Genomic DNA, 144,179 nt, shown 5'->3' with positions numbered 1-144,179 from the left:
ATTTGGCAGAATATCTGTACAATGCATTTGTGCCTTGTTTCCTGTGTTTTTTTTTCTGTTATCAATTTTGGAACAAATATTATGCTATTGGAGTTCAGAGCGTCAGAGTACGGAGTTCAATTCCAGCACTGTCTGTAAGGAACTTGTACGTTCTCCCCATAACTGCATGGGTTTCCTCTGGGTGCTGTGGTCTCCTCCCAAAGCCATACCAGTTCATAGATTAATTGGTCATTGTAAATCAGCTTGTGATTAGGCTAGGGTTAAATAGGTGGGTTGCTAGGCAGCACAGCTCATTGGGCTGGGAGGGCCTATTCCATCAACACTGTACCTCTAAGTAAATAAATACATACATAATCACTGTTTAAGTTTATTGATGTTTGTGATTTATTTTTTTCTTTGAACAACAAATGCTTTCTTTACTGATTACAATCTATCAATTATTTCTCTGTACTATGCCTTTTCTCAGCTCCACTCATTTATTTTCAATATTTTGTTGTTAAATATGTCTGAAAAAACATGTCCTCTACCCCCCACACCCGCTTTATCTCCCTAATTCTGAAAGTCTTGCTCCCATTTAAATATATTAGCATGTAGTTATGATTCACCATTTGGAAAATGCACACATATTATCTTGAGAGGATACTTTTTTAGCATGCAAAAGGAATATACAGTATTTATATCACATCTTGATGTCTTGTTTACTCACGGTTTATTTTGGAAAGCAATCTAAATATGACTCATTGCTTTACTGCTATAAATATCTGTCAAAGAAACAAAATGTTCTGCAATGTATTATATTATGGATGTAATATATTTGTTGGAGCACTTTGGTTTTAATTCCACTTTGTGTATGTATCAGTTCATGATGAAGAAGGGATGAGCTGTGGTGAACCAATGATTCAATTAAATTGAATCTAACTTTCAATAATTATTTAACTTGCAGAACAACTTCAGTATTTTTCTCAGTTTAAACAAAGGATTAATTTCAGCCAGCAGAAATTCAGACAAAGCACTGTTTCCCACTTCATTTCTGACAGATCATTGATATAATCACGTCAGTCACGATGGCGCCAGCAACTAACGGCAATGACCCACAGACAGTTCACGAAACTACTTATTTTTTTTTAATATCTTTCTCTTGCTAATCTGTGTGCAATTGGATCCCAAAATTTACATTTTGATAATGTAGTTTTGGTCCAACTGAGTGATCTGGTGTTTTTGCTGTCCTCAAGGGTATATGGTGTGGTTGAGAATGGATTATTTGGCTTAATGGTGGAGTGCAAATCCATGATTGGCTCCATGGCTGACAAGGTTTGATCGACACGGCTTGAGGATTGGACTCATTTTCCAAGGACCCTGCAGTTCATGTTATGTGTGTTTCTGGTTTCTAGGTACACCTTTTTTATTGTTAGTTTGCACGATTTTGATCAGGGCACTTCGAAGCGGACTGGCTCAGAGGCTTACAGTCTAAGAATGGTACAGAGCTAAATTGGACTGAACTGAACAAGGCCTCTGCATTTTGATGTTTAATATTCTTTGTGGTATTCACTCGTTTTTTGCCATTTGCACGACTTGTTCTTTTTTTGCACGTTGGGTGTTTGATGTTTCCTTTGAGTGGGTTACATCGTGTTTCTTTGTTTTGTGGCTGTCTGCGGGAAGATGAATCTCAGGGTTGTATACTGCATACATACTTTAATAATAAATATACTTCGAACACCAAATGCTAACTCTGTTTCTCCCTTCACAGATACTGTCTGACCTGCTGAGTATTTCCATTATTCACATTTGAATTTCAAATTCCACCCCTTTCCAGCTACCCTCTAGTTTCCTTTCTCCTCATTCTTCTTTTTCTTTTGGCTTGTGAAAATAATACACAGTGTAGCTGATTAATCAGTTGGAAATTCTAAGAATTTAATCCTGCTGGTTGATCTGATTTCAGCCATTTCTCTAACCTCATGTTTAAGAAAGTGAGTGTTACTATGGTTTGCTAGGTAGGCCACAACAGCAACAATACTAGTTGATATTGATGTTGGTGAATCAGGTCATCTGTGTTAAATCCAAGCTGGTTTCCTGGGAGCAATGCAAAACTCAGTTTTCTTGAAAATTCTGTTGTGTACAGGAAGATTACTGTGCACCATGTGATGAATTTGTTTTGGGTGCCATTAGCGATCTCCTGGAATTTGACATGGATTTTATTTTATGATACATAGGATATCCAAGCCTGGTTTCTTTGCACAAAAAAAACAGTCCATGTTTTCAGGAGTTTTTCAATTGTTGGTGCTGATGCGTCCCTACAGCAGAATGATGCCATTGCACATTTAGCTGTCAGCTTTTACTTACATGCTTTTGATCAATTTCTGACCTTTTGCAAGATGGAAGAAGGGCAGGAAACAACTGGAGACAGGTAGAAAACTTTAATCCCTCACTGGATGGATGGAAGATTTATGGCAGAGAGAGTCTAAACATTCCATTTCGATCTCTGTTGTTAGTGATCACACATCACCCCTCTCAATCTGTAATGCAAGGACTAGAATCTACAATACATTAGAAGTTTTTACAAAACAGGAACAGGTTACATGTTCACCTTGCAAAGGAGCTTTCTTCTTCCTCCTTTCATTTAAACCAATCAAAATATCCTTTCATTTTTTTTCTTAAATCGTTTGCTTAGCAAGCTTCCCCTTTATTACATCCATGTTAATATCTTCAACTGCACCTTCTAATCACGTATTCCTCTTGGCTTTGTGGATGTATTATAAGGTCTTAATTGTAGAGTCATAAAGCAGAAAAACAGGCCCTTTAGCCAGCCATGTCCATGGGGTGGCACAGTAGCGCAATGCCAGCAACCTGGGTTCAATTCCCATCACTGCCTGTAAGGAGTTCATATATTCTCTCTGTGACTGTATGGGTTTCCTCCAGGTGCTCCGGTTTCTGCTCACAGACCGAAAAGACATACCGGTTGGTAGATTAAGTGGTCATTGTATTGTAAATTGTTTCGGTTAAATTGGGGATTGCTGGTCAGCACAGCTCGAAGGCCTGGATGGATCTGCACTGTATCTCAATAAATAAATAATTATCAAGTACCTATCCAGACTAATTCTATTTTCCAGCACCTAATCCATATACCATTATGCTTGATGAGTCGAGTGCGCACACAGGTGCTCATTAAATATGAGAACACCTGCCTTCACTTCACAGGCAGACTCTTTCAGATTGAAATCAACCTCTGTATGGAAGAAATACTTCCTTAGGTCATCTCTATTCCTCTTCCTCCTCATTTTAGCCTATGCCCTCTGCCTTAGACACCCTCTGCCATGGAGCAGCATTTGTTACTGTCTACCATCCACATCTCTCTCATAGTTTTATCAGCACCCCCCCCCCCCACCACTCCAAACAAAATAAACATAACTTATTTAGTCTCGCTTCATAGTTGCAGCACTCTGGTAAATCTCTTGTGCAACTTCTCCACTGCGATCACACTTTCCCTATGGAGTAGGGATCGGAATTGCTCACAATAAATTAACTCTGGGCAGCCATCAATGCAGCCAAACCCAACTGGAAGTGTTCCATGCTGAACTACTTTTATTTAACCCCTCCCTAACCCTAGTGTAAGGTAGTTTAAGATTCCGACTCGCTGTTGGCTTAGCTTGACTGATGCTGGAATATAGAACCCCTTATGGTATATGGAGGGGAACAGGAGCAAGTGAAAAGATAAAGAGGTCTTAAGATGAGCTTTATTTGTCATATGTATATCAAAATATCAAAAGAATAGACTCTTTTCTGACTTCCATCCGGGTACAGGTATCAATTACAACTGATGTTTTGATGACAATTGGTCATTGAAACGTTAGTTATAATTGATACATGCACCCAACTGGAAGCTTGAGAAGAGTTTATTCATCATATATGCAAAGAAAGCACTAGACCTGTTTTCAAAACACTGAAATACAGTGAAATTCATCATTTTATGTCAATGATGATCACAATCCACCATCATAGCATGCCTATAGTATACAAACCCTAAGTCATAAGTGTTTGGAATGTGGGACAAGACTAGAGTACCTAGAGGAAACCCATGCAGTCTTAAAGAGAACGTACAAATTTCTTACAGACAGCAGTGGGAGTTGAACCTCAATCTTAGAACGTTATGCTAACCTCGATGCTACTGTGTGTAAATGTAGACTTTATATTTCATTAATTGAGTTTCTATTAACATTTACATATTTGTAAATGCACATATACATGAGAGCTTTCAAGTTCTTTGTTCTTAATAATTTTAAGCGTGTTTAATTATTTTTTAATAGCTTGAAAATTCTTTAAACTTTCCTGATGTTAAAGTCTGGGGAACAGCTAGTCTCAATGGGCTTCTTTATACTTCTCAGTAAAGCAGCCAGCATTATCAAAGACCCCATCTATCCTGGACATTCACTCTTCTCCCATCTCCCACTGGAGAGAAGATACAAAGACCTGAAAGCACATACCACCAGGATCCGGGACAACTTCAATCCCATTCTTGAGTCCTTCTCTTGTATGAAAAGGTTGAATCTTTGCCTCACAATCTACTTTGTTATGATATTGTACTTTAGTGTTTACCTGCACTGTATTTTTTCAGTAACTTTTACACTTTCTACTGCATTGTTATTGTTTACACCATTCTAGCTCAATACATTCTGTAGTGATTTGACCTGTATGGACAATATGCAAGATAATCTTTTCACTGTACCTCAGTATATGTTACAATAATAAACCAATAACAATACCAATACAATGAAAGATTTCTTGGGAACAATGCATCAGCCAGTATTACAATCATTCAGCGTGGTGGCACAGCTAGCTGCCTTAGCTCCAGTAACCCAGGTTCACTCCCTGTGGCAGTGCTGTTTCTCCTAGATCCTCTGATTTCTTCTCCCCATCCCAAAGTAGATCAGGGTAAATTGCTCCACTGTTTAAACACATGGTAATATTTGGCTGAACGATGAGGAAGTGGAAAGAATAGGTTGGGATTAGTGGTGTAAGAGGATGCTTGATGGTTGGCATGCATTTGGGCTTGCTTGTATGCTGGATGACTCTAAGTTTCATGTTCAAGACAGCATTTCATGACTCCAGGTTCCAACAGCACACCATACTTCACTAATTGGAATATAGACAGTTTTAAGCGCTATGTCAACATCACTGGATCTGGAAAAGTGAAGGCCATGATTAGTAAATATGTCAGCAGCATTTTATACTATTGCCAGAAAAAACTTTTGTATTTTATTTGATATATTTAGGAAATCTATGTGAGTTATCTTCAGCTTCCTACATCCTTGTGAAAGGTTATTGTCTGGAGGTTACTTCCCAGTCAGCTTCTCTAAATGTGTTAGATTTGCAGCAGTGGACATCAGTCAACCTGCTTTTTAGTTTTAACCTGTTTGCATTGATTTGACAATGTGGGAGATTTTATCATCCAGATTAGTTTGGAAAATATAGTCTCTATCCCAAGTAATTTTCAGTGAGCTATATCTTAAACGGTAATTGCTAATACTAGCCCTGGCTCTTTGAGGTGACATTTATTTCTTAGAATCATGGAATTGTTACAGCTCAGAGAGAGACTATTTGGTGTATAATGTCTATACTGCCTCCAATTTGAGCAATCTCATCAGTTTCATTCTCCCTCTCATTCTCCATGGCCCTGTAAGTTATTCCCACTCAAATTCATTTCCCGTCTTGCAGCCCTGAGTGATTCTGTGTCCACCAATGGCAGTTAATTTCAGAAACTCACCACTGTCTGAGTGCAACAATTTCTCTCTATAATCCTTCAATACCCTTTTCTCCAAATTTCAAATCTCTGAGTCTATTTGCTCATGGGAACAACTTCCCTCAGATGGTCATGATCATGTACAGGTCTGTCAAAGCCGCCTTTACCTCAGTTTACCACATAACAGAAATCCATAAACCTTGGATCCTTCTTAGCAAACCTTTTCTCTGCTTTCTCTTGGACACATGCATTTTGATTTGTTTCACTCTATCAAGCCCTCAGTCATCTTATAGAGAATGCCCTTCAAAATGATAGAACATTAGGAAAATTTGAGGAGCAACTGCAGTACCTCAGGAAAGAGTTAACATTTTTGAATGAACAGGGAGATCAATGATGTTCCTACAAGAAATAATGATGAGAGATTTTGAGTTTAGTTGTCACAGATTTCTCTTCTAGTTTCTTCCCCTCTGATGTTTGCATCTGTTGTTGCTTGGCATAAGCTTAGGAAAATAAGAATACATGCTTTTTCTTTCCTTCATCTGACTAGTTCTTAAAAAATGTTAGCATCTTTAATTTATAAGACAGACAAACATTATAGTACATAGCCTGGAGCATTTTCCGTGAAGGGAATGCGAAAGGTAATGCAAAAAATGTTGGGAAGCGCTGTACTCATTGAAAGTTAACCTTTATCACAAAGAGGGGAACTACAGTAGATGTTGGACCTCTGAGGTAAAAAAAAAACAAATAATCCTGCTAAATCTCAGTAGTTAATGTTTAAAGAATACGGCTTTCACTACCACCAGGGAAAAGTTAGTACAGCATGCTTTAAAATCTAAAGGAAAGGGACAGGGATGGAGAGAAAGAGAGGATGGTCTGTCATTGAGTACAAGACAAGAGATATTTAGCTACTAAAGGGTGATGGAATCAGGTGAAAGAGGGTATTAAAGCTTCTGGTGAAAAGCAGAGGTGCATATGGGAAGTGAGAAGTAAATATTAAAATTGTCAACACAAAGAAAGAAGGAATAAAATACAACAAAAGGCTGGAATTTTTAAGTTGTTGATCTCATGGTTAAGTCCAAATGGTGATTTGGAAGATGAGGTGTTGTTTCTGGAGCTTGTAATGAGGTGTATTGTAACAGTGTAGGTGGTTGAAGAAAGAGCGGTCAGCGTGGAATGGATTAGTGATGTGAGGTGAGAAGCAGTTAGAAGTTGAGGTTGCACTTGCATACTGAACAGAGATGTTCTGCAAAGTAGTCAGGCAATCTGTATTTGGTTTCTTTCGTGAAGAGGAGACTACATTGCGAGCTGTGAATGCAGCATACTAAACTGGAAAGGTGTTTACTAGTGTTCCAAGGTGATTTGAACTCTATTATACTGACCTAGAATTTGAAGTTGCAATGGTAAGTATAACTGTCAACATCCATTAGGCTGTAAACCTGCCCAATGACTTTTGATATCTGCACATCTACAGCTAAATCCAGAAGTTGCTGTCACTGAAATCCTGCTCTACTGCGCGGCCCTTTGTAGCTGTCATCAGAAAATGAAAGAATGGACATAAACTTCACCTTTCATCTGCTTATTTTCACTGTATAAAAATGCTAAGCTTTGTTGCATGAAATGTAACTGAATTATTGAAAGAAATTAAAGAAAGATTAGCTTTTATTTGTCACATAGACATTGAAACGTACAATGAACTGCACCATTTGCATCAAATCAAATCAGCCCGGATTATGCTGGGTAGCCAACAAGTATCGCCAGCATAGCACACCCACAATGTTCTAACCCTAACTATCTTTTGGAATGTGTGAGGAAACTTGAGGAACTGTAGGAAAACCACAGAGACACTGGGGAAAACATACAAACTCCCTCCAGTTAGCAGCAGGAATCAAACCCCGATTGGGGATCACTGGTACTGTGAAGGGATACATGAACCACTATGCTACTGTGACAATCCATTACACTACTATGCCGACCCTCAGTATGTAATGTTTACTTTTTAGTGTGTAATGTTAATTACATACTAAGCTTTGTTTCCTGCTGAACAATTCATCAGGTCCTGAAGAACTAATTCCATTGTGTGAATTATCATTCTTTTAAGATAACATTTTAAACTCCAGTGGTTTTCTAAAAATAAACTTGGGGGAAAAAAAGTTACTGAAATATAATAAATATTCCCAATTGTAATAAAAGAATGATCCCGCTACCAGAATTGCTTGTAATCTTTTTTTAAAATGAAAATAAAATACACTTTGTATTTCTATGGCTCCTGGTTTCCTACCTGTTTGGTCATTCAGTCTGTTTGATGTCACAGATCCATTGCAAGTGTTAACTGATTTCGAATTACATGAGGGAAAAAAAGGGAATTCATACTTCAGTACCCCCTTTATCTTTGTAGGTAGGTTTTTACCATGATCAGCAGTAAACTAGATCCAGTCCCCTATGAGCAGGAGCTGAGGAACAATTATATCCTCCATGATTTGTAGGAGCAAATCCTGTTGGTTAATGCAGCAAGGCCTGAATATAACTACTGTGTTTAACTATCAGATCATCAGTAGGTTCGGGTGACCTGAGCATGATTGTCTCACAGAAATCTTGCAGCTATTGACAGATCTGTAAACAAAATTTTATCAGTTTGCTCCTTGTGAGATTCCCCTGTGTTACATTTCTGTAATTCAATACAATATTAAAGGAGACTATTTGGCCCATCAAATCTATGTCAGCCCCAAAACAATCCTATTCTTCTTCTTCCATTAATTTCCCTTAAGTAATTCTCCCTATGCTCCTGTCAGCTTCACCCAGATTCTACCATTCATCTGATCAGTTGGGGCAATTTACAGTGGTCAAAAGACCGACTAATCAACTAATCTTTTAGATGTGGAATTAAACTGGAGCACTTGGCAGAAGCTCAGGTAGTGATAGGGAGGTTGTGCAAAGTCTTAAACAGAAGCTGAAATATGAGGATCTGAGAGAGATTAAGAGAGAAAAAAAAGATTAATTTGTCACATGTATGTCAAAATACAGTGAAATGCATTGTTTGCATCAAATCAAATCAGCAAGGATTGTGTTGGGCACCCCACAAGTGTCGCCACGATTCCAGCATCAAACTAGCATGCCCACAACCCACTAACCTTAACCGTATGTCTTTGGAATGTGGGAGGATACCAGAGCACCCTGAGGAAACCCACATGGTTACAGGGTGAGCATGCAGTCCCCTTACAGACGGCAGCGGGAAGTGAGCCCTGACCTTACAGTGGGCATTGTGCTAACTGCTCCGCTACTGTGCCATCCCTCCAGTACAGAAGGTCATACAGTGCTGGTTTGGAGAAACAGATGAGCTTCTGTGTGAATGCTTTGAACATGGCTGGCTGGTTGCTGTTCAAAGACTCAGCACTCAGCCCAAATGAGTATGTCACCAGCATCACAGACTTTATCATTAAGTGTGTTGAGGACTGTGTACCAAAGGGAACAATGTCCGTGCTCCCAAACCGGCAACCATGATGAACTGGCAGATACACTCCCTACTGAAGTCGAGGGCAGTACCAGAAAGCAGGATTGAACTCGGTCTGGCTGGGGTTGTGAAGTAGCAGGTTAACCAAGTGAGCCAACATGCTTCTCAAATGCTGGGGAAATTGCTTCTTGGATTATACGAGATCCAATATATCATTAATTCCAATGAATGTTGGAGTGGAGGGTTATAGACTAGGAGGCAGTGGAAGGGTAAGCTGCTGTTTTAAAACATCATTAGTGAATGACTGTATTAAGTGCTTTGATTGGCTTTATTCTTTTAACTGGTGATTTTAATTTGTTAAATATTTTTAAAATATCTGCAAGTGTTTCAAACCCCTCTTCATATTGGCAGCACAGCAGTGGAAATGATAACAAACACAAGAAAATCTGCAGATGCTGAAAATCCAAAGCAACACACACAAACTGCTGGAGGAACTCAGCAGACCAGGCACATCTATGGAAAAGAGTACCATCGATATTTCGGGCTGAGACCCTTCATCAAGATTGAGGGGAGGAGGCAAGACAACAGAATAAAAAGGTGGGGGTAGGGGAAAGAGGTTAGCTGGAAGGTGATAGGAGAAGCCAGGTCGTTGGGAGTGGTCATGGGCTGGAGGAAAAAGGATCTGATAGGAGAGGAGAGTGGACCATAGGAGAAAGAGAAGGAGGAGGAGACCCAGGGATTAATAATAGGCAGGTGAGAAGAAGTAAAAGGTCAGTGGGGAATAGAGGAGTTTGTGGAATTTGTGGGGGGTGGGGGAATTTTGTTCAACAGAAGGAGGAATCGATATTCATACCATCAGGTTGGAGGGTACCCAGATTAAATAGAAGGTGTTGCTCCCCGACCTTGAGGGTGGCCTCATTATTGCACAAGAGGAGGCCATGGACTGACATGTTAGACCAGGAATGGGAATTGGAATTAAAATGTTTGGCCACCCAGAAATTCCCTTGTGATGGATGGTGCAGAGGTGCTCGACAAAGTGGTCCCCTAATTTCTGACGGGTCTCACCAACGTAAAGGAAGCTGCCTCGGGAGCACCAGACACAATAGACGACCCCAGCAGATTCACAGGCAAAGTGCTACCTCATCTGGAAGAGCTGTTTGGGACTGAATGGAGGTGAGGGTGGAGGTGTATAGGCAGGTGCAATCATTCACCATTCTGTAATCCCATGTCTCTCAGAACCATCCCCCCACCAGCTCTTGGGTCTGTGGAGCCCCCACCTTCCCTGAACATCCCAACTCTCTCCTCTGGCACTCTCAACCCTCTTCCTCCCTCTGATCCCAGCTCTCATCCTTGCAGGGTCTTCACAATTCCCTTAGATGTTCCCCTCTCTGAGGCAGAACATTCTGTCATCAGTAAGAGCCTCACCTTTGCCCCCCTTCGCCCACATCTCAGTGAGTTCCGCACCCTCTGCAATATTGAGCTCTTCTTCTATCGCCTCCATCTCCGAGCCCATTTCTGTGACAAAGATTCCACACCCCACACGGACGGCCCCTTCTCCCATCTTGAACACTCCTCTTCTTGGATACCTTGCTCTGGTTCTCTGCCTTCTCTGGATCTCTTCATCTCTAATTGCTGATGAGACATCAACCGCCTTGATTTCAACACCTCTGTCTCCTCCAACCTGACCTCTTCTGAATGCACTGCCCTCCATTCTGTCCACACCAATCCCAACCTCACCATCAAACCTACAGACAAAGGGGGTGCTGTTGTCATGTGACGCACTGACCTCTACCTTGCTGAGGCCAGGAGACAACTCTCAGACCACTCCTCATACCTACCCCTGGAGGAGAACCGCAGCCCAGACCATCAGAAAACTGTTTCCAACACCATCACTGACCAAATATCATGAAGGATTCCACCCACCCTGTTTACAGACTGTTTGTCCCACTCCTATCAAGGAAGAGGGTATGCAGTATCCATGCCAGGATCACTAGACTCAGAAACAGTTACCTAACCTAAACTATCAGGGCGATCAGCACCTTCACCCATTAACCAACCCACCAACCCCACCGCCACTTGTGTCACTTTATCTACATGCAGCACAATCAGTATATACAATCAGCATATAACAGTTATTTGTACACTGTGTTTTATAGGATTGCTTTATACTTCTATTTGTTGGGTTTTTTGTTTTCTTTTAATTGTGTTCTTTATGCTTATTGTGTTTTATTTATGCTGCATCGGATCTGGAGTAACAATTGTTTTGTTCTCCTTTACACCCGGGTACTGAAGAATGACAATAAGCAATCTTGAATCTTGAAGTGTCAAAGGAATTTTAAAATAATTGAGGATTTCAGCTTTGAAAGCTGGCAAAATTTGGGCTTTTCTGGGTGTGGATGCTTTCAGAGCTATACTTCTGTGCAAAAGTCTTAGTCATATAGATGTAGCTAGTGTGCCTAGGAGTTCTGTACGGTACTGTATATTTTGTCTTTCCAGTTACTAAATAACACAATACTACAGAGATAATACAAAGCTAATTATGCTTAATTCTGTTTCCCAACCACCTTTCTATTTTAACCAATATATTATACTGTGCAAAAGTCTTAGGCACCCTAGCTATCTATAATCAAATCTTAAAATATATATTTTTATTTAAGACTTTTGCACAGTTCTGCACAGTGGAGGCTCTTTTGGGGAGATAGTGATACCAACTCCTGACAAAGGAGACAGAATCAGCATTGTTGGCCATTGTTCCATCACGCTAAATGCCACAGTTATTCATGGGATTGTGAGAGGACTATATCTGTTCTGGAAAGTTTTTTTTTATTCCAATGACGTGAGTGTCATAGCAGCCAAGAACAAACATAACACTTTTAATTTGCAACTTGACAATCCGTTGAATCACAAGGCCCATTGAAAACACAATTAGCATATGATTTGAATTGAAGTAGGTTTTATTTCACTAAATATTATGGGGAAAGAGCATATCCTACATGAATAGTAATGCTTCAGTGTACTAGTTAACCTGTTCCACCTTAAGCTGGCTCGAGAGTACTTAGCAAGCAGGTTGCTGGAACTGATTTTAAATATATACCACTGAAGTGAAATTGACTTGGGTGCAGTTGGAAGAGCAATAGTATGGATTTTAACTGTTTCATTTACTCTGATATTTATGGTTCTTAACTTATGCTTGCATTTTCACACTTTATTTGCCTTGCATCTTATAACTTTGGTATGAAAAGAGGTATACAGGTCCTCCCACAACCTACAGGCTCACTTTCAAGGACTCTACAATTCATGTTCTCAGTATTATTCATATTTTAGATTTGCATAATTTGCCTTCTTTTGCACGTTGGTTGTTTGTCAGTCTTTGTTTATATATAGTTTCTCCTGAATTCTATTTTACTTCTTTATTTTCTTGCAAATGCATGCAGGAAAATGAATCTTAACGTAGAATATGTGACATATTAATTTTGACATGTCAAATTTACTTTCACTGTGACTTTGAATGCCTGACCCATATGTAAGAATGAGCATTTGGAAAATTGGTGGGATGGATGGAGATGGCCTTGCCAGCTGCTACGGTGCTGCAGGCATCTTCTGCAGAGCGGGAATGAGGCATTTCTGCATGGCTTTCTTTCTCCACCCGATGCCCGAGCCACAACGAAAGAGGGTTGTTGTGTTCAGCTGAGGAGAGCAGAGAAGGCTGAGCAGGCTTGCTTGGCTCACTCACTGATTCAGTGAGGGCAGCAGGCAGCTGTTCGTCCTGTGTCCGCTTGCTCTCTGATCCCAGCTGTTTTGTAATCCACCCCCACACACCACTTTTGCTGAATTCCACCTTAGGAAAAATTTGGATTACAATCAGTTCTTGGGAAGAGAATGCTGTTGTAACCTGGGCATTCTCTGTAATCAAATGCAACATAAAATCTACCATATTACAGAATTGAAAAATAATGGTGAATTAAAAGTGTAAGAGAATCACTGACTATTGTGGTTCACCAGAACCTGCAGATTGATTTATGCTGTTCAGTGCTGCTTTGTACAAATGGCACCTTGCCCTTAACCAGCACATTATTTTTAAGAGCTTGCTGGATTTGCTCATTAACTTCCCATTAAACCAGCCACAGTAAGTTAGGTCTCATAAATAATAGCATAAATAGCCATTTAATTAATATTGTGGTATTTGTTAAAGCAATTTCATTCAAATTTGCTGGCCCAGAAATTGAGCAATTTATACTTCATAGACAGTGCAAATAGTTGTTGGAGGGTTTTAAAATGCCATTTTTATATAAATATATTTTTGTTGCTACACTTCCTTTGTCTACTTATTGTTAAGCTGATCCGGGTTTTCATTTTCATTTTTGACCTGATTTATCTCAAATATTCCATCTTCTTCTCCAGCCATTCCTGTATTCTGCTCTTAACTGTTAACTATCATTGGTAGAGTATTGGTCCCACAATTAAATGCAACTGGGTTCCCCAATGATCCCGCCAACAGTTACTCCATGACTTTCACTGCATTGTAAGGTATAAGTGCCATAGAAATTCATTCCTCATTGATAGAGTTAAATGCACTTTATAGTAGTATTAGAGCATTGTATTCTGTTTTGGAAATTACATTGAAGCCAATAGAACTAAATTTCAGAGGGAGAGTACCTTTGCTGACGTTGCTGTATATATTTTGTGTTTAGTTCCACTGACAGGGGATGCATTTCCAGGCATTATATTTGTGCTGAAGATTGCAGACTAGACTGAATAACAGCACATGGTGCAAGATTCTTCAGCTCTTTACCACTTCAGCAAGATAAGTGCCATTTTTTTTCCTTTTAAACGCACTTCAAAATATATTTTCTATGCTCCAGAAACTGTGCTGTAGCACAAAACTGGTTAAAGCCAGTGTTTGAATAAAACATAATTTGCTGGGTAAACACAGTAAAATATACAATTTATGCTAGGCACTCTTAAAATAACTGAAATCCATAAACTCATCAGATAAAGAGCACCAAGGGCTGGTGAGATGAACAAAAAAAAATCAAATACAGCCTGTAATGAATGAAAGACAAGTGGAAGCTTCATTATTTTATCAACGTGCTCATGTAATAACATTTTGCATAATTAATCAGTGCATATTTAAATTTCTAGACAAAATTAACACACAACATATAAACAGAGTAAAGCACAGATCAGTATCTGTACACTGAGCATAAATTGTCTTCGACATCGTTGTACATTTCCAATGTAATCTTCTTAGCACCATGCTGTCTCCATACACACATGCATGATGCAAGCAATCATCACGCACACAATTAGAATTTCATGTCCTCCCTCGTGCCATGTTGTTTTAATATTTCTGCATTCATGATTATAAACATGATAATAACAGGAATTATTATGCCATTAATATTCAGAAGTACAATCTTTGTTGACAATGTTCTCCTGGTTGTTAAATTGCCTTCTTCAATTTGGATCAAGCCTGTTGTTTATAAAACTTCTCATGGTGTTAAGAGAATGGGTCAGATTTTGTGTCCAATCGCTTACCTTTGGGATGATTTTTCTCACTGGCATTGTAATATCAAACAAGCCCCTCCTGAGTGTGTATTTTGAATAGTTGTAAAGTTGTAATGTTTAGACATAATGGAGAATTTAGCTATGTAAGTTAGGAGTTAAAGTTTATGTGGATATTATGTAAATCATATTTATGGTACTTTTGTTAACAGTGATAGAATCCTAACTGTGGTAAATAATTTTGGCTTTGCAATTACCTGCAGAAATGCTGCAGGGCCTGTTTGTTATATAAGAAGATTGTCAACAAAGAAAAAGATACACTAAACCTGTATGGTTATGAAATTGGTAGAGGCAAGGAGGGATGAGCAATGTTGGCAGGAGGCTTGCAGGGAGAATGAGACAGAAATGACTTGTGTAAAGGATATTATAGTAAATAATTGCCAAACTAACATGGGGTGCTAATCGTTCAATGCTATTTCTGGTCAAGACAGTTAATAAAATGAAGTGAATTCTGTTAAAGACCATAGACTGTATAGACACTGAATGTTTTCTGGATGTTGATGCATAAAGCTGTGCAAACACAAGAAAGTTTCTTACAGATTTAGGAACTGTATTCTTCTCTGCCTCAATCCATCTTCGTTGGTCTTAACCCTTTGAACCTTTCAGATTTCTTCTCATCCTATTATGACACTTGCTTAAATTGTTGTTCCAGTTATCATATGTACATTCCATCATCATTGTCCTTCCTATTACACATCTTCAAATGATGATGCACAATGACTCTTCACTTTAACCTTTGGACTAATCGAAGAAGTCACTCCATAACTCTTCGAGGACTTTACAACCACAGAAAACTATCCAAGTATATTATTAGAGATACAGGAGACTGGAGCAAAAACAAACTGCCAGAAGAACACAGTAGGTTAAGCAGTATCTGTATTGGCAAAGGAATAGTTGACATCTTGGGTTGAGGTGAGACCTCGGATCAGGATTGAGACTGTACAGCAGTGAGAGCAATGGTTGAGTCAAGGGTTGATGAGTAATAGGTAGGATGAGATGAGGAGGGGATGATGGGTAGATGTAGTCTTGTGAGAGAGGGGGAGTGTTGGGACAGGGGCTCATGGGTAATATATGGGAAAAATCCGATAAGAGAAAATTGTATCTTATAATAAAGTATAGTCAAATAATGGGTGAACATTCTGAGTAGCCTTTGTGCATGGTAGCATGGTGGTTTACAGTCTGCTTTACAGTCCCAGTGATCCAGGTTCAATTCCTGCCACTGCCTGTAAGAACTTGTACAATTTCCCAATGAGTGTGTGGGTTTTCTCTGTTTTCCTCCCCCACTCCAAAGACGTACTGGTTCACAAGTTAACTGGTCATTGTAAATTGTCCCGTGAATAGACTAGGGTTAAATCAGGGGATGTTGGGCGGCATGGCTTGAAGGGCCAAAGGGCCTATTCCGTGCTGTATGTCAATAAATAAATAAATAAATAAACAAACTGAGTGGGGGTAGCTGAGCGTAATGTATAGATCTATTTCTTTTGGGACAATGTCTCCCCTTAGTACTAATTATTCACTAATAACTTACCCATGTGTATTGATTTGTGCCCTCTCTACAAAGTGAATATACACTAATTGCACCGGCAGTTACGAGATGACAGAACTCGGAGGAAGGGAGAGAGACAGTGAGCAGAAAGAGTGAACTAATACAGAGAAAGCAGTCATGGATGCTAGCACAGAAATGCATAAGTGACAGTACACCGGAAGCAGTGAGAGATGCACGACTAGCAGAGCTAAAGAGGAGATAATGTGACAATGATTTTAGTCGGGAAAGTTGATGAATTTGATAGTGAAAGTGATGTGGATGAGGTAAGGAAAGTCTCCACACTTCTTAGTTTAATGGGTGCTAAAACGTCGTCTCTTACACAACTTAGTAACTCCTGAAAAGCCAGCAAACAAGACAGCCAATGAAATTGACAAAATCACTTGAGCCCAAAACCGCTAGTAATAGCTGGGTTATTTAGATTTCACAAAAAGAACCATTCAAAAGATCAAAGCATTTCTGAATGCATTGCAGAACTGTGCTGAATTTCCCAATACTGTACTTTCGAGATGGACTTTTTGATGCATTAAGAGATAGGTTTGTACTTGACATACATGGTCAAAGCACTCCAATGAGGCTACTGGCACAAAGAGACCTAACCTCAGAACTGCATTAAACATTGCAATACCAATGAAGAGTAGTAAAAGATGCATAAGAACTACAGAAAAAGAGAGTTTAGAATGTGAACCACACAAAATTTCCTTGAATGCCAAAAATGTTATTGATGTGGTAAATCTTCTGATGATACAAATGACTGTTGGTTCAATGAAAAAGTTTGCAGAAGGTGTCACATAGAGAGAATATACAAGTCTGACAAAAAGCACAACCAAAGAGAAACACCACACAGAGTGAAAACTTTCAAACACAGAACTAAAAAAAAGCATAAAATGACTGAATGTGAAACTGAATCAGACAACACAGACTGATACAGATGAGCTGTCATGCCCAGAACTGCATAGCATTACTGAAGCAGATTGCAATTAAATGGATTACAACAGATTAGATTAGATTCAACTTTATTGTCATTGTGCCGATTACAGATACAAAGCCAATGAAATGCTGTTAGCATCTAATCAGAAATGCAAAGAATAGTGTTATTTACAAAATAACCGCAAATAAAAAGTAAGTGCTACAGCACACAAATATAAAAGTACTGAGACAGTACAATATGGGTGCAATACTGCTTAGCGCTGTGATGTGAGGTTCAGCAGAGTCACAGCCTCAGGGAAGAAGCTCTTCTTGTGCCTACTGGTGCGGGAGTGGAGGTTCCTGTAGCGTCTACCAGATGGATAGGTGTGATGTGTCTGATGTAAAACTTAAAATGGATCTGAATACAGGGTCAGCTTTGTCTGTAATTTCAGAGGTGACTACAACAGTCTGTTTTCTAAGATACCATTAGAAAAGACCTTCGTGATGCTAAAGACCTACATAGGTGAAAAAGAATCTCCCAAAAGCAAATTGAAAGTGAATGTGACATGTGGAGGCAAAACACAGCAGTTAGAGCATTACGCATTGAAAAGTGGAGGGCCAGCACCTTTTAAGCGTGAATGATTGAAAAAAATCAAACTGGACTGGAACACAGTTCAAGCTCTCAATGTGTCATCAACAGGCAACTGCAATCCAAACAGTAGCACTAACCAGAGACCATCACTGCTGCTAAATGCTGATCAGAAGGTGTTTGAGAAAGGGATTGGTAAACTCAAAGGTTTGAAAGCTGGGATTGAACTGGATGAAGCAGCAACACCAAGAATCCATGAAGTACATCCAGTGCCTTACGCTCAGTCCCAAAGTGAATGCTGAACTACACAGCTCGGAGGCGTCGGACATGCTCTGCAAGGTTGAGTGTAGTGATTGGGCCATGCCCATTGTCCCAGTGATCAAGAAAAGAAAGCCAGAGCTGTTCGCATCTATGGGAACTTCAAAATGAGCATCAACCCTATGCTGTGTACTGTGCAGTATCCCTTGCCATGAAAAGAAGACATTTTTGCAGCTTTGGCTGGTGGGGAGAGATTTTCAAAGATTGTCTTGCAAATGAGAATTGAGAAGTCAAGCAGGAAGTTCTTCACAATCAATACTCACAAAGGACTTTTCCAATATAATCATCTCATCTTTGGCATCACATCAGCTCCAGCAATTTGGCAAGAGCAATGGACCAAGTGCTCCAAGATGTCCCAGGAAGACAATCTTACCCTGATGACATCATTGTGACTGGCAAAAATGATGAAGAGCACCTCCAGAACCTTGGTAAAGTGCTTACCAGGCAGAGTGAGTATGGTCTGCGTGCAAAGAGAGAGAGATGTGAGTTTTTCAAGAATGATATCTCAAATTGTGGACATCCATTGGACAATTGTGGACAATTCTATCAGCCTAAGTCGCAAGAGAAGATCGAGCAGTGCTTCAGGCATCCAAACCGTAAAATGTGTCACAACTCAGGTCATACTTGGGCCTTGTTAACTACTACCACCTGTTTCTCCCAAACATTGCTACAGTGTTGTACCCATTGAACACACCGTTACAGTCAGGAGATAAGTGGGAGTGGTCAGAAAGATGCGAAAGAGTGTTCAAGGAAACAAAGAGACGAATACCATCCGATAAGCTGATCACCCATTATGACTCAGCCCTGCCCTTCAGACTAGTGTGTGATGCGTTCCTTTATGATATCGGTGCCATTTTGTCACATGCTATGAAAGATGGAGCTGAACGTCCGATTGCATTTGCTTCAAGATCACTGATGAGCACAGAGCACAACTAAACACAGATCGACTGAGAGGCCCTTAGTCTAGTATGGGAAATAAAGAAGTTCCACCACTGCCTCTACGGACAAAAGTTTACTCTAGTGACAGACCACCAGCCCCTGGTGTTCATTTTCAATCCAAGGAAGGGAATCCCAGTGATGTCTGCTACACGGTTACAATGTTGGGCACTTTTCCTTGGAGACCACTCTTATGACATGGAGTTCAACACAGAAATGCTGACGGCTCATCACTGTTGACAACTAAAGAAGTCTTCATTCTGTGACCTAGCAGAAGCATTCCACACAGCATAGATGGACCAGCTGCCAGTGACAAATTCTGAAATACAAAGAGAAATAAGGAATGTCCCGACATTGTCAAAAGATAATGCAAGGAAGGCCAGCTCATGGTAATCGTGTTTCCAGAGTTCTCAGTGAGATTAGACCAACTGTCTATATGTCAATGAACCCTGATGTGTGGACCTCGTGTTGTGGTTCCCTCTAAACTGCACTCCAGAGTGTTAGAAAATCTACATGAAGGACTGCTGGATACAGTCAAGATGAAGCATCTCACCCAGAACTACATGTGGTGACTGGGAGTAGATACACAGATTGAAGATTTGACCAAATCTGTTCAGGGTGCTACAAAGTTCAAAATGCACCCTCACAGGTACTGTTACACCCGTGGGAGTGGCGAACTTTACCATAGCATATTGACTTTGCTGGGCCATTCCTGGGATCCATGTTTCTGATTGTTGTGAATGTTCATTTGAAGTGGCTGGAGGTCATTCCAATGAATTCAACCACATCAGCAAAGACTGCCTGAGGACTCTCTTCTCCAGAAATGGCTAACCAGAACAAATTGCAAGTGACAATGGACCACAATACACATCAGAAGAATTCAGACTTCTCATGAAAAAAATGGCATCAGAGCTTCCAAGTCAGCTCCTCACTACCCAGCAACAAATGGGTTAGCTGAAAGGTTTATCTAAACCTTCAAGAAGTCTGTTAAAGTAATGGACAAGGAGGACATTTCTCTACAGCACAAGGTGGACAACTTCCTTTTTGTGTATCGAAACTCTGTTCATGTGATGACAAATCAAACGCCTGCAATGCTGTCCATGAGCAGGAATCTGAGATCTCGCAGAGACCTCCTGAAACCAGATCTATGGAGGGAAGTTCAGAATAAACAGTTCAGCCAGTTGTTTGGTTGCTTCCAGGATGGACAGGAAGACCTAGCATGTGTTTACCGAGAAGACAAATGAACACCCAATATAGTAGCTGCAAGAAATGGACCACTGAAGTATATAGAGGATATTTTTGGATCAGACATGGAGAAGTCATGTGGACAAGATACTCGATGCTCAGCCAAAGAACACACCTGAGTTGACTTCATGCAACAGGACAGACGTATTACAGCCACCTGACTTATCTCTCAGCGATGCTCATGTCACTAACAGCAATGTGACACCTGCAACTGAGAAAGTTGTCCTTGACAAGACACCTGCCAAACCTGATGCCACTTCACAGGATCAAAAGTGTTATCCTGATAGAAACAGAGTGCCACCCAAAAGAATGAATCTCTCGCACAGTGAAGTTAGTTATGGACTGCTATTTAAAAAAAACACAAGCGAACACTATTACTGTAAAGTCATGTTTATTCGAACACAGTCTGTTAAAGGGAAATTAAATGTTGAATTGAATTGACTTTATTTCTTACATCCTTCACATGCATGAGAAGTAAAAATCTTTACATTATTGCTCCGTCTAAATGTGCAATGTGTAATTTATAGTCATTTGTAATGAATAGTATGTACAACAGGTCAGTTAATATAGCATAGAAATACAATTCTATCAGCATGAATTAATCAGACTGATCGCCTGGTGGAAGAAGCTGTCCCGGAGCCTGCTGCTCCGGGCTTTAATGGTGTGGTACCATTTCCCAGATGGTAGCAGCTGGAACAGTTTGTGGTTGGGGTGACTTGGATCCCCAACGATCCTTCAGGCCCTTTTTACACACCTGTCTCTGTAAACATCCTGAATAGTGGGAGGTTCACATCTACAGATGTGCTGGGCTGTCCGCACCACTCTCTGCAGAGTCCTGCGATTGAGTGAAGTACAGTTCCCATACCAGGCAGACATGTTTTGTTACAGAATGTTTTATTACATATACAGTTTTATGTTACATTAATCCAAAGGGGGAGGAAGTGGAACATATGGATCTATTTCTTTTAGTGCAATGACTCCCTTTAGCAATAGTTATTGACTGATTACTTGCACGTGCACATTGATTTGTTGCTCTCTCTGCAAAGCGAATATACACGCTCACCTCTTCTCCAAGTGCGTGCATTTATTTATTTGATGTGTAGTTGTACAGCCACAACACTGAGATCATTAAAATATTTTGAAATGTGAATTGTGGTTAATCAGTTAGACGCTTGCTCTGCTGGATTTACTATATTGTGGAACCCACTTGTCTCTCTGAACTTGATGAATTCTGCCAGGGCACGGCTGCGGTGGCAACCTGTGGGGAAGGAGAACTTATCTGTGCAAGGGGATGTGTATCATTTTCCCCTAAAAGAGGTATAATTTACCCACGCAACTATTCCATCACTTACAGAGGGCCTTCACCATTGGACCATGCCTTAAGTGGTGTTGAAGACAGAGGAGGGAATGAAGATGCTCTGCAGAGGATTCAGGGCCCATGTGTGCTAAGTTAGATAAGTATTGCAACACACACAAAATGCTGGTGGAACGCAGCAGGCCAGGCAGCATCTATAGGGAGAAGCGCTGTCGACGTTTCGGGCCGAGACCCTTTGTTAGGACTAACTGAAAGGAATGATAGTAACGATTTCAAATCTCTTACTATCATTCCTTTCAGTTAGTCCTGACAAAGGGTCTTGGCCCGAAACGTCGACAGCGCTTCTTATAGAGGCTGCCTGGCCTGCTGTGTTCTACCAGCATTTTGTGTGTGTTGCTTGAATTTCCAGCATCTGCAGATTTCTTCCTGTTTGCGTTAGATAAGTATTGTGTTGCTTAGGTTCCTTTGAGTACTGAATAAATTGACAAGTGTTTTAAAGTTATTGCATAATTTCTTATTTCTCTCATCACCAGATCTCAAATCAAGTGTGACAAAAATATAGACAGATGACACCTAGAAAATGGGGGGGGGGGGAAGTGTGGGGAAGAGTGAAGGCAGAAGCTGGTAGGTGATTTGTGGAATTTGAGGGATGAAGGATGGTAGGAACCAAACAGAGGAGGAGAAAGTCAAGGTAAAGCAAGAAAGAAGAACAGAGAAACTTAGATCAACAGATATGAGGGGAGAGAAGATAAAACCAGGGTGGGGGATTGTATGGTGGTTGATGATGCTTGGGGTGAGGGAGGGAGGGGTTGAGCAGAGAGAGGACCTGGGTGGACAGGTAACATGGGAGAGCAACAAAGGGAGTGTGGGCTACCAGAAGTTTATTTGAGAAGCTTATCATGATCAATAGCATCATTAAGATGGTTCGAGGGGAACAGGAATAATCTTCACGATCCTGGATGGTAACTCTAAGTAAATCATCATCATCATGTGCCATGTCATATGATGTGGGTGATCATGCCCTCATGCCAATGACTGTTCTTGGCAATTTTTTCTGCAGAAGTGGTTTGCCATTGCCTTCTCCTGGGCAGTGTCTTTACAAGATAGATGACTCCCAGCCAGTATTAATACTTTCCAGAGATTTTCTGCTGGGTGTCAGTGATCGCATGACCAGGAGTTGTGATATGCACCAGCTGCTCATACAATCATCCACCACCTGCTCCCATGTCTTCATGTGACCTTGATCAGGTGGCTAAGCGGGTGCTGCTCTGTGCCCAAGGGTGACCTGCAGGTTGATGGAGTGAAGAAGTGCCTTACACTTCCTTTGGTAGAGATGTAACTCCCCTTCGCCAGTAAATACCCTTTAAATAATGTCCACAATGGTACTCCTCAAAGTCATGTCCATCACAAAAGAACATGGACTAAGGAGACAAAATAGGAATTGTTGTTTAAAGTGTACTTGATTGTACTGCCCAGTGGTATTTCAGGTGCGTGCCATGGCAGTAGGCCTCTGAAAATGTGAAGTAAGTTGAAGTTGATTTTCTTTACCCTTCTGCAGAACTCAGCAAACTATCTTTTTATTTTGGAGCCTGTATTGACCAGATTGCTTGGTTGCTGAAATTCTTAAACTTACTTACTGCCCATTATGCTGCTGGCGTTTAGGGCTGCAATGAAAGTCCTCCATTTCTGGCGGTGTTGAGGACTTCATTCACAATGTCAGTAGCTTCTTCTCGGTTTTCACTGCTATCAGTCATGCAAGACCTGGGTGGGGACTCAGGAATACCATCGCACTCAGATGTCAAAGCCTGCAATGGTTTCTGTAAGGGAAATCTTGCCTGATAATTCTGTTAGAGTCATTCGGGGGAATAACAGGCAGGGTGGACAAAAGAGAGGCAGTGGATGTCACTTACTTGGATTTTCAGAAGGCATTTGATAAGGTGCCACACACAAAGCTGCTTAACAAGATAAAATTCAATGGTGTTACAGGAAAGATACTGGCATAATCAGAGGAATGGGTGACAGGCAGGAAGCAGCGAATAGGAATAAAGGGGATGTTTTCTACAAAGTGTAGTTTACTGCTAGTGACTAGTGGTGTTCCTTTACTGACCATTACTTTTCACATTGTTTGTCGATGATTTAGATAATGGAATTGATGGCCTTGTGGCAACGTTTGTAGATGATACAAAGATAGGTGGAGAGGTAGATAGTGCTGAGCAAGCAATGCAGAACTTAGTGTTGGGAAAAGTATGATAATACATTTTGGTAAAAGGAACAATAGTGCGGACTACTATAGAAATGGGGAAAAAATTCAAACATCAGAGGTGCAGAGGAAATTGGGAGTCCTTGTGCAAGACTCTCAGAAGGTTCATTTGCAGGTTGAGTCTGTGGTAAAGAAGGCAAATGCAATGCTGGAATTTATTTCAAGGGGAATAGAATATAAAAGCAAGGAGATAATGTTGAGGATTTATAAGACACTAATCAGGCTGCACTTGGAGTACTATCAACAGTTTTGGGCCCCATATCTCAAAAAGGATATTTTGTCATTGGAGAGAGTCCAGAGGAGGTTAACGAGGATGATTCTAGGAATGAAGGGGTTAAGAGATGAGGAGCGTTTGGCAGCTTTGGGCCTGCACTCACTGGAGTTTAGGAGAATATGAGGGGATCTCATTGAAACCCACCAAATGTTGAAAGGACTAGATAGGGTGGATGTATTGTGGTGAGCTTTTAGAACTGTTGCAAGGAGGAATTTTCCTTAGCCAGACAGTTGTGAATCTGTGGAATGTTCTGTGGAGGTCAAGCCACCTGTGATCTGCAAACTTATTCATTAAAAAGTGTAATTTCACCAGAGAAGAAGCAGGCAATCAGTTGGGTGTTAATATGGATTTACTGGTGCATACCTAGAGTCTCATGGCATTAGGAAGGAAAAGATATTGGTTTAGGACAAAATAGTTAAGTCCAACACCTTTTCTCATTGACTGAAATTCCTAAAAGTCCAAAGTTATGCTTGAAGCATAGCAAAATAGAAAATACCAAATATTTTCTATAACATGATCAATTTAAAATGTTACTGATTTTCACAATGATACAGAGGGAAAATTAGACTATCACCCTTTCACTAAATACTGAGGTGCTTAAAGAACTTCCCTTCAAGAGGGCCACAACTTTGTTGTACTTTGGAAATTTGCATGCTTCAAAGGCCCAGAGAGCTATGTTGGCTGAAGTCAGGTCTTTACGCTTTGGCTCATCATAGTCTAAGCCAAGCCAAACAGATCAAAAGGTAGACGACAGACTAAGAGTGGTCCACCAGTCCTCCAGGTTTGGGAGTTCAGCTCAGGGCTAACAGCCCTGACAGGTAAAGCAAAATTGTTACAGAAACAGCAATGAAGAATTCTTCTACATAAGACAATAAGACGTAGGAGCAGAATTAGGCCATTCAGCCCATCGAGTCTACTCCACCATTCCATTACAGCTGATCCCAGATCCCACTCATCCCCATACACCTGCCTTCTTGCCATATCATTTGATGCTGTGACAAATCAGGAAACTATCAAATTCCGCTTTAAATGTACCTATGGACTTGTCCTCCACTGTAGTCTGTGGCAGAGCATTCCACAGATTCGCGACTCTCTGGCTGAGAAAAATTCCTCTTTGCCTCTGTTTTGAGGCTGTGTCCTCTAGTTCTGGATACCCCCACTGTAGGAAACATCCTCACCACATCCACCTTATCTAGTTCTTTCAACATTCGGTGGAGTTCAATGAGATCCCCCACGTTCTTCTAAATTCCAGTGTGTACAGGCCCAAAGCTGCCAAACACTCCTCATATGATAACCCCTTTATTCCTAGAATCATCCTTGTGAACCTCCTCTGGACTCTCTCCAATAACAAAACAACCTTTCTGAGATATGGGGCCCAGGCACTTGGGAGTCCTCGTGCAAGACTCTAGGAAGGTTAACTTACAGATCGAGTCTGTGGTGAAGAAGGCAAATGCAATGTTGGCGTTTATTTCAAGGGGAATAGAAAATAAAAGCAAGGAGATAACGTTGAGGCTTTATAAGACAATAGACAGGCCACACTTGGACTATTGTCAACAGTTTTGGGCCCCATATCTCAGAAATGAGAAAATGAGAAAAAGCAGGTACTGGACCTACCTGTTTTGCTATAGACAAATATCCTTTCCTTCCCAATGCCATGAGATTCCAGGTATGCACCAGTAAATCCATATTAACACCCAACTGATTGCTTGCTTCTTCTCTGGTGAAATTACACTCTGTAATGAGAAAGTAGGCAGATCACAGGTGACACTGGTAAATTGCAGAAGTCTCATCAACACCGAGTTTAGTTGCTCTAGTTCTGCCTTCTGAACCATCCAAAGCGCTTTTGAAAACTGTTTATTTTATACACAATGATATGCCAACATCAAAAGTACCTGTCACAGAAAAGATCTCATGAGCTACCTGTTCTGGAATACTTTAAAAACATTTTATTCATGTAAATAGTTATAGTTGTTTGCTTCAAAGGTACTCTTCTGAAACTAGTCTTACTGACTTCTATTTCTACTTTGTTTGAAATGTAGGCTTCATTAATATTTATTTTTAGACTATAGTTAATAAATCTCTCTAGCTATGTTTATTTCACCCATTGCCAAAGTTATGCAAAGGTTGACATTATTACTGCTGTTCATTTCCAGGTGCAAGCATTTCTTATTCATAAGTTTGGAAATAGAAGAGAGGCCATGTTTTCATATTGTGAAACTTCAAACTCTTGTTTAAAATGCTATGATTCCTGGTTCATGAAACAATGAATTTTGGTTATTAACTTTCTATTCCTAAAGATATTGAGTAAACAACTTTTCAGGGATGTTACACTCTTTTTTCCATTACACGCTGTACTTGTATAGTAGCAATTGCATTGTATATTCTTTCTACTTTGTATCTTCTTTCACCTTTTATGATTTCCAAGAGTATACGTTTACTTTACAAATGCACACTAATCCTCTAATGTTACAGTGTTTCTGCTGCAAGTAATCCAAGGAAATATTTACCTTTTCAGTTGTCAACCTTCAGTACCACTTTATAATCCCTTCTGGACTTATTTAATATATTAATCATATTACAGTATTAAAGTCACCACACTATTTGCTCAGTCATTATAAGATTTCCAGCTCATGTAGTTATTTGCTTTTCATTTAGTTATTATTACACTGCACAACCTACAGACTCACTTTCAGTGATTCTATAACTCATAGTCTCAGTATTATTTTTTTCTATTTGCACAAGTTGTCTTCTTTTGCATATTGGTTGTTTGTCAATCTTTGTTGAGGTACAGCTTTTCATAAATTTGATTGTCTTTTTCTTTATTTTCTTGTAAGTACCCACAAGAAAATGTAGTTAGTATATGGAAACATATACAGTATGTAGTTTTATAGTAAACTTACTTTCACTTTGATATGAGGACAAGTGAATCATCACACATTGTACAGAAGATGAAAGTGTAGCAACCTTTAAGATTCCAGTAACTGAATACATCTTCCAAATCTCATTTATTTTTTTTTTTATCCAGAGCATGGATCTTATTATCAAATCTGACTTTAAAAAAATCTTATTTTTTCTAGTCCTTTGGAGTCCTATTAGTTTTCAACTACTCTTAATTGAAAAAGAAACTGAACTACTGATTTTGAAATCTAAACATACTGTTCACCATCTTTAATTCTGACCCTTATGAGAAGAATCATTAGAATTATGATTCAGATTTATGCTAAATTGTCAGTTGTTCCAGTAAAACTTTTTTCACTTTGAGGCTAGATCAGTCATTTTCTAGTTTTTTTTAAATCATAGTTGCATTTCCAATTCATTTCTTTTTCATCTAAGTTAAACAGTCCATTGGAATCAAGAATGGCTTGTTTCCACTCTGGTTCTCTGGGTCCCAGGTAACTAATGACATCAAATGTGAGACTGAAGATCCTATCACTGAGGACAGGAGGTACTTGCTACAGTGGGTGTGTAGCTCCTTCTGTTATTTACATTGGGTTTCCGTGTTCTCACAATATGTGGACTAAATGTTCTTGGTACCAGTGAGTAGCACTTTGACTACTCATAGTGATGGAGTAAGGGGATAGGTAAATAGGGATTAGAAGGGATTAAAAGACAATGATCAATTAACTTATAGGTACCTTATGTTGGTTGCTGTACAGCCAAAAATAGAACCTTACCCAGCAACAAGTGGTGTACCAGACATTGTTCCCGAATAGCATTAGAAATAGGTCTAAATAAAGAATTATCTGGTCACACAAAGTATTTTTGAGGTATAACTTAACTAAATAGGGGAAGGACAGCATGGCTGTGGGTGGTAGAACGTTGTCAACAGGTGTCAACATAAGGAACTGAGATTGTATCCATGCTGGCCTTGGCAGAAATAATTATAATTAACCAATAATGATTTTACATCTAATTGTATTTTAACGTGATCGAAACTATTCTAAAACTGTATTAACACGTAATTATAATATTTCCTGTAATGATTGCTGTTATAAACTGTGTGGAATTGTGCTCGGGGGGAAGGCATTGTCTGGACTGTCTCTCTGGGAGATCAGTCCATAACTTCACCCATAGCATGCTATGAATAAAAAGTGAAGTTTGATGAAGTGTCGCTTGTTTTATGGTTTTATTGAATTCGTAATACTTTGTGTTATTGCATTGGGTCGATCCGCCTTTGACAATAGGAATCTCAGAAGATGGGGGCAATGTTGCAATTCTTAAAAGGGGTTGAAGGATATCTTGGAAACCTTTTTCCTGTCTACTTGATAATCTCTTGTTGTTATAGAGTATCTGATTTGGAATGCCTGTGCATGTAGACTGCTTCAAATGCAACATTGCACATTTGGAGACTCATGAAGATCCTATAGCCATTTCATATTAGATACCAACTATTGGTAGCCTTCCAGTGTTCTTGATTAAAAAAAGCTATGTTTATTTCCAACTCTCACCTCCCGACCCCTGTATTGTTCCAATGTAGAGGAAGCAAATGCATTATTTTCAACATTTCACACAAACAAAAATAGAAATATATCCATGTGAAACATTGCAACTAATGATTCTCACCTATATATTCCTAGCTTTGAAAAGGATGCACATCAATGCCAAGTTCATGTCTTTCCATATGATTTGTATAATTTGTGGATGTACAAAAATAACTTCTTTCTAACCTCTGTTTGTTATCCTGAAGTTTGCACGCGAATACTGAGAGAAATGTTTTGTTTTAAATTTGCATATTTTGGTGCAATTTCCTTTGCCTCTATCATTATATTCTCAATAGCATGATCCTGTTTAATCCTTTGTATTATAATGTCATTAAATTTCAATCCTGAAGCTTGGAAAAACTTTACCATTAAATACACTAATTTTTTTCCACTTAAGAAGCTTTCTAGTTACTTCTGAGTGTCTGAATTGCCTGCATCATCAATGACCTTCCTTTCATTAGAAGAACAGAACTGGGAATGTTCATTTATGATGGTATAACTTTCAACTTCATTCACAGCTCCTCAACATATGAGACATTTGATACCTGCAGGCAGCAAGATGGAGACTACATTTAGGTGTGGGCTGTTAATATGATAATAAACGCATGGCACAAAGCTACAGGCAATGGCCATCTCTGATAAGAGAGTCTAACTACCCACCCTTGACATTGCATCGCATGGCTGAGTTGCCCACCAAGTCTGTAGATCACCATTGACCAGAAACTGGATGAGCCACATGGCTACAAGAGCAGATGAAATTCTGCAATAAGTGACTCATCTCCTGATACCTCATGAACTTCTCATCATCAACAAAGCACAAGACAGGAGAACGATGGAATACTCACTCTTACTTGGATGAATGCGGCTCCAACAACAACTCAAAAATCTCCAGGACACAAAACTATCTTGTACCGCATCCATTACCCTAAACATCCATTCTCTCCAGCATCAGCACACAGTTGCTTGAGAATGTACCATTTATATGCAAGCAATCATCCAGGCTACTCCAGTAACATCTTCCAAACCCGCAACTACATGGAAAGACAAGAGCAGAGGCATATGGGCTCACCACCAGCTGTGAACTACCTTCCAAGCTGCACAGTATCTTGCTTGCTGACTTGGAAATAGAGTGCTATGGTTTTGTCACCGTCAAATCTATATCCTAGAACTCCCTTCTCAATGGCAATGTTGGAGTACCTTGCCAGAACGACAGCACCAATTCGAGAAGATGGCTCTCATCCACGCTCTCCAGGGCAATTAGGGATTGGCAGTGCTCTTTTGTCAGTGATGCCCAGATATTGAAAATGCATATTTTTTATTGTTTTTTTTTCCATTCTCCTTAAACTCTTCTTGGGTCGCTTTTCAAGAAAATCTAGGCATTGTTGTCCAATGACATGCTGGGTACTTTATTGACTCTTTGTACCCTTATTCATTAAAGCTATTTTTTCCCATTCTAATGAGTGGACTCCTCATTGCTTTGTCAGATCGAACTCAGTAAAAATTCCCAAATCTATGTTCTGGAGAATTGTAGAAAGTTTCCACTCTGTCAACATTAGAAGCTGGGCATTTCCTGATGGAGCATGGTCAGAAAGCTTGTTCATGTGTATTAACCCATCCAGTGCATAAGTAGTTGGAACTTTGTCCAGGCTGTAAGAGGGAAGAAGGTTAAATATAAATGATGGCTGGTTCAGCAGGGTCTTTACTACCTTTTTCAGAAAATTCGAATCCCTTTTTTTTTGATAAATGAAATCAACAGGAAAGTCAGCAGTCGGAATTAATCAGAAGGGGCCGTGAACTGATGAGAGTGCACAGGCATAACTCATCACAGAAATGACAGATTAGATGAAAATATGCAGATAAAAACGAGAGATGGTAGAGACAGACTGGCGAATGAGAATAAGAGAGTAGAGATGGACAGCAACATTAGTGATTGAGAGAAGCAAAAAAGTCATGGGAGAAGTTAATGAGTATAATAGATTGCAGAATCAATAGGTGGCAAGGGGAGTGTGTGAAGATAATGGGGAAAAATGGAAAGTAATTGAATGCAGTATTAGAGAGGGAAAAAATATAGTGTGTGTGAAGTTTTGCTTGTTCACCCTAGGAGTGCATGGCTTTCCCCTCAGGTGCTCTGGTTTCTTTCCATGTCCCAAAGATTTGCAGGCTGGTATGTTAGGAAGCTGCTGTAAATTGCCTTGGTATGCAGGTGATTGGTGGAACTGGAGGAGAGAAAGTACTTGAAGGAAATGTGTAGAGAATAAAATGGAATTAGTATGTGAAAGTGCTTGAAGGTTCTTGTGGACTAGGTGGGATGCGGGACCCACTTGAACCTCTGAGCGTGACAATTTTATGTACAATCCTGCTGAGATCTTCAGAGAGGTTCAGGACAGAAGCAAACACAAAGGGGGTAGAAGAGAGCAAAGAGCAAATAATTGCATGGCAAAGAAAACAATGATAGAGAATCAAAGATCTCCTTTGGTGTGGTGGATGGGGAGTATGCTACAATGCAAAGAATAGCAGATTTCATATTACATTATATAAAATACCAAAATCATTTCTGCTAGGACCTTGAACTCTTTAAAAACATATAGTTTCAAACTGGAAAATCATAATATAGTTCCAAAATATATGCAACCCACCTAGAGCATAATATTTGTATGAGAAAGAGAATATTAGTCCTATTTGTGATAGATGTCAAGCTGAAATTGCGTCTTTAACTCATATGTTTTGGTCTTGTTCATTTTTGGAAAAATATTGGAAAGATATTTTTGATATTATTTCTGCGGTTTTGAATATTGATTTACAACCTCATCCTATTACCGCAATTTTTGGTTTACCAATGTTAGACTCACTGCATTTATCTTCTTCTGCCCGTCGAATGATTGCATTTCTAACTCTGATGGCTAGAAGATCTATATTGTTGAATTGGAAGGAAATTAATCCTCCCACTGTATTTAATTGGTTCTCTCAAACTATGTTATGTTTAAATTTAGAAAAAATTTAGAAGTGGTGTTTTTGAGACTTCTATTAAATTTGAAAAGTTATGGAGACCATTTATTCAACATTTTCATATGATGTAATATGACCCTGTTCCAAGTTCATTTGATTTCCCAGCTTTTAGCTTATGTATGTTGAGAGGACTGGAAGTGACGGCATTGATGAATATTTATTTTTGTGAGATATTATAAACAGCCCCCTTTTTTTTCTCTCTCTTTTTTTTGCTTCTTTGTTCTTCTATATTAGTTATTAGATTAGTAGATTAGCTAGTTTTGCATTATATATATATTTTTTTCTTTCTTTTTTCTGTTTTTTTTATATCATATATTATGAAATATTTAGATTTACCATGTTCATACATATATTGTATGGCTTATGTCTTGGTAAACTCATTTATATTGTAACTATTGTTTATGTTTTTTTCCCTATGTAATGGAATTTATATGTTTGTAATTTCTTTGTCAATATATCATTTGTATTCTGTCCATATTACTAATAATAATAAAAAGATTTAGAAAGAAAGAAAGAAAGAAAGAGAAATAGAGAGGGAATACAATTTGATTTGGAAAGGTATTTGTCAGCCGAGGAAAGTTAATATGGTAACTATCAGTATCTGCCATGTATTTGATTTGATAACTAGAAGTTATTAATGATAAGAAGAATGACCATTTGTTATTTAGAAGCCCAGCCCTATTCAATCATTTGTTTTTGAAACACCTGTGAAACATTTCTGGTGCTCGTGCATATCAGTTCTTGTCCTAATGCTATAGTACCTCCTGCCTGAAGCAAGTGTTCAAAGAGATTGTTGGATGGATGGGAGGGATCATTGAGAATGCTAACGGCCCTGCATTTGCAGCGTTCCTGATGAATAGCTTAGATCGGTGGAAGAGAGATCCTAATGACTCTCTCAGCAGTCCTTGCCATTCATTGTAGGGGCTTGCAGTCAGATGCCTTGCAATTTCCATACCAGATGTTGATGCAGCTGGTCAGGACACTCTCAATGGTGCTCCTGGAAAAATTGGTTCAAATGGTAGGGAGGGGTCGGAGGAGCCTTGCTCACCTCAGTCTTGTCAGGAAGTGCTTTCTTGACCAAAGAGGTGATGTTGGCAGACCAGTTGAGATTGATGTTACATGCAATCCCAGAACCTTGGTACTCCTGATTCTCCCTGGATGAGCTGTCTATATGCAGTGAGGAATGGTTAGCCAGTACCCTGCTAAATTCCACAATCATCCATTTGGTCTTGTCCACTTTGCGACTCAAGCTGTGCTCACACCATTCTACCAGTCGCTTTACCTCCTCTCTGTACACCGCCTTGCCGGCATTGTTGCTGAGGCCAACCCCTGTTATAAGATCATAAGACAGAGGAGCAGAAGTAGGCTATTTGGCCTATCAAGTCTGCTCCACCATTCAATCATGGCTGATCCTTTTTTTCTATCTCCTCCTCAACCCCAGTTCCCGGCCTTCTCCCCATAACCTTTGATGCCATGTCCAATCAAGAACCTATCAATCTCTGCCTTAAGTACACCCAGCGACCTGGCCTCCACAGTTGCATGTGGCAACAAATTCCACAAATTCACCACCCTTTGGCTCTGTTTTGAAAGGGTGCCTCTTTGTCCTAGACTCTCCCACCATGGGAAACATCCTTTCCACATCTACACTGTCTAGGCCTTTCAACATTTGAAAGGTTTTAATGAGAGTCCTCCTTCATCTTTCTGAATTCCAGCAAGTACAGACCCAGAGCCATCAAACGTTCCTCGTATGATAACCCTTTCATTCCTGGAATCATCCTTGTGAACCTCCTCTGGACCTTCTCCAATGCCAGCACATCTTTTCTAGGATGAGGGGTCAAAAACTGTCACAATTCTCAAGGTTAGGCTTCATCAGTGTCTTATAAAGTCATTTCATCAGTGAACTTGATACAGTTTGAACTAGATCTAGCAGTGCAGTCATGCACGTACACCAGCAGGCTGAGCACATGGTGCTCAACCTGATGAAGCTAGAGATGTTTCTGCCAACACGGATTGACTGTGGCCTTTCTGTCAAGAAGTCCAAGATCCAGTTACAAAGGGAGGTGCTGAGACTCAACAAGGACAGTTTACCCACCAATTTCTGAGGGACGATCATATTAAACTCTGAGCTGAAGTCAATAAACAGCACCCTGGTGCATGAAGCACAATTTTCCAGGTGGGACAGGATGGAGAGGAGTGTAGAGGCTATGCATCAGCAATGGATCGATTAGAGTGATGAAACAAACTGGAAAAGGTCCAATTTAGCAAGAAAATGGGATTTAATGCAATCCATAACCAACTGCTCAAAGCGCTTCATTATTGTTGAAGTCAGTGTCACTTAGACGGTAATCAGGAGGCAGCTTACTGCCACTCTTTTGGTGGGATGATGGTGGCCACCTTGAAAGCTGAGGGGACAGTGAACTGTTCCAGAGATGTCTGTTAGAACCTCTGTCAACTGAACTGCACAGGTACGTTATCAGGCCGTGCAGCCTTACATGGGTTGACCGTGGCTAGGGTCTTCCTGACATCATGATCATCAAACCTGATGCTTGTCCCTGGGAGATGCCTCTATTGTGCAGCTGCTTGAGCCAAATCTCATCAAGGTCTCATGCACCCTTCTCTAGACCTCTTTTGCAAATGCACAATTCGCAAAGACATGGACAACTACAGTATCTTATCCTCATTTTCTGAGCCACCTTCAGCACAGTGCACATCAGGAGTAACATTTCAACATTGTAGGAAGGATCTGACAGGGAACGGCCTTCTCTCTGCCAACCAAAACAGGTCCTGGTATTTGTTGGCAAGTTTGACTGATAAAGCATACTGCCAAACAATTTTGTCCATTTGTTCAGGAAGTCATCCCGTAGGAACAATAATGTTCTTCTCCCTCAAAGATGTTCTGTGCTGACCACTACCTGATGATCTTGTCGTCAAAGGTACTTTGCCAAAGGATCTGTACCATAAGGGACAGGTAGTGTAGCAAGGTCCATCTGAATAGAACATTAAATGGCAATGAAACCAGACATCCTTCACAACACTGGGGACAGACAGAATCTCAGCACATACTGACACTGGGTGTATTTAGGTTCTATGCCCAACTTAATACAGCCACACACTGGATGGCTGGAGACATGCATTGTGACCTTTTGGAAGTGCTCCTAATGTTAACAATTCAGCCCCAGATAAAGCATGCCCTTAGAGAAACAAACAACGCTGCTCCTCTGATGGGATTGTTTGAAACATATTACACTTGTCATGAATGAAATGCTTCACCTCGAATTTTAGCGCTATTTATTTCCTACACCAAATGCATTTAAGTTTGTGTCAGAAATGCAATAATCAAAACTGAGATGCTTTTTATCCAAAAAAAAAACAACTTTTAAACTATGTTTCTATCATTCAAATTCAGGATCCATGGACTTAAACTGAACCATTTGAAATGACAAAGTCTTCTGTCACGGCCAAATATAAACAAAGGAGAACGCAGATATGTTTTTTCCCCCTTAACAATCATGAAAAATGTACAACTTAAATAGAGGAAAAAATGCAAAGTAGGAATTATGGATCACTTTCAAGTCTTACTAAATGGGTATCCCAGAGATCAGTATCAGGACCCCATTTATCTTACTACCTCAATGAAAGTTCAAAATGGTAAAAAATAGCTGTGAAGATCATGGCACAAAGCTAGATCGACAATAAGGAAGATGCAGTGTCTGCAGAGGAGAACTGACAGGCTAACGAGTCAGCAGGATTGCGGTGGCAGACTGGGGAAGAGGACATTCACATGGGTCGGAACTGTAGTAAAATAGAGCTCCCTAACAATTCTATAAAATAGCAGATTTTTTATGCACAATGTAATAAAGCTTTATTTGAAATCCCACCTGTGAAGATCATTGTGTATTCTATGGTATATTACAACCAGACTTAAATTGTCCTTCTAATGCAGAGGTTTCCTACCGTTTTTTATGCCATGGACCCCAACCATTGACCAAGGAGTCTGCTGGGAACGCTGTTCTAATGTGATGTCCAGCCTTGAAAATGCAGCTGGCAGGTAGCATCAACCTCAATTGCAGGAGAGAGTTTCATCAGATGGAGTAGATATATGTTGAGAGGGAGGCTGAAGTGGGACCTCAGGGGTGACAGTTTTCACACAGGTTTTTCCAACAGTAGTTGGTATCTGGAATGGGCTGTCTACCGGAAATGTGATTAGGGAAAGGAATATGTGACTGCCAGCAGCCATTGTAATGAACATTGTGCAATAATAAGAAAGTGGCAGAGACGAGTCAACCACAGATGGTAGACTACAACAAATGTATCAGAAGGACTGAGCCTGCTGCAAATAGTAGCTTCATCTTGTTTTTTTTAATGTATAAAAAGAATGCTTTGTAAATGGTGTGTTGAAGGTCTCCTACCATCCCTGATGGGAATGGAGGTGAATTTTCCCTTTGCAAGTAATAAAGATCAACTCAGTGTTTGTATTGTGCTTTAGTGAGATTTCATGGAGAAATACTTGACAGCACGATGGGCAACATAGACATAGTGGATGGGCCAAATGGTCTGTTCTATGTAGTACAACTCCATGGCTCTATGAACCTATCTGTCAGCAAAGTGATGGAAGCTATCATTAACCGAACAACACTTAATCTTCAATAAATACTTGTCGATGGTCAGCTTGGATTAAGCCAGATTAGCTCAGCTCCAGACCTCATCACAATCTTATTCCAAACATGGGATGCAGAGCTGCATTAAAAACTGCCCTTGGCGATTACAACAGACCCTCCCATCAAGTTGGACAATAGTTTCTGCATTGAAACACCACTATCTCTCCAAGTTATACACACCATCCCAACTCAGAGATGTACCAATGTTCCTTCTACATTGCTGGGTCCAGATGCTGGAGTTTTCTCCACAACTGCATCGTGGGACTACTTTCAAAGGAGGAACTTCAGTCATCACTCAAGGCAGTTCACCACAACCTCAATAGCAATGAGGCATGGGCTAAGAAGTCAATGTCATTAATGCTCACATCCTGTTGAACAAATAATTAAAAAAAACTTGACTGCATCCCTTGATAAGTGTTGATTCAGGCTACGTTTTTGTGTTGAAGACTGTCTAGGGCAGGGGTCGCAACCTGGGGTCCACGGACTCCTCGGTTAATGGTTACAGAAGACAAAGATTTCCAGATATACCAATGGGATCCTTTGTGTTCACCTGAGAGAATAAAGAGTGTCCTGTTTGAACATTTTAATTCTTTACCACTTCCCTCAAGTTGTTATCTCTACCATTCGCCCTTCCTGTCTTTCATATCACTACAACTAGCCTACACAGTCATTACTTGTCATCTATTTGCAAATTCATTTGATTATAATTGCTCCCCTGCCACCGAAAGACCACCTCCCATTCACTACCGCCCGCAAAACTTCCAATTATCTCTTATCTGTACACTACTGCTACTGTTGTGCAGTTGGACCTTCAAAGGTAATTCTTTACCAAGATGTCCACAGTTCAGCAATTCTTTATCAGTAAGGATCAGAATCAGGTTTGAGGTCACTGACACGAGTCATGAAATTTTGTTTTGTGGTGGTAGTACACTGCAGGCATAAGAAATTAATATAAATTACAAGAGATAAGTAAATAAGTATTAAACATGGCAATTGTTTATCCCCATCCATAGATGATCGCCTGATTTGCTGAGTTCCTCCAGCATTTTGTATGTTTTGCTGCAAATTCAAAAACAAAGAGTGTAAAAGAAGAACGGTGAGGCAGTGTTCATAAATTCATGGAGCATTTAGAAATCTGATGGTGGAAGGGAAAATGGCGAAAATACTAAGCAGATCAGGCAACATCCAAGGGGAGAGAATTGATGGTTGTTGACCTTTCATCAATATCTGGAAAACTTTAAAATGGAACATGAGTGAAGTTGTGGAGAAGAGTGGGGAGAGGGATGGATGTGGAGAACAAAAGGAAATGTCTGATTGGGTTGAGACCAAGAGGGACCGAACAACACAAGTGGTGTGGAGATGGCTGAGGGAAGATGCTAATGACAGATGATCTGGAGGAGGTGTAAGTGGAAGGAAATGAATCAGAATGAGGTGGGAGAAAAAGACAAACGGTGGGACTGTGAGATACATTTAAAGTATTCTGTGAGTACTAGAATTCCACACGTCCACTACCAAAAACCTTTCTTCACTGCATGATAGAGACGTTTGAATGGAGGCACAGGAAGCTCCATGCTCCTTACGTTCTTTGCAGCTTATCCCATTGATAGTACAGCAGATCTACATTTACATTCAGCACATACATTTTAAAAAGGGATGTTAATGCATAACTTAGCCTTCACCATCAGATAGCACTTCACTCATTCCTCGTTTACTCTCATGGGAATGAACTTGGGAGTGCATTCACTTGCTCAATGAATATTAACACTATTCTCTCACTAAAAGTGCACAATATGCTTCAGTGACAGGAACATTTTTTGTACAGGGTATATTAGCTGTAGCATTTGATACTGAAACTAATATATTCTTTATACATGTTTAGAAAATATAAAATCACCAATTTAGTGGTGAGTTACCACATTTAATCTTACTCTCTGTCTGGTAATTGTTGACACTTAACATCTTTATTTTATGCCCATTAGGTTCTCTTGGAGCTCTGCATTGTCCTCCTCCTTCACTTCAGCAGTTGATAAATCAGAACCATCATCCTTACAAAACCAATGGACTTGCCATTCTACACATGTCTTTCCAGCTGAAGTTTTAAACCATTGGATTCCAGTAACTTGATCTTTTTCCACTTTTTTTTAATATAACATTAGAAGGTCAAAGTTTTCATGAAATAATTGCTGCTGGCATTTACTGATGATCACTTTTTTTTCCTGGTTGGCATGTGTGATTTCACGTCAGAAAATCTGCAGCAAATAAAAGTAATGCACCATTGCCTACACAAGCCATTCACAGATTATAGATGATGTCTGATTAATTGCAAATGGCCCAGACTGCAACATTAATTCCATTTTGTTACAATCTTTTATCTCACGCTGATACTCCCACATTATTGCTTATATTAAAATCTCACACAATTTTGTATCAATGCAGCTTCTTTGGAAATATAACCAATAATTCCCATAATAATCTCTGCTGCATAATTTATGAGAGAATCATTTACTTCCCCTCTTACCTACCTGGCAATTGGAATTTGTATCATTTACAATCAAAGATAATTACAGCAGTCACAAAGATGCCGTTAAAATATATTATTAGCTATGGAAAAGAGCCTATCTCAGGACACCTCAAAGCCAGTGCATTAACTTCTGAAGTGCAGCCATTGTTAGATAGAACAGCTAATCTGAGTAATGTAAAATTTCACGAACGACAGAGACGAATGGTTAGCTGATGTGTTTCAGTGATGCTAGTAGAAAGACAGTTAGTAGGAACATTGGAAGAATGTATGTGTAGAGTGACATCAAACAGAGCACATGGGCACTTTAGTACCTCATGCAAAAGAATGCAGGGATTAAGAATCTGAAAAACTGCTCTGGAATTGTTATTGTGGAGTGCCAGCGATTTGGTGCTTTCCACTGCTAACCCTACCATGCATTGCCTCAACACTTCTGCAAGTATTATAGGCAGCCTGCTCCTCTAAAATGGAGGTGGTTTGCGGCTGAAGGTTATTCTTCCTATTCGAGGACCAGAGGGCACATCCTCAAAATTGACTGACCTCCCTTTAGAACAGAGATTAGGAGGAATTTACTTAGCCAGTGAGTGGGGAATCTATGCCACGGAGAGCAGTAGAGGCCAAAACATTGAGTATATTTAAAGTGAAAGTTGATAGGTTCTTGATTAGTGAAGGCTTCAAAGATTACAGGGAGAAAGCAGGAGAATGGGATTGTGAGGGATAATAAATCTGCCATGATGAAATGGTGGAGCAGACTCAATAAGCCAAATGGCCTAATTCTGCTCCGATGTCTTCTATCTTATGGGTCTGGAATTCACATGGGACCCTATAATGATTGGTGAAGTACAGAGGTGGAGGAGGGAATGGTGGCTGATGGAGTGAGTCTCAGTGATGTCAGAAGCTGTAGCAGAAACCATGGTCAGGAAGTGAGAAGCCAGAGAGATATCCTATATCAAAGTAGGTCTGGAGTCTTTCGGATGTGACCAGAAGCAGACAGAGCAAGTAGGACTGGAAACTGATGGCAACAGCCAGTGAAGATTCAAGGGCAGAGAATGTGTTTTCACATACTCCATCATTAGCTTTGGCTCTGCTCACTACCCATCACTCAACTGTGTGACCTGTACTTCACGTTCCTAACATTTTCCCAGTTGATGATGTGTGCAGCAGGATTGTCAGCAAAGTGTCCTTCAACACGCTATGTACCATGATATATGGACTTCTCCTAGATGAACCAATCCCAGGACAGAGCAGACCCTTCAAGGATCACAGCATCTGTCGAAATAAAAAGGTCAGCTAGTAGTTAACCTGTAAGGAGTTAATGGTTACTTCAATGACATTGCAATTGATCAGACTGGTGTATGAATCCCTTCTACAGTTCAGTGTGTGTACTTAAGAGGAACTATTATTGGCGTGATAAAGTCCAGAAGTGCTGATAAACAGACACTACACACTAACTGATGTCTTCATTTGCCTCTACCATATTACTGGCAAACATTTCTTGTGCTTGCAGTAATACCTTCACCAGTGTAATATCTGTCAAGTTTATGTACTTACCACAGTTGTTGCTGTCATGACCCCAGTGGGCCTCTGTGGCGAATCATAGACTGTTGGGCTTCCAGGTTTCTCGAGCTCCTATATTTACTAATTGTTATCTCAACATGAGTCATTAACTTCTTGTGCTTTCTGTTTAATCTGGTCAAGGTAATTGTGATTGGCATGGGTTTTCCACATTCTATGATTATTTGAAGTAGACTCTTGTTTAGTGCTTGGCGGAGTCCTTGTATTTAGAAGGATTTGTCTTGCAGTGTTGCTCGATTGTGCCTCCGATGCTCTGTTGGTATTCCTATGTTTAACCTCTTGTTCCCATCTCTAATTGGGAGTCTGCTGTTCCTCCACCCCTGGGTTCAATCATTGCTAGCACTCACAGTGACAGAGCCTGCCATTCCTCTGCACCTGGGTACAGTCATTGCCAGCGCTCACCATGACAGTTGCAGTCTTAAGATCTTTAAGAACAGTGGACTGGCTGCCAGCAATCCAGAGTTTTTCCATTCATAACCTGTAATGAAACACACTCCCACTGGCCTGCACTGAAGAATCAGCCTTGACTTTGTGCTCAGTTGACTGGAACTTGCCTTTACAAAATCTTGTGACTCGCAGGTGAAAGGGCTGGCAGTGAGCCAAAGCCAAGATTCCACCTGATGTGATCATTAAAACTGCAACGTGTGTTTTAAATTCAAGAATTAAGGCCATAATTGGATAAATGCATGTCACAAATTTATTTTTATATATGAATATATCACCTATGAAAAAACACACCTCTGACTCACTAGGTTGCAAGTTTAAATTCTCCTATAGAATTGTGTGAGAACGTTTTACAATTGCTATTTCTCACACACTGTTCCTAATTTCTGCAACAATGATTGGGGTTGTGTGTCAAAAAACCACTTCTTAAAATTTCTGTTCCTGCCACCTTAAGATTATCTGGAAGAAATCTGCCTGATGTATCTCAGAAAGTGATTTTTATTTATGTAACTGAAAGAGAGCCAATCAATTCAGCGACAAAAAGTAGATCGAGATGGTTTAGAGTATAAATTCCTGTCCCAAATGCTGTATAAATTCAGCTTGGTTTTACAAATGCAGTGAATTATAAAGGATTATTTTAATATTCAAGCATACAGATTTGTCTTAAATATGACTTTTGGTAAAATAATTCAGTTAGTTAATTGTCCAAAAGGACAACAGTAAAAAGGGGTAAAAATTCCTAACTGTTGTGCAACCAGTTTTACTTGACAAAAGAGTGATTTAACAAAAGCAGACTAGAACCCTGCCATTTGAAACCTACTACATGTCAATAAATCAATATATTATTTGCGAAGTAGAGGAAAGTGTGTTCAATATATTTCCACTAATTACAAATTCTGGGACGACCAAACCGAGAGCCTCTGGATTACAAAATCCATCGAGGCAGAAAAAAAGTGATATTGAGAATTGAATACTACGGGTAGCCTGAAAGGATACAGAAAGAGGGGGTGATGAAATTCAAGAGAGCAAAGAGAGAAAATGAAAAATACTATGTATCAGGGACTAAAATAAATGAAAATCCAAAATATTTCATAAGTGCATGAAGAGCAAGAAGATAACTCAGGAAAGAATTAGGGCATTTTCAGACCTATATTGTTTGTGGAGGAAGTGGCTGTGGTCGTACCTCCTGTACCTAATAAAGTGGCTACTGAGTATAGATTAATTAAGATAACCAGTATACTGTAGATTGGTTAAGGATATGTCATGTCTAACTAATTGAGTGAAACATTTTGATGTAGTTAAATCCAAGGTGGAATACACTTGATTTGTTTTTCCTTGATTTCCGTGAGGATTTTGACAAGGTTCTGGAATGCAGTCTGGTCAAAAGATTAATATACCTGAATTTAAGGGAGACTGTGACATTAGATCCAGAATTGGCTAAGAGTCAAGATGAAATGGGCAGTGATTGACAGGTGACTGGAAGAGTGCTACCAGCTTGTCAACAAGACTTGGTTTCTTGTCGAGGAATGATTTTGATTTAAATGTGAGGACATGTTCATATAGTTAGCAGACAATCCAAATATTGACAAGGGAGAAGGAAAGCTTTCTATTTTTGGAATATAAAGGTGCTCTGGTTAGTTGGATTGATAAATGCCAGATGGAATTTAATCCAGAGGTGATTGAGGAAAAAACACTTCGGGATGTGAAAAAAATGCAATGGAAAATATGATTAATGGGTAAATTATTTGAAATGTTGAGAGTGTATGTCCCTTTATGAAAACAACACATATAGATAAGATGGTTGAAAGGTGCTCCTTCATTAGTAGAGGCATAGAATTCAAGCACAGAAGCTTTGCTGGAGTTGTACACAACAGTTGTAAGGCCACAGGCTGAGTACTGGTCACAACAGTACAGGAAAGATATGATTATACTGGATGAGATTCACAGATTTACAAGAGTATTACCTGCACTTCAAAACTCTATGAGGAAAGATTGAAGGGAAAACAGATCAGACTGAAGGTAGACTTAAAAAACTTAAAAAACAGTGTATGTATGTACAGTATATAATGAAGAGCATGTGTGTTTATAATCAGAAGGCATTAAAGTAATAGAAAAATTACAGGGAAGAGGATATGTGGAAAGAGTCTGGAACTGACTGCCTGAGCAGATGGTCAGGGCAGAAATCCTTGCCGTATTTACGAAATGCCTGGACGTGCACTTGATAAGCAGTGAGCTGCAGGGTTACAGGTCAAATGCTGGAGTGTTAGGACTGGATTGGGTATTTCTTTGTCCACTGGCATTGCCATGATGTACAAAATGGCCTTCTTTTAATTCATAATGTTTCTCGGACACCATGAGCTCTTACAAACAGGGTTGGTGGTCACTCCTTGCCTGCCCTCAGTTAAACCAGGAACAGTGTGTGTGTGTGTGTGTGTGTGTGTGTGTGTGTGTGTGTGTGTGTGTGTGTGTGTGTGTGTGTGTGTGTGTGTGTGTGTGTGTGTGTGTGTGTGTGTGTGTCTGTCTGTCTGTGTGTGTGTGTGTGTGTGTTGGATTTAGCTGATATGTGGTGTTTAAAATGTTCCAGACTTTAGCTCCTAACCCATCAAATCCTAATGAATGTGAGGAAGTTGGGAATTGGGAAGTTATTTTTTCAACTGGATCTTGAAAGTTAGGAAGAAAAATGTAAAAGTTCTTTGCAAAGCGTTTACAATTGTTTTATTGAACATATTCGTCACTTAGTAAAAAAATGAAATTCAGAATCTGTTTTATTTCTTTGCCAACCGAAGCTCGTCAGTATATTGTATCTCCTGTGCAGTCTCAATCTAAGTTATGTGTGTTGTATAGAAGGGACCCTATAATAATCTTAAACAAGACGAAATCTGCGGATGCTGGAGATCAAAGTAATAAACAAAAAATGCTCGAGCAACTCAGCAGGCCAGGCAGCATCTGTGGAAAAGACGAAACAGCTAACATTTTGGGCTGCGATCCTTCATCAGGACTATAATAATCTTGCCAGACCAGCATAGTGGAACTGCCTGATCACCAGGGACAAGACTGAGTTGCGCACCAGAGAACGTCCTCTGTTGGTCACTAGCAATCAGCCTTTGCTGAGCATCAAAGACCAAACAGAGTTATTGTGCCATTATAGCAAATGTTGAACCATATTTTATTTGAGCATATTGAGTCCTCCCTTTCACCAAGCATCAAAACGACAATCCAATGGAACAATAAATTCTCAGTAAAAATTCACTAAATAGGAAATAATGGATCCATGTTCAACCTTAACATGCCGAGTAGAATCTCTTAGGAGGTTTTGATGTTGATACTTCAACAATGTAGCTTTCAAATGCCTCCAGCCTTGTGTCCTTGACTCTAAGGTGGTTATGTATTTTGTGTCTACATTGAAGTCTGAAAAATCACACTGTCCCTCTATAAATTTAAGGAGAAAACAGAGCTGAATTAAAAGTGATGCAGTGTCAGAAGAAAGTGCTAATGGAAAGTACAAGGTTCACTGCTGAGAGTAAGATACCTCTCAGTCTGAATTGAACAACACAGGGGGAGTTTCAATCTGACAATAAGGGCACAGTGGTTGCCTACACAGAAATCACAGTAGAGAAAGAAGTAGGGAGGAGGCCACGGTTCCCAGCAGGTTCTTCTCCAGGTCATAAAGAATTTCCTGCTCAGCTGTAATGCAGAACCACTGATACACTGAGGCATGTGTATCACCTACATGGTAAAGACTCCACAAAGAGGACAGGGTAGGAGTAGAACGATATGATCCACAATAACATACAAGAAACTGGAGGAATTCAGCAATCAGGCCACATCTACAGAGGGAAATGAACAATTGACGTTTTGGGCCAAGACCCTTCATCTGGACTGAAAGGTAGAGGGAAAATAGCCAGCATAATAAAATGTAGAGCTGGTCGGTGGTGCAGTGGCATCAGCATCAGACTCCGAGGCCAATGGTCCCGGATTTGAATCCAGCCAGCTTCTTGCAAGCTTTCCATCTTTGCTGGAGCTTTGAGCCACTCAGAAAAACAGTCAAATGCTACGGAAATGGCAAAAATTCTGCCTGAAGTGTCACAAGGCATGAGAAGGAACAACAATAAGGTGGAGGGAAGGAGGAGGGCAATAGATGGACTGAGGTGAAGAGGGGTGAGAGACAAATACGGATGGGGAGAGAATGGGAATGGACTTAATGTACCATTCATTGCTTCTCCCCCTGTATTCTATGTTTTACCACTACTCTAGAACAATTCCTAGACTTTAGGGTGAAGAAATCAACTGACCAACCAGAACAGAAACTTAGAGACTGTTCTCTAAAGCAGAGAGTTTTCTGGTTTCTGCACAGATAATACTACACGATATTACATCCATCCTGGGATTGTATTGGCTCAATTAGTATTAAAATAATAAAAGGTGCAAACAGGTAACAATTTTCACCATAGTATCACAAGGTGCGTTGGTGTTGTGGCTCTAAATGAAATCTGACACTGAGACATAAAACCTGCAGGGGTATGACCAAGGTACTTGTCTTTTAATTTCTTCTCCTCCACTCATTTACCTTGTGCAGAGCTTTGCTCAAGCTCATCATCATTCATATGTAAGCAATTCTGAGAGACTTGTCTGGCATGCAGCTCATTGTACCTCCTGTTTTAACAGTCCTCCCACAAAAAGCTGTTTAAGCTCCCAAGGAAATGGAAGAAGCTGGCTCCTGTGATATGCATCAGCAGATGAAGATATAAATAGTCTATATAAGGAGAAATTACCCGATGAATCACAGAATATGTGAGGGGGAGCATTTGGTAGTGATGTGCAGCAGCTAAAACCTGCTGACTGGAGAGAAGAGGGATTCAGACTTTGCAGTTATGCATATAAAGAAGGTTGCTAATGCAACATCATCACTTGGAGTTGTTCGATACTGTGTGCTTCATTGAAAGTGTAATGACTGATCTATGGGAAATAAAATAGTGATACGACACAAACCCAGACCCTCCGACGGCAGAAAGATAAATGAGCAAAGCATTTGCTTTGCTGGTGTTAGATATTTACTTGAGCGAGGCAAAGTAAAAATGGCATGCATGTTATTTTGAATGGAGTAATGAGATTTTAATTTCCAGCTGTAATATCATAAGTGCCTGACACCAACCTGATCAATGCAAATCATATTAAATTATGTGTTCAAAGTAGAGTGAGGACTTGAGACATCATTCTCTGAATCAGAGAGGTGATGTGACCTGCTGTTCAATTCCCAAAAATCTGTGGGATAATTGTGTCTGGCCATATTAGATTGCTGAGATATGCATGCAGCAAAATTTCAGAGGAACAATTATGTTCTTGTTTGGCGGATTATTTGCTTTCTCTGCCAATGTACTGAAATATAAAGACAGATATAGGAAGGGAACATTTTTTTCTTTTGCTCTAATTGTGTTGTTTCTTGTAAATATTGTGTATGATTTCTGTTTTTTTGTGAATACTGCTTATCTGATGTTACGTGCCTGTGAATCTGCTGCAAGTAAGCTTTTCATTGTGCCTATGCATGCATGTGCTTGCATGACAATAAACTCAATGTTGACTTCAACTTTAGATAGTTGAGGTCTCTTTTATCTATTTGTTTTTCTCATAGAATCTACAGTACATGAAATAATAATTCGAGCTAGCTCTTCTGCTTTATGTTTCTACTTCACGTGAGGCTCCCCTAAATGTCTTAACTAGTACCATCTTTCTCATTCTGTTTATGATTTAGTGCATGAATCATTTTCTTAAATCAATTGTCTCACTATATCGCTCATTCACTTCTTGAAGGAACTGAAAACAGGCAATAATTTAAGCTAAAGTACCTTATTAATGAAAGAGGCTAAAGTGGCAGCAGCATTTCTTGCTGTGTCTTTCTTTGAGTTTCTGCATTATTTTTTTGCAACCCACAATCAGTTAGTCACATGATGTCATCTTTACAGCAACAGCATTAAGGAAACAATTACAACATTTGTTACGGTTGTCTCCTATTTCATTGGCACCTTGGGAAGTAAATCCCTCAGTCCAGCCACTTCAGGTTAATATGTTTCTACTTAATTCCCTATTCAATGCATTGTTAATGATCTTTGATGTTAATTGGAGAAAAGAAGCTTTACGAGAAAAGACATTGTGAAGTGAGACTACAACGATAAGGTGAAGATGGGTCTGCTCTCTCCAGTGTAAAGGCTGGGAGGTGATCTGATATCTCTGACATAATTATCTGTAGAAACAATCCAGTACTTTCAGACAGAGATATATTATAAAAATCTGTCAGCATAGTTATAGAGAGAAAGTCACAGAAATTCGTGCAACATTTGGCCCACTGAGTTTGTGCTGATCAACAAACACCCATCTAGATTAATTCCATTAAAATTCTTCCCGCATTTCCATCAGCTTCCCTCAGATTCTATCACTCACTGTATATAAGGAGCATCTTATAGTCGCCAATACCACCAGACTAAGATCGGTACCATCAGATTAAAGCATGTGGCAAGTACAGATTCTATCCCATTGTTATTATATTCTAGAACAGACCTTTCATACACTAAAGATGAATTCTTCCTCTCCCATTCTACCCTACGGCATCATTAATTATGGCATGATCTGCCTCGACTGTGTTCAAACAAAAGCTTTTCACTCTGACACATATAAAACACTGGGGGAGCTCAGCAAGTCAGCCATCATCTGTGGAAAAGAGTAGACAGTTGAAGTTTTGGGCCGAGGCCCTTGTTCAGCACTGATAAGGGAGGGGGAAGATGTCAGAATAAAAAGGTGGAGTGAGGGGAAAGAGGCTGGAAGGTGATAGATGAAGCTAGGTGGGTGGGAAAGGTCAAGGGCTGAAGAAGGAGGAATCTGATAGGAGAGAAGAGTAGACCATAGGAGAAAGGGAAGGAGGAGGGGACCCGGGGGAAGTGATAGGCAGCTGAGAAGAAGTGAAAAAATAGGGAATAAAGGAAGGCGGTTCTCTGTAGCTTGGTACAGCTGACAACACTAAAACAATACCAATATAAATACCCACCTGGACTTCTTTAAGATATGGATGTAACCAACGCCCCTCGAAATTTTTTTACAGCTGCCTGGACTAACCATTGCACTGAGCAGGAAAATTCCTACATGGCCTGAAAACTGTGCAACACTTCAAATGTTTAAATGTTAAGAAAAGTTCAGCTGTGCTTCAACAAAGGTTGTGTGTGCGGGAGCATTTCTGTTATTGTGCAGCCGCGCACCCACGCAGCTTAGAGGGAACAGTGGATGAAACTGAAGCACCTGGGGAGTACCCACCTAATTATGGAAGTTCCATGCAGGTAATACTGAAGGTTGAGATTGAACTAGAGTCACTGAAGTGCTAAGGGAGCAGCTCCACTAACTGTCCCAGTGTGTCGCCTTTCAGTGCAACGTGATGGGCAACACTTACTCCAGGAATGGGATTGCAAGAGGTATGAATTTTCCAGAGAACTTATGGTAATAAATCAGAGGATGCCTTAGAGATTTTTCCACATGTTTTCCGCCTTATAGCCAACCATTAGAACACAGTTTTTGTTAGGAAATAAGCCATAAGCTCCTTCAAAAGTGTCTTGATATACTGGAAACACAAGGGACTGCAGATGCAAGAATTTGGAGCAACCAACAATCTGCTGGAGGATTTCAGTAGCCTGAGCAGCATTTGTGAGAGGAAAGAAATTGTCAATGTTTCAAGTCAAAGCCCTGCTCTGAAATGTCAACAGCTTTTCCATCAATAGCTCACTGGGCTGTTTGATGACCTAAAACTGAGGCTTTGGGCTTAGCCTAGCTGCTCCGGGGATCAGATCGGAGCAATTTGGTTTGGAATGCTGGTGTTTGCTTCTTTTGTTTGCATGATTCATGTTTTTTCCTTTTTCTCTGTGCATTGGGTGCTGGTTCTTCTTTTTAAAAATCGGTTTCTTTTGGGTTCTTTCAGGGTTCTTGCTTTGTGGCTGCCTGTAAGCAGACAAATTTCAAGGTTGTATAATTTGCACATACTTTGAGAGTAAATATACTTTGAGCTATTTGAATGCTTTGGGGATAGAGTTCCAAAGATTCATAAATCTTAGTCTTAAAGGGATATTCTGCCTGAGAATGTTAATAGTGGGGCAGATAGGAAAGGACACACACAAAATTCTGGAGGAACTCCACAGGCCGGGCAGCATCCATGGAAATGAGTATATAATCAACATTTCAGGCTTAGACCTTTCATCAGGAATAAAAAATGAGAAGTCAGAGTAAGAAGGTGGGGGAAGGGTGGAAGAAATAAAAAGTATAAGGCGGTAGGTGATAGCAGAAACTGGAGGGGGGGTGGAAATGAAGTAAAGAGCTGGGAAGCTGATTGGTGAAGGAGGCAAAGGGCTGGAGAAAGAGGAATCTGATCGGAGAAGACAGAAGACCTTGGAAGAAATGGAAGGGGGAGTAGCACTAGAGGGGGGGTGAGGGGCAGGAAAGGAGATAAGGCGAAAGAAGGAATGATGAAGGAGAGGCAGGGAGGCAATTACCGGAAGTTCAAAAAATCAATGTTCATGCCATCAGCTTGGAGGGTACCCAAATGGAATATAAGGTGTTGCTCCTCCAACCTGAATGTGGCCTCATCACAACAATGGAGGAGGCCATAGACATATTAAAATGGGAATATGAAGTGGAATTAAAATGGGTGGTCACTGGGAGATCCCGCTTTTTCAGGTGGATGGAGCATAGGAGATTGGTGAAGCAGTCTCCCAATCTACATCAGGTCTCACCAATATACAGGAGGCCACAGCGGGAGCACCGGAATGGTATATGACCCAACAGACTCACAGGTGAAGTGTCACCTCACCTGAAAGAACTGTTTGGGGCCCTGAATGATAGTGAGGGAGGAAGTGTAGGGGCAGGTGTCACGCTCATTCTGATTGCAAGGATACGAGCCAGGAGGGAGATAAGTGGGGAGGGACTAATAGACAAGGGAGTTGCAGAGGAAGCGATCCCTGCAGATAGCAGAAAGAGGGGGGGAGGGAAAGATGTGCTTGGTGGTGGGACCCCATTGGAGATGGGGGAAGTTTCAAAGAATTATGTGCTGGACTTGGAGGCTGGTGGGATGGTATGCGAGGACAAGAGGAAGCCTACCCTTGGTAGCATGACAGGAGGATGCGGTGAGGATAGATGTGTGTGAAATGGAAGAGATGCAATTGAGGGCAACGTTGATTGTGGAGGAAGGGAAGACCCTTTCTTTGAAGGAGGAGGACATTTCCTTCATTCTAGGATGGGAACTGCTTCATCCTGAGAGCAGATGTGGTGGAGATGGAAGAATTGAGAGAAGAGAATGGCATTTTTACAAGTGACAGGGTGGGAAGATGTATAGTCGGGTAGCTGTGAGAATCCATGGGTTTATAAAAGATATCAGTAGATAAACAGTAGATAGAGACAAAGGATCTGAAGTGGATTCCAGCTAAACTTGGCATGTGGTGAGATGGATTAAATACTGTGAGGGGATGCTGGACCTTGTGGGCAGAGACTTCAGGCCAACTATAAGCAAAAGAATCTTGTACTAAGTAGAAACATTACAATTCCTGGCTTGTCCTGAAAGTGGGATAAAGGCACTAACTTTACAGATCTGGACATCTATACCCAACTTTTGCCCATGACATCTCTTGGACCCTGAACATCCCAGTATCCAGGTGCAAAAATATAAAACAATTGTGTGAAAACAGGTATTCACCTCCCCAGAGCCTTGAAATGATGAACTTCAGTTCACTAAATATGTTTGTGATTTCTGAAGGTCTCTTTTGGAACTGCTATGGGATTCAGCTTCCAAATAAATTATGAAACATTTCAAACTGAGCATTGTGCCTCCACCCCACCCTGGATGAAGGACATGAAAGGGAAACTTGTAATAAATAAAATTGCTTGAAGAATTTGCTTTGCCTTACCGAGAATCACATTATCAGGATCAGAATCAGAATCAGGTTTATGATCATTGACATATGTCATGAAAACTGTTGTTTTCAGCACTAGTGTGCAGTACATAAAATATACAATAAATTACAATAAGTAATATATATTTTAAAAAATAATAAGCAGTGCAAAAAGAGAGCAAAAATAGTGAGGTAGTACTCATAGGTTCATGAACCCTTCAGAAGTATGATGGCAGAGGGAAATAAGCTGTTCCTAAGACATAGAGTGTGTGCTGTCAGGTTCCTGTACCTCCTCCCCGATGGTAGTAATGAGAAAAGGGCATGACCTAGGTTCTGGGAGTCTTTAATGATGGATGCGACCTTTTTGCTGCATTGTTTTTTGAAGACTCAAGTTCAAGTGTTTGTCAATTTAATGCAGATACTGGGCTAGAAAGTACAAAGTGTCTGACAGAAGAGCATCAAATATTTTATGGGAAAATCATGACAATTTTATGAGTTCCTCAGCTGTGATGTTCTGTTGCCTGCAAGGCATACCACATCATCTACGGTATATTTACTGCAACACCACATTCCCAACTAATTGTTAAGTATTTGGTTCACTCGCAGAGAAATCCAAAGATCTTAAACACAAGAGATTGTGCAGATGCTAGAAACCTAGAGCAGAACACACAATATGTTGGAGAAACTCAGCAGGTCAGTCAGCATCTATGGAGAGGAATAAAGAGTTGATGTTCTGGGCCAAGACCCTTCATCAGGACTGGAAAGAAAGGAAGGGAGAAGATGCCAGAATAAAAAGGTGGTGGGGTGGAAAGGAGGACAAGAATCTTGCTTCCTGAATTATTTTATTTACACTTCCACTAACATTCGCACATGAGCAGCTGTGCTGTACCACTGTTGCTTTGTTGCTCACCTTCTGTTATGTTCTTTTTCGTGATTCCAATGATAATTTATTGGAAAAATGATCCACAGATTTTTTTTTCCTGTAAGAGGCCACTCTCATGGTGTGTGGCTTGATTCTGCACAACTGTAATCTATTCATGTGAGTATGAATTAGCAAGAAGAGGCATGGGAAAAGACCGGCTTTCACAATCATCATACTCTAAATACTGTATCAAACAGCAAAGTCATTGACAGCAAGGAAAATGCCACGGGCAATAACTTCACTCATGTCTCTTGTGGATTGATCACTTATACCTGAAGACAGCTTGGCATAATATGAGTGAGTTTTCACAGAGATGCTTCTAAGTTATTGGGTGGATCAATATTCAGTTCCAATAACATTGGAAAGAGGCTTTTAAAAATGTCAGCATCAGTACCATCAGCTTGCAAAGTGGAACAATCAAAAGGTGTTGTGCTATGTACAACTACAAGCGTTGAAGTGAGATGGAGGAGAGAGGGGAATTAGGGAAAGAGACAATGGGGAGGTATGCAGATCAGACAAGGAAATGATACTGCACAGGATAATTTTTTAGCCATATTGTTTTATCTCTACCATCTGTGAGATGGAGCCTTGCTTGAGAGTTGGACTTCTTAGCTGTTCATAATATTGCAGGGCACTAAATCTTGGCACTTAACGCATCATCTGTGGAGACAGACAGTTTCAGATCTCATTGCAAGCCATATGCTGCCATTATTTAAAGCATGGGCATAAATTCTGTTTATCAGAATGTTGTGTGAATCAACAATATAATCATTGGAATGTTAAGTTTAGAGTCATTCCAGCACTGGAAGTAACTTTAATGTGTGATAAAAAATAAACTCTTAAAAATACCAGACTCTTAATTGTGTGTACAAAAAGGAAGTTTTTATGTTTCTCAGAGGGAAGCAAATCTGTCAGCCTCCCTGACAATGCAGGAGATAAGTATGATTGAAAGCATGCTGTGCATTTGGCATGCAGTCTGAGACCACCCCTTAGTCGATCGCTTATCTATGTCAAGTTGACTGATCTCAATTACAGTGGAAATAAAGCACTCTAGTGTCCTAATATCTGGACCAGGAATAACAAAGCCGCCAACACAAGCTGACGAGTCAATGAATGTACTGCTGATTCTTAGGGTCTCCTAAATAAGGTCTGTAGCCAACTTACTTCCTATGACATGAGTGAAACACACCTGAACAGTGGTGAAGGAGCAGGGAAGCAGATTAAAATGATCCCATAACATTATTCAAACAAAACCTGGTGGTCCTCCTGGTTTGATCCATGTTCCTTCTTCAAGCAGCGTTGTCTAAGACCAATTATTTAATTACTTTCTTACAAATCATCAGGAAATGAAATTTGGCCCTAAAATGAGTTAATATATTTTTCTCTTTCAAATTATTGGCGGATTCAAATTGTTGGTTCACAGCTGGTGATTAAAGAAGGTTGAGCTATTTTCAAAAGGGTCCTTAAACATGCATGCAGAAGCATCATTACATCCTGGGGTTTGAGCTGGAGATGATACTTGCTCCAGGATTAAAAATACCCAACCATTACACTCCTCAATCTTCTCACTATTGCCCCCTTTTAAATGATATCATAAGAACAATATATCATTCTGAATACTGTATATAACGCCTTTATACTGTCGTGATTGTCCCTGAAAAATATTGGCCAGTTGCCCCTCTTCTCCATCATAAACAAATGCTGTGTTAATGGTTTTCTTAATACCATTCTCCTCAAACCTTTTCAATATTGCTAACAAACTGAGTTTTGCTGCAACAAAACAGTTCTTTTTAATGTCATAGAACAAGAGAGAAAGCCTTTGTATAGGAGCTGCATTGTGAGGTGTAAGCATAGATAAAGCTAACTAAAATTTGCCAGTTGGAAATAGCAATAGAAAGTCATGGTCTGTCTCTTAATTTTCCTTTAAAGATTTTTGTCTCTGACACTTCCATACCAACTTATATTTATTTAGTAAAATCCTTGAAATTGAATTGAATCTAGCTGCTACTTTCAGCCTAGTAATTATTATAAGCCAAGCTACTGAACAAATGTGCATCATCCAGTTCTGGTTGTCTCACTATAGGAAGGATGTGGAAGCATTGGAAAGGGTACAGAGGAGATTTACCAGGATGCTGCCTGGTTTAGAGAGTACGGATTATGATCAGAGATTAAGGGAGCTAGGGCTTTACTCTTTGGAGAGAAGGAGGATGAGAGGAGACATGATAGAGGTGTACAAGATATTAAGAGGAATAGATAGAGTGGACAGCCAGCACCTCATCCCCAGGGCACCACTGCTCAATATAAGAGGACATGGCTTTAAGGTAAGGGGAGGGAAGTTCAAGAGGGATATTAGAGGAAGGCTTTTCACTCAGAGAGCGGTTGGTGCGTGGAATGCACTGCCTGAGTCAGTGGTGGAGGCAGATACACTAGTGAAGTTTAAGAGACTACTAGACAGGTATATGGATGAATTTAAGGTGGGGAGTTATATCGGAGGCAGGGTTTGAGGGTCAGCACAACAGTGTGGGCCGAAGGGCCTGTAATGTGCTGTACTATTCTATGTTCTATAAATCGAAATAAGCTGTTTTACCTGGAATCGTGTGGCTTTTTGGATGACTGGAAGGTGGTGAAAAGAAGATGTACAGTGCTTGTATGGGAAGTGCCATCAAAAGCGGGGCAATATACTAGGGTTGATAGAAGAGGGAATAGTCCCTGACAGAATGCTGAATGTGAGGGATGGCAGCAGAAGACTCATTTAGTGATGCCGTTATTCTAGAGTAGAATTGGCATAAAAGCTGGAGGAAGATCTGCTGAACGGCAGTTAATGAGATTGGTTGGGAAGGAGAAGTGGGGATACATGCTGATAAGAGGACAAGGCAAAATCCTAGAATGAATATGGTTAAGGATCACATTAACCATGATGCATGAAATTCTTCAGATGATGAAAACTTGAAGACACACTGCAAAAACTGCCATGGAAAGTCAGAACTGAATTAAGTCAGAGATTAATTTATTTGGATTCATTCAACCTTATAAATTCAAGTTTTAGATCATATAGATTATTCTGTTTGTAATATTTAATTTCTATCATTCTTTGATAACAATTCATTTACTTGTCACAGAGAAAATATGTGAATAAATTTGTATTCAGTTCAGTTGAACATGAATTGGATCAAAGTAATCTACAAAATCTGAGATGTTATATATTGTCGGATTTTTTTAAAATATTGGTGAACCAAAGGTATGCATTGAACAAAAAATAATTATTATAATATGTTGCTGTGGTTCAAATTCAAACTGAGGCTTAATTTACTGCAAAAAACTAAAATCGCTTTGCTCTGAATTTGCAGGCACTGGGAATCTTGTGATAAGCAATTCGTTATTTGTATTCCTCATTTTTTTCTTAAAGTAAAAGAGACTTGGGCAGGGGTGAAAGTGGGGAGGGGGGAGGATGGTTGGAACATAACAATGGGGAGAATGTAATATTAGTTCATCACTGCTTAAAATTTTCAATTTACTTATGATGAAGTGACACGAATTCCAAACACACTATTGATGGCTGGTACTATATGAGGTAAATGGGTTTACATTTGGGAATGTTGAAATGAAGGCATTGATGTTGCCGCCGTGTGTGTAAGCGAACAGTTTAAGATATGATTAAAAATCAGGAGGATACAGTGCTGCTTTTCCTGAGTCACAAGCAAAACTATAAAAAGATCTGCATTTGGCTGCCAGGTTTATCCTGAACCAGTGTTGATTTTAAGTCAGGCTTCCAAGTACACTCTCTTTTGAGAGCAGGAGACATACACAACACACAACCCTTGCTGGAAAATGCCAGTAAGGCTCAAATGATAAGCTTGCCTAACAAGGTTTGAGTGTAAGAAAGATTAAATTTTGTGGATATTTAACCTTGAATGGTGATAAATGGTGGCAAAGACTTTTGCCCTATCAGAAGGTTGTAAATTCTTTCTTATATTTGGTTGCTTCCTGTTATGCAGCTGGCGTTTGGGCCAGCAACAAAGGTCCTCCATCTCTGTTTATCCTTGGCCATATACCGTTGCACAAAGCTACAGAAGGATTCTTAATTGCTGTTTCTGTAACAATTAGTTTTTGATCGGTCAGGTTTGTTCACCTTGAGCTGAACCTCTGAACCTGGAGGACTGATGGACCACTTGTAGTCAGGCCTCTACCCTTTTGATCTGTGTGGCATGGATGACCCTACCAAGAGCCAAATCATCAAGCCCAGAGTCCAGCCAACATAGCTCTCTGGGTCATTGAGGCACACAAGTCTCCAAACAACCTATAACAAGGTTGTGATCCTCTTGGAGGTTCCATATATTTTAACAATTCCAAGTTTATTCCAATTTGTACAGAGACCTTTACAACATTAACTTCAGCTTAAAGACACAGCATGATAACAGGCTCTTCCAGTTCAATTAGTCCATGTCACTCAATTACACCCAGATGACACAGAACCTACTATCATGTCTTCGGAATGTGGGGGGAAACTGAAGCACCTGGAGGAAACACACACAGTCACGGGGAGAAAATACAAATTCTTCACGGACAGCAGGAGAACTTAACCTGGGTCGCTGGTGCTGTAATAGTGTTCTGCTAACTGCTACGTTACTGTGCCATCACATAGAAAAACTCAGTGCTTCTTGGCAAATGAATTATATTACTGAAGCGTGATCACTTTCTTAATGATCGAGTATGAGTCAGCACAGTGTGCACAGCAAGATCCAGCATATAGAAATTGATATACTGCTTTTGCTGGTGTAAATGAATGGTGGCTAAGACAACTAAGAATGTTGACAAGTACTTAGTTTAATGTCTCAGCTGTAAGAAAATGCCAGCAGCAGTGCAGTATTTCCTCAGGGCAGCATTGAATTTTCAGTGTGGCTTATGTGTAATGAACCTTCAGTGATTCAAATGCTGACAATATTTTCTCTTCTGGCTTCTGCCTTCCAGCCCTGATGAAGGGCCTCGGCCTGAAATGTTAACTGTTCATTCATTTCCATAGATGCTGCCTGACCTGCTGATTTCCTCCGGTATTTTCTGCTTTGCTCAAGATATCCTGCATCTGCAGAATCTCTTATGTTCAAAACTTTCCCTCATCTCTTTTGGCTTCACTTACCTAGGATGCATTTTAATATGCCAATTATTTTTTATCAATTTGATTTCAATTTTTCACTTACTAACAATTGCAATCACTCATGATAAAGAGATGAAAATCCAAACATCTGACTGATAATCAGCAGTATGTAAGATTGATGGGGTCATGCGTGGTTTCAGCCCAAAACGCCAATAGTTTTGTTCCTTCCCACAGATGCTGCTCAGTCCTTCAACAGACTGCTTCTTGTTCCAGGTTTCAGCATCTGCAGTCCCTTGTGTCTTTCGAGATGGGCTTATGTTTGCTACTTGGCTCTTGGAATCTCTCCAGAGCAGCCCAGGCAGGTTGTGAAAGAGTTGACAAAAGAGCATGCAGAAAGAATGCTTAAAGATCACTTTAATTGCAACAATAACATTAGCACAGGGAAGATTTAATAAAAATAATCTTAAAGGCTCATACAAATAAAATATTGCTAGTCAGACCCTAAATGAGCCTGAAGGTGTTGGGCCAGGTAATGTCTAGGTAGAAATATTCTTCCCTGTGCTGCTTTTCAAAGGTTCCTAAATTGTACAATGTTAGCAAGGCCTCATGGATCAGACCACCACATCTGCAAAGTGTAGATAAGATTCTAAAGTGTGTAAAGCAACCTTTCCGCACAAGTACCATGAGCAAACCCTTTCAAACAAGCACATTAGAAGGCAGCAGTAAGCTCTGAGTTGTTGGCAGCTTGCCCTCTCTTGGCTTCAGGGCTTACAGTTCTTGCTGTCTCCTTGCAATGCTTCCACTAGCAAGCTCCAGACAGCCCAGGAAACCCACAAAGCCGCTGTTAAATGGTAAAGCTCATAGACGTATTGCACAGCATTACTAAGTTATAATATTGACCATGACAACCCACCTCTGTTAAGGCAATGGAGAGAAAAATGAAAAACAAAGGATTGGAGCTAGTTACCAGGATGGATTCACATTCTAGATTTTGGCATACCCCTGTCTTCACAACCACGTATTTACCTATGTTACAATACTTGCCTTTGATTCTAAGATGAGGAAAAAATGTTGCCTTTTGTTTGATTCTTTGATGATTAAAAAGAGAAGTCTATTCATATGTTCAGTTGCTTGAATGGATTCAAATAGGAAACTGGTAATATAAATGCTAATATAATCTAGTCTCCAGGTCAGTTTGCTCATCCACAACTTGACATTATTTACACTTAAATTGAATGGTAAACCCACACGGCTTCCTGATGAGGAAACTAAATGAAAGGTTAATGAATGATCTGATGCCTTCCATAAATATTCTTGTCAAAGTTTACACAATACTCTGTCATTGGCAGTGCCATTCAAGTAGTGCAGGCTGGCTACATCTGTCTTTGCAGCTGACTTCAATAAAAAGTTAATGGCTCATACTGAAATAGAGATCAGAAGTACCATGACAATGAAGATAGTGATGCTGTGTCACCATACCAATAACACAATTTGATCCTGACTTCCAATGCTATCCGTATAATAATTGTACTTCCTTCCTGGACTCTGTTTCCTCCAAATCCCAAAGATGTGTGAGGTTAATTGGTTCTGAATATAGATGGCATATGCGAGAGCTGGGCAAGTTATTGGGCATGTGTGAGTGAATAGATGACCAGGAAATGTTGGGTGGGGAAGAAGAGATGGAGTTTTTCTGAGAGCCAACACAGACCTGATGAGCCAAAATGGTCTCATTTATATTTCCTAAAAAATGATTGATTACTTTTCTTGTCATTTTCAGCAGTAGTTACAGATACTGGAATGGGGAGAAATTACCATTCTTCTTTTGATTTCCATAGTATGTCTTCCTTTGCCTTGTCCTGAATGAAGACGAGTGTCAAGTGCATTTCTGATGGAGTTACTCTCCAGTGAGAATTATTGTTTAATCATGATTGTGGCTACATCACACCCTTGTGTGCTGTTATTGTAGGTACATTTTTTCAGTAGCTTCCTTCCCTTCTCTGAGATTTTGTTCTTTCATTAAAGTCTTACATTTTTATATTTATTTCAATCAATCCCAATTTTTATTCCTAAAACTTTTTTTGATTCCTTAGACTCTATTATTTTGTCATATCTGTGGAAGAATAAGCGTTCCAGAATTAATAAAGTTTATCTCCAAAAATCTGAAAAAAGAGGGTGGTATGGCCTTACCTAACTTTCGTTTATATTATTGGGCAGCCAATATACGTTGTACTACCTTTTGGTCTTTTTTCCATAGCCAACCCGAGTGCCCTAATTGGGTGGCAATGGAGTTGAGTTCCACTAAAGATTTATCTATTTCTGCACTTCTTGGCTCTGTACTCCCTAGTAGTTTGTCTAAATTAATTGTTAATCCTCTTGTTAGACCCACTTTGCGAATATGGGCTCAGTTTTGGAAATTTTATGGTTTCTATGGTTTTTCCTTTTCTAGTCCTATCTTACATAATCACCTTTTTTTTACCTACTATGTATGATTCAACATTCCATGATTGGTATAGGAAGGGCATTAGACATTTTGAAGATCTTTTTTATTGATAATCACTTTGCATCTTTTCAACAGCTCTCTGCTAAGTTCAATCTGCCTAATGCTAATTTTTTAAGATATCTCCAAATTAGACACTTTATTAATCCTTTAATTCCTAACTTCCCTGAAATGCCTGAGAAAAATGTTATGGATTTATTGCTTTCTATTAATCCACTGGGTAAAGGTTTAATATCATTTATTTGTGATAAATTAGCATTCTTACGGTGTGCCCCTGTAGATAAAATTAGAATGGCTTGGGAGCATGATATAAATATCTCTTTATCTGATGAGACTTGGGACTCGATTCTCAAATCGGTTAATTAAACCTCTCTTTGTGCACGCCATTGCCTTTTACAGTTTAAGATTGTTCATAGAGCCCATATGTCTAAATCTAAATTATCTCAATTTTACCCTAATATTAGTCATCTTTGTGATAAATGCAAAAGGGGCGAGGCCTCTCTTATTCATATGTACTGGTCCTGTCCTAGCTTAGAGAAATTCTGAAAAGAAGTCTTCATAATTTTATCCTATACTCTGAATCTCCACTTAGAATCTAACCCTTTAATTGCTTTGTTTGGTTTTTTGGGTGAGACAGATATACGTTTGAGTTCGACTAAGTGTCGAATATTGTCTTTTGCTTCTCTCCTGGCCAGACGTTTAGTCCTTCTTAGATGGAGAGATGTTGCCCCGCCCACGCATGCTCAATGGCTTAATGATATTATGTCCTGCTTAGACCTTGAAAAAATTCATTATTCAGTTCTTAATTCGGATATAAACTTCTATAAGGTCTGGGGACCTTTTATTGAGTACTTTCATAACCTTCTTCTTAATTAAGGTTTTTTTTTTGGTCCCTTGCTTTCAGCTCTTTTTTTTGGTAGTAGGCATTATTATCTTCTGTTTTTAAGTGTATTTACAGTTGTGGGGGTTTGATTGTCCTGATTTATACTCTCTATATTGTGTTGTGGTTGGTCTGGAGTTTTTTTTGCTGTGGGGCTTGGGGAGGATACTAACTTTACATGACTTCAATTTGGGTGCTTTCTCAATTATCTTTTTTGTATTATATTATTATTGTATCTTTATTTTTGCACTGTATTAATTTTCTTCATTTTGGTTTGGGGTTTTTTCCTATCTGTAGTGATGTAGAAAATGCATAAGAAAAACAATTAAAAAAAAAGTCTTACACCTACTTTAGTTTCACTGATTTGTCAAATCACGACAGCAGGATGAGTCGGTGGTAAGGAAGGCAAATGTAATGTTAGCATTCATTTCAAGAGGGCTGGAATATAAAAGTCAGGATGTCATACTGAGGCTTCATAAGACATTGTTTCGATCACACTCAGAGAATTGTGAGCAGTTTAGAGCTCCTTATCTAGGAAAGGATGTACAGGCACTGGAGAGGGTCCAGAGAGATTCACAAGAATGATCCCACGAATGAAAGTCTTAACCAAGGAACACTTGATGGCTCTGAGCATGTACCTGCAGGAGCTTAGAGGAACGAGGGGAGATCTCATTGAATACTATTGAATATTGAAAGACCTTGATACAGTGGATATGGAAAGGATGTTTCTAATAGTGGGGGAATCTAGAACCAATGCATACAGCCCCAGAATACAATGACGTCTCTTCAGGATGGAGATAAGTACGAATTTCTTATGCTGAAAGATGGTGAATTTGTGGAATTCATTGCCACAGACAGCTGTGGAGGCCAAGGTACTGGGTATATTTAAAGTGGAAGTTGATAGGTTCTTGGTGTCAAAGGTTACAGGAAGAAGGCAGGAGAATGGGGTTGAGAGGGATAATAAATCAGCTATGATTGAATGACGGTGCATACTCTATAGACCAAATGACCTAATTCTGCTCCCGTGTCTTATGGTCTAAAGGTATTATATACAGATGGTTCTACATTGAAATTAACATATTATAAAAAGGAGAAAAAATGTGGAAATTGTCAAAAATTATAAAAACCTAACTAAAAATATACTTTAAAATAAAATGGAAAGAACTCATTGTCAGTGTTTTGTGGGCCCTACTCCAAATGGATGAATTAAGTACTTATTTCAATGCCATCTAGACAAACAGAGAATTATGCCAGGTTCTATTGAATTGTTCAAACAAAACAATGATTTGTTTTTAAATAAGATCACTTGACATTAATAAAACCCCTGCTCAAATTGTGTTCAGCCCAAAAGGACATTGGTCAGATTACACGGCCATTTATTTGCCAATTATTGCTTTAATAAAGTAAATATCTATGTCTCAAAAAAAGATGACATTTCAATTGGGTACCATTCAATAGATAGGAATTCAGTTCAGCTATATGGATTTGATTGGCATTTAGTCCTAGTACAATAGGAGAGTTGTCTCTGTAGACTGTGAAATTTACTTCATCCTATCATTCATGTCCCCAAGTCTTTTCTAATCTTACTTATTTTAATGTTTATCCTTGGAATTTTCTGTTCCCAAGAGACATATCTTTAAATCTCCAGTCTAACCCTTTCTTCTGCCACAATCCAGTCAACCAAATCCCCACCTTTGCCCTTGGTTGAACTTTAACCCTAAAAAGATGTCTGGATTTGGGCTGAGCTAAGGTTAAAGTAATCTCACACCTAACCCTAACTCATCCAATCTTCTGTTTTGCAGGAGAGAGTGAGCAATTGATTGTATTGGTTGCCAATCTTCAAACAGCCTTGGGTTTAATCTGCTTTGCAAGTTTAACTCTGGCAGTGTATAACAAGACTTGGAAAATTTTGTTCCATCTTGGTCATTTTCCTGCCAATAGACTTTACCACTTTTTGCATAGCTGGCCTAGATATAAGCAGCAACTTTTTGTTTGTTCTCCTTCCATCTCCTCCTAAGTGTTCTTTGAGCTCATCTTCTTATATGTACTGTACATGTAAGCCACCTTCTTGTCTCTTGGCCCCATTTCCACTCACCCATTCTCCACCTGTGGTTCTGTTGCTTCCTTTGTCTTGCTAATAATATAGACAAGTACAGTGGATTCCAGTTAGTTGGGACACACCAGGACCAGTACATTTTGGCCCAAATAAGTGGCTGCTCTAATTAGCTGAAGTTTCATGGAAATAGTTAAAAAGGTGTAAAAAAGACAAATAACTATTTAACTGAGTAACCAAGAATGTATTTAAATGCAAAACAGAACAAATTGTAACACTACCAATACTATGACAGTACTGTAAAGCTGTGTATTAATTCCTAATGGTTATCGACGGAGGAATTAATCCAGTGTAAACTGCCGTATTCTTTTGATTGACTGTAAATGAAAATAATCATGAACACCAAGTGCAGATAATAGACTACCTTCAAACAATGCTTTTTGACGATTGCATCCTCCAAATCTTCATTTTCATTGTAATATTCAGGATGATTAACACAACGCTTTACAGTACCAGTGACCCAGGTTCAACTCCCGTCACTGACTGTAAGCAGATTGTATGTTCTCCCCAAGACTGCATGGGTTTCCTCCAAGTGCTCCAGTTTCCTCCCACATTCCAAAGATGTACTGGCTGGTAGGTTAATTAGTCATTGTAAATTGTTTCATGTTTAGGCTCGAATTAAACTGGGTGATTGCTGGGTGTTGGGGCTTGAAGAGCCAGAAGGGGCTACTCTGTGCTGTATGTCAATAAAAATAAATAAAAGGTGATCACCAATAACTTGAAGTTCTCCATACTATTGTTCCTAACTTGCTGAAATAGTAAAATCATTTCATTTTCACTCCTGGCCATTTCTGGCATCTCCAAGCCTAAATTCATAAAACCACAGTGAACAAAACTGTTGTAAAATTATGTAATTACTTATTTTCCGCTGACCATCAGTGTCAAAAATCACTGCTTTTTGAACACAAACACACATAACTGATGCTATTTAAGAACTGTTCGTTATAAGCGCGGTGTAGTGACTAACGGCCACAGAAGTTCACATGACTGACAGTAGTTGGAAACTGTTTGGCAGTCTCCTGTCACAACTAATTGGTATAGTGTTCCAAAGAAATAAACAAGGGGATCCTGGCTATTTTCTCGATTAGTTTTTGTTCTTTAAGAGTTCTCACAAATAAGCAACTGCCCCAGTTAACCGATGGCCCAATTAACCAGAATCCACTGTACATACAAAAGTAGCCAAAGAAGCCATTGTAGTCTTTATCAAAGGCAGTAACTCATAACTAAACAGCAGGATCCAGCACAATAATGTATCAGATTCATACCACATGACATAAACCATTTCTTAACAGTGTCCTACATTTGCATATAAAATTAGTTAAATATTTATATTAAAGTAGAAATATAAATTCAAACAAGCATGAACTCACTCAATCGCTTGGTCTCCTTGTTCACTCAACTATTAACTACAAGTTGTACTTAAAATCTCTGAAGTGTCTACTTCAGGCATTAGTGATTCAAGGGAATTACTCCTTTCACATTAACAAGATTGCCTTCATAATTTTGAATTACCATTGTGTAATCTGGATAATCACCTTCTTGGTGTTATTTAAGTGCATTCCAACAATCCACATCAACATTGAAATAAAATCTGATATCTGATTAATAACTACATAAGTACATCAGCTCCAGTTATACAGTCTATTTTTCTGCTCTGAACTCAATGAAAACTGCATCATATTTCCATTCCATTCTGACTCTGTGTATCCTCTTGTAATTCCTTAGTATTTTTTTTCACTCCACTTCCTTCCCCTTTGAAACTTTGCTATGAATTCATCTACAATTTCTCCATGAAAAAGTAGAATCATCATTTCTCTCCTTCAGATCTCTACCTACAGTCCTGCTACATACTGAGGCTACAGCCTTATGGCCAATTATTGCTGAGTGTCTGATTTTCCATTACCCAGGTTATGAATGAAAATAATCAGCTTCTTTTGTGGACTTTTTCCATTCTGAAGCCCCATAAACATTAATGATCAGATGTATGTGTGGAGCAACACAAAAGATGGGAGCAATGTTCCACTTCTCTTTAAACTTCCTTCATTTATTCAATTTTTATTTGCATCAGCCTTTGCCTTAACTTCCTTTGCACCATGCTTTCAGAGTGTAGATTTTTTGTGGCTTTGAATCGACCTTGCGGTTCCCATTTCTGCCACTGTGGTAGATATTAGATTTTGCTTGCTTATGCCTTCTCTGTTTCTTTTCCCAAGTGGTGCTGTGCTGTTGGTGTTCTCCTTAATTTTGCCAGAACCTATCATCTCACTTGTGATAAGTATCTTTGAATTGTGAGTTTTTCTCTATTTGTCCTCTTTCCTTTGAATTTACAACCTGAGTAACCGTGGAGAGAACCTCCAACTCACTTTCTTGAACCGTTTCAAAGCTAATGCACCCATTTCATTCTCATCTTGAATGAATAGAACACTCCAGACCCTAGCTCAATTAAAATCTGGGAGTTGTAATGTCAATAGTATACACAAAATATTCCTTGGTATCAACAAGCATCATTTATGTGAACAGTCATTGACATTCTGCAACCACTCCCTGGATTGGCCTCTCTGTAATTTCCCTCTAGCTTATAATACAGATTAAACTTTTATCTTGAATATTCTTTTCTTTCCTTTGCTGTCTCTCCTAACCATATACGACTCCTTTTTCACATTCTTGATCCAAAGCACATTTTGTCCCTGCACCAAATCACCGTGTAACAAACCTGCGTACCTGTTGCTTCACCTGATGATGTGAGCAGTATTTCCCAAAGTTTTTGTTAAACTTTCAGCACTATCTGTGGACTCAATTTAATTTTCTCCCTCTGCAAAGACATTGTTCTGCCTTGACATTGTCCTCAGATAGTTGCACTGTAGGCACCAACTCATTGTTGTCTCTAGCTACCCTTTTTGTATTGCTGTCTGTACCTCATGTATTCCATTGCCCTGGGAGTCCCAAGGTCATTTGCCCAGTTGGTCTGCTCAAGCAGGGTCCATAGCACCCCGACATGGCATGGGTTTCTGGATGTACTTCTTTTCCAAGACTACATGCCAAATGGATACTCCACTGGGCTAAGTGACTCAATTGCTCCAGTCCTTTAAAAATTGTTCACATTGTTAGTCCATGACCATGATAGGTAGACAAGACTGTTCCTGCTAACACCAGTATTCCATCTCATCAATGGCTTGAGCAAGTGCATAACACTATGTAGGTCCAGCTCAGCTAATAGTATAGAAACTTTGCAAGTATCCTAAGAAAGACACATCATGGTTGCTATATAGAGCACTCAAAGTTATCACCTCTATTGCACTCAGTAGATGAACGATTGAGAATTTCCATCTCTTCATTATACGTTTGTAATCCAGTAGGTCTATTCCAGAAAGGCCTCACTGTCTCAGGTGTACATGAGGAATAAAATCTCTAAGGCCTTTACAACCTACAAGGACTTGCACCCTTGTGGGATGTATCCCAATGCTCTGGCGTCAATCATATTAGATTATTTTGACTGTAACTTCAAAGGCTAGGTGACTATCATGGTTTTGGCAAAGTGTCTTGTATGTTCCATTCATGTGACTTGTCTTCTTGCCTTTGGTATTCATCTGTCCTGCTGGTTTCCTGCTGAACCCACTTGTAGGATCCGTGGTTTTGACCTTGATGAAGCAGGCCAGGGGCCTCTACCAATGCTGTAGTTCTGTTCCTTGTTCGCATCTTAGAATCATATCTAGAATGAACTTCACATCACATCAGTGGCTATCCTACATGCTTCCTCAATCATTGTTACTCACAATCAAGGCACGACTTTTCTAAACAATTTCTTATAGCATAGGATTGAAATACCTTTTCGAGAGAGTCTGCACCACATCCACATTTGATACCTTAGCTGCAGTTTGTGATAATAGGCTAAACAAATTTTCATCGAATCCCTTTATCTAACAATGATATTGCTTTACACTTCTCAAGTATTGCCATAATTCTCTATTCTGTTTCTTTTCCTAGGACTTCACTGATGTTGTTCGCATTGAAGAACCACACCATATATACATTCTATGCACAGACAGAATGACAGGGTCTATTCTTCCATTTTGATCTCATTAATACATTTGGCATGATCGCAATCTGCCAGCATCTCTGTACCACTTACATCTCTACTTTCCTCCCTCGAGGGAATTGTCTTCCTTTTTCTCCCTTGAGATTGAGGTTACCTTGCTCACACTCTGAGATGGTTGATGAGGCTAATGATGGAGATGGGACAGCTGATGGCTGATAGGATGGATAAGTAGGTAGTTCATTAGATGGTGCACTCTTCCTGCCATTCACACAGAACCTCAGTGCATGGCCTCAAGGTTATCAATCTCAAATGGTCCTTCTCCACATTGAACAGTCATTGGTCACAGTGACATCCCGCAGGAGTCACTGCAGGTGTTGCTAGTTTTCAAGGAGTTTTTGAGTACATCCTTGTGCCTTTTCATATATCCAACTGGTAACCTCTCACCACTTCAGAGTCCAGAATATAGCCTGTTTTGGGAATTGGACATTGGGCATGCAGTGTACCCAGTATTACTGAACCAGTGGAACACGGGGTCTCAGTACTGGGGATGTTGGCTGGCAGGGAACAGTTATACAGTTTCACTTCCGGCCAGATTTGAGGATCGTGTTGGGAGTGCCTGATCTACTTCCATGTTTCATCATCCATAACCATGTAGGTAACTGCTTAAGCCTTGTAAATCCTGAAACCTCACCACACTCCACTCTCTCTAAGCTATTACAATTTCAATTTATTTCTGTTAAATAAATCCTTTTGGTCATCTTTATAATATCTTTTTCCTTGCCCAGTTGTCAATTAATGTTTAATTAAGATCCTGTGATACACCTTGGGAGATTTTGCTCTTTAAAGTTTCTTTAAATGCAAGCTGCTGTTTTTAATGAATAGAAATCAGTTGCAAAGAACATTGGAACTGTTGTTAATGGAAAACAGAGCTGTATTTTTGAGAGGACTCTAATCTTATCAGTTTTTCAGTATCTTTATCACTTGTTTACTCCAACATACTGTAGATCTGACATGATTGAATGGAGCACATTGAATGTCTGTAACTGAACACATTTTGATACTCTTATTGGATAAAATTGGATGAGTAACAACAGAGGCAATCTTTCTTAATATAATTATTGAATCTGTTGACTCGGCACTAGAGATAACACATCATTTGTCTGCCATTGTCCAATTCTGTCTATATCTGCAGTAATTCAGTAATTGCCTCTCTTTCAGCTGGGTTGAGTCCATCAAGTCACTGATGAAGGCAAGAAATAGAGAAGCTCACATTTTCATTTCAACAACTCAGCAGATACACAGAAGTGACCAGCTTTGCAATGAGACTGTGATGGTGAAAACTGCTGAGGAGGCTGTAAAAGTTGATGGCTTCATGGTTAATCTTACTGGCTCAATACGGTTTAGGCATGACACTGAAAGATGAGGGTTTAGCACCCTTTCCAGTGATGCAAGAATGCAAGTTACACTGACAGTTCTGTGCACTACAGTGAAGGAACAGGCCATTCAGCCCTCAAGTCTTCAATCATGGCATCCCATCTTCACAGTTGCTTTGACATCATTTGGTATCAAGCATGCAAATAACATCAAACTTACATGAAACATCAGACATCGTCAAAATTTCTATAGTGGGGGAGTCCAGGACCAGAGGGCACAGCCTCCCAATAGAAGAACGTCACTTTAGAATGGAAATGAAGAGGAATTTCTTTAGGCAGACAGTGGTGAATCTATGGAATTTACTACCACAGATAACCATGGAGACCAAGCTATTGGGCATATTTAAAGCGGAGGTTGATAGGTTCTTGATTAATAAGGGTGTTAAAGGTTACACGGAGACGGCAGAAGAATGGGGTTGAGAAGGATAATTAATCAACCATGATGGAATGGCCGAGCAGAATTGATGGACTGAATAGCCGAATTCTGCTCATATGTCAAAGTCTTACATTATTGAGCTATGGTTTACTGCTTTCTTTTGGAAAATTCTATCACTCTGCATGAAGAAATGCTTTGTAAGAAGAGAGGTGATACACTATCCAAACCCATGCTACCCCCCCCCCCATGAACTCAGAAAAAAGGTTATTTTCATCCAGCTATTGATTAATTCCAAGATATTAAAAAATTCAATGAACGTACATTAACCTTCTATGCATCAGAGAATGTAGGTATTTTATACGAGTATAGGAATCAAAGGCTATATAGCTCCACAAGCATTCAACAAGATCAAGATTGATTTTTAACCAGACAACTGCCTTCTCCCAATCTTCTTTAATTTCAATGGTTCAATTTAATATCAGATAAAGAATACAGTATACAACCTGAATCCTTACTCTTCATAGACATCCACCAAACAGAAGAAAAACCAAGGAATGATCTCCCTTTGTTCAGTCTTGTATAAATGTAAAGGTGTCCAAATATTTTCACCTCCTATACTAATTTGCAGCACTACACATTATCCTATTCTTGCTGACCTAACCTTGATCAACAGCGATCAATGTTTTAAAGTTGGTGTTTGCAATTTCCTACAAACCTACTGTCTACTTCTATCTACCCTGTGCTCCTCCAATTCTGAATTATTCTTGATTTAATCTTTCCAATATTTGTGGTTTTGTGTTTTCCTTAATTCTGCTTTTCTCAGCCTTTATTTCCTCCTTTAACCCTCTTCGTCTTAATTTTTTGTTAATACTTCTTTATGTAGCTCCATGTTCAAAATTGTTTGATTTTGCACTTCAATGCAGAATTGGAACGATAAAGTTTGGATCCTCAGTTGGCTCAGAAACGCTTTCAAACCATCTGAACCTGGTGGTAAGAAAATTGAAAATTCCTGCTCAGGGTGTACAGTTAGAATTTCAATTGGTTCCCAGTAATATTACCAGGATTCACTTCCAGGTGTTGTCGTGATTTGTATGTGGATTGGGAACAGTCACATCATGTTGCTTCAAGGGCAGGAACATTGTCTTTCCCATTCCAATTCATCATTATCCATGTTCTCTGAAATAGGAAGAGTTAAAATTATTTTCAGCTTATCTGTATACCTTAGATTGACATGCCTCATAGCATTGTGTCAATAACAGTGACATTAAAAGGCATTATCCACATAAATCTGTGGGATTGCTGCATTTTATGGATCAACACAATTATTCTTGCAAAACAGCTCTTTAATGGGCCAGGCTTTCTTGCAATTGAAATCCATTCCTTGTCTCTGTTTTTATCCCGAGCAGCAGATGGTGAGCTTAGGCAATAGGGCCAAGTTCTCTCTCGATGATTACTGATGAAGCTTTAGATTACAGCGATGAGACATTGCATGTTTATGGCAAATATATGGGAAAAGGCAGCTTACTGTTAAAGTACGGATGCAAAGGAAGGAGTCTAAATTGGCAGCCACACTATAACTTAAAAAATAAATTAGGTTGTTGAAATTATTTTTGGTTGTTGCTTCAGATATTTTGTCTTTATATTTTTTTTTAAAAGGAATGTTTTGCTCCATGGATAACAATTGAGAAAATAAGACTGGAAACAGATGTTCACCATGTTAGAACGAGGAAACTGAAACACCAAGTTAAGACGCTTGACTCTCCATTTAGTATTTCAAGTTGACATTGGAAAAGCAGGACTTGAATTCAAAGTGATCATGTATGATGCAAACCAACTCAAATATTTGTTGTACTTCCTCAACCACTGTACAGAGAAAATATAGATGCTACCTTTCTAATTACACATATATTTAATGAATTTACAAAGAGCTAACACCTACCTCAAAGCTTCAGTCAAAATTTTACTGTCACTACCTGGATGAGGATGAGGGAAAGCCAAAAATGAAGCACAGTTAAGCAGAATGGTAAAAAGTAGATAAAATTTAACCATGAGTGTTTTCAGCAAGCCACATGGACATTTAATTTTCAATTGTCTCTATAATGAAATGCATCACTCATTCCCTGTGTAATCGTGTGGGTGAGTCAGGGGAAAATGTTTTCAAAGAGAGGCTAGATCTAAGCTGATTGCTTCAGGCAGAAAGGCTGGAGAGGTGCTGCACACACTTTTTTTTTACAAAATTAATTACTTTATCGCATAAAAATAATCACGGAGTATATATGCACACAGTTCTTGCAATGCTGGAGAATGTTTTACAGTCCACATACATATATATGTAATACAGTTGCATTTATTTTAAAATGACATTCCAAACATAGTTGTGGTACTGCTAAATGGCTCTGTCCCACTGGCCACAATACATAACGTATTTTCTTATGATACAGAGGAGGCCATTCAGCTAATCAAGTCTATACTAGCCCCATCAGTTCCATTATTTTCCACTCATTTCCCAGTAACCTAGCCTCCCATCCTATCACCACTATTCCCACTCCCCCCCCCCCCCCCCACTATTTCACCCTTCCAGTTCTAGGGGAAAGCTTGGCTTTTTGATGCAAGAGGAAAGCAGAACACTGTTCACAGAAAGATGGAAAAAACATGCAGACTCCACACAACAGGCAGTGTAGATTCAAACCTGGATTGCCTTCTTATTCTGGCTTCTTCCCCCTTCCTTCCCAGTCTTGATAAAGGGCCTTGGCGTGAAGATACTTCCTGGCCTGCTGAGTTCCTCCAGCATTTTGTATGTGTTACTCTGAATTTCCAGCATTTGCAAATCTTGTGTTTATCGATTGCTAGAGCTGCACGTTAGCTGTAGTAGCTGCTGCACCACTGCACCAGTCCTGGAACTTAGGATTCAAAGTTTTCTTCAGGAGCTTATCTACTGAATGGCCAGGGTTCTGAGAAAATGGTTATCTGGGCCATGGCCGTGAAGTAGATCCTGAGTCTAAATTGTGCTGTTCAAGTTAGGATGCTTAGTGTTGCAAATTAATGCCAGCTTTAGTAAAACATCTGTGCAAATTCAATGTCCACTTCAAATATTAAATTGGGTGTCACTCATCATCTGATCTTAACCATGTCTGTTAAGTAGGCTTGTACTCAAGTTTAGCTAATTTCCCTAATTTGGTCAGTGATCAATGCTTTTCCAACCAAAACCAAATTAGATGGGCTCCTCAATGTTTTGATGAATAAACTCAGAAGAATTAAAGTCTTTTAGGCCCAACACCAACAACTTGCAAGTCCCACTGAGTGGAACCAACAGTGGCTAAACACACCTGGGTGTATTAGTCCCTGGTGACTAATTAATAAATCAGCTGATTAACAGGTTAACATTTGCAGATAAACAATGGGGGATATTTACATAAATACTCTTTAAGGCAGCAGCTGTCATTGTGCCTCATAGGTCACTAATGCAGAGCAGGGAGTAGAAGAATGCAGTTAGTGACATCATTGCATCATTAATTGTATCAGTACCAATAGTTGGCAGTGTCAACTAGCAAAAATAAAAAGACATTGTAAAAATTCATTCAGTGGCAGGTGTAACATCTGGTCTGTGATCACCATCTCTCCCAATGCATGTATTCATATAAAATGCATTTTTCAAAATGCAAGGCTAAAATTGTGATAGAAAAATATTCTACAATATTCACTCATCAACAAAGTCAATAAATTACATATTCTTAATTAGGGTTTGTGTGTTTTCTTGACTTGAGGATGGGAAGAAGTTTAGAAGTTACTGGTAACTTGGAATTGTTCTGAAGGGAGGAAGACAGACAGACAGATGGACAGACAGACATACTTTATTGATCCTGAGGGAAATTGGGTTTCGTTACAGTCGCACCAACCAAGAATAGTGTAGAAATATAGCAATATAAAACCACAAATAATTAAATAATAATAAGTAAATTGTTCCAAGTGGAAATAAGTCCAGGACCAGCCTATTGGCTCAGGGTGTCTGACACTCTGAGGGAGGAGTTGTAAAGTTTGATGGCCACAGGCAGGAATGACTTCCTATGACGCTCAGTGTTACATCTCAGTGGAATGAGTCTCTGGCTGAACGTACCCCTGTGCCTAACCAGTACATTATGGAGTGGATGGGAGACATTGTCCAAGATGGCATGCATCCTCTTTTCAGACACCACCGTCAGAGAGTCCAGTTCCACCCCCACAACATCACTGGCCTTACGAATGAGTTTGTTGGTTCTGTTGGTGTCTGCTACCCTCAGCGTGCTGCCCCAGCACACAACAGCAAACATGATAGCACTGGCCACCACAGACTTGTAGAACATCCTCAGCATCATCCGGCAGATGTTAAAGGACCTCAGTTTCTTCAGGAAGTAGAGAGATGTAGGTATGCTTTACAAACAAAATTCCCAAGTGATGAGAAAGTCATTTGAAAAGGGATAAAGAAATGCTGCGTAAGTCCTTCTTATAAGTAAATGATGACAAACTGCATTCTTACCATATTCTCTTTCGCAACAGTTTAACAGAATCTACAGTACAGTTACAACCCAATCACTGTTTAATACCAGTGCTCATACTTCTCAACTCTTGCCCTAGTTGCCTTTGCTGTCTTTCTCCTTTATACCTCTATTCATTTGCTTTTGTGAATGGAGCCTCCTCTGGAATACTATTTGCTTCAATTCCTGCCTGAAAATCTCTCCACGAGAGCTGGCGTTTGTCCTTTCAAATATATCTGACCCATAAGGGTTAATTCATTTACTCTGTCAACTCCATTCATAATTTTGACTCTCTAACAGGTTAACAGTTAGCCAAATAAAATATCTAATTTTCTTTTGTATTAATTACTCTGTTCGGTTCATTGCCTATTACTGTCTAATTATTGAACACCATGTTTCTTTGCAGAACAAAAAACATCTGTCTGACCTCTCTTTTAATTCCCATTTGTATAATTTTTGTTGCTCTGCCCCGGTAGTTGAATCCTTCATCAATAAACTATTCAACTAGGTACAATGAAATACTTTGTAACACTTTACCATCAAGCAACTCCAAGCTTATGTACATCACAATTAGCATACAAAAGAAATTGAGACAGACTTCCTTTGTAATCAATAGAGAATTTGATGGAAGCCAAATGCATTCCTGTATTATTCACTTAACAGGTTAAAATAGAATGTTAATTTTTCTCTCTAATCAAACAATAGACTCAATAACTCTCTTTAGGATTTCAGGATGTCAGTACAAATTTTAAATAGAAATGAACAATTACCTGATCTTAATTCAACCTAAAACCATTCAATTCTGAGCTGATGATTGGTTCCCTGTATGTCAAATCCCACTTTATCATGTGTATTTCTCCCCACAGATATTTCTGTGGATGTCACATTAACAGCGTCCATCTGGGAAATTAACTTAAAATGCCCAAAGGTTTAAATACATGAAAACCTTCATAAAATCTGAAATATTGAGCGAATCCAACAAACTTATCTAAATTATTGCACAGAATAGAGTACATAATGCAAAAGTGGAAGTAGAGAAGTGCAGTTTCACTGGACACAGATATCTTTTATATTGTTTCTGTTCTCCATGATTTGTTGGGATGATTCTTCGATATTTTGACTCACTGATTTACAATATTTAGTTTTTTCATTTGTGTTGTGTGATTTTCTTGTTTAACACCAACAAATCTACCTCTATACTGTTGGTCATTTCTGTGAGGTGCTCATTGGTTTATTATTATTGTTATTTTCACATATACTGAAGTACAGTGAAAATCTTTGTGTTGTATACAATCCATACAGATTGTTTCATCACATCAGTTCAAGGGAAAGCATTAATAGAACGTAATTATGGAGAAAGTGAAGTGCAGGTAGATAATAAGGTGCAAGGCCATAATGAGGTAGATTGTGAGGTCAAGAGTCCCTCTTATTGTACAAGGGGATCATTCAACAGTCTTATAAGAATGAGGTAGAATCTCATCCTTGAACTTAGGTGCATGTGTTTTCAGACTTTTGTATCTTCTGCTGAATGGGAGAAGGGAGAAGAATGTCTGGGCTGGGTGTAGTCTTTGACTATTCTGGATACTTTACCAAGGCAGTGAGAAGTGTGGACAGAGTGCATTGAGATTGAGGCTGGCTTCTATGATATGCTGAGATGTATCCGCAACTATTGTTTCTTGCAGTCTTGGGCAGAGCAGTTGCCATACCAAGCTGTGATGCATCCAGATCAGGTGCTTTCTATGATGCATCTATAAAGTTGGTGAGCTTCAAAGGGGTCATGACAAATTTCCTTAGGACATAGAGATGATATTACACATTCTTGGCCATGACATCAACATGCTTGGGTCAGGATAGGCTTTTGGAAAGTTTATTCTGAGGAATTTGAAGCCCTCTACTCTCTTGACCTCAGTACTACTGATGTAAAAGGAGTGTGTGCTCTTTTTTCGGGCAGTCCCTTGGGATTGAGGAAGACTTGCTTCCACTCTGTTTTAGTGGATTTGGAGGTGACTGATAGAATTAACATGGGTACTGCAGACTCTTCCACAGATGAGACTGGGCCTGATTGGGGTCTTGCAGCAGAGTTCTTCTTCCACAGTTAGTACAGGACTTTTGTGAGCTTCAGACACTTGATTTTGACATTCTCAATAGCATTCACAATTTTCATTCTTCGCTTTAAAGGGGTTATTCCCACAATTAAGAGCAGATGTTATATTTTGCTAAGGTGTCTTTGATCCCATCTTTAATTTGTTTTTCCTGTATCCATTTGGAAACATTTTCTTGTGATAAAGCTCAGAAAGGAGTCTCTATTTCAGGAATCTCAAGCCAAGCAGGTAAATGACTCCCCAATATAAATTTAAATTGGTAAATTGGTTTATTATTGTCAGATATACTGAAGCGCACGGGAAAATTTGTCCTGCAAACCGTTCATGTAAATCAACTTATTACAACAGTACATTGAGGTCATACAAGGTAAAACAATATAACCAACCAAGTACAACTGGACACTCAGCACTGGTATTGTTGGACTGGGAGAGGACACTAACTTTAGTTCACTTATCCTTCTGGTGAATAGGATGAATTTTGCAGAGACAGCTTCTATGGAATTTAGTGCTTCAAAATGACTGCGAGAAGGTAGATCAGATTTCAGAAGCGTTGAGGAGAGCAGGGTTACTGCTGCCTGGCAGACTTTTAATTTTCTGTTAGGTGCTTCAAATATTCTTTTCCTCAGTTGACTAAAGCCCTTGCTGGGACAATGGTGAATTTCATCATCAACATTTACCTCTATATAATAGCCTGCGATAGGAAAATGCTCAACATTTTCCAGGGTCTTGTCATGGACCTTTCTTTTTTGTGGGTTGTGTGGTGCAGCAGAGGTAGGCTTTCCTTATTTTTATTTATTTAGTTTTTATTTCAACTTATTGTACTTTTTATCACTTGCACTGTACTACTGTCACAAAACAACAAATTTCATGACATACTGTATGTTAGTGATAATAAACTTGATTCTGATTCTGATCTTCCTACTGCAAATTAATCACTAGCAAACACGAGCCCCCAGTTTTAGAAAGTAGTTGACATAGTCTCCCATTAGTTCCGAACATTGATTCCATTCTACATGAAATTTGTTGGAGGTGAGATTGAGAAGAGAAAGACTGATTAAATATTGGGTCAATGACAAAGCCATATTGAAACAATGTTTCATTGAAAATAGTTCATTGTGGACACTTCGGTTTGAATCATGGCTTGCATACTGTCACAGAGCAAACATAATATGGAGACAAATGTTTGTTGTCAGTCTAATTTGAAGAGGTGTTCTCCAGTTCCTGATTAAGTCAGATCTATGATTGGGATGTTATAATTGTCACAGGGTGAGGATTATTGTATAGAAATGCAAGTTCCAAAAGAAAGAAACAAATAGGAAAAACATCATCTCTTATTTACTTCAGGGGCAAGAGTGAGAAACAGTCCAGTTGGTTACTATATTTGAAGTAAAATTTGACAATAAGCAGGCAGAAATGTTGGAATAAGATGCATTCTGCAATTGAGAAGGCTGATATAACAAACACTGAAAGTCACTTCATGGAGAAAGCATAAACAGTCATTTTGCTGTAGTCTGAGACGTGCATCTCAAGAACTTTTCTTTCTGTTGAGGTGGAATGAAGTAGTGTTTGATACAAATGCAGATGAGTTGTTCTAAGCTACAGGAAAGTGAACTACATGGTTCCAGTGGAGACAGATGAGTCCAAGTTGCCTTGACCAGTGAACATGGATGCAGGCCGCATTCGGTCTCTTGGATTAAGAGAATACATTGTAAAAATGACAACTGCAGGGGATATTGCTGAAAAACCACCTCTGCTTCAATGTGTGCTGGTCCTGCTCAAACAAACCACAAATCAGATGCGCTTAAGAGGTATAAAGAAGTCACCATCTTTCAGGCGGGGCAGAGTACGGTTACAGACTCCGGCTCCAATGAAATAGATATGTCTAACAATAGGTGGGTGCAATTACCTGTGGCAGAGAAAATCAGCACGAAAGTACACCAGATCCGGGAAGCTCTGAGAGGGTGATGATCAAAGTGCGGGTTGTGACACAACAGTCACATTAGAAAAGGAATTTGATGACTGTCGGCCTGACAAAGAATGTGAAACTTGTTGGGAGCTCAAAATCAAGCTCAAACCCTTCCTGGGAGGAGTTCAGCCAGAAGCTGAATCAATGCATAGAAAGGTTTTGTGCTTAGGCAACCCTGGAAAGGTCGTGTGCTATAGAGCCAAGGGCTGTGGTTAGAGTGTGCTATTTTCAGAATTAGGTTTGTAATAACCTACAGAACATATTTCCCATGACACTCAGTGAACATTGAGGATATTCTTTGAATGGTTATGGATTTACAGTGCTGAAACTGCTGGTCTCAGTCAATGGCTGCTGGGGATATGTCTGTTTCACTGTGCATCAGCAAGTGAAGCAGATGATGCCAAACCGGAAAATGTTGAATACAGAGGTGACTGCAGAAGACAGCATGAAGTTGAGGAACAGGCCTGCAAAGTAAAATAGTCGGATGACCAGAGAATTAAAGACACAAGATATTGCAGATGCTGGAGTCTGGAGCAACAAATAATACTGGACAACAAAGATTTTGCTTTTACTTTCGGGTGCATCTTATGAATTTTGGGCTGCTGACCATGAAAATCATCATGAAATGTCCCTAGCACTGTCATTTTTTTTTGAAATTGACTATATTTCAATTCATAACTCAAGTCAGAATAACTGTTGCCAAGATTAAGGAAGGTATTTTTGTCCACAAGTCAAATAAGTCGTAATGACAGGTAATTTGAAGAACTTCCAGTGAGACTAGAGAAGATCGCATGGAAGGTATTCATGGATGCTGTTCAAAATGTTCTTGGCAACTACAGAGCACCAAACTATATGCAACTGGTTGACAATATGCTCCAAGCATACAAAACCATGAAGTGCAACATGTCACTAAAGATTCATTTGCTGCATTCCCACTTGGTTCTTCCCTGCAAATTTTGGCACTGTCAGTGATGTGCATTGTGAAAGGTTTCACCAGGACATTGCAGTCATGGGGAAATGGTTTCAGGGTAAATTTTTTTATCCAGTGTAATCTGCTGCTGAGATTCTGTAGGTTGGACAGCATCTGTGGGGGACAAAGAATTGCTGAGGTTTCAGGTAGAAACTCTACATCAGGGCTGGGCTGGAGAATTAGACTGGTGTGGGTAAGAGGAGAAGATATTCTGGTCTAATGAAGATCCTTTTCTGTTTGTCGCCCAAGTGAAAGGCATTTCTTCGACAGTGATTTAAGATCCTTGGAATGATGGGAGTATTCACAAACCTTGATGCCAATTTGAGAGAACTAATCTGTATCTGGTTTGATTGGTATAAGAAAACCAGTTCACTGAAAACTGAAGACAATCGCAGTGCCACAAACAGGTTGATAAGCAGAAGGTTCAATACAGGATTCTACAGGGAGGGAGTATCAATTAATATCTGACACAAACTATACACCTGTGATGGAGATTGGTACCAACAATATGTACAGAATTTTGAATACCGGGTGAAGCAGATGTATTATGAGAGCTTAGTGTTACAAAATGGAGGCAGGTCAAAGAAAATCTGAGGGATACCAGAGCAGGTATGGACGTGAATGTTTGCCCTGTACTGTGTAGACATGGTGAGGCAAATCAGTCTGAAGAAGCCATAGAAGAATTTGTTGACTTTTTTATGGGAAATAAGTCATTCCCACTTAATCACAGTAGGATACAATCTCATTCAGTGTTTTTTCAACCTCCTCTGAGAGAGAAGAAAAAAATCCCAGTTTATCCAAACATTTACCACTGCTCTGAATTGATTATATGATCTACAGACTCTCTTTCAAGGACACTTTGTAACTCATGCTATCTATTACTTATATTTGTGAAGTTTGTCTTCATTTACACATTATTGTTTGGCAGTCTTTGTCTTTTTATGTATAGTTTATTTTTCGTAAAATTCTATTGTATTTCTTTTCTCCCTGTAATTGCCTGAAAGAAAATGAATTTCAAGGTAGATTATAGTTATGTACATAGAATTTGATAATAAATTTACTTTGAACTTTTAATCTTTCCTTATAATCCTTCCTATAATGCTTTGAGTAGAAGTCCTTATTGTTTTCCTATCTATATCAGATCTGTATACCCATGAATTCAGCCCTCACAGCATTAATACTGGGTGTCTGGGTTCTTTCTCCTCAGAAACCTTTTGACCATTTGTGTGAATTATTCTGTCCTTGCAAAGGAGCATTCAGAAGTGTCTTGTCAGTCACAATGTCCTCCCATTGTAAATATACAGTTTAATGTGGCTATATTGAAGTAAACAATATCACTATGGTCTTGAAATTGTATTGAATCACCTGACATCATCTTTGATCTTATGATTATAAAAACTCCATATACTTTGAGTTGCAGAGATGCTACTGAGATTGTCTCCAAGAGACCAGCTTTTGTAATGATGAATAAAGATCTTTTACATCCCTCCAGCTTCAGTCTCCAGTGGCTTCATCACAATCACAACTCAAATGTCTTACAGATATGGGAGGAACGTGGGGCACCCACAGTAAACCCATGTGGTTGCAGGGAGGATGTATAAACTGCACAAACAGTACTAGAGCTCAGGATTAGAGCTTTGGTTGCTGTTCCACTGTGCCACCCTTTCCATCTAACACATCAACTCGTCCGTATAACTCTGCAATCTAAAGCTCTCTTTTTTATCAACCACAGAGCCATTTGATCTGCAAATTTCTTTATCATGTCTCTGCCAATTGATCTAAATTATAAATATATAAGATAAAATACAAGATATCGAGTACTGAGCCTCAAGGGACTCCACTGATAATGGTTATCAAAGCACAAAAGCACCATCAACATTTTTGTTTCCTTCCATTGGCCAATTTTAGATCCAATGTTGCACTCTCCCTTAATGACTTCTCTTTTTGACCAGCCTGACATGTGTAGCACCATTTCAAAAGCTTTGTCAACCTCCATGCGGACTACATCTAATACACTTACTGTGTCAAATTTCCTCAAAAAATTCAATCAATTTAATCTTGTATGACCTTCTATTAACATTTCAAATTAATTTCTTAACTTTGAAATGGAACTTTACCTTTGTCACTTAGAATGATTCCAGTAATTTGCCCTTCATCGAAGTTACACTTACTGACCTGCAGTTATATGACTTGTCCTTCACCCTTCCCCACTCCTGAACAATAGGTCAGTCCACAGTCCAAAGGTTTAAACCTATGAATCAAGGCTGAAGCACAAACAGAAAATTCTGAAAGTGCTCAGGCAGCATTAATGGAGAGAGAAATATTTCAGCCTAACATCCTTTCATATGAATTGCAAATGTGAGAAAATAAGTTTGTTTTAAGAAGCCATAGAGGATTTAAACTTTATGGTTCGAGTGAATGCTATTTTCTCCTTTGTTTTTGTTTAATGTGTGTTTGATTTCAACACTTAAGAGAAAATTGGATAAATACATGGAATGGAGGGATATGGAGGGCTTTGTTACTGGTGCAGGTCGATGAGACCTGCCAGAATAAAAGTTTGGCATGGATTAGATGGGCCCTAGAACCTGTTTCTATGCTGTAGTGTTCTATGACTCTATGCCTCGAGAATTACTGAGGGATAAATTTAATCTGGTATAGTATTTACTTCTCCATTTTTAAAGATGCTAAACCCTTTAATGCACTCTGACTACGTTTATCTCACCAAATACTGCACAAATCCACACAAACGGCTTGTTTCTGTGCTGTACTTCTCTATGACTCTTTGATGAATAGCCTTGACCCAAAACATCGACTGTTTGTTCCCCTCCATATATGCTGCCTGGCCTGCTGAGTTCTTTTAGCACGTTGTGTATGTTGCTCTGTTTTCCAACATCTGCAGAATCTCTTGTGTTTACAAATCCACTATCACTCTCATAGATCACCCCTTCTGCCTTCCCATGCAGATTATCATTTTGTTCCCTAATAGGCACTGCTCTTTCTTTAGTTATCCTCTTGCTTGCTGTGCCTTTAAGAAATACATTTAGATTTCTGTTAAATTTACTTGCTAATAAATTTCCATGCCATCTGTTTTTTGTCCCCTTTTATTTTATGGAGAGCTGTATGCTAAGGCAATAATTGTAGAATTGGGATATGTGAACAGGTGTGTCGGCTGCTTCTGTGGAGAAGTGGTACACTGAAGTTTATTGGAGTGGATATGTCAGAATAGTTAAATACAGCTTATAGTGAAAACTTCTGTGGATCACAAGACTAAGAGATTGAGTGAATTTATATCTGTTCAAACTTATAACTGTATATATAAATTTCTTTAAGTAATTAATCTTATAAATAGGAAGCTGATTACAGAAAGGAAGATGGTTATGTTTTATGGAGGTCCATTGTTCCAGCTCTAAAGCAGGGTTGGAGGAGTTCCTCGGTCCAACCATCTTCAGCTGCTCCATCAAGGATCTTCCTGCATCCAAAGGTTGTCAAGATTTTAGAGTTCATTATTAAGAACGAGATTGCGAGGTATGTAGGTGCACAAAATAAAATAGGCAGAAGGAAGCATGAATTCTTTAAGGAAAAATTTTGCCAGATTAATCTGTTGGAATTCTTTGAGGAAATAACAAGCAAGATAGACAAAGGAGAGTCAGTGGATGTTGTTCAGTTGGATTTTCAGAAGGCCTTTGACAAGGTGTGTGCATGAGGCTTCTAAAATGACTCAAGAGCCTACAGCATTACAGGAAAGGGACTAGCACGGCCAGAAGATTAGCTGACTGGCAGGAGGGATAGAGTGGGAATAAAGGGAGTTATTTCTAGTTGGCCGCCAGTGATTAAAGTTGCTCCGCAGGGCTCAGTGTTGGTTCCCCTATTGTTCATGTTAAAGGTTAATGATCTGAATGAAGGAACTGATAGCTTTGTGGCCAAGTTTGTGGATGATAAAATGACAGGTGAAAGTGCAGGTAGTGTTGAGGAAGCAGGTAGTCTGCAGAAGGACTTGGGCAGATCAGGAGAATAGGCAAAGAACTGGCAGATGGAATACAGCGTTGTGAAATGTAGTCATGCAATTTAGTAGAAATGAAAATGTAGAAATTATCTAAATGGGGAGAAAATTCAGAAATCAGAGTTGCAAAGGAACTTGGGAATCATCATGCAGGATTCCCCAAATGTTAACTAGCAGGATAAATTGGTGGTAAGGAAGGCAAATATAATGTTAGCATTTGACAGGACTAAAATATAAAAGCAAGGATCTACTTCTAAAGCTTTATAAGGCATTGCTCAGGCCACATTTTGTGAGCAGTTTTAGGTCCCATGTCTAAGAAAGCATATGCTGACAGTCAAGATGGTCCAGAGGAGGTTTACAAGAATGATCCCAGGAATGAAAGGGTTAACTTATGAGGAGTGTTTGATGACTCTGGACCTGTATTCACTGGAGTTTAGAAGAATGAATAGGGATCTCATTGAAACCTATTGAATATTGAAAGGCTAAAATGGAGTGATCATGGAGAGGTTGTTTCCATTAGTGGAAGATTCTAAGACCTGAGGGCACAGTCTCATAATGGAAGGATGCCTCTTTAAAACAAAGATGAGGAGCAATTTCTTTAATCTGTCTAAATCCTTCCGCAGACTCCCTACCATACTCATATCCATACTTTTCCATGCTATTTAACATGTCCCCTTTATTATTATGCACCCATTTGCACTAATCCCACATTAATCCTAATTTCTTCTCGCAGATTCTACTTCATTCAGCACATTCAGGACAATTTACCTCCCATAGGACAAGTAGTCCATTACCCTACCAACCCACCCGACTTCCCAGTTTTGCTTTCTTGTTAAGTTCATTGGAACATTCCTTCATGTCAGACACGCTTTAAGATATGTTTGGATAGGCACATGAATGTAAGGAAAATGGAAGGATACAGGCATTGTGTAGGCATAAGGGATTAGTTTGGTTGGTCATTTAATTACTAATTTGTTTGGTTTGGAACAACATTGTGGTCCAAAGAACATGTTCCTGTGCTGTACTGTTCTATGTCCTATGTTCTATTGGATTTTATGATATTGTATGTATTACAAGGGTGATTTTTTTTTTCCCAGTGTAATTCACCTTTTTTTAGCTTATTCCTCATTTTTCTCCAGATTCTAGGCTACATGTACTCCTCTTTTAACAATTAGGACTTTGAGCATCTTCATAATCATGAAGCACATTGCTTTCTAACCACCCAGGCATAACTTATTCATGGCAGGGGGATTGCCAGTTATTTTAACTTCTTATATTAACTCAATTTAGTCTAATCCTCCTGTCTAACCATGAAGTAATAAAATTCACTCAAGTGTAGCGAACACATTTAAGGAATAGGCAGCTCAGGACTCTGTACATACCTTGTGAGTGTCCTTCAGCTTGTGGTACAGAGCTCACTTTACTAATCAGCTTTTACATATGGTTATTTGCATCTCAATCCAGCAACATCCTGTTTCTGATTCTGCTCGTTCCAACATTTGAACAAATCCTTTACTAAAAATAATTCCTTGTTTAATTTCAGGACATTTATCTCCCTTGAATGGATTTGGGGAACACTTAAAGTTAATAACTTTGAGATTAATGATTTCTAATGCACTTACATAGACTGACATCAAAAATTTTGCCTTTAAAACCTAATTTGCAACTTTATCATATAAAAATATCAAATACCGATCAATTTAGATAACAGTAGTTTCAAAATAGCCTGAAGATGACATTTTGTGATGTTACTGAAAGAGCACTTAATGTGTGCATTTAAGTTCCTTTTAATGACAATTCTGAACATTTTGTGTCTATTATTTCAAACAGCAAAGAGAATAATTTAATGCATACATGTTAAGCATTTCGTTGGAGAGTAATGAATTTGGTAATGCAGACAAGCAGAGGTATGTACTGTAAATCAAAGAAGTGCAGACGCTGGAAAACTGAAATTAAAACAGAAAATGCTGGAAGCACTCAGTAAGTTAAGCTGCGTAGGTGGAAAGAGAGACATGGTTTACATTTCCGGATGAAAACACTCTGATCAGATTAGAATTAGATCAGATTGGTTTATTGCCATCTACACCATAATGAAATGAAACTCCTTGCTTGCATAAAGCTCACAGAGCAAGCACTATACATAGCAATAATAAATAGAACGATAATTACAGCGCAAGACTGCAGAAAGGTGCAAATACTGTAGTGCAAAACAGAAATAGTGCATAAAGAAATGCTAAAGAGACAATAATGGAATAACCAAGTGAGGTAGAAATCAGAGAATGAGAATATGGTAGCACCACTGGGAAGTAGTGTGAAATAGATGATTTGAAATGGTTCGAAAGTCTGAAAGGAGTGAGGAAGAAGATCTTCTTGAATCTGGACACCCATCAATAAAGCTTGGAAATCAAGAAAAGAAGTTAGCTTTAATTTGCAGAGAGGATGGTGGAGGGACAGAGATGGGAAAAGAAAACTGATGGGGTGGGGCTAGGGTTGTCAGAATGATAAGATGCTTATGAAATTAAGTTATCTAGTTAGTAAATAATGATAATTCAGAGAAAGAGAGAAAGAAATGGGAGGAGGAGGGGGGAGAGAGAGAACAAACAAACAAGCATGGTGAAATGGAGCTCAGACATAGAAGAAATGTCTAACAAATCAGGAAGGATGTATCTGGGCTAAAGTACAAACAGAAAATTCTGAAAGTACTCAGATAGTGTCTGTGTGGAGTGAAAAATTTCAGACCAATGACACTTTTTCTGAAAAAGTGAACAAAGTAAATTTGTTATAAGTCACTCAGAGGAGGAGGGGTAGAAAGAGCAAATGTTATGTCCTACTTCTGCATCTTTTTCTTTTCAATTACTGACTTTAAATCTCAATTGTCAAGACTTGAAACTGGCAGTTTAGGTGGATGTATGAGCTGCCCAGAATGTATCTGAACTAGTAATGGAGATCTCCATAACTTCAAAAAATATCCATGTATGGTCGTGTGGTAAACTATGTATACCGGTCTGGACATGCCCCTCTGCTGACTGCTCCTGTGGTTCCTCCCACAGACTCCTGTATAAAGGCAATTGGGGCACTGCTCCTCCCTCAGTCTCCGAGATGTCATGCTCCCTTTTGCTGCTAATTAAAGCCTATTGTTCACTTCCTGTCTCCGAAAGTTATTGATGGTGCATCAGGTAGGAACTGGGAATTATATTTATGCACTTCCAGCATATGCTGCTCAGGACAAATTTCTCCCTTCGAATCTGTAGACTGGCACGAGATCAATGAACCTTAATCTTTAGCATCAAAAAGGATTTCCTGGCCAGGTTTTCGGCACCGCTTCTGTAACCTTGCTGTGAGCAAATTAGCTGGCATGTTTGATAACAGAGCAACAACAGCTAAATTTCAAAATAATTCAGGGGCCATGGGCTCTCTAAATGTCTTGAAGGAGGATATCAAAGATGCAACATGGATTCAAACACACTCAATCAATACCCTTCTTTTGAAGAAAGACTTGATATCCATGGCAGCTTCATGCCCTCGGTTATTTGTGAATCACAACACGTCGACAACTCTCAGAAGTTTGTATCTTTGAGCTGGCAATGCAACTGAAACAAGTGTATGAGGCCTGAACACTGACATCTCAAACTTCCTCTTTAGTATCATGCCCACACAGGAATATTAATGTTATTGCATGACCTTTTCAAAAGCTTAACTGATGATTGTTGGCAAGAAACTGCTTGCGGGGTCATTGGTTAATTAGTATCTGCACAAATTTGCTTAATAATTCACTTGCAGCTATTCTACAGGTATGGTTAGTGAGATAGTGTAACACTCTTAGGGTGGTGCAACCCAGTCTATTAACAGGCAATAAATGTCGGCAGGGAGCTTGTCACAGAGAGAAAGTAATTTAATATTTCTTTTGGGGACAGGTGAAGGATTGAAGAATCTTTACATTCATCCTTCCAGCATGCCGTTTCTTTGTATCTGAAGGAGGCATTTGTATTTACATAGCATTGATCAGATTCTCTGCATATCCCAAAGCACTTTAGGATCAATTTATTGCTTTAGAAGTAAAGTCACCACTGTTTTGCAAGCAGATGCAGCAACCGGTTTGTTCACAGCAAGGACCCACAAACAGAAAATCAATGATCAGATAATTGGTTTGGAAGCTACGATAAAGCGCTGCTCCTCAAACAATACAAAACACCTCTGGCATCACACTAAAGTACCAGCCAAAATAACGTACTTTACTCCACAGTGGCTTTTAACTCTAATTTTATCTTTTCAGTGCTTAAAGTGGTACCAAATGAGCCTAGCTGCTAGTTTCAGAAGACATCAGGTAGGTTATCTTATGCGGTTAGTACTTGCAATTTCTTTTACTGTATGTACTTGCTTATTACATTTTCTGGTAAAGACTACTCATTTAGTCAGTATCAGAATATGAATATAATAGTGATCTAAAATGCAGTGATACGACAGTTCTTTTAGCTGATATTTAACTCATTTGCTTCAATATCTCGATTATAATATTGAAATAATTTTATGATTAGGAGTTCGTAATTGATCATTAGAATTGCATTATGTACATATTCAAGGAGCTTCTTGTTGAGTGGATATGATCCATCTTGGCTTCCTCCTGAAGGGCTTATCATCACAGAAGACGGCCTGCTCGGTTGCTGATTTGATTGATTCCACATCAAAGAACAGCTGAGAGTGCTCTCTCACTCTCTCTGTCTCTCTCTCTTTCTCTCTCTCTCTCTTCTTCTCTCTCTCATTGGAAAGGCAAAGGATCTTGGGAATAGTATTGAAGACATATACTCTAGAACTAGCTGCATCTCTCTCCAAGCCTGTCAAGTACAGCTACAGTGCTATCATCTATTTTTTTTTACAGTTAGATCCTGTCTACTAAAAGCAACACAAAAACAATCTTTGTAATTACTGCATCCAGCTCTCTTAAGATCCAAGCAATAGACACAAAATGCTGGAGGAACTCAGCAAGCCAGGCAGCATCAATGGAAAAGAGTACAGTCGACATTTCGGGCTGAAACCCTTCAGCAGGACTGCAGAACAAGAGATGAGGAGTCAGAGTTAGAAGGTGAGGGAGGGGAGGGAGAAACACAAGGTGATAGGTAAAACTGGGAGTGGGGAGTGGTGAAGGAAAGAGCTGGGAAATTGATTGGTGAATGAGATACAGGGCTGGAGCAGGGGGTATCTAATAAAAGAGAACAGAAGGCCATGGAAGAAAGTAAAGGGGGAGGGATACCAGGGGGAGGTGATGGGCAGGCAAGGATACAAGGTGAGAGAGGGAAAAGGGAATGTGGAAAGGTGAGGGGGGTGCTTTACCAGAAGTTTGAGAAATCACTGTTGATGCCATCAGGTTGGAAACTACCCAGATGGAATATAAGGTGTTGCTCCTCCAACCTGAGTGTGACCTCATTGCAACAGTAGAGGAGGCCATGGATGGACATGTCGGAATAGAAATGGGAAGTGGAATTAAAATGGGTGGCCACTGGGAGATTCCGCTTTATCTGGTGAACAAAGGTGGTTGACGAAGCAGTCTCCCAATCTATGTCGGGTCTCACCAATATACAAGAGGCCACACCAGGAGCACCGGATACAATATATGACCCCAGCAGACTCACAGGTGAAGTGTTGCCTCACCTGGAAGGACTTTTTGGGACTCTTGAGATCCATTCACATTAAATTTGGTGCGCAGTGGCTGCAAAATTATATACAACACTTATTCATTTTGACTACTCTGATAGCACATCCCAAACCCACAATCTGTACCACCAAAGAGTGACAAGGGCTTCAAGCATATGAGAACCACCTTCCATGGGTTCTTCTCACCTGTACAGCAGTAGGACATGGAAAATGTTATTGTTTCTTCACCGTAGGTGGATCTTGGACCACCTCCCCCAACTCCAGCAACAATGCCAGAATGTTTTCACCAGAACAGCTGCAATATTCAAGAAGGTGTCTCATCACCACCTGCTCAAAGTCAATTAAATATGGACAATAAAAGCAAAGCTTTTCAACTACTCCTTGATCCCAAAATTTGAATAAATAAGGGAAGTTGTATCTCCCAGGGGAGAAAATAAAACCTATTTCTGAGTAGTTCATGGAATTATTCTGATGAGTCCTGATGAAGGGTCTCATCTTGAAACATCAAAAGTTTATTCATTTCCATACATGCTGCCTGACCTGCTGAGTTCCTCCAGCATTTTGTGTGTGTCTCTGGATTCAGAAGGATGAGAGGCGATCTTATATGTGAAACATATAACCATATAACAATTACAGCACGGAAACAGGCCATCCTGGCCCTTCTAGTCCGTGCCGAACGCTTACTCTCACCTAGTCCCACTGACCCGCACTCAGCCCATAACTCTTCATTCCTTTCCTGTCCATATACCTATCCAATTTTACTTTAAATGACAATACCGAACCTGCCTCTACCACTTCTACTGGAAGCTCGTTCCACACAGCTACCACTCTCTGAATGAAGAAATTCCCCCTTGTGTTACCCTTAAGCGTTTGCCCCCTAACTCTCAACTCATGTCTTCTTGTTTGAATCTCCCCTACTCTCAATGGAAAAAGCCTATCCATGTCAACTCTATCTATCCCCCTCATAATTTTAAATACCTCTATAAAATTATGAAAGGGATAGATAAGATAGAGGCAGGAAGGTTGTTTCCACTGGTAGGTGAGACTAGAACTGAGGGACATAGCCTCAAGGTTCAGCAAAGTAAATTTAGGACAGAGATGAGGAGGATCTGCTTTTACCAAGGAGTGGTGAATCTGTGGAATTCTCTGCCCAATGAAGCAGTAGAAACTACTTCGATAAATACATTTAAGACAAGACTGGGTAGATTTTTGAATAGTAGTGGAATTAAGGGTTATGGGGAAAAGACAGACAGGTGGGTGGAGATGAGTCCATGGTCAGATCAGCTATGATCTTATTGAATGGTAGAGCAGGCTCAATGGGCCAAATGGCCTACTCTAGCTCCTATTTCCTACGTTCTTATGTTCTTGTCTCCAGTATTTTCAGAGTCTCTGGTGTTTGGAATTATTCTACCGCTTGGTCTTGTCAGCAAGATGCTCTCTGCAGCTCCTCTGAAAGGTGTCTGGATTATAATTGTACTTTGTAAAATGTCTGCCTGGAATAGATTCACCAATAGATGCAAATGTTGAAACAGTGCAGATAGCATTGCCTCATTTACATATACAATTAATTTGGGAAATTGATCTGTGATTACCATCTCCAGTTGTCTAGCCTTAGTTAAAAAGAAAACATTTACTGGGATGAAAATTCACACTAACACCATACACATCCTGAAATCAGCTCAAAATGTTGATCAAACTGCAAAAGTGAAAGCTACCTTCATATACAAACTCAATTATAATGCTTACACTTGCATCTACTGGTGAGAAATGTTTACTCTCTGTATTCTGTAATGCAACTTATTCTGAGTTTTCCTGCTGTTTATCCTATCTCTTCTTTTGAGTGATCCCCTTGTGAAAGTGAAAGATGGACACCATCATGTGGTTTTCCTTGGATGTACACTCAGTGCCACGTTATTAATTACTTCCTGTACCTAATAAAGTGGTCACTGAGTGCGTGTTTGTGGTCTTCTGATGCTGTAGCCCATCCACTTCAAGGTTCAATGTGTTGTTCATTCAGAGATGCTCTTCTGCACACCACTGTTGTGACACGTGTTTATTTAAGTTACTGTCACCTTCCTGTCAGCTTGAACCAGTCTGGTCATTCTCCTCTGACCTCTCTCATTAACAAGGCATTTCTCCCACAGAATTGCCACTCACTGGATTATTTTTTTGTTTTTCACACCATTCTCTGTGAACTCTAGAGACTGCTGTGCATGAAAATCCCAAAAGATCAGCATTTTCGAAGATACTCAAACCATCCCATCTGGCATCAACAACCATTCCATAGTCAAAGTTACCTGGATCCCACTTATTCCCCATTCTGAAGTTTGCTATGAACAACAACTGAACCTCTTGACCATGTCTGCATGCTTTTATGCACAGAGTGTGTGCCACATGACTGGCTGGTTAGATATTTGCATTAACAAACAGGTGTACAGATGTATCTAATAAAGTGGCCTCTGTGTGTGATTATTCAGAAACTCAAATGTCCCCAAAGTTACTTTGGTAACTACTGTATCTTATGTCTGCAGGCCAAGTGAATCTGTGAGGACCTCATAATTTACATGTGTTGGCATGTGGCCAAGTGGTTAAGGCGTTCGTCTAGTGATCTGAAGGTCGCTAGTTCGAACCTTGGCTGAGGCTGCGTGTGTGTCCTTGAGCAAGGCACTTAACCACACATTGCTCTGTGATGACACTAGTGCCAAGCTGTATGGACAACATTGGTGGCATGGAGAGGGGAGACTTGCAGCTTGGGCAACTGCCAGTCTTCCATGAAAAAAGTCTTGCCCAGGCTTGCGCCCTGGAAACATTCTAAGGTGCAAATCCATGGTCTACACACTAAGGGGTTTAGAATTCATCTGAGACACTCCACCCTCTCTGTGTTGACTCCTGCCATACACTCTGTCACTCAATTTTCCTTAACTTGTTATTTGGTACTCACACTGCATGATTACTTTGAATTCACCAAGGCACTGTGTCAAGAATGTAGAATTAAAAACATCAGATATAGTGCTCTCTAGAACTTCAACATTAGAAAAGGAAGGAGAAAGGAATTGAGGAGCATCACTGAAATTGGCATTTCACCTGAACTCACCCATCCTAACTGTCTACACTAATTCCATTTGCTGTATTAGGCACATATCTTTCTGCACTTTTCCCAACCAAATACCACTTCAAAGGCCCTTTAAATACTATAACTATATTTGTCACTGCCAATTCCTCTGGCAGCTTGTTCCCTATTCCCACCATCTTCCATGTGATAAACTTTCTCCCACTCAGCTTAAACATGTGCCCTGTAGTTCTAGACTTAAACCCTGCCAATGAAAAAGACAATTTACCTATCTATGCTCCCCATGATTTATAAGTACTTAGCCCCCCTGCTCTACTTGCTTTTGACTGTGTGGCTAAGCACAGCTCCAATGCCATGTTGAAGTTTGCTGGTAACACCACTGTTATTGGCTGAATCAAAGGTGGTGACAAGTCAGCGTATTGGAGGGAGATTGAAAACCTGGCTGAGTGGTGCCACAATAACAGCTTCTCACTCATGTCAATAAGACCAAGGAGCTAATTATTGACCTCAAGAGGAGAAAACCAGAGGTTCATGAGCCAGTCCTCATCAGGGGATCAGAGGTGGAGAGGGTCAGCAACTTTAAATTCCTTGGTGTTATCATGTGTAAAGGGGATTTCTTCTTTTTCTTTGTTACTGTGTATGTAATCGAAAATGGCTTCTTTGCTTTGTTAAAAGCAGGAATGCTTCTTTGTTGCGAGAGAGTGCTGGAAGCTTGTTTGGGCTAAAATTTACTGATAACGAGAATTGTATTCCTTTGTTAACCAATTGGGATTAATGTTGTTCTTTCTTCTGAGTCTGTAAGCTATTGTTGGCGGGCTTTTGAGGAGATTGGCGCGAGGGGTTGAGAGAGAGAGGACGCGATGCTGTAAACTGGGTGAGGAACGGACCCCAAGCAGGGGTCCAAGGCCAGGAGGTACCCTGAGGAGAGGAGATGAAGCTAGATGTACTTGGTTGACCACTCGGAGGGTCCTGAGCTGTTTGGAGAGTCGAGGAGTTCGGAGGGTCCTGAGCTGCGAGTCGAGGAGTTCGGAAGGGAACGAATGGTGGCCAGAAGACTTCAGTAATTGAGCTCCAACGGTTGTGCACGAAGTGGTTTGGACTTTGATAAGTTTGGCACCTTTTCTTTATGTTTTTTTCCTTCATATATACTGTATTGTTATTAATCACTTAGTTATAGTAACCTTTATAAATTGTACTCATTTAATCGCATATGGAGTACTGTCTGTTTTTGGGCGAGGCGGGGACATCACACAGCATCCACACCAGCTGATTACCCAGTTTGGCGGGACCGAAGGCTGCTCCCCCTAGACGAGAATGAGCTGAGCGAGCCTGAGGCAACCCGGGGGTTACTTTGTGGGGTCCTCGTCCAGATTGATTTCTGTGGAAGCTGTGTGATCGCCCTCTGTTAAATTATGTCTGCGGTGAAGAGCTGGTGTGCCTTTCTGGGTGTGCGATTGCTGGTTATCACTGCATGTGTGTTGGGAGGGGTGGATGCTGCTGGTAGCCCGGAAGTCGTTGTTCGAGTTCAGACTAACGCTGACAAAATGGTGGTGGGGCCATGGGTTGTCCATACTGTTTGGCGAGTGAGGAGTGACAGGTTGGGATGTTTCAGCAGTGGTGGGCTCCGCCCGGTTGTTGGAATAATGTCCAGCCCTAAAGGGGCGGAGGCGTGGGCGGAGTGGACCTCTCAGTCGTTGGGTGAGTGGCAGTGCTTGGCTGAGGGAAAGCGACAGGGATTGGTTGAAAGTTTGAGTAGGTGGGCTGGTGGCATTGTTAGAACTGTCGGGTACAATTACCTCGGGGTGACAGCTGTCAGTTATGTGAAAGTGTGGGAAAATGCGTGTGGTTTGACTGGAAGTCAAATGCCGCAGCTGGGGGGCTTATCATATCCGTGGCAGGAGATTGGTGGAAAGGTCCAACATGTAAGTGCAATTGTAAAGAAAGCACGGCAATACCTCCATTTCCTTAGAAGTTCCTGAAGATTTGGCATGACATCTAAAACTTTGGCAAACTTCTGTAGATGGGTGACAGAGAGTATATTGACTGGCTGCATCACAGCCCAGTATGGAAACACCAATGCCCTTGAGCAGAAAATTCTACAAAAACTAGTGGATACGGCCCAGTCCATAATGGGTAAAGCCCTCCCCATCAGCGAGCACATCTACATGGAGTGCTGTCGCAGGGAAACCGCACCCAAGATCAGGGACCCCCACCACCTGGGTCATGCTCTCTTTTTGCTGCTGCCATCAGGAAGCAGGTACAGGAGCCTCAGGACTCACACCACCAGGTTCAGGAACAGTTATTCACTCTCAACCATCAGGCTCTTGAACTAGTGGGGATAACTTTACTCAAATTCACTTACCCCATCACTGAATTGTTCCTGCAACCTATGGACTCACTTTCAAGGACACTTCACCTCATGTTCTTGATATTTATTAATTATTATTATTATTATTATTATTATTATTATTTTTTTTTTTTTCTTTTTTTCTTTTCACAGTTTGTTGTCTTTTGCACTTTGGTTGTTTGTCTGCCCTATTGGGTGCAGCCTTTCATTGTTACTATTATGGTTTTTGGATTTATTAAGTATGCCCGTGAGGAAACAAATCTCAGGGTAATATATGTAGCTTGATAATAAATTTACTTTGAACTTTGAAAGTCACCCCTCAGCTTCCTATTTTCCAGTGAGAACATGCCCACTCTATCTAATCTCTTCTTAAATATAAAGCAGTCCATTAGACACCTATAGATTCCCTTCTGTAGTAACACACACAAATGCTGGAGGAACTCAGCCCTTCCAGCCTATTGAGCCACACTGCTCAGCAACCCACCAATTTAACCCTTGCTTAATCACAGGTCAATTTACAATGACCAATTAACCTTCTAACGGGTACCTGTTTGGACACTGGGAGGGAATTGGAAACCCAGGAAGAACATACAAGCTTCCACACAGAGGATGCTAGAATTGCAGTCCAACCTGTAATAACATCACACTAACAGCTACACTCCCAGTGCATGCCACACAAGAATATTGGGAAAAAGATTCGAGTACGTGGGATGAACTTGCGTGGATTGAGAATCTGTTAAATGAAAGAAAAAGGAATAAATGAGTCACTTTCAGGTTTGGAGTTTGTAAATAGTGAAGTGCCAAAAGGATTAAGGTTAGGATGTAAGCAAAATCAAGGATTTAAATATATTACAGATTTGCTGACGATACAAAGCTGAATAGTGAGATATATATTGATAGATAGATGTAAATATAACTCCTATCTCCTTTGGATTTGGTTGCCCTGGATCACTTCTGAAAATATGTGTAAATACTATGAATGTACTGCAAATAGAACAGTCTTTGTCTACCTTGCACTTTTCCTGTCACAGGCAAAACACAACACTGAGGGTGGACTTGTTTTTATGTTGCTTCCCCAACACTAGCCCAGGACAAAGGACTCCTGTTGAGAAGCTGTCAGCAGTCTATGCCGCAGTAGGGGCGATGGATTTAAGGAAGTAAGTATGCTCGTTAATCTCCCAAATGAAGTTACTGCAGATATTTCTGAAGGTACTTTTTTTTAAAAAGGTAAATTGCTGTCCTGTACTGTAAAAATACCCACAGAAAGATTAGCTAACATTTTTATATTAAAAAGATAGGGTGGATAGGTGGATGGGAGTGTTTCCAGAAACTTATCAGAAGTGTATCAGAAACACAAGAGAAAATAAACAAAAGTAATAGTACACTTACTGTGAAATTATCCGCACAAAAGTTTAACATATTTACATAAAATGTTGAAAATAAAGCAACACCTTAATACACAAAGTTTCATCCATCAAAAAATGAGTTGCTATGCAATGTTATTATTAGCTACAGTGCTAGACGTGAGGCATGTTAAGATATTGTGGAATCACTTCTGAGATCCAATCACAAAAACATTAACAGATGCAGATTTTCTCTGCTTTACAACAGTACATACGTGCACAGCTAATACATTCTCCTTCCAAAGGATAACAATATGGTTCTCACAGATTTTAATAAACAAATCATTAATCTCTTCCAAGAATCTTGAAACTGAAAACTATTATTCTCCTACTAACAATCACTTTAACATACAGGTATTATGCATACAGGTATTATGAAAACGCTGTCAGACGGCAGCGCGCCATTTCATTGTTTTCTTGAACACAACCTAAAAATTTCAGAACAAACAGCAACGAGACTGAAGCCAGAAGAGTTAGAAATGTACTCACCAAATACTTTGACCCATAACTTACTGAATAAATAAGTATACTCCTTTGCCCTGTTTTCTGCCCTTACTTGTATGAAGGTGGTTTACCCATTTATGCAAGTATTTCTCTGACAATAGATGTGTAACAGCCCAATGCAACATTGTATGGAAATACAAGATAATACTGATGCAGACATGTTTTATACATTTAACAAGGGGCTTTATTAATGCAACAGAGTTAGTCAGTTTTTCAATGTTTGTCATCGGCTGGGTCATACAGTCAGTGAACTCCGGGTCAGTTGCCTCCATACGCTTCAGTATTTGTTTTTTTTTACTTTTAGATCCTCCTGCGCGAGAGCCAACAGCTGCCCGTTGTTTAAGTTTTTCTAGTCTGTAACTGAACAAACACGCACCGTCTTTCACGGCGAGATTTGACACCAACATGTCGCTTGTTTTCAGTAGATGTGTCCTGCGCATGTGCAGTAGGAGGAGATTCGCCAAAATCTCCGTTTCAATGTGGACAGAGATATTTTTAAAAACACGTAGTGTGGACGTCTATCGTTTTTACGCGAAACCGGCATTTTCAAAATTATCTGGTCTAGTGTGGATGTAGCCTGAGGCTATGTCCTCTGGTCTTAGACTCTCCCATCATAGGAAACATCCTCTCCACATAAAGTGATTAGCACTCTATCCAGAACAAAAAACTTTGTTCCCTCCACCAAAGATACACAATGGCTGCACAGCCTCGCATCTACAAAATGTTCTATAGTTATTTATCAAGGCTACATTGACAGCACCTTCCAAATGCACAAGCATTACCACCAAGAAAGGCAATAGCAACGTGTATGGAACTGCCATTGTCTGAGGGTCTAAAGCACCATCTTGACTAGAAGATATAATTTGGTTCCTTCATCTTGTTCACACCCCAGTCCTGACAGAGAGAGCAACTGCAGTAGTTGAAGAAGCAGCTCATTTTCTCCTTCTGAAGGGTGACTATGGATGGACAATAAATGCTGGCATAGCCCGCAACCCCAGTCTTGAGGAAAAGCTTCGACCTGAAACATCCTCTCCATGGATGCTGCCTGACCTGCCAAGTCCCTCCAGCATTCTGCTTATTGCCCTGCAATGCCCACATCCTATAAAAATCCTGTACACATTTTATAAGAAAAAGGAAACGCATAATATTGTATGTACAATATAATGCATTCCTGATACTCCTTTCTGCATACTGATCCTCATCATGCATTTACCACATTTAGAAATAATGGATGCTCTGCTTATCATTTTTCAAAGTTCTATAGAATCTAGAATTCCTTCTGTAGCAAATATGAGCCCATTATTTAAGGAAGAAGAGAGGAGAAAGCAGGAAACTGGTTTTCCTGATGTTAGTGGTAAGGAAAATGGTGAAATCTATAGGAAAGAATGGAATAACACACCTTGAAATAAATTGAAGTGAGGAGCAAAGTTAAAGCAGATTCACAAAAGGAAAGGCAAGTTTGCCTGATCTGCTGGAGCTCCTTGTGGATGTGATTATTGGAAAAGTTTTAGGGAATCCGTGGATGAGGTGCATATGTGGGGCAGCATGGTAGCAAAGTGGTTAGCACAATCGCCTTAAAGCACCAGTGATCAGAAGATTGGGGTTTGATTCCTCTTGCTGTCTGTACGGACTTTGTATATTTTCCTGTGACAGCATGGATTTTCTTCAGGTGCTCTTGTCTCTTCCCACATTTCAAAGACGGACAGTTGAGGTTAGAGTTAGGGAGTTTGGGGTATGCAATGTTGGTGCCAGAACAGTGGCAACAATTGTGTCTCCCTCAGGACAACCCTCTGACTGTGTTGGTCATTGTTGTGAAACGATGCATTTCACTGTATGCTTCAATGTTTTGATATACATATGACTAATAAAGCATGGATTATTCAATGGGCTTCAATAAGGTCCCACATGGTAGGTTGATTAATTGGTTAGAGCACATGGAATTGGAAGTATTGATAGACTGAGAACTGATGAGTAAAGTGTAGGAATAAATATTGTGACTTATGGGATATTACAGGGAACAATACTGGCTCTTAATAATCTGCTCTCAGTGGCCACTTTGTCAGGCATGTACCTCCTGTACCTAATAAAGTGACCACTGAGTGTACGTCCGTGGCCTTCTGCTGCTGTAGGCCAACCACTTCATGGTTTGACGTGTTGTGCATTCAAAGCTGCTCTTCTGCACACCACTGTTGTAACACATGGTTATTTAAGCTACTGTTGCCTTCTTGTCAGCTTGAAACAGCCTGGCCATTCTCCTCTAATCTCTCTCATTAACAAGGCATTTTTGCCCACAGAACTGCCGCTCACTGGATTTTTTTCTTAATTGTCACTTCATTCTCTGTAAACTCTTGTGACTATTGGGCATGAAAATTTCAGGAGATCAGCAGATTCTGAGATACACAAAACACAACATCTGGCAGCATTTCATGGTCAAAGTCACTTCAATCACATTTCCTCCCTATTCTGAACAACAACTGAACCTCTTGACCATGTCTGCATGCTTTTATGCATTGAGTTGCTGCCACGTGATTGACTGACTAGTTATTTGCATTAATGAGCAGGTGTACAGGTGTGTCTAATAAAGTAACCACTCAATGTATATCATTAAATTGACTCTGGGGATTCTTCTGAATTTGAAACAATACAATTCCAGATGGGCTTACAAGTATAGAGGAGAATGTAAAAAATAGCTTCAAAGGGTTAGGGATAATTGGAGTGAGAGGGTGAGAGCATTGCAGGTGGAATATAATATGGAAAACATGTAATTGTCCACCATGGTGAAGTAAACAGAAAAGTTGACTATTTGTTAAATGGTGTGAGATTGGATAGTTTGATTATGGACTCTCCTATGAAAACAAATATTCTTTCAGCATTTACATTGTCTAGTCCTCAAAAAAACCTTATATCTTTCACAAAAAGTGGCTCCCATTCTTCTAAACTTGGTAGAATCCCAAACCATGAACTTAGGAGTACTCAGATCTCCAAAAGCCAATATACAGGTGCAGCAAGTTATTAAAGGGTGGAATGATATATATAGCTTTATTACAAGAGGATTTGGATCCAGGAGTAAGGAGGTCTTATTGCCATTATATTGATTCTCAGTAAAACTACACCTAGAGTACTTCATACAGTTTTTGTTTCCTTATCTCGGAAAAAAAACATATTTGCCACAGATGGAATGCAGCAAAGAAGGATAGAAGGATGAGGAGAGGTTGAGTAGACTTGCACTATATTCTGAGAGTTTAGAAAAATAAGAGGAGATCTCAATGAAAAAATACAAAATTCACAAGGGGCTTCTCAAACTCCCAACACGCAAGGACTGCAAATAGTTTTCTAGCTGGTCTAGTGGCGCATCTGGTACAGCTGCACATGCACATGTTGCTGGATCAATTGGCCACTGTAAATTTGGTCACTGAGTGAGGTGAGTGGTAAAGTGTAGGTGGAGTTGATGCAAATGAGGGGAGAACAAAATGAGATCCCTAGGCCGAGGACTCTTGGACAACAGATCGCAGTTTCAGAACAAGGGTTTGGCAAGAGATTGAGATGAGGAGAAAGATTGCGGCATGATGATGTTCAAAGAGACCTGGGTCTGTCTGTACACATTTTGTTGAAGGCTGACAAAAGGTAACTGACTCCTGTTTATATCTCTTCTGTTCTTAAATTTCTATACCTGGTTTTCATTTGAACTCGTCCATGCCAATGACCTGCAGCTAGTTTCAGATCAAGAAAACCTCGGTACTTCATCACGGTGATAAAGATCTACTCCAACATCAACAGTAATCAAATTGGAACAATCAGATGACAACTTTGAAATCAAATTACTAATGAGTAAAAAGGAGTGTTGTTACAGGCTATCACAGCTCTGTAATTATCCTAATAGAAACAAGTGGAACATTTGCTTCAAGAATTAAATTCCAGCTCCATTTTATCTGCTGCATACTTTGTCTTGCAACAGTGGTAAAGATCAATTCTGGCATGATAATACCCCTGCTCCATGCTAACTGTGTGGTCTTCAACATAAATGATCAATTGACAGCAAGATTTCGAGCAAGGTGAGAAAAAAGAGCAGTATGAAATAAAACAAGTAGAATTAATCAACAGCTCCATCATTTGCTTTAAACATGTTTGATCAATTTGTGTAATATGTAAAAATCATCAATACGCATTGAAATTTCTGAAAATATAGTTACCATCTTAATTTTATTCTGCAATATATCGTACAATAATAGGTTTGACCTATTTTCGTCCTCTGTGTAGGTTGTGCATTTAAGTCACTAATTTCCCTTTCCAATTGATTGCTGTCTAGATCTGTTATTCACTAATTAAATATGCCTGCCAGGATAGCTGCTAACCCACAGTTACTGTATAACCTGGAAAATACAAATTATCACAAAATATATTGCCATCTTTATCCAATGTTTGTTTGAAACAACTTCCTGTGTTTCTTCCAATTTAATGACTTTATTAATGCATCTTTGAGGGCTCCTTGTGATTCTGTGCTCCAAGAGAATCCTCACTCACAGAATTCCCAGTTAGCCACCTGACTGACCAAATCTGGGACTCAAAAATAAAACACTTGTTCAGGACTACTTTCCACAGAAAGAATATCACTGCAATTGCCTTGCATTTAGGACCTTAATAGATAAAGGGATTGATGGCATTGTGGCCAAGTTTGCAGACAATTCCAAGGTAGGTGGAGGGACCAGCAGTGCTGCAGAAGTAGAGAGTCTGCAGAAGCACTTGGACAGCTTGGAAGAGTGGGCAAGGAGGCACAAATTGGGACAAAATTCAGAAATGGAAAGTACAATGGTAATTGAGAGTCCCTAAGGCCATAAGACTATAAGACATAGGAATAGAATTAGGCCATTTGGCCTATCAAATCTGCTCCATCATTCAATCATGGCTGGTCCCTTTTTATCCCTCCTCAGCCCTACTCCCCAGCATTCTCCCCGTAACCTTCGATGCCGTGTCTAATCAAGAACCTATCAAGCTCTGCCTTAAATACACCCAATGACCTGGACTCCACAACTGCCTGTGGTAATAGAATTCCACAAATTCACCTCCCCTGGCAAAAGAAAGTTTTCTGCATTTCTGTTAGCGGATAACAGGGGACTCTATAGTTAGGGGGGTCAGACAGGTGATTCTGTGGATGCAGGAAAGAAACATGGATGGTTGCTTGCCTCCCAGGTGCCAGGGTCCCAGGTGTTTCTGATCGTGTCCATGATATCCTGAAGTGGGAAGGAGAACAGACAGAGGTCGTGGTATATCTTGGTACCAACGACATAGGTAGGAAAAGGGAGGAAGTCCTGAAAACAGACTACAGGGAGTGAGGAAGGAAGTTGAGAAGCAGGACCTCAAAGGTAGTAATCTCGGGATTACTGCCTGTATCACACGACAGTGAGTGAGGTGGAGGATAAACGCGTGGCCGAGGGATTGGAGCAGGGGCAGGGATTAAGATTTCTGGATCATTGGGACCTCTTTTGGGGCGGGATGACCTGTACAAAAAGGAAGGGTTGCACCTGAATCCCAGGGGGACCTGGTGGGGAGGTTTGCTAAGGCTATTGGGGAGAGTTTAAACTAGGATTGCTGGGGGTGGGAACCAAACTGAAGAGACAGAGGAGGAGGCGGTTGACTCACAAATAGAGAAAGCTGGGAGACAGTGGGAGAGGAAGGATAGGCAGGTGATAGAGAAGGGACACGCTCAGACTGATTTTCTGAGGTATGTCTATTTTAATGCAAGAAGCATCATGAACAAAGCAGATGAGCTTAGAGCGTGGATCAGTACTTGGAGCTATGATGTTGTGGCCATTACAGAAACTTAGATGGTTCAGTTGCAGGATGGTTATTTAGAGTGCTAGTCTTTAGATGCTTCAGAAAGGACAGGGAGGGGGGCAAAAGTGGTGGGGGCGTGGCACTGCTAATCAGAGATAGTGTATCTGGCTGAAGAAAAGAGAAAGTCATGGAAGGATTGTCTACTGAGTCTCTGTGGGTGGAAGTTAGAAACAGGAAGAGGTCAATAACTCCACTAGGTGTTTTTTTATAGACCATCCAATAGTAACAGGGGCATACAGGAGCAGGGAGGGAGACAGATTCTGAAAAGGTGTAATAATAATTGGGTTGTTCTGGGGAGAGATTTTAATTTCCAAAATATTGATTAGCATCTCCCTAGAGCAAGGGGTTTAGATGGGGTGGAGGTTGTTAGGTGTGTTCAGGAAGGTTTCGTGACACAATATATTGATATGCCTACAAGAGGAGAGGTTGTACTTGATCTGGTATTGGGAACTGAACCTGGGCAGGTGTCGTGTCTCTCATTGGGAGAGCATTTTGGAGATAGTGATCACAATTCTATCTCCTTTACCATAGCATTGGAGAGAGATAGGAACAGACAAGTTAGGGGAACGATTAATTGGAGTAAGGGGAAATATGAGGCTATCAGGCAGGAACTTGGAAGCATAGAATTGGAAACAGATGTTCTCAGGGAAACGTACAGAAGAAATGTGGCAAATGTTCAGGGGATATTTGTGTGTGATTCTGCATAGGTACGTTCCAATGAGACAGGGTAAGGATGATAGGGTACAGGAACTGTGGTGTACAAAGGCTGTTGAAAATCTAGTCAAGAAGAAAAGAAAAGCTTACAAAAGGTTCAAAAAACTAGGTAATGATAGAGATCTAGAAGATTATAAGGCCAACAGGAAAGAGCTTAAGAATGAAATTCGGAGAGCCAGAAGGGGCCATGAGAAGACCTTGGTGGACAGGATTAAGGAAAACCCCAAGATATTCTACAATTATGTGAAGAGCAAGAGGACAAGATGTGAGAGAATAGGACCAATCAATTGTGACAGTGGAAAAGTGTGTATGGAACCAGAGGAGATAGCAGAGGTACTTAATGAATACTTTGCTTCAGTATTCACTACGGAAAAGGATCTTGGTGATTGTAGGGATGACTTACAGTGGATTGAAAAGCTTGATCATACAGATGTTAAGAAAGAGGATGTGCTGAAGCTTCTGGAAAGCATCAAGTTGGATACGTCTCTGGGATTGGATGAAATATACCCCAGGCTACTGTGAGAGGCGATGAAGGAGATTGCTGAGCCTTTGGCAAGATCTTTGCATCATCATTGGGGACGGGAGAGGTTCTGGAAGATTGGAGGGTTGCAAATGTTGTTCCCTTATTCAAGAAAGGGAGTAGAGATAGCCCAGGACATTATAGAACAATGAGTCTTATTTCAGTGATTGGTAAGTTGATGGAGATGAATCTGAGAGGCAGGATTTATGAACATTTGTAGAGGCATAATACGATTAGGAATTGTCAGCATGGCTGTGTCAAAGGCAGGTCGTGCCTTATGAGCCTGATATAAATTTTTTGAGGATGTGACTAAACACGTTGATGAAGGTAGAGCAGTGGATGTAGTGTATATGGATTTCAGCAAGGCATTTGATAAGGCACCCCATGCAAGGCTTATTGAAAAAGTAAGGAGGCATGAGATCCAAGGGGACCTTGCTTTGTGGAACCAGAATTGGCTTGCTCACAGAAGGCAAAGAGTGGTTGTAGATGGGTCATATTGTGCTTGGAGGTCGGTGACCAGTGGTGTGCTTCAGGGATCTGGTCTGGGACACCTACTCTTTGTGATTTTTATAAATGACCTGGATGAGGAAGTTGAGGGATGGGTTAGTAAATTTGCTGATGACACAAAGGTTGGAGGTGTTGTGGATAGTTTGGAGGGCTGTCAGAGGTTACATCGGGACATTGATAGGATGCAAATCTGGACTAAGAAGTGGCAGATGGAGTTCAACCCAGATAAGTGTGAGGTAGTTCATTTTGGTAGGTCAAATATGATGGCAGAATATAGTATTAATGAAAAGACTCTTGGCAGTGTGGAGGGTCAGAGGGATCTTGGAGTCTGAGTCCACAAGACACTCAAAGCTGCTGCACAGGTTAACAGTGTGGTTAAGAAGGCATATGGTGCATTGGCCTTCATCAATCGTGGGATTGAGTTTAAGAGCCAAGAGTTAATGTTACAGCTATATAGGACCCTGGTCAGACCCCACTTGGAGTATTGTGCTAAGTTCTAGTCACCTCACTACAGGAAGGATATGGGAACTATAGAAAGGGTGCAGAGGAGATTTACAAGGATGTTGCCTGGATTGGGGAGCATGCCTTATGAGAATAGGTTGAGTGAACTCAACCTTTTCTCCTTGAAGTGGCGAAGGATGGGAGGTGACCTGATAGTGGTGTATAAGATGATGAGAGGCATTGATCATGTGGGTTGTCAGAGTCTTTTTCCCAGGACTGAAATTGCTAACACGAGAGGGCACAGTTTTAAGGTGCTTGGAGGTAGGTACAGAGGAGATGTCAATGGTAAGCTTTTTTTTTACGCAGAGAGTGGTGAGTGCATTGAATGGGCTGCTCACGACGGTGGTGGAGGCAGATACGACAGGGTCTTTTTAGAGACTCTTAGATAGGTACATGGAACTTAGAAAAATAGAGGGCTATGGGTAACCTCAGGTAATTTCTAAAGTAAGTACATGTTCGGCACAGCATTGTAGGCCGAAGGGCTTGTATTGTGCTGTAGGTTTTCAATGTTTCTATGTTTCTGTTTTAAATGAACACCCCTTTATCCTGAGGCTGTGCACTCTTGCCCTGGACTCCCCAATCATAGGAAACACCCTTTCCACATCAACTCTGTCTAGGCCTTTCAACATTCAAAAGTTTTCAATGAAATCCCCTTACATCCAGCGAGTACTGACCCAGAGCTATCAAATGTTCCTTGTACGATAACACTTTCATTCCCAGAATCATCCTTTTGAACCTCCTCTGAACACCCTCCAAACCTAGTATATCTTTTCTGAGATGAGGAGTCCAGAACTGTTCACATACTCAAGTTGAGGCCACACCAGTGCCTTATAAAGCCTTAGCATCACATCTCTGATCTTTTACTCTAGACCTCTTGAAATGAATACTAATATTACATTTGCCTTCCTCACCACAGACTCTATTTGGAAGTTAACCTTCAGGGCATTTTACACAAGGACTGCCAAGTCCCTTTGCATCTCAGATTTTTGGATTTTCTCCCCATTTAGAATAGTCTGCACATTTATTTCTTCTACCAAAGTGCATGACTGTGCATTTTCCAATATTGTATTTAATTTACCACTTTCTTGCCCATTCTCCTAATCTGCCTGTCTTTCTGCAGCCTACCTGTTTCCTCAACACTACCTGCCCCTTGACCAATCTTCATATCCTCTGCAAACATGTCTACAAAGCCATCTATTCCATCACTTATATCATTTATATACAGCATAAAAGAAACAGTTCCAACACTGAGCCCTGCGGAACACCACTAGTCACTGGCAGCCAACCAGAAAAGTATCCTTTTATTTCCGCTCGCTGCCTCCTACCAATCAGCCAATGCTGTAACCATACTAGTAACTTTCCTGTAATACCATGGGCTCTTAACTTGGTAAGCAGCCTCATGTGTAGCACCTTAGTCAAAGGACTTCTGAAAGTCCAAATATACAACATCTACTACATCCCCTTTATCTATCCTACCTGTAATCTCCTCAAAGAATTCCAACAGGCTTGTCAGGCAAGATTTTCCCTTAAGGAAACCATGCTGACTTTGTCCTATCTTGTCCTGTGTCACCAAGTGCTCCATAATCTCATCCTTAACAATTGACTCCATGATCTTCCCTACCACTGAGGTCAAGCTAACTAGTCTATAATTTCCTTTCTGCCTCCTTTATTCTTTCTTAAAGATATGAGTGAAATTTGCAATGCTCCAGTCCTCTGGCACCATGCCAGGGTCCAATGATTTTTGAAAGATCATTACTAATGTCTCCACAATTTCTACCGCTACCTTGCTCAGAACCTAGGGTGCAGTTCATCTGGTCCGGGTGACTTATGCATCCTTAGGTCTTTCAGCTTCTTGAACACTTTCTCCCTTGTAATAAGAACAGTGTTCACTTCTGTTCCCTCACACCCTTCAACATCTGGCACACTTCTAGTGTCTTCCACAGTGAAGACTGATGTAAAATACTCATTTAATTCATCTGCCATCTCCTTGTTCCCCATTATTATTTCTCCAGCCTCATTTTCCAGTGGCCCTATATCCACTCTCAGCTCTCTTATTTTTTACATACTTGAAAAAAGCTTTTCCTATCCACTTTAATATTGTTTGCTAACTTGATTTCATACTGCATCTCTTCCCTCCTAATGATTCTTTTAGTTGCTCTCTGTAAGTTTTTGAAAGCTTTCCAGTCTTCTGACTTACCACAAATTTTTATGCCCTCTCTTTTGCTTTTACGTTAATTTTGACTTCCCATGTCAGCCACATTTGTACTATTTTGCTGTTTGAGTATTTCTTTGTTTTTGGAAAACATCTATCCTGCACCTTCCTCATTTTTCACAGAAACTCACACCATTGCTGCTCTGCTATCACCCCTGCCAGCAGCTCCTTCCCATTTACTTTGACCCACTCCACTGAAATACTACTAGATCAGACTTTCACCCTATCAAATTTCAAGTTGAAGTCAATTATATTGTGATCACTGGTTCCTATGGGTTCTTTTACCTTAAGTCACCTCTATTCATTACATAATATTTGATGCTTCAGGCCAAGTCTTTGCATCAGGAATGAGGCTATAGAGGGCAAATAGCTGGTTTAAAGAAGTGAGAGGTGGCAGGTGATAGGTGGGACAAGGTGAGATGGAAGATGATCGACAGGAAATCATAGACACAAGAGGTACTGTAGATGCTGGAAAACTAGAACGATACATATAATGTGCAGGAGGAGCTTAGCAGGTCAGGCAGCATCCATACGTGGGAAGAAACTGTCAATGTTTCAGGCCAAGACCCTTCATCAGGACTGGAAAGGAAAGGGGAAGAAGTCAGAGTAAGAAGGTGGGGGGAGGGGAAAGAGTACAAGGTGGTAGGTGATAAGTGAATCCAGAAGAGGGGGAGTGGTGAAGTAAAGAGCTGGGAAGTCAATTGGTGAAAGAGATAAAAGGCTGAGGAAGGGGGAATCTGATCAGAGAGGGTAGAAGATCATGAAAGAAAGGGAAAGGGGAGGAGAAGCAGAGGGAGCTGATAGGCAGGTAAGAAGAGAAAGAAGGTGCAACAAGAAAACAGGAATGGGGAATTCAGGTAATTCAGGTAATTACCAGAAGCTCGAGAAATCAATGTTCATGCCATCAGGTTGGAGGCTACCCAGACAGAAAATAAGACATTGCTCCTTTAACCAGAGTGTGGCCTCATCAGGGCAGTAGAAGAGCCCATCGACAGACATGTTGGAATGGGAATCGGAAGTAGAATTGAAATGGATGGCCACCTAGAAATCCCACTTTTTGTGGTGATTGATTCCTCAAAATTGCCATGCAAGTTGGAAGGGTGTTAAATTTGGAAAAGGCATATGGTGTGTTGACTTTCATTAGTTGGGGGATTGAGTTCAAGAACTGCGAGGTAAAATTGCAACTCTATAAAACTCTGGTTGTACCACACTTGGAATAATTGTGGTTAGTTTTGATCAACTCAATTTAGGAAAGATGTAGAAGCTTTAGAGAGGATGCAGAGGAGATTTACCAGGACATTGTGTTACAAGGATGTGGCTGGGGAAGAACCCAAGTGCAGGACACAGGCACGGAGACAGATTCGGGAGGCATTAGCACTGTAGCAAGTGTGGAATAGGTGTCCAGGAGAGTCTTTACGTGGAGACCAGGTTCACATAGAGAATCCAGGAAACAATGCAGAACCTAGGACTGACAGTCCGAAAGAACCATGAAACAAGGTTCCTCATACAAGAGTTGACCAACAAACTGGCAGCTCCTTGTTGTAATTCCAGGATTTTTATCCTGCAGTTATTGATGGAAAACAGGTGTGTGTAATTAGTGGAACTGGGAATGATAGGGAATTAGATGAGCGGATTGAGGCCCAATTACAGAGGTAATAGCAAGGTGGGGAATTTCCAGACGGAACTATGGCACATTGCCTGGATTAGAGAACAAGTCTTATGAGGAAAGGTTGAACAAGATAGGGTTTTTCTCTTTGGAGCAGAAGAGGATGAGAAATGAATTGATTGAGATGCATAAGATGATACCAGGCATAGATAGAGTGACAGCTAGTACCCTGTTCCCATGGTGGAAATGGCCGATATGAGAGAGTATAATTTTAAGGTGATTAGAGGGGTGTATTGGGGGGATATCTGAGTTAAGTATTTTACAGAGAGAGTGGCGGGTGTTTGGAACTTGTTGATAAGGGTGGTGGTGGAAGCAGATACATTAGGACATTTAAGAGACTCTTGTTAAGCAAGTGGATGAAAGAAAAATGGAAGTCAACGTGGAAAGGAAGCAGTACATTGATCTTGGAGTAGGTCAAAAGGTATAACATCGTAGGCTGAAGAGCCTGTCTCAACCTAAAACACCAGCTGTCCATTTCCTTCCATAGATGCTGACTGAGCCACTGAGTTCCTTCAGTGCTTTTTGTTTTGCTCCCAATTCCAGCAACTGCAGTCTCATTCTCACTCAGATTATGCTGCCCCTGTGCGAATTTGCTTCACCCAAAATGGCAACAGCATTTCCTATGTTACACAGTAATTACTCTTTAAAAGTACTTAATTTTCTGCAACATGCACAATGCATTCTGTAAAGGACACTGAAGTCACTCTCTAAATGCACGTAGTCTTCTTTGGTAAACAATTTTTTAATATAATTTATAGTTTAAAAATTTCCTTCAACAGGGACCATATGTATTACATGAACAGTATTTCTAAAACTTAAGTGCATACCCATCTGATCAATTTCAAGGAAGAATCCTGCAAAAAATTACTTAAAGTGGATACTGCTGTCAGCCCACTCCTCCCTCTTCCACCCATTGCTGTTTAATATGCTCATATCCTAGATCGCACAGTCAGACTTACATAAGAATTCCACTGCAGACCATGCAAATTTGCCATGCTATTGTCATCAGGATGCAATTGGATTATATTTTGTCAACCCTGGATCGGTTGCCTTCTCTTCACTGAAAAATTATTCTGCAATATGCAGTACATTTCAGGGTGCTCTGTCACTGATCTCTTACAGTTAGCAGATATCACCTATAACAATCTTTAGAAGACACCAGGAGCCTCAAACATGTGTATGTTTTATTATAAACTAATAACTTTATAAAAACTTTATGACAATGGCACTACATCATATGCACAGCTGACACATAGATGCACTAAACATTGCCCAAATACTTGCTTTAACTATATTAAGCAATTTCTTCAGAGGACGTGATTGAAGTTCATAATGAGAACATAGATAGGGTAGGTGGTAGGAAATTGTTCCTGATAGCAGACACCTAAATCTAGACAATAGAGGCTGAGAGGAAGAGGTTTAGAGCAGATATGAGAGGGTCTTTGGTTTCATGTTTGTTGTGTTCATTATTGAGGAATAATGCAAAGCACACCAGGACACCAGCATGGTGGTAAGATGGTGGTAAAAGCCAAGGACATAATGCTGAGACTTTATAAGGCATTGGTCAGACCACATTTGTTGTATTGTGAAGAGGTTTGAGCCTCTTATCTAAGAAAAGGTGTGCTGGCATTGGAGAGTCCAAAGGAGGGTCATGAAAATGATTCTAGGAATGAAAGGATTACCATATGAGAAGTGTTTGATGGTTCTGGGCCTGTACTTACTGGAGTTTAGAAGAGCAAGGGGGATCTCATTGAGACTTATCGAGTATTGGAAGGCCTAGATAGAGTGGATGCGGAGAGGATGTTTCCCATAGTGGGGCAGTCTAGGACCAGCCTGGAAATAGAGGGATATCCCTTTAGAACAGAGATGAGGAGGAATTTGTTGAACCATAGAGTGGAGAGTCTGTAGAACTCATTGCTACAGACAGCACTGGAGGCCAAGTCAATGGGTATACTTAAAGTGGAGGTTGATAGGTTCTTGATTAGTGTCAAAGGTTACAGGAAGAATGTAAGAGACTGGGGTTGAGAGGGATAATAAATCAGCCTTGATGGAACAGGGGAATGGACTCGATTGGCGAAATGGGCTAATTCTGCTCCCATATCTTATGGTCTTATGATTACAATAGATGAAAGGATGCCAGCTAGATTGGACTGCATGAGAGGACTTTGCACACAAGGCCTCTTCTCTATAACTTCTGTACCAGCATCTATTGTCACCGAAGAATGTACCTTACTTTAACATGCCAGAATTAGTGTGAAAGGAGATTCATATTGAGAAAGAAAAGGTGGACCAACAAAGATCAAAATACCATTCAAATCTGATGTTTCCCTGGAATCATTTGAGCCACAGTCTGCTTAGGAGACATGAGAGACTGCAGATGCTGAAACTTGCGGCAAAAGTTAAACCACTGGGAGAATTCAGCAGGGCAGGCAGCATCTTTGGAGTTAAGGGGATGGTCCATGCTTCAGCCTGAGAGTCTGCATCAAGACTGGGAGTGTAGGGGGAAGGTAGCTGGCATATAGAAGTGAGAGCGAGGAATGAGGCACAAGTTGTTAGGTGACTGGTGGAATCAGATGAGGGACAATAATGAGTAGATGGAGTTAGGTGAGGGAAGGGTTACTGGAGTGGAATCTTAGGGATAGGATTTTTGAACATTTGGAAAACCATGTCCTAATTAGGGACAGTCAGCATTGCTTTGTGTGGGGAAGTCATGCTGTAGTAATGACACACACAAAATATTGGAGGAACTCAACAGGCCAGGCAGCATCTATTGAACACTGATGAAGGATTTCAGCCCGAAACGTCAACTATACTCTTTTACATGTATGCTGCCTGGACTGCTGATTTCCTTTAGTATTTTGTTTGTGTTGCTTGAATTTCCAGCATCTGCAGATTTTCTCTTGTTTGTAGTAATGACTGAGTTTTTTGAGGTGGTGACAAAAATGATTGATGAAGATAGAGCTGCTGATGGATTTTAGTAAGGCATTTGAAAGGGTCTATCATAAAAGGCTTATCCAGAAGATTAAGATTAATGGGATCCATCATGAATTAGCTGTGTGGATTCAGAACAGGCTTCAGCATAGAAGAAAGAGGATAGTGGTCCATAAGACCATTAAACCATAATTCATAGGAGCAGAATTAGACCATTCAGCGGATCGAGTCTTGGTTGACTCATGGTTGATTTATTTTCCTTCTCTACCCTATTCTTCAACTTTCTCCCTGTAACTTTTGACATTCTTACTAATCAAGAACCTATCACTCTATCAACTCTATCACTCAATGACTTGGCCTCCACAGCCATCCGTGGCAATGAGTTCCATATATTCATCACCGTCTGGCTAGAGAAATTCCTCCTCATCTCTGTTCTAAAGGGACAGCCTTGTATTCTGAGATAGTGCCCTCTCATCATACACATTCCCACTATTGGAAACATTCTCTCCATGTCCACTCTATCCAGACATTTCAATATTTGGTAGGTTTCAATGAGATCTCCCTCATTCTTCTAAACTCCAATGAGTACAAGCCCAGAGGTATCAAACTATGCTCGTATATTAACCCCTTCATTCCTGGGACCATTCTTGTAAATCTCCTCTGAGCTCTCTCTGATGTCAGCACATCTTTCCTTAGATAAGGGTCTGAAAATTGCTCACAATACTCCAGATATTGTCTGACCAATACATTAAAAGTCCTCAGCATTACATCTATGTTTTTACATTCTCGTCCTCGTGAAATGAGTCTAACATTGCATTGCCTACTTTATCATTGATTCAACCAGGAAGTTACCTCTTTGGGAATCCTGCACTTAATTCCCAAGTTCCTTTTTACGATCAGTTTCTGAATTCACTCCATGTACATATTCACTCTATGTATGTGAATATACAATATATTCACTCCTTTATTGCTTCCACTGAAGTGCAAGGCAATACGATTTTCTACTCTGTATTGCATCTTCCACTTCTTTGCTCATAATTCTAATTGGTCTAAGTCCTTCTGTAGACTCCCTACCTCCTCAACACTACCTAACTCTCCACCTACCTCTTTCATCCACAAATTCTGTCATCCAGATCATTAACATAATATGAAAAGTAGCGGACCCTGCAGAGCACCACTAGTCACCAGCAGCCAACAAGAAAATGCCCCCTTTCTTTTACCACTCTTTGCCTTCTGCCTGTCAGCCAGTCTTCTGTGTATACAAGTGTATTTCCAGTAAGTGTATACCATGGGCTCCTATCTTGTTTAGCAGCTTCATGTGTGGCACCTGATCAAAGAACTTCAGAAATCTAAGTAAACAACATCCACTGATTTTCCTTTGTCTGCTGTGCCTATTACTTCCTCAAAGAATTCCAACAGATTGTCAGGCAAGATTTTCCATTCAGTAAACCATATTGATGTCGGGTGCCTCCAATTTCTTTTCCTTTGAGAGCTTGGTTACAAGCTGTTCTGAAAAGCTATCTTATTGTCATTCTGCAAATTCCTTCTTTTGGGATCCAACACCAACTTGATTTTCGTAATCTACCTGCATATTGAAATTCCCCATAACCATCAAAACATTGCCTTTAATAAATGCCTTTTCTATCTCCCGTTGTAATTTGAACCTACATCCTGTTTGGAGGTCTGTATCTCCCATCAGGGTCTTTTTACCCTTGCATTTTCTTCACTCTATGTACAAGGATTGTACATCTTTTTTTTTGTAATTTATTTATTATTAAAGTTCATCATCAAACATTTCCACAAAATGTATTTCAGATACTATACATATATATCATATAGTCATATTTGCCACAAATCTCCACTTAATATCTGTCTGAGGTATACACTTATAGAAAAGAGAGGAAAGAAATAACAAGCAAATGGAGAAAACTATGTACAAGTAGGGAGTGATCTTTTTTTTACAACATATTCATTGATTTGTGAGAATAAAATCAGGCCTAAGAGGTGTTATGTAGTTAAACCATTTTTTCCCAGTATGAATCAAATTGTTCCAACTTATGATTAACAAATGCTGTTATCTTCTCCATTTTGTAAGTGTCCATTGTAACTTCCATCCATGCATTTAAAGTTGGGCTCTCCTGTGATAGCCATTTCCTGGTAAGGGTCTTTGTAACAGTATATCTTCTGATCCTATGTCACCTCTTTCTGAGGTGACATTTTTTATCATTTTTATCAACAGAGCCACCTTACCCCTCTACGTACCTGCCTGTCCCTTCGATACAATTGAAGTTTAGCTTCCATCTGTGATCTTCTTTCAACCATGTCTCTCTGATGCCCACCATGTTCTACCTGCTAATTTCTAACTGTGCCATAAGCTCATCTACTTTATTGCGTCCATTCAAATATAACACCTTCAGTCCTCTATTGAGCAGTGTCCTTATCAATTTTAGCTCCATGGTGCATGAAGTTAAATTCTTATCCCCTTCTAGTTAAGATAAGAGGGTGTAAGTTCAAGGGAAATGTGCAGAGCAAGTTCTTTACACAGACTGTGGTGGGTGCCTAGAATACACGACCCATGCTGGTGGTGGTGTAGGCAAATGCAAAAGAGGCATTCAAGAGGCTCTTAGACAGGCACATGCATGTGCAAGAAATAGAAGGACATTGGCATTGCGTAAGCAAAAGGGATTAGTTTAGTTGGACATTAGATAACTAATTTAATTAGTTTGCTCCAATATTGTGGGCTGAAGGATCTGTTCCTGTGCTGTATTGTTCTATTTTCAATGTTTTATGGCAGACGTGTTGATGTGGAAATGGGACGAGGACATGAGATAACATGCAATCTGAAGCTCAAGACAGAGCACAGGTACTCTGGAAAACAGTATACATTTGATCTCACCAATGTCAAGAAGTCATATTGCAAGCACCGAATGCAATAGACCAGGTCAGAGGAGCGGGATGTGAACCTCTGCTTAACCTGGTAGGTCGGTCTATACCCCTGGATAGCGGTGAGAGAGGAGGTGAAGGGACACATATTTCATCTCATTTGGTTGCAGGAAAAAGTGCCATGGACAGCACTGTAATAGAGACAAATTAGCCAATTAGATATGCTATAAACCCACTGATCCAAGAACTACCTTGGTTGTATCTTTTCCAACCCTTTCTCCTATAAGGCACCATCCATTTCTCTTTGTTTCTTCATTCTGCTGTATCTATTCTCAAGATGAAGCTTTCTACTCAGATGTCTTCTCTGGAAATGCCCCCCCCCCCACCTTAGTTGTTGGAGCCCCCATATGCATACTCTGCATTTTCTACACATTTGCTCTCATCCCCTATCCCCAGACAAAATATAATGTAGTCCTCTTAGGCCTCATCATTCACTCCAGTGACCTTTGCATCCCGCATAACATCTTTCACCATTTCTGGCAGCTCCAATGTTCTACCAATCAGGTCTTCCTGTCTCCCCACCTTAGCGGTGGGTTCATTCTCTCCATGACTTACTGATCTGTTCATTGTTTCCCATCCACTCATCCCTTCTGCTTGCACCCTTTACAACTGTAGAAGGTGCAAATTATTATTCCTCTCTGTGCCTTGTAGTGCATCGGGCAGCAACCTTGCCATTTCTTTAGCATATTGTCTGGAATTTTTCTTACAAGGCTGATTTGCTAGCTTGACGCTCAACCCAGCACGGATGGAAAGCATGCAAGGAGCTGGCTGGATTCAAACCAGGGACCACTCACCTCAAAGTCTGGTGCTGATGCCACTACACCACTGGAGCCTGAACAAGCCCTTTCAAGCGAGGCAGATCCTCTAGATTAAAGATTCAGGATTGTTTAATACAATTTCCAGTACACAAGTGTAAGGGAGAATTAAATAATTGTTACTCAGGATCTGGTACAGCATAAAAAAAGATCACAAAAAGATAGAGAACACAATAACAATATAAAAGCACAATTAATATAAATCCTTAAGATATTTTATATACGTAGATTGATTTTATGTCCATGAAGTAACACTAGGTACAGGAGTGTCTGTACATAAGGTAACTGACAGGAAATGATGATGATGATGTGATCTCCTCTACATCAAGGAAATCAAGTGAGACCAATTGGGAAGATCCCCCCTCATTCCTACACAGCCCTGTCTGCCTTCATCCTTCTTCACTACCATAATGAAGCCAAACACAGACTAGAAAAACTAGCCTAGAACCCAGTGGTATTCACATTGATTTTCCAATTTCAGGTAATCTGTTTTCCTTTCAAACTCCCACAAGTCCACCCGACTATCTCTTCTTTTCTTTATCTTTTCTATCCCTCTCCCCACCCAAATAACAAGACTCACAATCCTCTCCCACTTGGTTCCATTTCCTCATCATGTCTCCCTTATTTGATTCTACCAGTCACCTTTCAGCTGACATGTAATTTTTCACAATAGTGTGTTCATGTCTGGATCACCACCTGTAGTAAAATGGCCGTGGAAAACCAGGGCAATTAACAGTGATGGAGGCCAGACCAAGAGCTCTCAATCAGCAGCTTGTAGGCGCTCTCAGTGGAACTAAGGCCAGCAGCAGGTCATTCAGCAAGAATTGCTCCACAATTCATTAGTTTATGGCTGATCTGTATATTAACTCATTCCATCTCAGTTCCCATAATGTGGTATTCTTTATCTAGTATTCCACTGGCTTCTCTTTGCTCAATGCAGCATCTATTTCAGATCCTTCTATCATAAATTCCATTTTTATGAGAGAGTGTGGGCTTGTGCATCTTTAGTCTCACTGGATAGACAAATCAAAAGCAGACAGTTGCAAGACATTAGAAGTTTATGAAACCATCCTTGCCAAACATGCATAGTGCCGTTCTTAAAATTGTGCATCACAGTTACACTGCAATAAACTGATCTGACATGGAACTGAGACATTAATTCTGAAGGTGAATTATATTTAGTTAAATTGTCCAGATTAATACTGCAGTACTGAATGTAAGTTACATTCGGTAGAGGTTAGCACGACGCTATTACAGCTTGGGATGTCGGAGTTTGGAGTTCAATCCCAGTGTCCTCTGTGCAGAGTCTCTGAACTTCCTCCCTGTGAGATGCATGGGTTTTCTCTGGGTCCTCCTGTTTTCTCCCACAGTCCAAAGATGTACAGTCCAAAGATGGAAATTGTCCCATGATGAGGTTAGGGTTAAATTTGTGTTGCTGAGGGTTGCTGGCTGGTGCAGCTTGAAGGGCCGGACAGTCCTATTCCACACTGTATCTCTAAATTAACAGAAAAAAACAATTTTGTCAGCTTAATGCAACAAATGCTGTACCACTGTGACTCCAAGACAGTGTCATTACATTGTTTATGATGATTAAATTAACATGCTCATCATCAAGATTTGTGCAGCTGCAACAAAATAAACCAGTTGCTGAAATTTCAACAAGCTGTGTCCTCCTTAGCAGTTGTATGCGTATTAACTGGCACGTAGTCAATGCTGTGTGGTTGCATTCATCCTATTGGTCAAACTCCAGCTGAAATATAAAAAGTATTTTGTTTGAGTGGGATTGTCAGGTTCCCAAGTGCCAGATCATGGGAATAAACATCATGGAGCCTCGATAGGGCTACCAAGTACAGATGGCAATGAGCCCTGCCAGCAACACCCACATTCAAAGGATGAATGAGAACCAAACTGAGTTATGTGATGCAGGATGTCTCCAGGAACAAATAAAAGGGCATATTAAGAGTCAAGAGATAAAGGCAAATCCAGGTCCAAGCCATCGTGCCAACATCAAGTGCTTCCCAGGATAAAAATGCAAGTTCAGGAATTTGCATGTGAAAAGGACAGTCAGCTATCAACTATCTCCCTTTTCTGAGTGATGGAATGAAAAGGATCACAAGAAACATTTATCCGAACCACTGAACTACATATTTTCTATTTAATGTTAACCCTTTCTTGACATTGTGTAATCTCCTTGGGTCAGAATTTTATTTTAGTTTTTGTAGTACTTGTAGGTCCTGCTATAATTGCTGTTTAGAATGTGAAGTGAAAAAGATATTCATAATCCTGAAGACCAGTGCCTAATGACCAGCAGTGATAGATGTAATTAAGTAATCCAAAGTCATTGTACCTGGCACACACAGCTTTAAAGGTATATGTCAGAATCACGGCATGGCAGAGTGGAGGTACATCTCTACCAAAGGAGGTGTAAGGCACCCCTTTCCTCCGCTAGCCTGTAGGTCACCCTTGGGCAAGGTATAGCACCTGCTTAGCCCCACCCTCGATCAGGGTCACGTGAAACCATGGGAGCAGGTGGTGGATGACCATAAGGGCAGCTTGGCGCATGTCTCAAGTTCTGGTTAATCGACCACTGATGCCAGACAGACAATCTCTGAAGAATATTGATAATGGCTGGGGTCAGCCTTCTTTTAAAGACACTGCCCAGAAGAAGGCAATGGCAAACCACTTCTGTAGAAACATTTGCCAAGAACAATCATGGTCGTGGAAAGACCATGATTGCCCACATCACACAGTATGGCTCATAATGAACTAACAATTAGAATTATATTCAAACATATTACATCACTTTCCCTTTCAAACATAACTATTATAACAATAGCTACCTCGATATATTAAATTATTTTATTAATGAACTATCTAAAATTATACAAATACTTATTTACAAACAGAATATATTAACAGCCAGTGATGAAAGATCCATTGAAACATGAAGCTGCTGATTTCAAATCTTTTCATCTACACTTATTTTATAAATTAATGTTAATAATTCCATAGTATTATCCTATGTATAGAATTTTATAATGCTGCAAAAAAGATGACTCAACAAATGACTTCCTCAAGCAACTTCACAAATGACAAACCTCACATCCCAAGCTAAAGGGTTACTTGAATTATATTTTTGCATGGAAGCAGCATATCACACATTTCCCAACATCATTAATTAAATTAGAATCAGAATCAGAACAAGAACCTGGTTTAATATCATCTGCATGTGTTGAGAAATTTGTTAACCTTTGTGGCAGCAGTACAATGGAATACATAATAATAGAGTAAGTATATATAAAAACAAAAATAAAAAACTAGTGGTATGGGTTCAATGTACATTCAGAAATTGGATGGCAGAGGGGAAGAAGCTGTTCCTGAATCACTGAGTGTGTGCCTTCAGGCTTCTATACCTCCTCCCTGATGGTAGCAATGAGAAGAGGCCACGTCCTGGGTGATGTGGGTCCTTAATGATAACTCTAAAACAGGGCAAAAGCCAATATCCCCATTATGTTTTTGCAATTATTATATATTGTCTCCCAATATTCTCATGTAATGGAAGCCCAATAATAACAATATTAGAGCCACTACCTCACAGTGCCAGAGATCCAAATACAATCTGATTTTAGGCTGCTGTCTGTGTGGGATTTGCACACTTTCACTGCGACCATGGGGTCTCCACTGCATGCTTTGGTTTTCTCCCACATCCCCAAGGTTCTGATGCAGGGTCTCAACCTGAAACATAATTATCCCTTTACCTCCACAGATACTGCTTGATCTGCTGAGTTCCTTCAGCAGTTTAATACTTTTTACTCCAGATTCCAGCATCTGTGGTTTCTTGTGTCTTCAGGTTGGGAGCTTAATTGGCCACTATAAATTGTCCCTCATGTATAAGTGAATGTTAGTATCAGGGTGATGTTAATCAGAATATGGGGAGGATGAAGTATGATTGGTATAGAAATAGTGAGAAAATGGCTGGCACAGATTCAGTGAGTCGAAATTCTTGTTTCCATTTTGTACGTCTCACAATTTTTAACATAATTTTTCTTAACGATTCCTGTCTTGTTTTATTTATGTATTTATTGAGAAACAGTGTGGAATAGGTACTTCCAGCCCTTCGATCCGCGCTGAGCAGGAATCCCCGATTTTAAACCCAGCTTAATCACTGAACAATTTACTATGATCAATTAACCTACCAACTGGCATGTCTTTGGACTGTGGGAGGAAACTGGAGCACCTGGAGGAAACCCACGCAGTCTCAGGGAGAACATACAAACCCCTTACAGGCAGCGGCGGGAATTGAACCCGTGTCACTAGTTCTGTGGGGTCGCTCATGCACGCTTCTCTGAATTGTGTCCTGGTCAAAGCATTTTGCATTCCTCAAACCATTTCCATACTCATGGCTGCTTTGCATGCTCCCTTGAATATCAAATCCAGCATGTCAAACAGTGCTTGAATTCTCTGGTTTGACAGAAAACTTGCACTCCCAACAATCCCGTGGCACCTGAACTACAAAATTCTGAAAGTTGCTTTAGCCAATACTTGTAACCACACAATTAGCCCTTCTGATTCACTTAACACATTTGTAATATGCAAAAGTCTCTCGAGGTGCTGAATTGAAATGAGCCCTCAAAGCTCTTACAACATCCGTGTAATTGGCTTCATCTGTCATTTGTGACACCAATAAACTCACCAATTGTGAATGCCTCTGCTCCCATCATGAGTGATAGCTCCATCTTTCTCATTTCACAAATGGTTGTGTTGATCTCTTATTTTTACATCTATGTCTCAGCAATATCAGTTGCCCTCCACAATGTCCTCAGCTTTTCCATGTCCTCTTAAACAAACTCTTGGGATCAAGAATGACTTGATTTCCATCCAGTTTTGTGGGTTCCAAGATTATTGGGAATTTTAGAATTGGAAATCAGGAAGGACTACATGTGGTGAGCAGCTGGGTAGTTTGTGAGGCGATGTGTTCTTCTGCCATATGCAGGGCTTTTGCATGCTCCTGGTGCAAGTAGTCAAGTTTCTTAATACTTTCATAAATATTACTTTGAGTCACTGTGGGCCAGGTATCAATGAAAATGCTTAATCTTTACAAGGAGGCTTTGAGTGGCTCCTTGAGCTTGGAACTGAGTGCCAGGGAGTGTGGTGTCAGGCATATGAAGAATGTGGGATTCTTAATGGAACCAGATAAATGTAACCAGAATCTCAGTTCTGAAAATGTTGGTCTGGAAGAGGGCAATGTTATTGGTTTCCTATTCCTTCCAATGAATTTAGAGGATTTTATGGAGGCAGCTTCTTTCAAGTAACGATAAATACAAGAAATTCTGCAGCGTACTGGAGTTATTGAGCAATGCACAAAAACTGCTGGAGGAACTCAACAAATCAGACAGCACCTATGGAAGAGAATAAACAAATGATGTTTTGGGCCAAGATTGAGGAACTGCTTTATCAAGTACATTTTCTCTGTCTGCTGCAAAAGTGAAGATTTCCCAATGGATACCCATTTCAATTCGACTTCCCATTCTGATTCTGACATGTCTGTCCATGGCTTCCTCTCACAGCCCCCCTTCTCTCTTTTTCCATTCCCTATTCTGGTTACCCTCTCACCCCTTCTCATGTCCTCATCTGGTTCTCCTTCTCCTTCCTTTTCCTCCATGGTCCACTGTCCTCTCCTATTAGATTCCTTTTTCTTCACTCCTTCCACCTATTCCTTCCCAGCTTCTTACTTCATCCTCTTCCCCAACCACCCACCTTCCCCTCACCTATCACCTGCCAGCTTATACTCCTTACTCACTCCTCACCTTCTTATTCTGGCTTCTGCCTCTTCATTTCCAGTCCTGCTGAAGGGTCTTGGCCAGAAATAATGCTTGTTTATTCCCTTCCATCAATGCTGCCTGACTTGCTGAGTTCCTCCACCATTAGGTGTATTGCTCCGCTTCTTTCAACTGCTTTCAGATGCCTGCACTAAGTTGTCCAGGTCTCAGAAACAGCTAGGAGTGCAGGATCACTGCTTTTTCATTGAGCATGTGAAAGATCTGAGGCATTTATTGTTCAAAACTCTTATAGTCAATTGATAAAATGGTATGCTAGGGCAGTGGAGTCAATAGTTTCATCACTGGTATCTGCTTCACCAAGAAGTTTCTCCTGAGATCCATGTTTATCAGGGACAAGCTGTTAACTTTTACTTTCTGTGGGCACTGAGTTATAGTGAGAACTTGTACCTTGATGTTGCAGATGTAAAGCTTAGGGCCCATATTCTCACATACAATGGTGAATGCTTTTATTTCGCTTCTGAGTGTGTATATACAAAAGGTTTCATGCTGCAGCTCAGTGCTAAGGTTTGGATGACCTTGGTTCTGCAGTATAGTTGCCATAGTTTCCCTTTCGTTCTGAAAATCAGCTCCATTCCATTGGAAAATTTGTGGTGAGTTGCAACATTGCAGTAAGAAAGACTGAGAGATGTGTTGGAGCAATAATGCTGCCTCGTCTGACTCTTCAGTGAGTTTGTTAGGATCATGGCTGATATACCACCGTGTCCACTGGGTCTAAAGATGAAATAATCCACAGTGTGTTTGGGGGAGCAGCCTTTCACCCACTGGGAGAAGCAGTTATGGATGACTCTGGTAATAAATCTCCCCGTGGACAACAAGGACACTTTTCTGTGGTTCCCATAATCATGAAAATAGCCACTATAGCAGCATCTCTGGTCACCATGTATTTGCCTCAGGTTTTATTCCACACTTGTGTCATCATAGATTTTCTTCCACATCTGTGTCAACACAGTCATTCACCTCCATCTTTCTAGCATCTTATAACTGTTGCTAAATCTTAATCTTGCACTAGAGGAGCCTCTTCCTCATTATACAACTCCATATGTATTTATTTCTACCTATTGTACCTTTAATTGGCTAACAATGTATGAAAGTTTATGTATAATGTTAGCTGTTTGTTTAATTTTCTATTGTCCCTTGAACCACATACCTCTCAGTTAAAACTAAATTTTAGCTTTTAAATTTGAAATCCATTTGTAAGTTTGTTCTTGCTAGGTTATTGAAAAATGAAGCTATATTATTCAAATTGACCATTACCCAGACCATGCTCTCCTCTTGCTGCTGCTATCAGGAAGGTACAGGAGCCTCAGGACTCGCACCACCAGGTTCAGGAACAGTTATTACCCCTCAAAGATCAGGCTCTTGAAACAATGGGACAACTTCACTCACCTTCACTTGCCCATCACTGAAATGTTCCCACAACCTATGAACTTACTTTCAAGGACACTTCATCTCATATTCTCAATTTTTATTGTTTTTTTAATTATTCTTATTTCTTATTTTTCTTTTATATTGGCAGTTTGTTGTCTTTTGCATATTAGTTGCTTGTTCGTCCTATGGGGGGGGGGGGTAATCGTTCATTGATTCTGTTATAGTCCTTGGAATTACTGAGTAGGCCCACAAGAAAGTGAATCTCAGCTTTATATATGGTGATATATATGTACCTTGATAATAAATTTACTTTGAACTTTGAATCCTATGCTTTAATAATCATAAAATCATGGTTTAACACAATATAGAAACAGGCTCATCTCACCCATGCTGATTAAAGTGGTTATCTAAGCTCGGCCGATTTGCTCACATATGGGCATATCCCTCTGAATTGGGGGTTCTGAACATTTTTTATATCATGGATCAATACCATTAAGCAAGAGGTCTATGGACCCTAGGTTGGGAACCCCTGTTCTAGACCCTTCTATGTATGTTTCCATTTTTTAATGTTGTTATTGGGTCTGCCTCAATTACTTCATTTGGCAGCTCATTCCATATACTCAGAGCTCTCTATGTGAAGACATTGCTATTCAGGTCTCTTTTGAATCTTTCTCTGCTTACTTTAAACCTCTGCCCTTTAGTTTTTGTTTGCCTTTCCCTGGGAAAAGGGCAATATGTATTCATGATGTATTGGAAAATGAAAATATTTTTAAAAGCTAATAATTGAAGCCAAAATAAGTATTGCAAAATCAAGATTGTGCATATTACATAATAACATCTGGTCCATTTAATGAATCAAACTTCTTGTTGAGAACTGGGGATGTTTTTAGTTTTATTGTCAACCTCTGGTATCATCCAAAAGAGAGGGAGAGAGAACAAAGCTTCACTTCCTGATAGCTCAGAGCAGTTTTCATGAGAAATGGGGCATCACAATATCATCAAACGTGATAATACTAGGAAAGTAAAATACTTGCCAATTTTGGCAAAACAAAATAAGCTGATACGCATATCTCATTTTCTATTTTCAAATCCCTCGAACGAGTTATGAGATGAACTTAGAGCTTCAATTTATATTAAGAAAACACAACTCATTTTTCTGATGACACATAAATTCCAGTTCATTTTCAAAAAAATAGATGGCTGCCTGTACAGTACTGCAAAAATTGCTGCTTAGTAATTATATAACTGGACAGATAGTCTAGACACCTGGACTAATGATCAGGAGAAATTATTTAAAATCCCTCCATGGTAACTGGGGAATTTTAAATTAATTACATCAACAGGGCAAAAAATAAACATAAAATATAGCTTAATATCAGAAAAGACAGTAGTAAATTGTCCCAAATCCCAATTTAGTCCAAAAAAAAATCCTTTAAAGATTGAAATTCATTTCTTTATCTGGTCTGATCAATATGTTATGCCAGGAATGTCAATGTTGTTATATCATCAATCTAGAATGCCTAGCTAGCCATTCAATTGTTTCAAATTATTTAAAAAATAAAACAATAATCAGAATATATCTGGATGGAGTAACTAGAACCAGAAGTGACCTTACCAACATCTTGCACAACTAATTTAAAAATTACAGAAGGTATACCTGTGTGTGAGCTGCACACTAATAGTCAGAGATCATACCCAATTGGATCTTTACATCTCTGTCTTGTCCATGAATGGGGATGAATAATCAAATGGCTAATGGAGAAAGAGGCTCCATGAACATCTTGTCCTCAAATGGTGAAGAAATGGAATAGATGGTTGCATGTTCAAGGTTGAAGCATTTAGAGTTACTTTCATCCAGAATGTCAAGTGAATGACCCAACCTGCCATCATCCAAAGGTTCCAAGTATCACAAGAAGTTCTTTAGTCAATTTGACTTACTAAACTTATCAGGAAATAGAAGTGTAGTAAGGTGTGCCATTGATAACATTATGTGAGTTATGTTGTAAACTCACACAGCAAATCAGGTCAAAACTTGGACTAAGTTGTTCCAGGACAATTACACGTGTAGGACAGTTTGATGGTTAGGATTTGCCTAGGTATACCCTATTCATAAAATTCATCACAAATCCAATCTAACCACTTTCTGTCCCATTAGCCATCTCTCAATCATCAGCAAAGTGAAGGAACAGGCTAATCCAGGAGAAGACAGCACACTTCATTGGTGTCTATTCATCCCCAAAGCACTCAATTCTTCCATTATCAGCATGCTGTGGCTACTATGCAGCATCATCCATAGGAAGCTCTACAGCAACTCAGCACCATGTCTTCAATTGAACAAAAGCACAAAAAACTGGAACAGTTCAACAAGTCAGAAAGCATCTGTGGAACTAGAAACAATCAACGTTGTGGATCTGTGACCCTATATAAGAACTGGGAGAGATAAGCAAATCAGGAGAGCAGGGAAGATTGGGGAAGAATGGTAGAGCATAGTGAATGCCTGAGAAAGTTACTTAATAGGGAGAGTTATTGGCATCTTTATGCCTCTGTAATGTGTTGTGCAATGAGCCTTCATGTAGACATCCTAAGCTTAATAGTTTAAAAGGATAAGGCCAGTAAACATACTGGAAACACTACTACCTCCAAACTTCATGCTACTTAATTTGTAAATCACCCTTTCACATTCACTAGGTCAAAACCTTGGTATTCCCTACCTAAGAACACAAGAAAAGTACCTCCACTAGAAGAACAGAAGTGGTTCTAGAAGGTGATTCACCATTTCCTTAAAGGCAACAATCTCTGCCCTTTCCAGTAGCACATGCATCACACAATGAGTTTAAAATAATCCAGGAGAGACAGTTAAATTTGAAGCACAGAGTCTCAGGATCAATTTTGTAAACAGTTGTTTATCCTCAGAGCACTTGGGCTGTATTTTCAACACAATTCCATCCAGAAAAGTTTAACCCTTTGCAAATTTCGACATTATTTTTTCGATTGAATCAGACTTCACTTAGATTTTTTGAAGTCTTTTTTTCTGAGCTGGATTCAATGTATCATCTACCAGGTTTCAAATTTATGGCAATCTCAAGCCAGGTACATTGCAAATGTGGTGCCTGTCAGATAGCTGGCAGGTGGTAGGAGTGGGCTCCCTCAATCTGCCCCTCTGACCCTCCAGGTGCACCTCAGGGCTGCATACTGAGCCCCCTCCTTTACTCTCTGTATACCCATGACTGTGTTGCCACCCACTGCTCCAATCTGCAATTAAATTTGCTGACAACACTACCCTGATTGGCCTAATCTCAAATAATAATGAAGCAACCTACAGAGAAGAAGTCATCACCCTGACACAGCGGTGTCAAGAAAACAACCTCTCCCTCAATGTCACAAAAACAAAGGAGCTGGTTGTGGATTACAGGAGGAATGGAGACAGGTGAGCCTCTGCTGACACCAATGATCTGGGGTTGAGAGGGTGAACAGCTTTAAGTTCCTTGGCATAAATATCACCATGGATCTCACGTGGTCTATACATACCGGCTGTGTGGTGAAAAAGGCACAACAACGCCTCTTTCACTTCAGAAGGTTGAAGAAGTTTGGTATGGGCCCTCCAATCCTCAGAACTTTCTATAGGGGCACAATTAAGGACACCCTAACTGGCTGCATCACTGCCTGGTATGGGAATTGCACTTCTCCCAATTGCAGGACTCTGCAGTGAGTGGTGTGGACAGCCCAGCACATGGTAGATGTGAACTTTCTATGATTCAGGATATTCACAAAGTAAAAAGGGCCCAAAGGACCATTGGGGACCTGAGTCACCGCAACCACAAACTTTTCCAGCTGCTACCATCTGGGAAACAGTACTGCAGCATTAAAGCCAGGACCAACAGGCTCCGGGATAACTTCTTCCACCAGCCCATCAGACTGCTTAGTTCATGCAGATGAAATTTTATTTCTATGTTTTATTGACTATCCTGTTGTGCATAATATTTATTATAAATTACTCTGAATTGCACATTTAGACAGAGATATAACGTAAAGACTTTTACTCCTCATGTATATGAAGGGTGTAAGTAATAAAGTCAATTCAATTCAATTCCTCATCTCCTTTACTTTGTTAGTTTGCTTGCCAGCATGTTACCACTGATGTTGTTCAATGATGAAAAACATTTTCTGTTATAAAAGCACAATTGCGGATAAATTAGCATTGCCTTTCAGTGTTTGGGTTGCAGAGTTTATTCGTATTTACAGACTGTATATGTGGGAGATCATGATTTTTCATCATGGTCAGCATGGCATAAATTGCGATGTTGCAAATTATGTAAGGCAACCTGGATGGCCCAGAGTTTACCTTTCCTGTTAATTGTTTTATGTTTGCACAAACTTCAGTCAGCAACTGTGAAAACTTAGAGCAAGTTCTCTGGGAGAATGCCAATGTTTGCAAGAAGTATCAACACAGCAAAACAAGGCTACAAACTTCTGCATTAAGCAGAGTGATTGCAATTGCTTTTAAAGCTTGTTGGAACTAAATTATGTTAAAATTGTAGTAAATGATGAATATTTTTTAAAAAGATTCAATGCTAAGTAATACTTAAAATATATAACAGATATTTTTAAAACATAAGGAACATCAAGGTAAGAATTTTTGAAAAAGGTTATTTATTTTCCTAAGCTTCATCAGTAATCCTTATTATTATTAAGTGGGCCTTAGATCCCATGCCTGATCCAACCTAATGTAGGCTGCAATTGGCAATTCCTCAGCAAGGCCACTGGTGGAATAAGCTAATGGGTTTTGTCTTTGGAATTCTTACTAAGTACCAGACTTACAGTTTTTACAATATAGGTGTGTACGTAATTCCAGGATTTACAGCCACTTAAGATGTCAGAATAGCTAGAAAACATAGAGCATGAGTCTTTTTATTGTTCCAGTTAACTTAGTTGTAGGACATCTGTTATAACACACTTAGACAGACCTCTTGTACCCTTGACCTCATAACCTACCTCATCATAGCCCTTATACCTTATTGTTTACCTGCATTACATGAAATTTATGAAATAATCTATATAGCACAAAAGCATTCAAAACCCAGATGAAAGGATAGACTGGAGAATCTACTATTTTCTCGTTTGAACAGGATAAAAGGAGATTATAGGTGTGAAAACTCATGAGGGACTTAGGCAGGATAAGTAGAGAGAAATCTTTCCCATTAATAGAGGTGGTGAATATGAGAAGGCACAGATTTAAAGTGATCCTTAAATTATACAGTGAATGTAAATATATTCTAGAAAGCAATGCCTCAAAATATATTCAACTGTGACTTTCAGAAGTGAACTAGATAAATATTTCAAGGTGAAAAAATAAACAGATTATAGAGAAAAAGAACAGGAGGCTCACACATTGAGAAGTCTGTGCAGAAATAAGAAGTGGGCACTCTCAAGTCAGCTTTTAGCATTCAATAGCAGTGATTTGGTTGAAGCCTTACGGGAGAAGTAGTGCAGACAGGGCATATATGGCAGACTGGGGAGTAGCTCCTCAACAGTGTTTATTGGAGATTTAATAGACATTGGAATCTCTGCCAATGATGACAGTTGTTGTGTTGCTTCCTTGGTGACAGACTAAAGGACATCACTGACAGGATGCAGGAAGCTTTGAAGAGGGACGAACAATAACAAGAAGCTCTTCTCCATGATTGGCATCACATCCACTGCTATAATCATTCATTCGTGAAGCATGAATGCAGTGTGTGTCATGTACAAAATGTATCCAGTTACTGGCCCATGCAACTGAGTCTGTACTGTGACCTCTACCGCCAAGAAAGACAAGGACAGCTTGAGAGCACCACCATCCTCAAGATCCATTCTAAACCATATGACATCCTAACTGGATGTTTATCACTATTCTTTTATTATCATGAGGTCTATATCTTTGAAATCCATTCCCAGCAGCAATATGGGAATGCGTCCACCCGAAGGACTGCATTGGTCTAAGAACACAGCTCACCACTTCTTGTTCAGGCATAATTAATGATGGACAATAAATGCTGGCCTTGCCAGAAATACTTTCACCTCAAAGATGAATAATAATGGACTTTAATAAGCTATAAGGAAAGCTCAGAAACCAATACCCGTGAGATATAATCTCAAGTTTGTCCCAGTGCTGCTGAATAATTTAAAAAAACTAACAACAAAACAGGTTAACATGTTTACCCAGGAAAGATAGGAATAAAAAGGTTCAGGTTTCTGAGACATTGGGAACAGTTCTGGTTCCTGAAAGTTGCTGCTGATACTTTGTACCATAGTGAATTGAAATGCATGTTCTTACGGGGAGGTTTAAGCTAATTTGAGAGGAGAAATAAGGGTTGTTGAGAACTGGGAGAGATAAAAGGTACTGGAGTAAAGAACCTCTGAGATGGTTCCTTGGACATCTGACTGGACATTGAATGATCAATTCTCAGATTGCTAACATTAAGAGCTTATATTGTAACACCTAAATATTACATTCTACTTCTGAAATTCAATTCCACATCAATGGAATCCACTTTCAAAGTTCAAAGTAAGCTTATTGCCAGAATCCATATATATCACCCTGAGATGTATTATCTTGTAGGCATTCACAGTAGAACAAAGAAATACAATAGGACCAATGAAAAACAGTATACAAGCAGAAAGTGACAATCGTTGTGCAAAAGAAGACAGCCTGTGCAAATATAATGAATAAATAATACTGAGAATGTGAGTTATAGAGCCCTTAAAAATGAGTCCATAGTTGAGTCTATAGGTTGTGGAATCAGCTCAGATTTGAGGTGAGTGAAATTATCCACATTAGTTCAAAAGTCTGATGGCTGAAGGGTAATCATTGTTCCTGAACATGGTGGCGTGGGATGTAAGGCTCCTGTACCTCTTTTTCAATGGCAGCAGTGAGAAAAGAGCATGGCCTTGATGGTGGGGGACTTTGGCGATGGATGCTGCTTCCTTGTGGGCGTGCTCAGTGGAGGGGAGAGCTCTTCCTGTGCTGGACTTGGCTGTAGACACGACTCTTTGAAGGCTTTTCCTTTTATTGGCATTGGTGTTTCCATACCAGGTTGTAATGCAGCCAGTCAGGATACTCTCCATGGTGCTTTCTTAGAAGTTTGTCAAAGCTTTACCAGACATGCTGAATCTGCACAAACTTCTCGGAAAGTAGAGGTGCTTTCTTAAAAAGTTTCAGAAGCATGTTACATATTGGGCCAGATCATGAAAAATGCTGACAGTTCCACTCTGACTAGTGGTACTTCCCTTCTTAAAAAGTAAATGCATGAGACTGAAGACTTTTATATAAATTCAGAAATCCTGAATATCTTAAGAGATCCTGATCCTACTTCTGACCCAGAGTGTATGTTAGGTGCTTGCAATTCACCAGCAGTTACACTGATGAATCACCCAAATGGGCTGTGATATAATTGACCTGTAATTGCTGCTCTGTTCATTTCAATGGAGAAGAACAGCCATGAGGGAAAGGGAAATGCCAGAGTTGTTTCAAGCTCTGACATAAAGTGTCATTTACTGCTAACAGGCCCTACATTGCCTGTTGTGTCATGGCAACATACTGAAGTTAGTTGCATCTGTTGTGTTGGAGATTGTCAGGTCTGCACATGCAGGCACCTCCCAGTCTCCACCCACCTAATAGGAGTCAACTGACACTCATTTCAAACTCATCACCTGCAGCCCATTTAAACCCAGCTCTCATCCACAATCTTTGTTCAGTCATATGAACCAGCCAGCCTCAAGCAGTTGCTCCTATCTTTCAGTTATCTTGTTGCCTTGTGGAGTTTTTATTTAAGTATCTGTTCTTTCTTGATTTGTGGCCCCTCATGGTTTCTTATTTTGCAGTTTATTATTAAGGTTTTCACTCACCGATGTATCATCTCTGTTGCTCAGTGCTTGTGTCAAACCTCCTCTACATTTCCTGACAGAATGTGTGAACCCATGATTGGCCCAGCAGAATTTGCTTGGCTAAAGAAAATCATTCGTCAACAGGAGCACACGATTTAGAAGTAGCAGGAAACTATTGACCAATTGCTCGTCACTCTCAACCAACTCTCCATCTCAATACAGCAACCCAGTAAAAGCCAGTCAATCTCCTCATTCAAAGCCCCAGATTCCAATGCCAAAATGCTTTGATGTATTCCCAAACCAATGCCGAAACTTCCTGTCCAAGTGCATCTTACATTTTGAGCGCCAGCCATCTCTGTATGTCATGGACTAAGCCAAGATTGCCTTAGTCATTTCTCTCTAGACTGGGTAAGCTCTGACCTGGTCCACCACTAATTGGGATAATAAACCCCCCATTTTTAACCAACTTGAAGATTTTACTGCTGAGATGTGCCAGGTTTTCAATCATCCCGGAAGTGGACAGGGGGCAGTGGGTTAGACTCTTTGACATCAAGACTTGCACTTGGTGCTGGATTACACTGTGAAATTCAGGATGCTTACAGCTGAATGCGGCTGGAATGCAGAGCACTGTTGGCCCATTACTATCACGGCCTCTCAGAGTGTTGGAAAGATAAGCTGTCTATCTGGGAGATGCCACCGACCTCAAAAGCCTTATCACTCAGGCTTTCCAAATTGATAGGCATCTTATGGAATGACCCTCCAAAACCCCAGTTCCACTCCCAGGACCATTTCATGCTGTAGGACCTTCATCACCAACACCTCCAGAACTCGAGCAGTTAGGGAGAACTGCTTTGACCCCCAAAGAGTGTGAGCATTGATGGAGAAACAACTTGTGAACTTACAGCAGATTACCTAAGCATTAAATGCCTTGTTTCTGGGAAAACAACACCACTAACTAGAGACGAGGACTCTGCTAAGCTCCCTTACCCGCTTATTCCAGTATCATAGCTCAACTCACTCTCTCAGTTGTCCTCCACAGTCTTACACCTCTACACACATAAGAGGCTCTTGTAGATTTTGGTGCAACAGGCAATTTTCTGGACTGAACATCATGTGTGCACCATGGACTCCTATCCAAGCTTTATCTCTCATCCCTTCTGCATCAGCGCCATTGATGGACATTCCTTGGGGTCCAGGATGGTTTGAGTGCATACTCAACCTGTGCAAATGATAATCAGAGAGCACCACGTCCATCCAATTCCTCCTTATTGACTCAATTAACTCTCCTTTCTGTGATGAGAGACCAAGGCGAGGATGATCAGGACCCAAGTACTCGCATATCCGAGACTAGAATTGAGACGCGATACGAAAACCAGGTAATAAACTAGACACTTGATGATAATTCAAACAGAGCTGACGATTGAACACCAAACCCTGGAGGCTGGAGGGTCAGGTGCCAGCAGAGTACACTCGCCTATAGGATGTCATCTGTTGACAGCAGCACACGATCCTGAAGCAGCAGGAAATCATTGGTCTCTGTTCGACACTCTCAACCAGCTCTCCGTCTTGATACAGCAACCCCGTGCCAGTGAACCTCCTCCCTCAGAGTCCCAGATTCCCGTGTCGGAATGCTTCAACAGATCTCCAGCCAGAATGTCCTAAGTTTCTCTCCTAGTTCGTCTTACACTTTGAGCTCCAGCCATCTCTGTATTCTGCAGATCAAGCCAAGATCACCCTCCTCATCTCTCTCCTGACTGGTTGAGCTCTACTGAAACCACCATCTACAATAAATATGAGGAATTCACCCCTGAGATGCTCCAGTTTTTGACCATTTGGGAAGTGGAATGGGGACAGTGGATCGGACACTTCGCCTGTGTCAAGGCTCACTCTGGGTGTTGGATTACACCGTGGAATTCAGGACCCTCGTGGTAGAATGTGACGGGAATGCAGAAATGCCACTGGCCCATTACCACTGCGGCCTCTTGGAGTGCTTGAAAGCCGAGTTGTCTACCCAGGAGAAGCCCCATCACTTTAGACTTCTGAATTGACAATCATCTTATGGAACAGCCCTCCAGATCTTCAGCCAGAACCCCAGTTCCATTCCCAGAACCACTTCAGGATGCAGCACCCCGTCATTAACACGTCCAGAACTCATACAGGTAGGGGAAGCTCCCTTAATCCCCGCTCCAAGAGTGTGAGTGTTGGTGGAGAGGCAACTTTTGCACTTTCTGCAGAGTCACTGATCATCCACACAACAAATGCCCACTCCTTCCAGGAAACGGCACCACCCGGTAGAGACGAGAAGCCATCTGTCTGGTAAGCCCTTCCCAGCACCAGAGATCCACTCGCTGTCTCTGACCTCCCCACATCCTGATGGCTCTACACACACAGGAAGATCCTGTAGAAAGGCAACTTTCTGGACCGGACTTCGTGTGTGTAACTTGGACTGAGCCTACTTCTCATCCCTACTGCATCGTGGCCATTGACAGACGTTCACTGGGGTCTGGGTTGGTTAGAGGGCACACAGAGCCTGTGCACATGAGCATCTGAGAGCACCGCAGGTCCATCCAATTCCTCCTGATCGACTCACCCAACACTCCTCTCATCTTGGGTCACCCCTGGCTCTCCACTTATGACCCTCAGTTTGCCTGGTCATTCAGGTCACCATGCTCTCTCAATCAGCTACAGTGCTTCTTGGGCTTTTCCAACCTCTACTGCCGGTTCATCAGAAGCTACACACAAATCCCAGCTCCTCTTACCTCATGCGCTAAGACACCTCCCTCATGGCCTGCTGCCACAGACAACGCATTCGAAGAACTTAAGAAATGCTTCATCAGCTCTCCCATTCTTCACCATCTGAATCTCTCCAGACCTCTTGTGGTAGAGGCGGGTGCACCTGACATGGATGCCGAGGCCATCCTCACCCAGCAAAGACTGAATGGGAAGACACACGCTTGTTCGTTCTTCTCGTGCAAGTTCAACAAATGAGCAGACAGGGAGCTACTCGCCATCAAATGGGTCTTGGAGGTGTGGAGACATTGGCTGATGGGAACCACTGATCCCTTCCTGATCTGAATTGACCACCAGAACCTCATATCCATACAAAAGACCCACCAACTCAATCCACATCAGGCTCATTCGGCCCTCTTCTTCCAGCAATTCAACTTCACCATCTCCAACTGACCTGGATCCAAGAACACTAAGGTGGACAGACTGTCATGACAGTTTGACCCAGCATAAAATGAGATTGACCCTCAGCCCATCACTACATCTTTCCAGATCCTTGTCCCAATCATCTGGGACCTTAAGAACCAGTTCCGCCAGCCCCTATAGCATGAGCCTGCCCCAGCCAACACACCTGATGACTGCATGTATCACACCTGGTGGCTGTGTGCTCCAGTGGGCTCACTCCTCACCCCTCTCCTGCACATCCAGGTGTATAAAGGGCTCTGCAGTTTCTGTGCCACCACCTTTGGTGGCCCAATATGATCGCAGAAGTACGACAGTTTGTCGCTGCCTGCCCTCATTGTGCCCAGTCCAATTCCTCCAACTGGCCTCTGCCAGTTCCTTAATGCTATGGATTTCATCTTGGTTTTGCCACCTTCTGATGGGCCCACAGTGAACATGACAGTGTTAGACTTGTCCTCTAATGGTTACTTCATTGCACTTCCCAAACTTCTGTCAGCTAAGATGGCAGACCTGGTTCTCCAACATGTAGTTCCCCTCCATAGCTTCCCTCAGGACATTGTATCAGACTGGGGCCCACAATTCATCTCCTGCTTCTGGTGAGCCTTCTGCTCCCTCCTCCACACCTCATTGAGTTTATCCTCTGTCATCCGCAGACCAGTGGACAGTCAGAAAGAGCCAATCAGTAAGTGAGGAAGTTTCTGTGATGCTTCACCACTTCTAACCCTTCCACATGAAAGAAATTTCTGCACTGAGCCAAGCTGACCATAACTTAAACACTTCATCTGCCACGTGTATATCACCCTTCAAAGCGCTTTGTGGCTACCAACTCCTGTTGTTCCTTGTAGAGGAGCCAATAATGGAGCTCCTGTCCACTAGGGCATGATTAACAGCTGCTGGAATGCTTGAAAGAGGGCACAGAGGATCATCCTAGTTTCCAACTGTGCCTACTGCCTCCAAGCTAACTGCAGCAGCACCTAGCCAGACTACTCAGGCTTTCTATCTTTGTTCATTCATTTGACCTCAAACAGTTTCTCCTTGCCTTAAGTTATCTTGTTTCCTTGTCGAGTTAAGTATTTATTTTCTCTTGTTTTGTGGCCCCTTGTGGCTTGTTATTTTGTACTTTATTATTAAAGTTATCACTCATCACTAAATCCTCTCCACTGCTCTGCGTTTGGGTCACGCCTCCTCTACATTTCCTGACAGGAGATACTATTTGAAGTTCCATTTATTGTACACAGGAGGCAAGAAGGTTTTTCACAATTGGAAGATTTCATAATTCAGTAGCGAACAAGATAGAATGCAAACTAATTCAACTAATACAAACTATTCTGAAAGAATAAAAGAGATTGAAAAAGGATATGAAAAGTGAAACAAATTAGAATTTAAATGTCTTCAGTGAATATGTTAGATAAGAACTTAAGTTTTCCTTACTGGTGGTAGATACATATGAGGTGATAAGCCATAAACTTCAAGTTCTAGACAATTGGTTCTATTGACTTCAGTACAATACTTTTGCCTGCATTAGGGCCATCAATGAAAGTTGTTTATTTCCCTTCACACTCTTAATTGTTTATTGATAATGGTGTTCAATTACCAGAGAACTTGTATTGGAATAGTAAATACCTGAAAATCCATTGAAATTGCACCAACAACCTGGTTATAAATGCAAAGAATAACGTTACAAGGATACAGTGCAGTTTGGACTTTAAATTGTCAACCTGCGATAGATGACAGATGGAGTCATAAAATTCAGAGCAGTATAAACCTGATGTCAATAGTATCCGGTAAAGCACTAACTGGCAATTAGATTTTTAGACCAGAAGACGATAAAACATTGAAGAAATCTTGGACCATTTGGCCCATTGAGCTTGCTCACCATTCGATCATGGCTGATTAATTTTGCCTCTCAGACCCATTGCCTTCTCCCTGTAACTTTTGGCACCCTTAATAATCAAGAACCTATCAACCTCTGCTTCAAGTATACCAAATAACCTGGCCTCTGCAGCCATCTGTTGCAATGAATTCCAGAGATTCACCACTCTCTGGCTAAATCAATTCCTCCTCATCTGTTCTAAATAGGTGTCCTTTAATGCTTAGAATGTGCCTTCTGGTCCTAAATTCTCCAACTACTTGAAAAATTGTCTCCAAGTCCACTCTGTCTATCCTTTCCACAAGGTTTCAGTGAGACGCCCAGAGCCATCAAAGGTTCCTCATACATTAACCCTTTTATTCATGGGATCATTCTTGTTAACCTCCTCTGGAGCCTTTCCAGTGCCAGCAATCCTTTCTTATCAAATATGGGGCCCAAACCTACTTATAATACTCTAAATACAGTCTGACCAATGCCTTATAAAGCTTCAGCACTCATCTGATTAAATGTAACTGACTTAAGATGGTTCTGAAGGGGAGTTATTTTTTTAACTGCAAGTAATATCATTGTTCTCAAAAATATCGCAAATATGGATGACAAGATAGTTTGTCCTCAGATTGATGCCACATTAGTGGTAAAGGAACTAGAAGTCCAGAACTATTCATCTGAACACTATAAACCATACCTTGAGGAGTTCTAATTTAAAAGGCAGTAGAAGTAGCAGGAACAGGCCCTGAAATTATAAAGCTTGAATACCTGGACTATAAATTACAATAAGGACAACACATTCAGTTGTATTAGTGATTATCATAGTCCGCAAAGACCATATGTAGCCTCTTTTGCATACTGACTGATGGATGATATGATCTATCTTCTTTATATATCTCACTACATTTTTGCCAGTAGGATATTGGGTAAAACTGACACAATGGGTATCCATATTGCTGGGGCCATGATCTCAGAGTTCAAAGAACATGCATGTTCTCCCAGAAATTGCTGCTGTTCAGCCAAATTATTACATCCATTCCTAGTCAATGTTGGGAATGGAGACCTGGAGTTTTTCCTTCATTCCAAAGGAACCAGCATTCTCAGGAAAATGGGAATAACCCAAAAACAACACCGATAAATTGCAGTGAGGACCTATGGAAGAGCAGATACAGTATGTCATCTAAAACTTTGACAAACTTCTATAGCTGCACAGTGGAGAGTATACTGACTGATTGCATCACAACCTGATATGCCCATGAATGGAAAAGCCTACAAAAAGTAGTGAAAACAGGCCAGTCCATTGTGATAGTATTGTGTTTCCTGATTGTGAAATTCTGAACTCAAACAAAGATCTTAAACCCTACCCAGTATAAGTAGCTCTGAGTACCCTTACTGAGGGAGATTATACTGTAGCCATTTACTCTTCAAAGGCTAGATCACTTCCCTGTTTATCCTCCATGGAGAGTTTAGCTGGCAAAACTCACTATTTGAGTGGTGAGTCTCCCTCACCACCAAGGAGAAACTTTCAGCTAACTAAGTAGTTTAAACACAATTCTTTTAGTTACTTTTAATGATACACATTTAACTTTGATAAAATTCTTAAAACACATCGAAAACTCACTTATAACATAAAATAACTCACTCTAACTTATGAAATATTTCCAAATACAAGCTATTTCGAAAACATGGAGGATTCCAAAACACAGGTACAATTCCTACAAGCTAAAAAGATGTGCCAACGAGTTCCAGACAATCGAGTTATTCAGCACAGAAATCGAAGACAGAGTTCACCTCGTCTTTCTGTCTGATTCTTCTTGCCATTCTTTATAAGCCTACCTGCTCTTTTACATTTACACTGTTTCTTTTGCCACTTGAGTGACTTCACATACATGTTATATTTCTTCTGATACCTTTTCACACAGATGGTCTAAAAGCTTCTGGGGACAAAGATCCCAGACACCCAAAATTAATGCTGTGGATGCTGACTCTCTAAGTACACAAATCCTCTAAATATTGATGGATCAGCTATTTGATGTATTGAATGATAGTACTAATCTGGTCTGCAAGTGTTCTTGAACTAAATAATTTAGCCAGTGTTGTCTTGTTTGAAACAAGCCCAATTAAAACAACTACATTGTCTTACACCGCATCCTTTGAACAATCAGCACCCTGCTGTGGGTCAGCAGTCTGTGCTCTGTAGACAGTGCTGTTTGTTTGCAAAGCTGTCCTTTTAACTTCAGACTGATTATTGCTCACAATTTATATTAAGAACTGAAGACTGGCTCCTGTTTCTGGCAAGAAGCTGAACAAAGAATATTGGTTGGACATTTAACTGACTCAAAAACAACTCTTTGATCTCTAGAAATGTCAGCTGCAATGTTCGAAAGCTGAGCTTATCAAAAAGCCCCTTCCACCATTGAGCACATCTACAAGGATGTTGCCACAAGAAAGCAGCATCCGTCATCAAGGCCCCCACCATACAGGCCATGCTTTCTTCTTGCTACTGTCATCAGGAAGGAGGTACAGAAACGTTCAGGGACAGGAACAGTGTCACCAGGTTCAGGAACAGTTATTACCCTTCAACCATCGGGTTTCTGAACTAGAGAGGATAACTTCATTTAATTCACCTCAACAATGAACTGTTTCATGACCTACGGGCTCACTTTCAAAGACTCTACAACTTGTGTTCTCAATATTATCTATCTATCTATCTATTTACTTATTCATTCAGTCATTCAGTCATTCATTTATCTATTTGTTTATCTATCTATGTATTTTTTTTATTTGTTTGTTTGTTTGTTTGTTTGTTTATTGTTTTTTGCTTGTTGCAATTTGCCCAGTTAGTCTTTTTATGCACATAGGTGGTCTGCCTGTCCTTGTTTGTTCGCGTGCATTTTTTTCATTGATTCTATATTGCTTTTTTGTATCTATTGTGAATGCCTGCAAGGAAATTAATCTCGGGGTAGTAAATGGTTACATATACATACTTTGATAATAAACTTACTTTGAACTTTGAACTTTGAACTAATGGCCACAATAAACGGATTTGCTTCTGCCAAACGCAAATATTCTGACTAATTTATCAAAAGTGACAGTATGATTGTTAATATAGCCCAATATCCAAAACAATAATCTTTTAGGGAGATTGCTTGAGTTATATAGTGCCATTTTGTAATGTTCATAGCTGCCAGCTGTCATCATGAAAACTTAACTAATAAAATGTGCACCAGTGACCAAAATGTGTGAAGATAAACAAGAAAGGTCCTATTCTCAAACCTTAAGCAGCCATTAGACCTTTTAAATATTCATGGAACTGTTACAATGTCTGTTTCATATCCTTGATTTGTCGGAGACAGCTCTGGCTGAATTGGAGAATGTAGTATCGCCATCCACAATGCTACCATCTTTCCAATGTTGTTTTGGACCCCTGTATCCATAACCTTTACAAGGTGAGCACAAGGAAAGTATTTATTTATTTATTTATTTAGTGTTACAGAGTACCCAGTAGGCCCTTCTGGCCCTTCAATCCACACTGCCCTAGCAACCTCTGACAACCCCATTTTAACTCTAGCCTAATCACGGGACAATTTACAATGACCAGTTAGCCTACCTGGTATGTCTTTGGACTATGCGAGGAAGCTAGAGCTCCTGGGGAAAACCTTACAGATGGTGCTGAAATTGTACTCCGAACTCTGATGCCCTGAGCTGTAAGAGCATCTTGCTAACCACTGCACTACTGTGCCACCCAACTTTTAGCTGGCAACTAAGTTTGTTAGACCTTCCATTCAGAGGAAGGTTAGCTGGATCTTCCGTTCCTCCTTGCCAAAATCTGAAATTATCTTCACTGTGGAAAAGCAGGTTGTCTAATCTTGTAGATGAAAATAGCATAAAATTACAGAACATTTTGCTGTTGGAACCATATTCTAGCAAAATGTAGAACTTCAGGAAAAGAGGTAGGGAAATAAAATGTGAGGAGAGAAAGAAATGGTTATCTTTAATTCCCACTCATTCATATTAAACAGTGCCCAATAGATCACCATTCAATCCCATCATTATACTACAATGCCCAAAACACATTTCACGTTTTTTTGGCATATTGTCACTTGATCTTCAGTCTTGTTAAATAGTATTCAAATGAATGCATTTGTTTCCCATTCAATCCCATTAGACAGAAGGTCTAATTTAGGCATAACCATAAGATCTGCAATCCTTATCCAAGAAGCACATGTTTGTGAATTATTCATGTTTTCAGTATTCTTCCATTGATACCAAAGGCTGCCAATCAATTGCTTTATTTAATTCAAACTCAACTGGATTTACTCTAATCATTTTAACTTGAAAACTTTCAAAATATGTATTTCAGAAGTAATTATTAAAAAATGCTATGACTTCCCTTCTACTGTTGACATTGTCGAAGGTTTGATGATTATTATAGATTGAAGAACAATTAACAAAGCCAATAACAATTCCAAAATGTACATTTGTCAATTACCTTTTTGTGATAAATCTAATTGATGAAAACGACTGACGCTGAGAAATAGGCTGTAACTTTGACGTTAAGTAAAAAGAAGATGCCTAATTTAACTATCTGATGACTGACAGTGCAGTCTTTTCAGTTTTCCATAGCTTTGCTGATAGCTAATACTAACGGATCTCATGAGATAGGTTTTGAAAGATCAGTGTTACCGTGTTAAGTAGAATTAGCCACAACATGGAAAAGTCAGAACTGCAAATGACCCGTTTAGTTCAGACTGGAGAGAAAATGCTGAGCGTGTGCTGTGGGAGTTGTGATCAGAACAAGCGGAGACTTGAAGCTTTGAAGGGAATGTTAACTGATGTTTGGCAACATCAAAAGTAATTCTGGTGTCAGATGGAATTATTAATAGTTAAAGATTTACACTAAAGATAAAGGACGAAGGAAGCAACTTAGCACAGAAGAAGAAGGTGGAAGAATTTAAGTGGAATATTGGGATTTGGCAGGAATATGCTGAAGTTTCAAAGAAATGGAGCATCAAGTTGGGAATACGTAGGTGAAACAAATGTTGGAAATGAATTCCAGATGCTGCGAGACTGAGACTGAGATAAAAATTGCTTTCAACCCCATATGAGCGATCCAGAACTTATTTCTTTCCTTTTTTGACACATGCTTGGCTCCTTTATCATTCCAATCTCTCCCTCTGTCAGGAACTCGCTTAATTTTTTACTTACATAAATTTTTAATTTTCTGTTTCAGATTAATGGAAAGAAAACCATGAAGTTGACAGGATCACAGAACCAGAAAGTTTGTAGCATTAATGAGGAAAGCTCGCACAGATAGACCTGCACAAACACAGATGGAAGTTTGCCTCCCAGGTGCCAGGGTTTGTGATGTTTCTGAATGCGTTTACAATATCCTGAAAAGGGAGGTGAACAGCTAGAAGTCATGGTACATATTGGTACCAAAAACATACGTAGAAAAAGGGAGGAGGTCCTGAATGTAAAATACAGTGAGTTAGGAAGGAAGCTGAGAAGCAAGACCTCAAGGGTAGTAATCTTGGGATTGCTGCCTGTGCCATGCAACAGTGACTATAGGAATAAAATGAGCTGGCAGATTAATGCGTGGCTGAAGGATTGGAGCAGTGGGCAGGGATTCAGATTCCTAGATCACTGGGACCTCATCTGGGGCAGGTGTGACCTGTACAAAAAGGATGGGTTGCACTTAAATCAGAGGGGTACCAATATCCTGGTGGGGAGGCTTGCTAATGCTATTGGGAGCATTTAAACTAGATTTGCAGGGGGGTGGGAACTGAAGTGAAGAGGCAGAGGTGGTTGTGGTTGTGGTTGGCACACAAGTAGAGATAGCTTGTAGGGAGTTTGTGAGGAAGGATAGGCAGATGATAGAACAAAGATGCACTTAGCCAGCTGGTTTGAGATGTGTCTATTTTAATGCAAGGAGTATCATAAACAAGGCGTAAGAATTTAGAGCGTGGATCAATACATGGAACTATGATGTTGTGGTCATTACAGAGACTTGGATGTCTCAGGGGCAGGATTGGCTGCTGAGTGTGCCGGCTTTAGATGTTTCAAAAAAGGACAGGGAGAGAGGCAACAGAGGTGGGGGAGTGGCATTGCTAATCAGGGATAGTGTCATGGCTACAGAAAAGGAGAAAGTCATGGGGGGATTGTCTACTGAGTCTCTGTGGTTGGAAGTTAGAAACAGGAAGGAGTCATTAACTCTACTGGGTGTTTTTACAGACCACCCAATAGGGACACCCAACAGGAACATTGAGAAGCAGACAGGGAGACAGATTCTGGAAAGGTGTAATAATAACAGGGTTGTTGTGCTGAGAGATTTTAACTTTCCTAATATTGACTGGAATTTCCCTAGAGCAAGGGGCTTAGATGGGGTGGAGTTTGTTAAGTGTTTTCAGGAAGGTTTCCTGACACAATATGTAGATAAGCCAACTAGAGGGGAGGCTGTACTTGATCTAGTATTAGGAAATGAACCTGGTTAGGTGTCAGATCTCTCAGTGGGAGAGCATATTGGAGGTAGTGATCACAACACCTACCTCCTTTACCACAATGCTGGAGAGGGATAGGACCAGACAATTTGGGAAATCATTTATTTGTGGTAGGAGGAAATATGATGTTATTAGGCTGGAACTTGGGAGCATAAATTGGGAGCAGATGTTCTCAGGGAAATGCACAGCAGAAATGTCGCAAATGTTCAGGGAACATTTGCATGGCATTCTGCATAGGTATGTTCCATTAAGGCAGGGAAAGATTGGTAGGGTAAAAGAACAATGGTGTATAGAAAGCCTAGTTAAGAAGAAAAGAAAAGCTTACGAAAGGTTCAAGAAACTAGGTACTGTTAGGGATCTAGAAAATTACAGAGTTGCCAGGAAACTTAAGAATGAAGTTAGGAGAGCCAGAAGGGGCCATGAGAAGGCCTTGGTGAGCAGGATTAAGGAAAACCCCTAAGGTATTCTACAAGTATGTGAAGACCAAGAGGATGAGCCGAGTGAGAGTAGGTTCAGTCTGGAGCGATAGTGGAAATGTGTGCACGGAGCTGGAGGAGGTAGCAGAGGTTCTTAATGAACACTTTGCTTCAGTATTCACCAGGGAAAAGCACCTTGGTAATTGTGGGGATGTTTTACAGCGGACTGAAACACTTGAACATATAGACATTGAGAAAGAGGATGTGCTGGAACTTTTGAAAAGCATTGTTAGATAAGATGCTGGGGCTTGATGAGATATACCCCAGGCTACTGTGGGAAGTGAGGGAGGAGATTGCTGAACCTCTGTTGATGATCTTCGTATCATCAATAGGAGCGGGAGAAGTACTGGAGGATTGGAGGGTTGCAAATGTTGTTCCCTTCTTCAAGAAAGGGAGTAGGGATAACTCAGGAAATTATAGACCAGCGAGCCTTACTTCAGTGATGGGCAAGTTGTTGGAGAAAATCCTCAGAGACAGGATTGATGGGTACTTGGAAAGACACAAGGCAGGTCATACCTTATGAGCCTGATTGATTTCTTTGAGAATGTGACTAAACACATTGATGAAGGTACAGCAGCGGATGTAGTGCATATGGATTTCAGCAAGGCATTTGATAAGGTTCCCCATGCAAGGCTCACTCAGAAAGTAAGGAGGCATGGGATACAAGAAGACTTTGTGTTGTGGATCCAGAATTGGCTTGCCCACAAAAGGCAAAGGGTGGTTGTAGATGGTTCGTACTCCACATGAAGATCAGTGACCAGTGGTGTTCCACAGGGATCTGCTCTGGAAACCCTCCTCTTTGTGATTTTTATAAATGACCTGGATGAGGAAGTAGAAGGGTGGGTTAGTAAGTTTGCCAATGACAGTAAGGTTGTGGGTGTTGTGGATAGTCTGGAGGGGTGTCAACTGCTACAGCGACACATCACTACAATCCAGAATTGGGCTGAGAAATCGCAGATAGAGTTCAACCCAGATAAGTGTGAAGTGGTTAATTTTGGAAGGTCAAATTTGAAGGCAGAATACCAGATTAATGATAAGACTCTTGGCAGTGTGGAGGATCAGAGAGATCTTGGGGTCCATGTCCATAGGACATTCAAAGCTGCTGCACAGATTGACAGTGTTGTTAAGAAGCTGTATGGTGTTTTGGCATTCATCAACTATGGGAAAAAGTTCAAAAGTCATGGGGTCATGTGACAGCGATATAAAACCTTGGTTAGACCCCCACTTGGAGTATTGTGTTCAGTTCTGGTCACCTCACTACAGGAAGGATGTGGATACTATAGAGGGAATGCAGAGGAGATTTACAATGATGTAGCCTGGATTGGAGATCATGCCTTATGAGAATAAGTTGAGTGAACTTGACCTTTTCTCCTTGGAGCAATGGAGGGTGAAAGGTGACTTGATAGGTGTGTATAAAATGATGAGAAGCATTGATTGTGTGGATAGCCTGAGGATTTTTCCCAGGGTTGAAGTGGCTAACATGAAGGAGCATAGTTTTAAGGTGCTTGGAAGTAGGTATAGAGAGGATGTCAGGGGTAAGCTTTTTACACAGAGAGTGGTGGGTGTATGGAATGCACTGCCAGCAACGATGGTGAAGGGAGATACAATATGGTCTTTTAAGGGACTCTTATATAGGTACATAGAGCTTAAAAAAATATCGGGTTAGGCGGTAGGGAATTCCTAGGCAGTTTCTGGAGCAGATTCCATGGTCAGCACAACATTGTGGGCCAAAGAGCCTGTAATGTGCGGTAGATACCTATGTTCTATGCTTTATGACCTATGTTCTATGCTTTATGATCTAAACCACATATGTTCATCATTTCTGAATCATCCTAATGGCTGAAGATTCAAAAATGGTTTAGGGTCAAACATTATTTAATACTAGCAACATTTCTTTGCACTTAATATCTACATTATCCTCAATTAATTAATCTTGTGATTCCTCATCCTATCACAGTGGCATAGTAGTGCAGCCAGAAGAATTATTGCCTTTTTTTGCTCCTGGCCTTGCGGTCCATGTGAAGTTTGCATTTCCTCCTTGTGATCATGTTGGTTTTCTCTGAGTGCTCTTGTTTCTTCCACATCCCAAAGATACGTTGATCAGGTGAATTGGTCACCGTGAGTTGCCCCTAGTACATAAAAGAGTCACAGAGGCTAAGGGAAATTGGTATTGTTAGGAGGAAAAAAGTTCTGTGAATGGACACTTGATTGTTGGCATGGATTTAATGGGCCAAAGGGCTTGTCTCTGTACTGTATGCCAGAATGTGTGTTTTTTAGCAATATCTTGATTTGTCTTATCAGCTTTGACAATTGTTGAATTTAAGCTCATTCCTGCCATCATAAGTGTCACACAGACTGATAATTAATTTGTCTCTCTTTCTGAACTTCATTTCACTGAGTTTACTACACAGTGCATTTAACATAAACAATAGAGATTAATTTCTAAGCAATAGTTTCTTTAAAATCAGACAGGTTAAAAGAAATAAACATAGATGCATATTAAGGACATCAGCACAATGGAAATTAATAAAAATGAATTAGGCCTGGGAAAAGGGTTATTTTGATCTATTAATCCTTTAAGACTAAATAGAAGATGATTACCATCTTGATTTCAGACTATGTTGGTGCAAATGAATTTGTTACAGATGAGCAATCAATTGTTATTTAGACTGACTTTGAGAAGTTTCCACTGTAACTGACATCAAAACACATCAATTCAGCATGTGTCTCAGCAGTGCAGACTTTTATAACAACAGAGTCCCATAGAAATAAGAGCTGGCAGCTATAAAACCATTGCCTCTACCAGAGCAATATACTTAGAGATGTGTGATCACCATTTAACCCAATGCATTGCTTAGGATAATATAGTTTGTGTGTAGAGGTGATCTCTGATATAACTGCACATGGTTGGAGGAGCAGTTATTTATTCAATTTAAACAAGGCTTCTTTTGGGTGGCTGGAGGGAGATTCAAGAAAAATGATTACATGTTCACAATCCACTCTGCACAACATTCCATATCATATAGGTTTCCAGTGAAATTATGAGCACTAAGATATTTAAATATGCAAAGAAGATACTAATACATCCCCAGAACCTCATGCCCATCAGCACTAAATTGTTGGTACAACAGCATTAATGAACAGCTATCACCTGGGCAGAATGAGCAATCTGTATATGACTGATAATTTAATCTATCAGAATATATTATTCAGTCTGGTTCCAGAAGACAGAGTCTTCTTGTTTGCCCTGTAGAGGGCCATCTTTAATTGAGCATCCATAATTAAACATAGATATTAAAATGTTCACCAAAAGAAGCACTTCATGCAGTTTAACATTGAGAAGACAACTGCAATAGATTACTTAATGGTGCAAGCCTACAGATTCTGGGTGCTGAAAAACTCCCAGGTCATTAAATAATAGTTTGAGGCAATGACACGAGACGTTAGTTTCATACATAGAAAGTGGGAGGAGCCAGATCATGCTTCAACTCGCAAGTACATATTTTCTACCGATTTCTTGCCTGTCCACTGCAGTATGTTTGTACAGAGTACACAGGCAAATCCATCTGATCTCTTATTCAGTTACTGGACTAACCACCGAGTTCAGCAATGGTCCAGAAAGTACAGCTGACAGCCCAGAGGTACTTTGCACTTGGCCCTTCTTTATGACAGTAAGCTTGACTGACATAACCTTGGCTTTAACGTAGATCAGCATTTCTGTGCATGCCAATCTATTGACTTGAATATAATTCACAATCCTCATTGAAAAGTAAGTTTAGTTAACTTTTTTGTTTCCCTCCATGTTTTTTTTTAATTGAAAGGCATATAGTGTGCTTTAACTAAG

Source organism: Hypanus sabinus, chromosome X2 (genome assembly GCF_030144855.1).
Source record: "Hypanus sabinus isolate sHypSab1 chromosome X2, sHypSab1.hap1, whole genome shotgun sequence".
Classification (NCBI taxonomy): Eukaryota; Metazoa; Chordata; class Chondrichthyes; order Myliobatiformes; family Dasyatidae; genus Hypanus; species Hypanus sabinus.
The sequence above is the reverse complement of the archived record's forward strand: the minus strand, read 5'-3'. Positions refer to the sequence as shown.